The 144,179-nt window shown below is 40.8% G+C and overlaps 4 protein-coding genes and 1 long non-coding RNA gene across 19 annotated transcripts; 3 read left to right on the forward strand and 2 right to left on the reverse strand.

Moving 5' to 3' along the window:
- The first annotated feature begins 12,105 nt into the window (after positions 1–12,105).
- On the forward strand, positions 12,106–67,164 carry LOC118394684 (sickle tail protein-like). 11 transcript variants are annotated; one of them, XM_052463781.1, is made up of 20 exons: positions 12,193–12,706; positions 34,686–34,990; positions 38,232–38,427; positions 38,681–38,879; positions 39,507–39,603; positions 45,290–46,095; positions 46,992–47,119; positions 47,281–47,450; positions 48,254–48,438; positions 51,676–51,812; positions 52,161–52,308; positions 52,400–52,931; positions 53,189–53,480; positions 53,686–53,942; positions 54,209–54,379; positions 58,735–58,854; positions 61,813–61,896; positions 62,488–64,119; positions 64,753–64,890; positions 65,047–67,164. In XM_052463781.1, the coding sequence occupies exons 1-20, from the start codon at positions 12,481–12,483 to the stop codon at positions 65,053–65,055; spliced, it is 5,832 nt and encodes a 1,943-aa protein (XP_052319741.1). In that variant the 5' UTR covers positions 12,193–12,480; the 3' UTR covers positions 65,056–67,164. The 11 variants fall into 11 exon arrangements, with proteins under 11 accessions (XP_052319750.1, XP_052319748.1, XP_052319749.1 ...); XM_052463788.1 differs by having other exon boundaries at positions 12,107–12,706; positions 62,488–62,586; positions 64,753–67,164; XM_052463780.1 differs by having other exon boundaries at positions 12,196–12,706; positions 64,753–67,164.
- Positions 67,165–72,262: 5,098 nt separating this feature from the next.
- On the reverse strand, positions 72,263–82,410 carry LOC118394685 (PAX-interacting protein 1-like). Its single transcript, XM_052463791.1, is given in 21 exon segments — positions 72,263–72,656; positions 73,405–73,466; positions 73,581–73,656; positions 73,766–73,900; positions 74,091–74,191; positions 74,601–74,769; positions 74,955–75,057; positions 76,558–76,663; positions 76,794–76,978; positions 77,181–77,302; positions 77,516–77,595; positions 77,598–77,652; positions 77,962–78,057; positions 78,183–78,277; positions 78,484–79,279; positions 79,440–80,075; positions 80,612–80,722; positions 80,844–80,907; positions 81,024–81,067; positions 81,169–81,303; positions 82,179–82,410. Coding segments are annotated over 21 exon segments (3,267 nt in total). The 5' UTR covers positions 82,260–82,410; the 3' UTR covers positions 72,263–72,641.
- LOC118394686 (homeobox protein engrailed-2b-like) lies at positions 81,331–96,898 on the forward strand. 4 transcript variants are annotated; one of them, XR_004827794.2, is made up of 4 exons: positions 81,331–81,798; positions 84,440–84,486; positions 84,923–85,079; positions 94,519–94,666. XR_004827794.2 is itself a non-coding variant. In XM_035788142.2 (2 exons), exons 1-2 carry the CDS (start codon positions 92,111–92,113, stop codon positions 94,845–94,847), a joined length of 798 nt encoding a protein of 265 aa, XP_035644035.1. In that variant the 5' UTR covers positions 91,019–92,110; the 3' UTR covers positions 94,848–96,898. The 4 variants fall into 4 exon arrangements, 1 of the variants encoding a protein (XP_035644035.1); XR_008065218.1 differs by lacking the exon at positions 81,331–81,798 and adding an exon at positions 82,469–82,579; XR_004827793.2 differs by lacking the exon at positions 81,331–81,798 and having other exon boundaries at positions 84,326–84,486.
- A 5,454-nt stretch (positions 96,899–102,352) lies between these two features.
- Positions 102,353–119,358, reverse strand: LOC118394687 (protein canopy-1-like). 2 transcript variants are annotated; one of them, XM_035788143.2, is made up of 7 exons: positions 119,210–119,358; positions 118,999–119,101; positions 111,792–111,894; positions 108,904–109,019; positions 105,055–105,264; positions 104,041–104,137; positions 102,353–103,151 (listed from the first exon to the last, which is right to left on the reverse strand). In XM_035788143.2, the coding sequence occupies exons 3-7, from the start codon at positions 111,883–111,885 to the stop codon at positions 103,111–103,113; spliced, it is 558 nt and encodes a 185-aa protein (XP_035644036.1). In that variant the 5' UTR covers positions 111,886–111,894; positions 118,999–119,101; positions 119,210–119,358; the 3' UTR covers positions 102,353–103,110. The 2 variants fall into 2 exon arrangements, with proteins under 2 accessions (XP_035644036.1, XP_035644037.1); XM_035788144.2 differs by lacking the exon at positions 119,210–119,358 and having other exon boundaries at positions 118,999–119,203.
- A 5,654-nt stretch (positions 119,359–125,012) lies between these two features.
- On the forward strand, positions 125,013–131,605 carry LOC118395111 (uncharacterized). Its single transcript, XR_004827894.2, has 4 exons — positions 125,013–125,206; positions 126,231–126,391; positions 126,661–127,443; positions 127,731–131,605. It is a non-coding gene; the product is annotated as an uncharacterized LOC118395111 (long non-coding RNA).
- The last annotated feature ends 12,574 nt before the right edge of the window (positions 131,606–144,179 follow it).

A 144,179-nucleotide genomic window follows, 5' to 3' on the forward strand; every position in this document is an offset into this window, starting at 1 on the left:
ACTTTCAACTTTTGAAGGTTGAGTACTCCACAAAGTTTCTAGTGTGCCAATCAATTTGCTTAACTCTGCAGGCAAGGTTAGTCATTGCTGCTCCCTTTCTAACACTCTCGTCCCCACAACAAAGCCTCCATATGCCCTCTCTGCGGGGACTGGGCCAGATATAAGACCCATGCATTTAGGCCTAAAGTTATAGGATTTTTTAACTAATGAGATGAAAGGGGATACTGAGTGAATTTAATCATTGTGCAAATGTAGAGGAATGCACAAGTTTCAGTCAGTCATTTCACATTATTTGGTGCGGGTCTTATTGTAGTGTTTTGTATCTAAGACAAAAAGCACAAGACTAATAATTGGAGTTGTTTGAAAAGAGAAACTTTTAAATTGTATAAATCTATTTTGTAATATAACATGTGAATGTAGCTATTGTATGGAGAAACAAAAAGTTGTTATTTTGCAAGCAATGTACAAAGTAACCTACCTTTATGGAGGGCTCTCGAGTGGCACAGCGGTCTAAGACACTGCATCTCAGTGCAATAGGCGTCACTACAGTCCCTGGTTTGATTCCAGGCTGTATCACATCTGGCTGTGATTGGGAGTTCAATAGGGCAGCGCACAATTGGCCGTCTGGGTTTGGCCGGGGTCGGCTGTCATTGTAAATAAGAATTTGTTCTTTTTAAAAAACATGTTTTAAATTGAACCTTTATTTAACTAGGCAAGTCAGTTAAGAACAAATTCTTATTTACAATGATGGCCTAGGAACAGTGGGTTAACTGCCTTGTTCGGGGGCAGAATGACAGATTTTTACCTTGTCAGCTCAGGAATTTGATCGAGCAACCGTTCGGTTACTGGCCCAACGCTCTATATATATATATTTTTTCATATCAACCAACTGCTCTTAACAGCATGGCATTATAAAAATAGTCATATTTGAAACTGCAACTTTCAGATGATGTGCATATGTATGATGACTGCATTGATTCAGACAGGCTTTACTGTTAGGGATTTGAGCTTGTCATATTGTATTTGGATGATTGAAATCGGGCCAAAATGGGCCAATAACATTGTACACATTTGACATTTAATGGACTTAAGATGAGTGAAAAAGGTTTATCTCAAAAGGGATCGCTTTACATCTGTGTTGTTCTTTGATGCCTCTAACCAATTTGTAAGTCGCTCTGGATAAGAGCGTCTGCTAAATGACTTAAATGTAAATGTAAATGTAATCACAAAGATGATTGTTTTCCCGCAATGTGAAAACTATTAAAATAGTCTGTCTAAATAGCATAATCTCTTAGTCTGATTGAGCAACATAATCCCTAAATCTGAAATGTATTCCCCTGGTAAAGCCCCATCATAGCCAGTCACGGAGGCAGCAGACTCTAGGTATGTCCCCCCCTTTGCACAGCGTTGCTTTCTGTGCTTCTGAGTCTGGCCTGAGGGCCAAGGCAATATGTCACTTTAATTAATTAAAAAAACAGTTTAGTCCAATAAACGGAAGGTGATGTTATTTTTTATTTTTTTCTGTCTTCACTAGTGAATATAATCCTATTTGTATGAGATATTCTGTATGCCGTGCCTCACTCACAGCTGTGTGGTTCCGGAATGGAGACACGCTGAAGATCAATACCACACACATCAATAGGGATCTATCCTAACTGCCGTGGAGATTCAGAGGAGTGTGTATACAGAAATCATCTTGTTCATTCATGGTTGTTTGCGTATTTGGAAGTTGAACTAACTTAAACAGAACTTAAACTATTGTTTTTTCAGACAGTTGGTTTTGAGGGGCAACTTGTCAGAGTCCATTTGTCCTGACCATACTGGGTGAGAACAATAGGACATCTGCAGCCAAGAACAATGTCACATTTTTAAGGAAGAGAAACACAGGGGTCACCGTTCAGTAACACTGGTTAACGACTACGACTGGAAATATGAGAGTCTCATTCTAGCATTTGTCACCATACATTGGAGATTAAAAAAGTAATACTTATTTCAAGCAAGACTTTGTGCTAAAAAAAAATCATTTTGATGAAATTATGAATTTTGGAACACATTTGTCAATGTTTGAAAATAATGGATGTACAAAACGTGATCTAAACCTCACAGGTTAGATAGTGCATGCATCAATATATCTCATTGCTCTATCAAATACATGTTGTACAGCCTTCATCCCATCAGCTCCTTCAGTAATGCTGGCGATTTCTATTGATGAAGGACATAGGTTACCCATAGTGCATTTAGTGGAGAGAGCTGTACCAGTCATTTGATTTGTTGACTGTCACAAATTAGTGCACCAGTGGAACAGGGCTAGAGCTGAAGGGCCCTTGTGGAGTATTTTGGAAGTGTGTTTATTCAATAGAGAAAACGCAAGACATTGTGAACACTTTGTCTCTAATTGATATAATTGTTTCTAATGTCATTCCGAGGCATGTAAGAAAAGCATGTTCACTGCAGTTTAAATTCTTTAATTGCAATTGAACGTTTAAAGACGTAAAGATGTTGTTTGGCCTTTGCATAGGCCCTGTTGCAATGCCATTAATAGACTATGTGTTATAGTCAAGTGTATTCATAGGCCAGAAGTGTCAGCAACTTAACACATTATACACAAAATAAACAACATTGTCAGTCGGCATACATTTCAGTTGTATTGGTTGATTAAGCAGGGGAGAACGATTGTACTGTGGTCTTTCCATTGTGTTGTTGTTTACCTTTCCATTTTCATGGAATTTAAATCGGTTAGGCCTATGTCACGAATGACTGATATTTTGTGAGATTCTCAATTGGAGGTGTCGGTCCTCTCCTCGACTCCTACATCCTCCTCTCCGAGACCCGGAAAAAGCGGAGAAGTTATCACCTAAACCCTCGTGGACAGATTCACTTTTACTTCTGGTTAATCGAGATTAGTTGTCGCCATATGTAGGAGAGTGTCAATTTCAACAGAGGAATTTGCTCCTCTCCCCCGGCAGAGGATGCTCGGGTATATCCTCGCCGCATATCGAAAAAGGTCCAGGGTAATCGGAAGCGAGGGGAGGAGAGGAAACTAATGTGCTTGTATGAAATGAAAGAGGACGAACCTGAGGACGCAAGGAATTGAGGACAATTTCCCACAATGATGTCATGGTGCAGAGTTGTAGGATACACATTGCCCTCTGGTGGTAATAGGATAGTGCCTCTTTGGGGAATTAAGATCATGCAGTGATACACTGCCCATCTATCACATTCATATTTTAGGGAAAGGCCACAAGAGTCAATCTGTTGATACAGGCTAATTGCAGTAATGTTACATTGTGTATCTAATTTTACAACCCTGAGCTGGAGGCCTATGTAACACATTTGTAATGGTAATAACCAGAGGCTATTTTAGTGTGTAAATCTTGGTAGGTTAAATCATACATTTGGGGGGGATGTATGACAGCAAAGCCACCGCACTGCACAACACAACACTAAACAATACATTAATTGCACTATAACGGTGACAAAAGGTGCCCACATACTGTTAATTTTTCTAACCATCATTTAACCAGGTAGGCCAGTTGAGAACAAGTTCTCATTCACAACTGCGACTTGGCCAAGATAAAGTAAAGCAGTTCGACAAAAAAAAACAGAGTTACACATAAACAAACATACAGTCAATAACACAATAGAAAAATCTATGTACAGTGTGTGCAAATGTAGAAGAGTAGGGAGGTAGGCAATAAATAGGTCATGGAGGCAAAATAATTACAATTTAGCATTAAGGGGACGACAAGCGGATAAGAGGCAATCCGTAATTTCAATTAAGACATTAATAGGTGAGCTAGGACAGATGTATTCAATGTACTATTTGTTCAGCACTTTTGAGATGGGCCATTCTTACAGTGTTCTCCCTGTACACCAAGTCAGAACCATAGGATAAATAAAGGGGTCATATAAGCAGACAATGAAAGCTCTTACAATATTCAATGATTACATTTCTCTAAAACAGGATATAGGATACATGTGCACTACCAACTTCAGAAGAGTAGGCTAAATTAAGAGGGGAAAATAGACCAAATGACTAGGGGGAGGCTCATGGGCTACGAACAGCTTACTACACAACATACACTTTGTATTACTTTCTTAGCTACAGTATACATATCTCCCTGGCATATTACATCATTTATGCAGCAGCATACAATACATTTTTTGACACACCTTGTTGTACTGTACTCACTTGAACAGGAAGGTCCTTCGTGGGAAAGAATGTGTCATCAAACTTTTTCATCAAATCTGGCATTCTCTGGATTTATGGTGCAATCAAGACAACTGGGAGCGATAAAAAAAACGAGGTTGAATCATGATGACGTCAGTAATCTTCAGGTCACAGCTCTAGAAAGAGGCCCGTGTTCCCGACTTAAAATTCTGAGTTGGATGACCGTTCAAGACAATTTTTCCCAGTCGGAAATCGTTTCTTCCCAGAGTTCTCAGTTGTCTTGAACTCACTGAAGTCAGATTTCCCAGTTCCGAGTTAACAATTGTTTTGAGAACGGCATACATCTTGCTGGATTGACAGCATGGCCAATGTTGAATGTTAATCATTTTAAGCTTGGAAAAGAGACCATTAAGTCCAGACTTGGGACCACACACCCACTCCACTGAATATCAGGTTAGTGAATGGTTTGCGATGCTTGCAGTTAGCCACTGATTCCTTCCAAACCACTCATTGCTGAATTTGTGATTTACAACTTGTTACGTAATGTTTACGTCCAATGGCCAATGAGCACTGATACATTTTATCAATGATTTATCTCCATTATTTATCTTCATATGACAAGGATTTAAAAGGATTTGCCAGTACATTGTCAACTTCATTCATGATTATGACTGCTAACTAAGATTTTGAAAGTAGGATTTTGAAGATTTTGAAAGTCCAATCAAAGCTACTGCAGATAAAACGTGATTTGACGTAATTTTATCTGTGGCCAATGACCTTGAGCCTTCTTGGATGGGCACTTCTAATGTAACTCTTTGGCAGCAACCAAGGGGCTTGAATTTTCAAGCTCTACCCTTAGATTTGGCGGTGGTGAAGTGTCCCCATGAGTAACAGAACACTGAGCCAATTACAGCACAACTAGAGAACACTACCTAACCCCTACGCTCTGGATTTTCCACTGGCTGCCCCTCTGCCACAGAAAGCACTGAGCTAGGCTGAAACACCTGCCCTGAATGACGGCACTGGTAATAACCACAATAGTTCAAATGGCATTTGTAATGCAGTACCCCAGTAATTAATATTATTAGTACTTTGGGGTAATCAGGTCAGCAAAGCTGTTGTTTTTTAATCACCCAACCAAGGCAGCGTTGGGCACTCAGGCAATTATTCAACAGGCTGTTGCCATAATGTAGACTCCATATAATCTGCAAGCAGCATACACATAGCATGCGTATTGAATTTTGATTCACAAAAAAAGACAAGATTCTAAGAAATGTAAAGTTATATTATAATATTTTTCATTTACTGCTAAAGGATTTAATCAGAATCAAGCGTCATCTTGCTTTCAGCCCACAAAATCTGGAACGTCCAAAATATCACCTCACATTGCTGTAGCTTCTAAAATAGAACAGAGAGTAAAAGTTATAGCTCACGTGGGGGAAGCCAAGGCCTGATGAATTCACTAAATACCCTGGCCACAAAATAGATTAAGCCTGGCAGCACATGACGCAATCATTCAGAGGCAGCCAGAGCCCACAGCAGGCGACTTGTTAAGGGGACAGACAGAGTCAGCAAATTAACCCCATGGGATCACAACATGGTCCACACACAGAGGGAGCCAGATTGGACAGGAAAAAAATCTAAACAAAGCTCTTATAGGCCAACCCACCCAGGACAGCCAACAACAATAACATCACGCAGAGGAAACTTCAATATTTGGAACAAATGGCATCCCGTACTGAAATAATCCGAACTGCGACGCCTACATATGCAAATAAATAAAGAGGTTTAGCAGCATCTGACACTTTGAGGTTTAATCAGACATATGGTTTGTTTGTGGGAGCAGAGAAGTGTTGTAATACAAAAGGTTTTAAACCGATTTTAGGGGCCAGAACACTAATTGTATATTATTCAGACTGCAGATATTTTACTTCCGTAATATTATCATCTGTTCCCACCAACATCATCTCTGATCTCTTATGTGATGACATCACACTCATAGAAATAGCATCTTTAATGGTCACAAGCCTTTTGAGGAGAGGAGCCTCAGCCATATTATATCCCGTCCTAGTCGAGACCATTGCAATGTGCTTCAATAACAGTAAAAACTAGAATGGCTCCTTTATGATTATGACACACAACCACTTTATGCCCAGTCTGTGGAGATAATGACTGTCATATTTCATGCCAACCGTGTGTGAATTGGCAACACTTTTATATCAGGGCCTAATGGAGAGGAAACACTTGAAGGCCTACAAGGATATTTTAGTAATTTTCCTCCATGTTCTCTGTCATTTCTCTGTGATAGTAAACTCTCCATCAGTTTCTGTGGCCAAGAGTGGCAATAAAATCAATAAACCATGAGTCACTTGGCAAACCTTTCTTATTCACCTCTCATTGGATGTTCTATATAAGTTCAGTCACACTGCCAAAGGACACAAGATTGTTCTTTCACGTGCCTCTTCTGCTGCTTTCAGGGAAGCACAACTAAATGAACATGACAAAATCACATTTCCTGATAACTCACTCAGAGAAGCAGGAATAAAGGGCCCTCTCTGAGCCCTGCTGAAATGAGCTGCAAGATTTGTTTAATTCAGAAACATGAAGCAAACATTTCTTGTTTTTTAATGTTGAATGTCATGTGATTTTCTGGTCCTTAAAATGTTATGTTACATTGACTGATGAAGCATAGTATATGACTTACTCTACAGTAAAAAATAATCGTTTAAAGTTTAACGAATCAGTGTCTGAAAATGTTCCCAAATATGATATCCATGTATGGCCACACGAGGGCGTCAGAGAGAGCTCTGAGGAGACACTTGTTCCAAGCATTTAAATAAGTCATCATTCAGTATCAATAACAGCACCAAAGTACAGCTACAATTATCTGGTTATACACAATACATTTGGGATATTAAAGAAGAATACAGTATTGACATTCAATAGATCGAAAAATTCACCCTATAGCCTGTGCTGTGAAAAGCACAGAAAAGCACCTGTCATTGGCTATTAGCTACATAAAGGTGATGTTCAACCCTATCAGTTATGTCTACCTCATCGCTGTACCCCACACATACAGTTATCTGTAAGGTTCCTCAGTCGAAGAGTACATTTCAAACACAGATTCAAACACAAAAACCAGGGAGTTATTCCAATGCCTCGCAAAGAAGGTCACCTATTGGTAGATGGGTAAAAATACAAAAAAGCAGACATTGAATATCCCTTTAAGCATGGTGCAGTTATTAATTACACTTTAGATGGTGTATCAATACACCCAGCCAATGGTGACTTTAAAACAGTTACAGAGTTTAATGACTGTGATAGGAGAAAACTGAGGATGGATCAACAACATTCTAGTTACTCCACAACAATAACCTAAATGACAGAGTGAAAAGAAGGATGCCTGTACAGAATACTAACATTCTAAAACATGCATCCTGTTTGCAATAAAGCACTATAGTAAAACTGCAAAAAAAATTATGAAGAAATGTACTTCCAATCTTGAATAAACATCGTTATGTTTGGTGCAAATCCACATCACAGAGAACCACCCTTCATGTTCCAAGCATTGTGGTGACTATCATTTTATGAGTATGCTTGTCATTGGCAAGGACTAGGGATTGTAAATAAAAATAAATGGAATATAGCTAAGCACAGGCAAAATCCTAGAGGAAAACCTGGTTCAGCCTGCTTTCCAACAGACACGGAGACCAATTCACCTTTCAGTAGGACAATAACCTAAAACACAAGGGCAAATCTACACTGGAGTTGCTTACCAAGACGACATTGGATGTTCCTGAGTGGCCTAGTTACAGTTTTGACTTACATTTTCTTGAAAATCTATGGCAAGACTTGAATGATCTAGCAATGATCAACAATCAACTTGACAGAGCTTGAAGAATTTTTAAAAAGAATAACGTAAAAATATTATACAATCCAGGTGTGCAAAGCTTTTACACCCACCCAGCTGCAAATCTCTGCCAAATGTGATTCTAACATGTATGAACTCTACTTATGTAATCAAGATATATAAGTGTTTTCTTTTTTGGATTTGTTTACAAATGTTAGAATTTTTCTTCCACTTTGACAATACAGAGTATTTTGTGTAAATCGCTGACAAAAAAATGACAATAAATGTTGATCCCACCGTGTAACACGACATAATGTGGAATAAGTCAAGGTGTGTGAATACTTTCTGAGAGCACTGCATATTTCGCAATGTTTGACCATTTTCTTTTCAGGACAACCAGGGATACAAGTAGAACACAAAACAATTTGACATAAACAGTTGCATTCATGAGTTTTATTGACAATCAAAAAAAGAAGGTCCACCAAAGAAAAACCTGATAAAAAATAAATGTATAAGAATGATGTAAGTACAGGAATTGTTTGCTCAATGGGAAATGAATATCCAACTAGTCAGTGACAACTGTGTGGAGTTTGGAGTTTGTCACAGAAACTATGTGAGCTTATTATAGTATTATAGACACGACTGTATGTCCTAGGATTTCCAATAATCTTCTATGTTGAGGAACCCACCCAGGAAAACAATCTTGTAGCTCAAACAATTCGCAATCTACAGACGTTTTTGTAGAAAAGACCCGGCCCCGAACCCCTTTGGGATCCACCCTTGTCTCACAAACACCTCTCTAGCTCAGTCCCCGTTAATCAGTGGTGTATATCTTCAAGCATTTCTTCTAAGTTACTGGTGTTTCTCTGCAAGGCTTTAATCTGGAATTGATCAATTTACCCCACTGTAAAACAGTGCCCTTTCAAGTGCCCACTAAATACTGGTCATACTGCTTGTGCCAGGTCATATTCCCATAACCCTGAAGCATAGCTCGGGACCTCTGTGTGCTTCCTTGCCTGTGTCTGTGTGCTATTTCTCAGGGCTAGGGAAACCCCCTTGGCCAGGCCCTTTCTCAGGACATGAAGGGACAGAGCAGAGCAGAGCTTCTTAAAATAAACCCCTATTAAAGCCATTTTTTTATGCTTCAGAGAATCATGACAGCAGAAACTGTCTCCCCCTGGAACATGTGGTGGGGAGATATTTTTGGACATTAGCCTGCAAATAGACCACACTCCCATATATGATACAGAGAGCCAGGACAGTGATCTTAATCATTATGATGACCAGGGCCGGGTTACCAAATGGCACGCAGGGCATGTGCCCCAGGCCCCCTGGGCCCCCAATGCAAAAAATAATATATACTGTATATTTTGGGAGGGTTGGGGCCCCCAGATATCATATGATAGCACAATGTGAATGATATGAACAAAAACATGAGATGAGCTATAAAACAGAAGAAGAAAATCCCTGCCTCATGGCAAAACGTGTAGAATTCCAGGAAATTAGCTTTGTAACTGCACGTATCTTAGCCATATCTTAGTCTGGAATGCAGTAAGTTAGCTGATTTCCCCACAAATAAAAAAGAAATCCCCCAAAATGGTTGTGGTTCTCCGGCCACGAGGATGATGACAGTTAATGATGCATCTAATCTACACACTCCTATGCCTCTGTATGCATATACTGTCTGTACAGTTAAGAACATAGTGTTTTAGCACGTTGTGGCCTATAATGTCATGTATACCGACGCTTTTTAGCAGACGCTTTTATACAAAGCGACTTACAGTCATGCGGGCATTAATGTTTCATGTATAGGCGGCCATGGGGAATCGAATCTACTAAGTGCCATGCTCTACTGATTGAGCTACATTTAAATTGGTCTCCGGAAATTTGCATGATGGCTCTTTTTGGGGGCATTGATTTGAACAATAAACATGTTCTACATTTGAAATGTTCTGTAAGTAAAATAATATACTTAGCTGTCTTATTAGATTGTGAATGTCCTTTTGTGATTAAACATTTTATTTATTTATTTGGATGTGTTTTAGATGGTTTGGGGGTCTACTCTATTGAAGACAAGAACAGTCTCCAAGGCATTGTTAAGGTAAGAATTTCAGCAAGCCAAAGTTTCACCCTACAGAAATGATTATGACAGGACTTCTTCTCAATGTTTCAGTGCCATAAAAATGTTAAGTCACCAATATTCAGGGACTTCTGTGATCAGTGCAAAAACTCCTCATTAACAAATACCATGGAACCTCTCAGGGCTGTTCTCATGATGATGACGTTTTACCATCCTGTGTCAGTATCATGGTGAGGGAACAGTCCAATGGAAGAGTCTTCATCCTCCATCACTACAGAGAGAATTGGTCCCTTATACTATAGGATTGAACTGGGTCATTTAACTGTGAGGCGGCCAGGACTTAATAGAGGATTGTAATACAGATCATTTAGTTTAACTCCTGGAGGTCTAGTAGGATAGGGAGAGTGGAGATCAGTGGTTTAGTGAGAAGCTGAACCACATTCCATTACCCCACATTTAACTGTTGGAGAACCTGTACTGTGGGTTTCTATGGCTATGAGAATGAGGTTAGTTCCAACCAGCAACACAGACAGATGAATTTCACCACAATACCCAATGTGTACTCTTTTAATAGAAGGGATTATATACAAACTTAATCTATTATTATGTAAAAAACCAACCCCAGCCAGCCTTTAAGGAGAAATCATTACATACGTAAGATTCTAAATGTGCCCACAAAGAAAGGCTTAGGGAAAGGGTGTTTAGTTGACATGATGGCTTTCATTTGTGATTTCCTGGCTCTGTTTATCTGACTGACACATCTCACATCCTAATCCTCTTGAGGCAATGGAGGCTATGAGCGTTGGCGTCTGAGAGCATCGGATACTGGGAGGATCACTGGGTCAGTAATACTTCCTGAATTCTCCCGACTCTTCAAAATGAGGCAGGAGAAAGGAAAGGGAAAGGGGGATACCTAGTCAGTTGTACAACTGAATGCATTCAACTGAAATGCGTCTTCCACATTTAACCCAACCCCTCTGAATCAGGAGAGTGTCTGGCACGTTTCAGTGTCTGGGTAAGTGTGTTCTGCTGGGTGTGACTCTCTGTAGAAGCTTTCATGTCATGTTATTCAGATGGATTTTGACATGCACATGCTAAGCTACAGTATGGTGTTTTATTTTATCCATACCCAGCTATTTTCTTTACCCTGTTTCTGTCATTGTAATATATTATATTTATTTGTATCCACCCATATTTTAGTTGTTACTGCTTTCTGCCATGGCATTTTCTAACACATCCAATCTCTCCTGTCATCTAAACACACATCAACTGTTTGGATTTTGTCCAAAGAATCCATGAATTATCTAGAGATATTCTAACAATGAACCAAATCCCTGTTGCATCTAGGTAGCCTACCATTATCTTGATGTATAACTAGGCTTATCTGTTAGTTTGTCTGTCAGTACACCTGTATATCTGTAATATCTGATGATGTGAACTTGGATGTGTCATAAAGGTTTTGTATCATTTCGGCCAGTCGTTTTGAAAGTAGAGCCCACGAGACAAAACAGCTCCCCAAAAATTGTGCACGTCTCAAAATCCATCTGAATATCATGGAATGAAAGCTTCTATAGAGTCACACTCAGCAGAACAAACATTTTCCACTCAATCTCTTTAATACACCGCTTCACTAATCAGCAGCTGGGGAGGGCATGCAGATTTCCAAGAGGCAGCCTATCAGAGAGCAGAGCTCACTCCTCTACAGAATATATCTGCCTCTCTTTTAGTGAGGCTGTAGCTGCCTGCCTGCGCTGGAATCCATGTCTTCCCAGCAGAAGCATTACAACTGTCAACTGTAATCATCTGTGCTGTTTGCAGCCTTGTGAATTAATATGGTGTAGGCTAAACATTCTGCTCTGAGATTACCTTCATATTGATGATGGGTTTAACTTTTACCCCTGGCAGCCGTCTGACTAGATTAGGGGTCATTTGTCAACAGTGTGGGATCATTTAAGGACCGTTTACTATAAGCATGTGAAGAGATTAACAGAGAGAGAGAGAGAGAGAGAGAGAGAGAGAGAGAGAGAGAGAGAGAGAGAGAGAGAGAGAGAGAGAGAGAGAGAGAGAGAGAGAGAGCTTGTGACTCTCCCAATGCAGACCGTACTGCAAGCCACAGCACAGCGCGGCAGAGTGCACACGTGGAATCGACTCTCAGCTGATGAACTACAGTCTATCTAACTAAGGAGCTGGGCTTTGTCTTAAAATACATTTTTCTTGTAGGCGACAGACAGCTCAGCTTTCGTATCCAGTCAATATTTGACACTCACCCAGAGAGTTTGATTACCAACTGGATTGACTGACTGACAGAAGTGTGTGAGAGAGAGAGGAGCAAGCCGGAGGGATATACAAGACACCCTGGAGTATCTGACCAGTGGAAAGATGACATCCAAGTCATCCAGGCAGGGCAGACCCTCCTCGGCAGGGTCCAAGCAGCCCTCTCAGAGGAAGGAGTGCCCGGCAGGTAATCGCTCCTGTATGCTGCGGGTCGGGGAGAGGCTTATGAGGGCTGGGAGTGAGGGGAACCTACATGCTGTGAGACCCAAACCCGCCCAGCAGACACCACCGGAGGGGGGACACCAAAAGTCTGGCTCCATCACAGCCAAAGGTAGGAAGTCTTAAAGGTCCAATTCAGCTGATTTTATTTCAACAACAAAACATTTTTGGCTAACAATTCAATTCCTTTCTGTGATTATTTTCAATTAAAATTTCAATTAAAACAAAAATATCTTCTTAGTAAAAAGCATTTTCTCAAGCAAGAATTTTGTTCAACTGTCCTGGGAGCGGTCTGTGTGGGGAGGGGAAAACTTATTGCAGAAAAGGTTTGGAACTCTCTTACTTATTGTTCTATTAACTCATTTACCACCTGGTGATGTCACCGTGTAGGTTAAAACTCCATCCCACCAAAAATGGAGAGAAAAAAGTTTTACACATACACTACCGTTCACAAGTGTGGAGTCACTTAGAAATGTCTTTGTTTTTCAAAGAAAAGCAAACATTTTGTCCATTAAAATTACATCAAATGGATCAAAAATACAATGTAGACATTGTTAATGTTGTAAATGACTATTGTAGCTGGAAACGGCTGATTGTTTATGAAATATCTACATAGGCCCATTATCAACAACCATCACTCCTGTGTTCCAATGGCACGTTGTTTTAGCTAATACAAGTTTATAATTTTAAAAGGCTAGTTGATCATTAGAAAACCCTTTTCCAATTATGTTAGCACAGCTGAAAACTGTTGTGTTGATTAAAGAAACAATAAAACTGGCCTTCATTAGACTAGTTGAGGATCTGTAGCATCAGCATTTGTTGGTTTGCAAACTGGCTCTAACCAGAATAGAAGGAGGAGTGGGATGCCCCGGTGCACAACTGAGCAAGAGGACAAATACATTAGTGTCTAGTTTGAGAAATAGACCCCTCACAAGTCCTCAACTGGCAGCTTCATTAAATAGTACCCGCAAAACACCAGTCTCAGCGTCAACAGTGAAGAGATTGCTGGCCTTCAAGGCAGAGTTCCTCTGTCCAGTGTCTGTGTTCTTTTGTCAATCTTAATCTTTTCTTTTTATTGGCCAGTCTGAGATATGGCTTTTTCTTTGCAACTCTGCCTAGAAGGACAGCATCCCGGAGTCGCCTCTTCACTGTTGACGTTGAGACTGGTGTTTTGCGGGTACTATTTAATGAAGTTGAGGACTTGTAAGGCATCTGTTTCTCAATATAGACACTCTAATGTACTTGTCCTCTTGCTCAGTTGTGCACCGGGGCCTCCCACTCGTCTTTCTATTATTGTTAGAGCCAATTTGCGCTGTTCTGTGAAAGGAGTAGTACACAGCATTGTACAAGATCTTCAGTTTCTTGGCAATTTCTCGCATGGAATAGCCTTAATTTCTCAGAACAAGAATAGACAGACGAGTTTCAGAAGAAAATTCTTGTTTCTGGCCATTTTGAGCCTGTAATCAAACCCACAAATGCTGATGCTCCAGATACTAAACTAGTCTAAAGAAGGCCAGTTTTATTGCTGTCACAGTCGTCTGAATAATTATCAGACCAAGCTGCAGCGCGATATGGTTTCCACATATTATTAATTAGAAACGCAGAAAACAACAAAGAAAGAACACAACAAACCATAACAAAGAGGAGTAACATACACTAACTCAAAACAATATCCCATAAAACACAGGTGGAAAAAATGCTGCTTAAATATGATTCCCAATTAGAGACAACGATAGCCAGCTGCCTCTATTTGGGAATTATACCAAACACCAACATAGAAAAACTAAACTAGAACCCCACATAGGAAATAATAACTAGAAAACCCCCCAGTCACACCCTGACCTATTCTACCATAGAAAATAAGGGCTCTCTATGGTCAGGACGTGACAGCTTCTTTAATCAGCTCCAGAGTTTTCAGCTGTGCTAACATAATTGCATAAGGGTTTTCTAGTGATCAGCTAGCCTTTTAAAATTATAAACTTGGATTAGCTAACACAACGCGCCATTGGAATACAGGAGTGATGGTTGCGGATAATGGGCCTCTGTACGCCTATGTAGATATTTCATTAAAGATCTGACGTTTCCAGCTACAATAGTCATTAACAACATTAACAATGTCTACACTGTATTTCTGAACAATTTGATGTTATTTTAATGGACAAAAAATGTGCTTTTCTTTCAAAAACAAATACATTTCTAAGTGACCCCAAACCTTTGAATGATATTGTATATATATATAAAACTGCACTGGTCCTTTAATGTCTATAGACTTAAACTGAGTATACCAAACATATACCGGACAAACACCCCTTTTTGCCCTCAGCCTCAATTCGTCAGGGCAAGGACTCTACATGGTGTCGAAAGCGTTCCACAGGAATGCTGACCCATGTTGACTCCAATACTTCCCACAGTTGTGTCAGGTTGGCTGAATGTCTTTGGGTGGTGGACCATTCTTGATACACACAGGAAACTGTTGAGTATGAAAAACCCAACAGCGTTCTGGTTCTTGACACAAACTAGAGCACCTGGCACCTACTGCCATACTCTGTTCAAAGGCACTTACATGTTTTGTCTTGCCCATTTACCCTCTGAATGGCACACATACACAATCCATGACTCAATTGTCTCAAGGCTTAAAAAACATATTTAACCTGTCTCCTCCCCTTCATCTATGTTGATTGTAGTGGATTTAACAAGTGACGTCAATGAGGGATCATAACTTTCCCTTGGATTCACCTGGTCAGTCCATGTCATGGAAAAAGCAGGTGTTCTTAATGTTTTGTAATACTCAGCATGCAGTCTAAGGCACTCACTGCTGTACTGCAAGCCTTTAGTGGCAATTTACTAACTCTTTGTTTTCTGTTGATGTACTGTATCAATCATAGGATGCTGTATCGGAGTTCTGTAGAACTTTCTCTGCACCACAAATGAATAATAGATCTGATGATGTACAGCCAGTGTTACAGTGCTACGGTAGCCGACAGTACAGTCATGGCCAAAAGTTTTGAGAATGACACAAATATGAATTTTCACAAAGACTGCTGCCTCAGTTTGTATGATGTCAATTTGCATATACTCCAGACTGTTATGAAGAGTGATCAGATGAATTGAAATTAATTACAAAGTCCCTCTTTGCCATGCAAATGAACTGAATCCCCCAAAAACATTTCCACTGCATTTCAGCCCTGTCACAAAAGGACCAGCTGAGATCATGTCAGTGATTCTCTCGTTAATACAGGTGTGAGTGTTGACGAGGACAAGGCTGGAGATCACACTGTCATGCTGATTGAGTTTGAATAACAAACTGGAAGCTTCAAAAGGAGGATGGTGCTTGGAATCATTGTTCTTCCTCTGTCAACGATGGTTGCCTGCAAGGAAACACGTGCCGTCATCATTGCTTTGCACAAAAAGGGCTTCACAGCAAGGATATTGCTGCCAGTAAGATTTCACCAAAATCAACCATTTATCGGATCATCAAGAACTTCAAGGAGAGCGGTTAAATTGTTGTGATGAAGGCTTCAGGTTGCCCAAGAAAGTTCAGCAAGCGCCAGGACTGTCTCCTAAAGTTGATTCAGCTGTGGGATCTGGGTACCACCAGTACAGAGCTTGCTCAGCAATGGCAGCAGGCAGGTGTGAGTGCATCTGCACGCACAATGAGGCAAAGACTTTTGGAGGATGACCTGGTGTCAAGAGGGGCAGAAAAGAAGCCACTTCTCTCCAGCAAAAGCATCAGGGACAGACTGATATTCTGCAACAGGTACAGGGATCGGACTGCTGAGGACTGGGGTAAAGTCATTTTCTCTGATGAATCCCCTTTCCGATTGTTTGGGGCATCCGGAAAAAAGCTTGTCTGGAGAAGACAAGGTGAGCGCTACCATCAGTCATGTGTCATGCCAACAGTAAAGCATTCTGAGAACGTTCATGTGTGGGGTTACTTCTCAGCCATGGGAGTGGGCTCACTCACAATTTTGCCTAAGAACACAGCCATGAATAAAGCATGGTACCAACACATCCTCTGGGAACAACTTCTCCCAACCATCCAGGAACAGTTTGGTGACGAACATGCCTTTTCCAGCATGATGGAGAACCTTGCCATAAGGCAAAAGTGATAACTAAGTGGCTCGGGGAACAAAACATTGATATTTTGGGTCCATGGCCAGGAAACTCCCCAGACCTTAATCCCATTGAGAACTTGTGGTCAATCCTCAAGAAGCGGGTGGACAAACAAAAACCCACATATTCTGACAAACTCCAAGCATTAATTATGCAAGAATGGGCTGCCATCAGTCAGGATGTGGCCCAGAAGTTAATTAACAGCATGCCAGGGTGGATTGCAGAGGTCTTGAAAAGGAAGGGTCAACACTGCAAATATTGACTCTTTAAATCAACTTAATGTAATTGTCAATTAAAGCCTTTGACTCTTATGAAGTTCTTCGTAATTATACTTCTGTATTCCATAGTAACATCTGACAAAAAAATTCTAAAGACACTGAAGCAGTAGACTTTGTGAAAATTAATATTTGTGTCATTCTCAAAACTTTTGGTCACGACTGTACATGACAGTGTGCCGTAGCAGTCATACACCCCCCCTTCACAGTTTCATTCACACACCCACACACAGCCACACACACACACGCAATTACTGTACTTACTGTCATTTTGTATTGTCATGCATTCCTGGTGAAGCACATGAGTCTGACCACATTGTTCTGCCTAGGCCCCCTCAGCGGCCAGTGGATTAAGCCCTCGGGTCAATCCTTGTAGCTCTCATTGTGCTGATTAGTTACATTTGCCCTCTTATCATCACATTCCCTTTCAGTAGAGTTGAGCTAATCTCCTGCCCCTGTTCAAAAGCAACTGCTGCAGCAGACCGTCTGGTTGCAAATTGAATTTGACTTTGCCAACTCTGCAGCTGGAATCAGTCACAAAGATAAAAAAAAAACAATTCTCACACTATCCAGGGTACAAATGAGGGTGTGAGAGAATTCAACTCACAGGTGCATGTGGCCTATTCACACTCATAGAAGTATAAAAGTATAAAAGTATAAAAGTATTTTTGCTTTCCACTTTCATTTTTTATTTTCCTTTTCTTTGCAGCTTTTTATTGGGATATTTTTAGTCAAGTGGGATGTTCCAGAAACATCCTAACAAAGTCATAGGAAAACTCGCTCAATGTCATAATTCAGCATTTAAGGAACTTCCTCTTGGAGTTCTGAAAATATTACTAGACTTCCAAGCCCAGTTCTCAGTGTATTTAATTCTGGCTTCATGCATGCACGGAGAGGCTACTCCCCAGGTTCCATAGGTCGTTTGAGCTGACGAATAATGGCTGCCATACATGTCCTATGACTAACAGATTACATTTGTTGTGGCTGTCTATCTATCGTCAGCTGCTGCCAGTGGCAGACTTAACACCAGCGGCCAATGAATTCGGAGAAAGATCTGAACACTAATCCTCTGTTCTCCTCTCGGGACATGATACAAGACTGTTGCGCTAAACCACCCTTAAACCATTGCTATTCAAACTTTTTCAATGGGGACTCAATTTTTTCTTCCAGAATTTCTGGGGACACCATTTTTCCCCCAATAATTTCACCCCGCTGCAAATCTAATGACACAACCTTAAAATCTGTCATTTTTCATTTTTACATCAATCATTTTTACTCAGTGAAATTGTATCTTTCCAATTATATTTCTCAAAACGTTTGTATATTGACTCATACAATAATCTATATATACTTCTATATTGTATTTTTTAAAAACATTTTGGAAACCCCAATGCAGTTCCACCGCTATGGGTAGAGACCACTGCCTTAAACCATCCTATTTTTGAAATGTCTTCCCTTTCTCCTTACTTTGTGATGAACTATCTTTCTCACACTGAGCCCTCGGCTTAAATATTCTCACACATCTTCTCGCACTTGCTGTAAAATGCAAATGACATACAGTAGAGTTAAAATAGGATACAATAGAATAGTACTGGTCTTCTATTGTGAGTGATAAGGTATTTTGCTATTTTGTTTAGAGTAAATAACCTGTTGCGTTTCTTGTGTGTATGATTAATTGTCACAGATGTTTGATGTTTCACAGTTATTAGAGCATAGAGTGTAATTGTATCTCTAAACGGTGGATTGAGGCTCGTACCTGCCCATTTCTAATTGTTTGTCCGGCCTCAACACTCCCAGTAATCTGTGAATGGTGTATATAATCATAGCTGTCGTTTTCACTTTTAATGTACTTTTTTTTTGCGCCTCACAAAGACTTGCAGTGGACACCGTCTGGTGGAAATCATTCCTGCAGTTCAAGCGTCTGTTTCTGATGTCAGAAAGGGGGGTTTAAGTGAATCTCTAAACCACAAGATCACCCAAAACTGTAGTATTAAAGCAAAAACAGATCTCAAAACTCTTTCACAGGTTTCAGCTTCAAAGTGATGCCTTTTTTTCCCGATAAAGTTGATGTTGTCCTTATCAACACCGTGTTTCCGAAGATAGAGATCTGTTTTTAAGTATTGACGTGTGTTGAAAGTTTATGCTTTTAAACAGCAACATTCAGTAGGCTAGATTAAATTGATGGCCACATCTGATGGTATCACTATCAGATTAATGATCCACATAATGAGCAAATTGTACCCAAATGCTCTCTGTCAATGGAAACATGAAGAATGTTTTTTATGATGTGGGGTAGAAATGGATTCAGGATGTGAATAATATTTTCTGCAAGATATTACATTGTATACCTTATTGCCCTCAATTACTTATCTGTGCCTAATTAGACATAACAGACTTTTTTTCATTTGGACTAAGTCACTTCATTTTCAGTTATGTAACCCTTGTGAGTGTGCTTCCAAAATTGTTTAAAATGTTCATTGCAGGCAGCAGCCTAGCTAGCAGTCCCTGATTTGCTCTGACAGCTGCGTGATTTCAGATCAGACGGAATTCCGCCCCATCCTATCCCGTCAGTCCCAACCCCCACCTCCCACTGCTACAGCCTCTACACTACAGGTCCAATGACATTTGTCTTTTTATATAGTCACAAACTGTGATGCGTGCTTTCGATGAACACAACATAAAATCTGAAACAGCTGCTTAGTCCATTTAGACTTCATGTTGATCCCTTGTTGAGAATGATTTAGGTGATACTGGCATGACATGGCTATTTCTGTGGCTTTGGTGTAGTCTTGGGATGAGATGCATACAGTTAGCATCATGGATGCCAGTGTCCCCGTAAACAATATAAATCATTCCTGCTCTCCCATTTCCTGCTCTCCCACATCCCCATCCTCAATTCTCCAAATGACGCACTTATCACTGGAACTCCTCCTCCTCTCTTCCAAGTTGATGGTTGACTCAGATTGATTTGCAGTAGCTACCCATCTAACCTGCAGATATGTACCTATTTAACTTGAAAATAACCCTTTTGAATGAAAGTTGTCTTTGGCGTTTGTTTATCTTTCCTCTGGTAGATTGACAGGCCAATAGAGGAGCATAGACACAGCCTTTCATTATCTGTAGCTATATGTTATGGCTAATCGTGCCATACAGGCGGAGAAAATACAAAATCCCCCCCCCACCTCTGTGCTTTCATTGTTGTTGTAAAGTTCTGCTGCACGCCACATGCTTGACAGCCCCCACCAAGCCGGTTATTGAAAACACTCCCCCGCACATTAGTACATTAGTACTGAGTACTGATAATATGAGATGTAAATCATGCAACAAGGGTGTCTAATCTAGGGGGAGAAGACGTAAGCGCATTCTGTATGAGCTGATGCTAATAACCCATTAGATTAGTGTACCCTAAAGCCATGTTGGGGCAAGTTCACACAAGGTTACTGAAACTATTGTAATTAACCTAATCCTTCTTGATAGCATGCCAAATGACCTTATATGCAACAAAAGCACAGCAAAAGAAGAGCAGTCATTTGGAAACGGTTGTTGGCAAAGTTAATAAAAGCGGATATTGAGCATAATAGGGCATGTCTTATTATTAAACAGTACATAACCAGTTTAGACTTTCATTCTATTTATAGTACCCTGAACCAAGCAACAGGTTGCTGTCATGTGAGGCAGCTATTATTGTGAAAGTCTGTCTGTGATATTAGGTGTTTTATTGCTACAGGATGCCATCAGTGTTATATATAGGCCTAGTAGGCTATACCAGGCAGCACATTAACACCACCCTCTCAACATCTTTCAAAACTGACTGAAGGGTCAAGTTAATGACTTTGAACACAGGTTTTGATTTCAAGTGGGTGAGGCGTACCTCCCCACATCTTTACATGAGATGGATACAGGGTTTAGGTTTTTTGATTAAGTTGCTGGGCAATCTAGATAATTAAAAGATAAGTGAATTTTCAGTGTCAGCTCTTAACAGACACGCCACCGTCCTTCAGGAGTTTCAAAAGGTGGGGTGGGGGGGGGAGCGACATAACTTCTGTTATTGAGTCAGTGATTAGGAGGGCTGTATTCTTGACAGAGCGAGGTAGTGTCCCAAATGGCACCCTATTCCCTACATAGTGCACTACTTTGACTAGTAAATGAGGAGTCTGAATAGGATGGCATTGTAGCCTTGGGAGCAGATAGAAATGGAGAGTAAAACATTATTACAGTATGGCTTTGCTCTCCCAGGACTCCTTCACAATCGTCTCATACGTTTTTATTTTCTAGCTCATGAGGTCATATGAACCTAGTCACATACCATATCATAGCATACTTCCGACTCCGTGAAGTGCATCATATAAAAAAACATCAACAATATGTGGTCTTCCTCCTCTAGACCGGACACTTTTATCACCACCTCCAACTCTGATTGTCGTTATACCCTCTAATGTTTAGAGTGCTTTTTCATTTTTACCTTGGATTTATTTCGTTTGGAAGTCCACATTTGTGAGTGAAGTGTCCATGTGTTATTGTCTTGGAATATGACATGCTACTCAACACATTGAGAGTTACTTTTACAAAAATCTGTGTACTTCTGGCCCACCAATAGGGGTCTTTTGCCAGAGCAAACCATCTCATATTGTGCAGGGACGGCCACGGGCTCTGGGGGCCCCCACCCAATGGTTTGCCAGTGCTGTGATAAAATATTGCGTTAAAATAATGAATTTGAATAATTTATCTGTACTGTATATTTGTTAGCTAGCTAGCCAGGCAGTTTTAGAGGAAAAATTCCATACCTTTTTCTAATTAACTGCCAATGTGCCAACATTCTATTCAAACAATGCTGTCCATCCACAGTCATACACTGGCTGAAATCAGGACTTAGACAAGTTGTAAAAGCAACTAATACTGATATTGTGTCATATAATAGCATTCTCAGCCTTCCAAGAAAACAAAAATGTTGACATTATGGTCTGTTTGCATATATTTTAGAGGCTATAGAGAAAATGTGTATAAAACCTGCATAAACTGTATTTATGATTATATGACAATATTTTAGGTTACAATAAATGTATTTCATCAGTTCTGATATATCACATGCCTTTGTTGTATTTTCCTGCATAAGTAGAATCGGGGTTATGCCTCTACTGCCATTCATTCCAATTAGACTGATTTGGATTTCTCCCTGACCAATATGGCTCCCATTTTCACCCCATTCTGGAACTTCGAGGCAAAAATCTGAGGGGGCACAAACTACATGAGGATGGTCTGTAGGGGGGCTAGACTTCTAACCCCTGAAACAGCCATTTAAATGCAATATAGAGCCATAATCATTATGTTTAATCAATTATACGTAAAAAAAATGTACAGTATCTTTTTCTGCGTATCTAACCATACATCTTGAGCTGTCTGTATCCTCTTGACTGGTGGTTCTTTTTTGAAAGAAACTAAATATGCTTCTCTGCATCTCTGCTAAAATCTGGGTAAAAGATTGAAAGGACTGTGAGTCTTATTCAGTATATCTAGTTATTGCTTGCTTTTCTATGGTCTATTAACCTTGCCAGCAGGCATGCCAGCTAGCTGCTCTAACTTGATGGATAGCCTGAAATGACTTATTTTATTTATGTGTTACATTTTTTTATTTTACCCTTATTTAACCAGCAAAGTTAACTGGGAAAACATTCTCATTTACAGCAACAACCTGGGGAAGTTACAAGGGGGAGGAGAGATGATAAATGAGCCAATTGGAAACTGAGGATGATTAGGTGGCCATAATGGTATGAGGGCCAGATTGGGAATTTAGCCAGGACAGTGGAGTAAACACCTCTACTTGTACGGTAAGTACCATCTTTAGTGACCACAGAGAGTCAGGACACCCATTTACCATCCCATCCAAAACACATATGGTAGCTTTTTGGTAGCTTGTTATGAAATTCAGAACCTATCTGGGCTAGCTAAAGATAACTTCATAACATTGCTAGGTGGCTAGTAGTATTACAGAGAAACAACAAAAACTGAAATGAAATTAAAACAAATAAAATAAAATAAATAAAAATATTTGTTAAGCATGAACTGCCTCTGTGCCCCCTATGGGCATGACACCTCTGCTTCAAGGGTTTATGACATAGCCCCTCTAGTATGTTCAAGCCTAATAGGGGCCCCACAAAAAAAACTGCAGTACGCCACTGGCATTGAGATGCAAATCTCAGAATGTTGATGGTTGTGCCACACGACCCTAAGAAAAGGATACAAAAACCCATCCAGAAAAAAAACCTCCTTATAACCATAGTGGCATTTTCCAGCATTGTACAAAGCGATATGTAGTTGAAGCTGAAGCATTCGCTTGCTGGCAGTGTAGAGTGTAGTCAGTGAACCAATGCAGCATGGCAGACCAGAGATCCACCTTCGGGGCTGAAGTGAACTAGATCAATCAGCTCAGCTTTGTCAAAAGGAGAGCGAAAGACTAGGCTTCCTCTCTTCTTCGCAGCTCTATCTGCTGCTTCCCTTATCTCTCTCTCTCTCTCTCTCTCTCTCTCTCTCTCTCTCTCTCTCTCTCTCTCTCTCTCTCTCTCTCTCTCTCTCCCTCCCTCCCTCTCTGTCTCTGCCTATCTCCACTTGTGCGGACTGTCACACAGTGGACCTTAAGTGACACATTCACTTGGCAGGCTTTTCATGTTGAATCAATTCAACTGCTGAACAAAATGTGTCAGTTTTTTCTATATATATATATATATATATATATATTTTTTTAGTTACCATATACAGAATGTGTTAGCTGAAATATTAGATGTTCTGCTATAGGATAATTAAATATTATTTATGAACATATAGGCTACATTTCCAATCATCATGATGATGTGATTATAGTCATTTGAGCTTTTTAAATAATCTAATACAGTACACACGTATATAAGCTTGTGCACCATGCAAAAGCATTACTATATGAAATTATAATTTTGTAATGTCAAATTTTGTTCTGTTCTTATGAACAGTCAAATATTAAATGTGACACATCAAATATCATAGCCTGATGCTCAGTCTTGGAAAAAGTACCCAATTGTCACACTTGAGTAAAAGCAAAGACACCTTACTAGAAAATGACTCAAGTAAAAGTGAAAGTCACCCAGTAAAATACTACTTGAGTAAAAGTCGAAAAGTATTTGATTTTAAATATACTTAAGTATCACACGTAAATGTAATTGCTAAAATACAGTGTATTCGGGAAGTATTCAGATCCCTTGACTTTTTACACATTTTGTTACATTACAGCCTTACTGTAAAACATGTTTTTTTTAATGCAAAAATCTACACACAATAACCCATAATGACAAAGCGAAAACAGGGTTTTAGACATTTTTACAAATGTATTAAAATAAAAAACAGAAATAACTTATTTCCATAAGTATTCAGACCCTTTGCTATGTGACACGTAATTGAGCTCAGGTGCATTCTGTTTCCATTGATCATCCTTGAAATGTTTCTACAACTTGATTGGAGTCCACCTGTGGTAAATTCAATTGATTGGACATGATTTGGAAAGGCACACACAGTTGACAGTGCATGTCAGAGCAAAAAGCAAGCCATGAGGTTGAAGGAATTGTACGTAGAGTTCCGAGACAGGATTGTGTCAAGGCAAAGATCTGGGGAAGGGTACCAAAACATTTCTGCAGCATTAAAGGTCCCCAAGAACACAGTGGCCTCCATCATTCTTAAATGGAAGAGGTTTACAACCACCAAGACTCTTCCTAGAGCTGGCCACACAGCCAAACTGAGCAATTGGGGGAGAAGGTCCTTGGTCAGAGAGGTGACCAAGAACCGTATGATCACTCTGACAGAGCTCCAGAATTCATCTGTGGAGATGGAATTACCTTCCAGAAGGACAACCATCACTGCAGCACTCCACCAATCAGGCCTTTATGGTGGCCAGATGGAAGCCACTCCTCAGTAAAGGCACAGTCCGCATGGAGTTAGCTAAAAGGCACCTAAAGGGCTCTTAGACAATGAGAAGAAAGATTCTCTGGTCTGATGAAACCAAGATTGAACTCTTTGGCCTGAATGCCAAGTGTCAATTCTGGAGGAAACCTGGCACCATCCCTACGGTGAAGCATGGTGGTGGCAGCATCATGCTGTGGGGATGTTTTTCAACGGCAGGGACTGTGAGACTAGTTAGGATCGAGGGAAAGATGAGCGGAGCAAAGTACAGAGAGATCCTTGATGAAAACCTGCTCCAGAGCACTCAGACTAGGGCGAAGGTTCACCTTCCAACAGGACAACGACCCTAAGCACACAGACAAGACAATGCAGGAGTGGCTTCGGGACAAGTCTCTGAATGTCCTTGTGTGGCCCATCCAGAGCTCAGACTTGAACCCGATCAAACATCTCTGGAGAGATCTGAAAATAGCTGTGCAGCGGCAGTCCACATCCAACCTGACAGAGCTTGAGAGGATCTGCAGAGAAGAATGGGAGAAACTCCCCAAATACAGGTGTGGCAAGCTTGTAGCGTCATACCCAAGAAGAGTCGAAGCTGTAATCACTGACAAAGGTGCTTCAACAAAGTACTGAGTTAAGTGTCTGAGGACTTGTGTAAATGTGATATTTTATATTTTTTATGTATTAGCGACATTTTCTGATAACCTGTTTTTGCTTTGTCATGAAAAAGTAAAAGTCAAGAGGTCTGAATAATTTCTGAATGCACTGTATACTTAATAATCCAAAGTAAAAGTACAAATAATTTCAAATTCCTTCTATATTAAGCAAATCAGATGGCAAGATATTCTTGTTTTTTGAATTTACGAATAGCCTGGGACAAACTCCAACACTCAGATATAGTTTACAATCAAAGCATTTGTGTTTACTGAGTCCGCCAGATCAGAGGAAGTAAGGATGACTAGGGATGTTCTCTTGATACGTGTGTGAATGAGACCATTTTCTTGTCTTGCTAAGCATTCAAAATGTAACGAATACTTTGGATCTCATGGAAAATGTATGGTGTAAAAAGTTATTATTTATTATTTTCTTTAGGAATGTAGTGAAGTAAAAATAAAGTTGTCAAAAATGTAAATAGTAAAGTCAAGTACAGAACAATTATGTAAAAACATATATACATGACAAAGAGAAATAGACGGTAAATTAATATTATAAGATATATTTGTTAAATCTTTGACCATCTGGAACATGTTATGTTGTAAAGATATGTACAGTTGTAGTTGGAAGTTTACATACACCTTAGCCAAATACATTTAAACTCAGTTTTTCACAATTCCTGACATTTAATCCAAGTAAGAATTCCCTGTCTTAGGTCAGTCAGGATCACCACTTTATTTAAAGAATGTGAAATGTCAGAATAATAGTAGAGAGAATTATTTATTTCAGCTTTTATTTCTTCCATCACATTTCCAGAGGGTTAGGAGTTTATATACACTCAATTAGTATTTGTTAGCATTGCCTCCAAATTGTTTAACTTGGGTCAAACATTTCGGGTAGCTTTCCACAAGCTTCCCACAATAAGTTGGGTGAATTTTGGCCAATTCCTCCTGACAGAGCTGGTGTAACTGAGTCAGGTTTGTAAGGCCTCCTTGCTCGCACATACTTTTTCAGTTCTGCCCACAAATTTTCTATGGGATTGAGGTCAGGGCCTTGTGATGGACACTCCAATACATTGAATTTGTTGTCCTTAAGCCATTTTGCCACAACTTTGGAAGTATGCTTCTGGGGTCATTGTCCATTTGGAAGAGCCATTTGCGACCAAGCTTTAACTTCCTGACTGATGTCTTGAGATGTTGCTTCAATATATCTGCATAATTTTAAATTCCTCATGATGCCATCTGTTTTGTGAAGGGCACCAGTCTCTCCTGCAGCAATGCACCCCCACAACATGATGCTACGACCCCAGTGCTTCACGGTTGGGATGGTGTTCTTCGGCTTGCAAGCCTTGCACTTTTTTCTCCAAACATAACAATGGTCATTATGGCCAAACAATTCTATTTTTGTTTCATCAGACCAGAGGACATTTCTCCAAAAAGTGCGATCTTTGTCCTCATGTACAGATGCAAACCGTAGTCTGGGTTTTTTATGGTGGTTTTGGAGCAGTGGCTTCTTCAATGCTGAGCGACCATTTCGGTTAGGTCGATATAGAACTCGTTTTACTGTGGATATACCTACTTTGTACCTGTTTCCTCCAGCATCTTCACAAGGTCCTTTGCTATTGTTCTGGGATTGATTTGCACTTTTCGCACCAAAGTACATTCATCTCTAGGAGACAGAACACGTCTTCTCCCTGAGCGGTATGACGGCTGCATGGTCCCATGCTGTTTATGCTTGCGTTCTATTGTTTGTACATATGAATGTGGTACCTTCAGGCGTTTGGAAATTGGTCCCAAGGATGAACCAGACTTGTGGAGGTCTACAATGTCTTGGCTTTTGATTTTTCCATGATGTCAAGCAAAGAGGCACTGATTTTGAAGGTAGGCCTTAAAATACATCCACAGGTACACCTCTAATTGACTCAAATTATGTCAATTAGCCTATCAGAAGCTTCTAAAGCCATGACATCATTTTCTGGAAGGCACAGTCAACTTAGTGTATGTACACTTCTGACCCACTGGAATTGTGATACAGTGAATTATAAGTGAAATCTGTCTGTAAACAATTGATGGAAAATTACTTGTGCCAGGCGCAAAGTAGATGTCCTAACTGACTTGCCAAAACTATAGATTGTTAACAAGAAATTTGTGGAGTGGTTGAAAACGAGTTTTAATGACTCCAACCTAAGTGTATGTAAACTTCCGACTTCAACTCTATATTAATTGGTTCAGCCAAGTATTCCCCAACACGCAGACAAGGGCTGGAAAAAAAGGTGTCTGGAAAAAGTGAGGACAGCTTTACAATGGAGCTTCCTCAGGAACACACACAGACACGTTTTAACCATAACTTTCCATGTATGAACTTACACAACAGAAAGACCTGAACACCGTGTGCTCTGTCAATGTAGAGTTCATATTGTTTAAGAGAATAGGGCACAAAGGAATGGAGTATCATGACATCAAACATCACTGGAGAGGGAGAAGAGGTAAGGCCGTAGCGTCATATAATCGTGGTGAAGACTAAATGTTATTTTCATGATTTTACTTTCTCTGCTGATTCGTCTCTTGCTGCGTGTGGTCTGTGCAATATTCTTCTGGTGGATGTGTTTTGATACTGTCACTGTCATGTTAGGGAATAATTATCCAAGGTGTCATTGAGGAATCACCAGTAAACTAAACCTGAACAAAAGCAGCAGCCAGAGGTTGCTATAGTTATAGAGATACTTAATAATATTCCCAGTATTAGCTGACTAACACCCAGTTTTAGCCTAATTAAACACTCTCAAGTGGGGACCGCTAAGCTTAAATATTTGAAACAGGATAAAAGACAAGGGGGAGGACAAGGTTCTCGAGTGGTATTACTATACAAAACGCTATTACATAAGTGGATTACAAACCCATTTCTCGTAAACTCGTCAATTAGTCAGCAGAGAAGATGTCTGAACTCTGAAGTGTTTAAGTCTTACAACAAACACTAAGCATATTTCCTGACAACTATGACTACATCATGATGAACTGTAGGTCTGGGCTATAATCCAGAATTACATACTATACACTATAGTGTCAGATTATATTAGGCTATGTGTGGACTTTCTGTATCGTATTTTGTTTCTTCAAGCAGCTGCACATCGAAGTAATAACATCATGTGAGCAGAGATTTGATACAGCACACACCCCTAGTGAATAACAGGTGAATAACTTGATACCAACTGACCTAGGGTCTATTTTGGGTTTAGGAGCTACTGTGCACTCAAATGATACAGCAGAAAAAAATTATTCCTGCCTATTTAACTGGTTATGATAAATCAACAATGAATAGGTTTCAAATCCAAGATAGAAGCACTTGGGTGAAATTCTCAACAGCTGTGTACATGTGCATCCCTGCCTTCCCCGCCCTCCTCCTGAGGAGGCTTCACAGCACATTGCACATGCCAGAATGGGTTCCCTCTCGCCCTTGGCTCCTCTTACCTAATTCCAGTAAGGTAAATAGTCCAGCTTCACTACAACAGGACTCGTACGTGTACATGGGTCTCTGACATGCCACTGTCTCTGCCTCCTGTCTCATGCTTTCTTCCTTTATAACCTGAGTATAATAGGACGTCTTGCTGATTTAAACTCACACACAGTTGATATCTAACTGGGTTGAAATGAGAAAAGCTGTTGTAGAGAGGACCTGAATTAGCTATATTCTGGTTACAAGCCCAGCTTTCCTCTGGAATCAAAGAAGGACCCTCCATGAACTTAGTCTGTGTCACACCCTTTGTTGATGTATTTTTCCTCCATGCTGGGTAGAGGACATCCTCTGGGCTATGCTGCTTGTATCCCCTTTGTTCAAAATCTGAAAAGGTTAGGGGACCATTTCCGGACTTGCTCCGGACTTGGCTGATTACTGCTTTAGGGCTGCCTGTGTTAGATTGGAAAGATAGCAATCATCTCCCAGCAAACATCACATGCATATGGGAGTCTGTTTTCCAGCAGAGCCTTAACCAACGAGGGATGGCTTTCTCGTTGGATAGGCATTGTTTAGAGCAGGAAGGAAATATATGTTGAACATAACCTATAAGAGTCTTCTCTTGGTGATGCTTTTGTCCCATCATTGAATTCTTTCCTATATAAGATTTGCAATTATACTACAACAGGTATGTTCTTACGACACTGCAGCTTTGTGTAAATCTATGCCACTTGTTTCCTGTGACATCATCTCCCGTACAACCCGCGCACGCACACTCCGCCCTTCTAGCAGAATTCTAAAAGTCATTTCTGCTTAACCAAAATGGCCTTCATCAAAGGCATACCTTTAGGTCCACTTAAAATGTCAACTTCAATGTTTCACAGCATTCTTTGCCTGAAGTTGTGCTAAATACTACACAATAATGTGGACAGGGCATTAGTCATTAGTCAGGATGAAGTAAACACAGCTTTTGCATGTTCTGATTAAAGCATTTAAAGCATTGTAAGTATATTTATCATTTTGTCAAACTGCTCACCTACACAGCCTGCAATAACAGAATGCTATCTACCTTACAACAATCTCTCTAGAGACGTTCCAAAGTCGAATGCCTGATGTAGGGCAAGTGTTCCGTTTTTACTCAAGCATAAGAAGGATATTTGCTATTGATAAGTAAACCTATTGCATTCACATTTTGTCAACTCACAACCAACGAACGTGGCATATTGACCATTGCATATCATAATACTGTGGAGTGCTGTGGAGTGCTGCAGAGATTTTTGTGGAGTGCTGCAGAGATGGTTGTCCTTCTGGAAGGTTCTCCAATATCCACAGAGAAAATCTAGAGCTCTGCCAGAGTGACCATCGGGTTCTTGGTCACCTCCCTGATCAAGGCCCTTCACCCCCGATTGCTCAGTTTGTCAAGGCGGCCAGCTCTAGGATGAGTCTTGGTGGTTCCAAACTTCTTCCATTTAAGAATTATGGAGGCCACTGTGTTCTTGGGGATCTTCAAAGCTGCAGAAATGTTTTGGTACCCTTCCCCAGATCTTTGCCTCAACACAATCCTGTCTCGGAGCTCTACGGACTGAATACTTATGTAAATAAGGTATTTCTGTTTTTTTTCTGTTTTTTTTTCTAAAAATGTGTTTTCACTTTGTCATTATAGAGTATTCTGTGTAGATTGATGAATCCATTTTAGAATAAGCCTGTAATGTAACAAAATGTTGAAAAAGTCAATGGGTCTGAATACTTTCCGAAGGCACTGTAAGCAATATAACAATTGAGATGTACAAACCACGGCATAAGGACGTAATTTAATAAACCGTCATTTAGATTAAAACTTTAATGAGTGAGCGGTCGATATAACTGCTTATTCAGCACTTTTGAAATGTACAGCGACAAAATTGATAACACATGTTATTCTTACTGTATTCTCCCTGTACACCAAGTCAAAACCGTAGGATAAATTCTGAGGGGGAAAGGGACCAAATTCTTAGGTTAAGACACATGGGCTGCTAACAGCTTGCTACACAACATACACTTAGTCTTTCTTTATTAGCTACTGATCACCCTGGCATAATTCATTTAGCAGAATACAACACATATTTTTGGACTCACCGTTGTTGTACTGTGCTCAGTTGAAAGTGGCGCGGCGGTCCTTCTTGTGTGCAAACTTTGTCATCAAAGTCTTAGATTATCTGGTGCTTTCAAGACAACTGGGAACTCGGAAAAAACCAAAGTCGAACCATGTCGTCAGTGATCTTCAGATCGGAGCTCTAGAAAGAGAACAGAGTTCCCGACTTGGAATTCCGAGACGGAATTTTCCCAGTCCAAGTTTTCTTTTTTTTCACAGTTGTCTTGAAAGCACTGAAGTCTAAGATTTCCCAGTTCAGAGTTTCCAGTTGTTTATAATGCTGCGCGTGAATGTTTATCCTTTAAGCTTGGAAAAGCGACCCTTTCAGACACGTTTTAAATCCTTAAACCCAGACTTGGACCACATACCCTCTCCACCAAATAGCAATCAGGGGAAGCAATATAGTGATTGCTTGCAGTTAGCCATTGTTTCCTTCCAAACCCTTCATTGTTGAATTTGCGATTTCCGACTTGTTGTGTAATGTTTATGTCCAATTGACAATAAGCACCGACACATTTTACTCATAACTTCTCTTCATCTGACAAGGATTGAAAATTATTTGCCAGTAGATTGTCAATGTGATTCATGATGATAATTGCTTGTTTAGCTTGCTAGCTAAGATTGTGAAAGTATGATGTTGACATGATCAGTCCAATCAAAGCTATGGTAGATATAATGTGATTTGAGGTAATATTATCTGTGGCCAATGACCTTGAGCCTTCCTGGATGGGCACTTCTAATGTAAATCTATGGCAGCACCCAAGAGTGCTTGAACTGCCTAGCTTGCCCTGTAGTTTCTGCGGTGACGTTTTGTCCCCATGAGTGACAGAACACTGAGCCAATCACGGCGCAACTAAAGAAGATTATCAATGCCTCTGCTATGTATTTTGGCTGGCTGCCCTTTTACCACAAAAAGCACTGAGCTAGGCTAAAACACCTACATTTTGGAGCTACCGTACTCACGAAAGACCACATTTGTATGCGGCTTTATTAACTCAAGTATTTTATTTTTGTTTTACATTGTTTGCAAACTGATATGTGACACAAATGAATGCCTTGCAAAACAGGTGGGGCTCTGCCTACAGACAGTCTGACTCCAGACTAAATCAACACTGAGTGATATAATGAATAAAGTGGATTAGCACTGCTCTCTCATTGGGTCTGCCTGCTTTGAGATTCTAAGCCCTCATATTCAAGATGTTTAGGTGATAACACCTTTCATACAATCAAACTCCATGGTAGCCTTATCATTCTTAAGCCATACATAGTCAAATGTTTTCTTTTTCTATCCACATTTCTGGATTTACAACATACGTAGTAAGGCACATGCCTGAGTTCAGAGTTGTGTGTTGTGCATCTTCAGGCTTCTTGCTGATGGAGTTAATTTAGGTAACATATATACATACCAATGCTGAAGTGGTCTGGACTGCATCTTTGAATACAGGGACAGTTAATGTTGCTTTTGTATTCGTGTGCTCGCTGCATGAATAAACAAATGTGCTGAGTTTTGAACTCATGACCGGAGATGAGTGCAGCTTAGACTGTCACCCATTGAATTGTTCAGGACAAAAACAACTTTCTGAAGGTTCATGGAACAAGACAGCTATGATTACTCATCACGTTAAATACTGTTGTACACATCATGCATGATCATCAAAATCAAATCAAAGTTAATTGGTTGGTTACACAGATTTGCATGTGTTATAGCAAGTGCAATGAAATGCTTACAGTGGGGCAAAAAAGTATTTAGTCAGCCACCAATTGTGCAAGTTCTCCCACTTAAAAAGATGAGAGAGGCCTGTAATTTTCATCATAGGTAAACTTCAACTATGACAGACAGAATGAGAGAGAAAAATCTAGAAAATCACATTGTAGGATTTTTAATGAATTTATTTGCAAATTGTGGTGGAAAATAAGTATTTGGTCACCTACAAACAAGCAAGATTTCTGGCACTCACAGACCTGTAACTTCTTCTTTAAGAAGCTCCTCTGTCCTCCACTCGTTACCTGTATTAATGGCACCTGTTTGAACTTGTTATCAGTATAAAAGACACATGTCCACAACCTCAAACAGTCACACTCCAAACTCCACTATGGCCAAGACCAAAGAGCTGTCAAAGGACACCAGGAACAAAATTGTAGACCTGCACCAGGCTGGGAAGACTGAATCTGCAATAGGTAAGCAGCTTGGTTTGAAGAAATCAACTGTGGGAGCAATTATTAGGAAATGGAAGACATACAAGACCACTGATAATCTCCCTCGATCTGGAGCTCCACGCAAGATCTCACCCCGTGGGGTCAAAATTATCACAAGAACAGTGAGCAAAAATCCCAGAACCACACGGGGGGACCTAGTGAATGACCTGCAGAGAGCTGGGACCAAAGTAACAAAGCCTACCATCAGTAACACACTATGCTGCCAGGGACTCAAATCCTGCAGTGCCAGATGTGTCCCCCTGCTTAAGCAAGTACATGTCCAGGCCCGTCTGAAGTTTGCTAGAGAGCATTTGGATGATCCAGAAGAATATTGGGAGAATGTCATATGGTCAGATGAAACTAAAATATAACTTTTTGGTAAAAACTCAACTCGTCGTGTTTGGAGGATAAAAAATGCTGAGTTGCATACAAAGAACGCCATACCTACTGTGAAGCATGGGGGTGGACACATCATGCTTTGGGGCTGTTTTTCTGCAAAGGGACCAGGACGACTGATCCGTGTAAAGGAAAGAATGAATGGGGCCATGTATCGTGAGATTTTGAGTGATAACCTCCTTCCATCAGCAAGGGCATTGAAGATGAAACGTGACTGGGTCTTTCAGCATGACAATGAAGTGGCTTCGTAAGAAGCATTTCAAGGTCCTGGAGTAGCCTAGCCAGTCTCCAGATCTCAACCCCATAGAAAATCTTTGGAGGGAGTTGAAAGTCCGTGTTGCCCAGCAACAGCCCCAAAACATCACTGCTCTAGAGGAGATCTGCATGGAGGAATGGGCCAAAATACCAGCAACAGTGTGTGAAAACCTTGCGAAGATTTACAGAAAACGTTTGACCTCTGTCATTGCCAACCAAGGGTATATAACAAAGTATTGAGATAAACTTTTGTTATTGACCAAATACTTATTTTCCACCATAATTTGCAAGTAAATTCATTAAAAATCCTACAATGTGATTTTCTGGAGAAAGAACATCTCATTTTGTCTGTCATAGTTGAAGTGTACCTATGATGAAAATTACAGGCCTCTCTCGTCTTTTTAAGTGGGAGAACTTGCACAATTGGTGGCTGACTAAATACTTTTTTTGCCCCACTGTATGCTACTAGCTCCAACAGTAGAATGGCTCACAAATACACAAATAATCAAAAATTGAAACAGGAAATCAAGAAATCACAGAATGAGTCCAATTAACAATCCAGGGGTAGATATATATATATTCGTGAGCATGTGTCAGAATCCATGTAAGAATGGTTGATGTTGTTTTTTTTAACTTCATAACAACATAATGTGTTTGTGTTTGAATCCAGATATCTTCATATTTAATATCTGTTTTACCAATAGAGTCAGGAAACAACAACCCAAGACTGTCATCACCTGAGGATGTAAAGCGCCTCCACAGACATCAGAACCTAGAGAACCAGAACCACCACTCTGAGCCACACTCCCCTAGCACTGTCCCCAGGAGATACACCATCGGAGGGCAAGGGCACCGCAGCACCAAGGATCCCCTGACCATGCAGCACGCTGACATAGAGAGGAAGAAAGAGGTGTTCCTGGAGCACCTGAAGCAGAGGTATCCTCACCATGCTGCTGTCATCATGGGCCATCAGGACCACCTCATGGGCCATCAGGATCGCCTCAGAGATGTAAGTGAATATGTTTTTTTTTAAATGTGTTGGTTCTGATTTCCCTGCATGTAAATTATGTAAATAGACAGGGGAATAAACATTCTCAGTACTGACAGCATAAACAGCATAAAGAATGGACCATAGGATTAGCCTATTGTCCATCCTACCTGAAATAGCAGGCGCTCTGTCTGTATACATAACCGTTGCCGCGTCAGGGGGGAGGTGCCGTGCGCGCGCTTATGCTAGAAGTGTGGACATGCACTCTCCCATGTGGTAAAAATAAACTTAGACTGTTCTGCAAGTTTGACGGGTAAGTCCAGACCCGCATGTGGGCTAGGTGGGGTTTGTTTCCATGGCCACTTCATGGAAGTGCAAGTTCAAGGAGAGCTCATTTTACAAACGAACGCCGTTTTGTTGGAGTCATTGCGAAAGAAGCCTCATATTTTGTTCGGAATTAAGTAGAAGGGCGCATCGCATGTAGCGCGCTCTCACCTTGACGCATTTAAAATCAGAGTCGACATTTTAAAGATGGATGTTAATCGTTTCCGAATGAGGCTTTGATATTTACGTTCAGGTAATTTATCATTGAAAGTACATAAGACTACTTTAACTACTTTACTATTAGTTGTGCAATTATAGTAGGTATAGTGCATATGTTTTTACAGTAGGCTAGTGATAACTTGTTGGTGGTTTGCAGATTAACGTAAAACTTGTTCGATATGAGGATAGCAGATACCCGCAATGGCCTGCCCTACACATTTCCTAGTCAGTGTAGCCTATGCTACCAGTAACGTAGATCTATTCTTTTGTATTTTGCATTTTTCCCCCATTTCAATTTAGTCTCGCGCCTGTATTGTATAACTGCCTTAATTTTGCTGGACCCCAGGAAGAGTAGCAGCAGCTAATGGGGATCCATAATAAATACAAATACACCCCAAGCACATCACTGTATATTTGCATTAATTGTTTCAGCTGCTGATTGGCTGCCCGCCATTGTTTCGTTAAAAGCTGAGGGATGAGGCTGTACAAATGTAACCGCTCTTACATTAATAGACAGAGCTATGGATGCAAGGACTGACCATCCGTGATATACTAATTATAGTTTTAACCATGTTCAGAGTCTCGTTTGTCTATATTTACTTTGTTTACAAACATTGGAGTAAAACAGGTACGACAGTTGAACTAAGCTCATAAGGCATTTATAAATTATGTTCAAGAGTCAATGGGTACATATTATAAAGTCCAAAAATTGAGCAGTGTAACCATAGCCCTCTTCTTATGTGGTAAAGTCAACATTGCTGTGGGACTAAAATGCTCATCCATCCACCTGTTACCCAGTGTGATCATTCTAGTGGTTTGCACTAAAAGGGAGGGGTTGAGGATAAAACATTTTTACAATTGAGTTCAAGGACCTGGCATCTCACCAAAGCAGATGGATCATGGTCTGGTCTCTCAGAAGCCCGTGCTTCTGCCACTGATTAGAGGAGATCAAAGTGGGCCATTTGAGCAAACTAATGCTTGGACCCAGCTTTCTTCCCTTAGTGGGCTCACTGTGCTGCGCTCTCCCCTCACTTCACTATTAGTAACATCTTGAATAGTAACTGAGTGCTACCTTATGGTGGAAAGGTATGCAATTGTAGATGGGGTCCATATGTTTTGGGGGCACACTTGGAAGTGTTTTTGTTCTAATGAACTCTTGACAGGCTGAGTCCATCTTGGTCTGAGAGGCTTGTAGCTGAACAAAGTGGAGCCTTTGTTTTCACCCCTCAGAAATGGCAAGGTCCTTCTAGAGGGGACCTTTTGCAAGCTTTAATAATCAGATTGGTGAGTCCCACTTTAGTGACACTGGCTTTAACATGTACTAGCTACAATGTGCTACATTTACTTTGTTGCATTATTGTACAAGTTGTAAGCACTATCACAATGTGAACCTGTCATTACACTGTAGTTACACTGTACCTGTCTGTAGTTATTATGTGCGGTACATGGTTTTAAATCAAATCAAATCAAATGTATTTATATAGCCCTTTGTACATCAGCTGATATCTCAAAGTGCTGTACAGAAACCCAGCCTAAAACCCCAAACAGCAAGCAATGCAGGTGTAGAAGTGTGTTTTACTCCCACTTTTGTTATTTTTTTATTTAAAAAAATGGAACCTTATTATTTATTTAACTCGGCAAGTCAGTCAAGAACAAATTCTGTAATTCTGTAATGTAATGCTTATTATGCCAGTCAAAGTGAAGTGGACACTCTCATTTTTGATTATTTATCTAGATCCTTTGATAGAGTTCTAGCCCCAGACCCATTGACCGCTCTGTTTGGTACAGTTGATGGGAATAACCACGAAGGGAAAGCTGTCTCTCTGTGTACTGTATTAGCCAAAAGGCTCATATTGCAATTTTGGAAACTGGAGACTGTACCCACCTTTGAAATGTGGTTACGGGATTTAGGGAATGTAATACATATGGAAAAGATTCGATACAATACCTCCAATAGAAGTCCAATGTTTTACAAAATATGGCAGCCGATACTGGATAAATGGTCTAGTCCCGCTTCATAACTGGGTTGACGATCTGCTGCTACTCTGTGCTGTACTCCACTCAATATTTATTTTTGGCTTAACTACACTGCTTGTAATGACTATATGCTGTCTTCATATACATGTACCACCTAATAGGATTTTGTTTTATTTTGTGTATGTGTGAGTTACGTTTTGTTTTGTCCTCTAAATTGGCCATCCCAATCAACAGTACAATGAATGTCATTGTTAGTATTGCTGTCTTTTTTTATTTGATTTTTTATTGTAAAATAATAAACATGTTATAAAAAATAAATTAAAAAGTGAAGTGGACAGGGCGCTCTGATCCATAGAGCTGCCTGAGGTGGTTATTCACCAGTGTGTCACCATAGCCCAGTCAGTGCCAAGCATAAAATGTAAATGCAGTGAGTGACTCAGTGTGTGTGTGTGTGTGTATCAGGTTGCAGATGTCCCCAAAAGTCCCCCTACAGATGCAGGATGCATCAGGGACACATTCACATCACACGTGATTATATCTGGGGGGTTTTTTGTTGCAAGAATTTCAAATTTGTAGTTGACTTAAAGACTTACTGTGTGTGTGTCTGTGCATGTTTCACAGTCATGCAGTGGAAGTAGACATTGCTTAAGGTTGAATACACCACATATTTGACTACAGGATTTTAGTGAGTGTGTGCTGGTGACTGTTCCTCAATTTTTCATTTCTCCTTCTGCCTCTCCAGGTCAGGAGCCCCCCGCATTCTGTCAGCCCCCCGCCCGGTGTTGGGGAGCAACTGGAGCACCTCTCCGTGGTCTCTCTGGAATCTAAGGAGACCATGTCAGAGGGAGATGGTCCTGCTGCCTTCACCCGGGGCTGTCGGGCACGGGCCAGCCTGCCGGTGGTCCACTCTGCCAACCAGACCAGGGACAGATCACTAGGTAGGTACTATGGAGCTGTCAGGACTTGTCTTTCTTGCAAGCTCTGTGTCACACAGGCTCTCAGTGTGTGATGACATGCTTTCTCTATCACTCAATTTCTCACACAATCACTCTCCTTGTGCACTCACATGTTCCCCTCTCTCTCTCTCTCTCTCTCTCTCTCTCTCTCTCTCTCTCTCTCTCTCTCTCTCTCTCTCTCACTCTCACTCTCACTCTCACTCTCACTCTCACTCTCTCACCCTCACCTCTCCAGGTGTGCTGTACCTGCAGTACGCTGAGGAGACCAAGCAGATCCGGATGCCCAATGAAATCACCAGTGGAGACACCGTCAGGGCTCTGTTTGTGAGTGCCTTCCCCCATCAGCTCACCATAAAGATGCTGGAGTCTCCCAGTGTGGCCGTCTACATCAAGGATGACACAAGAAATATATACTACGAGCTAACTGATGTCAGGTGAGTTCATCTAGCTATATTTATGACTTTACTTTTTTTAATGACTTTTCCCCTCCAATAAGCATGTTATGCTAGTCTATAGTGCAACACTGGAAGGATTACAGTACAGGGTACAGTAATATGATACTACCTAATGCTACTATGTTGAGGTTGGGCAAAAAAGGGATTGTCAAGCTTTGTGTACAGCACCATGTATACTACCATATAGTAATAGAGTAAATTATGTCCTATCTATGCTGTTAAAACAATCCATCTTTTAGTATGGATCTTAAATTTACAGGGGAGGCTTGCAATTCATTTTGTCTCTACTTTGGCATTTCAGCGTCCAAAGCGCTGCATGAATAATACTCCACCTCCTGCTCTTTCAGTTTAGGCAGGGAGGCATTAGATGTGGTATTGTTGAGGAAATTAGAGAGGAGGCCAATGTCTGAGCGTGTGCTGCTGATAACAGGGTGTCTGTCTTGACCACACCCTAATCTGCACAGACACTACAGTAGACTGATGAATATAGTACCGGAAGGGTTTCCAGTTATACAGTGGAGTGGAGTTCACTGTTAGGCTGTTAGATGGCGACGACCTGTGTTTACTTCAACCAGTGTAACTTTGACGTGTCTTTCTTCTTTCCAGAAATATCACACCTGGCTGCTGTCTGAAGGTGTACCACAAAGACCCTGCACACGCCTTCAATCGCAGCAACGCAAGGTCCAACAATGCCGACGGCGGGGTTAGTGAAGCCTGACCTTGCACGGCAACACAGCCAAGCGCACAAACTCCCCTAAGTCGCCTAAATCTAGCTGTCTATATATTTGGCACCAAGGAAGCTTCCGCTCCTAAATCCCTAACCAGGGGACAGTGGTGGAAAAAGTACCCAATTGTCATACTTGAGTAAAAGTAAAGATACCTTAATAGAAAATGACTCAAGTAAAAGTGAAAGTCACCCAGTAAAATACTACTTGAGTAAAAGTCTAAATGTATCGGAGGACAAGTACATTAGAGTGCCTAGTTTGAGAAACAGACGCCTCACAAGTTCTCAACTGGCAGCTTCATTAAGTAGTATCCGCAAAACACCAGTCTCAACGTCAACAGTGAAGAGGCGACTCCGGGATGCTGGCTTTCTAGGCAGAGTTGCAAAGAAAAAGCCATATCTCAGACTGGCCAATAAAAATAAAAGATTAAGATGGGCAAAAGAACACAGACACTGGACAGAGGAACACTGCCTAGAAGGCCAGCATCCCGCAGTCGCCTCTTCACTGTTGACATTGAGACTGGTGTTTTGTGGGTACTATTTAAGGAAGCTGCCAGTTGAGGACTTGTGAGGCGTCTGTTTCTCAAACTAGACACTCTAATGTACTTGTCCTCTTGCTCAGTTGTGAACTGGGGCCTCCCACTCGTCTTTCTATTCTGGTTAGAGCCAGTTCGCGCTGTTCTGTGAAGGGAGTAGTACACAGCGTTGTACGAGATCTTCAGTTTCTTGGCAATTTCTCACATGGAATAGCCTTCATTTTTCAGAACAAGAATAGACTGATGAGTTTCAGAAGAAAGGTCTTTGTTTCTGGCCATTTTGAGCCTGTAATCAAACACACAAATTCTGATGCTCCAGATACTCAACTGGTCTAAAGAAGTCCAGTTTTATTGCTTCTTTAATTAGCACAACAGTTTTCAGCTGTTCTAATATAATTGTAAAAGGGTTTTCTAATGATCAGTTAGGCTTTTAAAATGATAAACTTGGATTAGCAACGTGCCATTGGAACACAGGAGTGATGGTTGCTGATAATGGGTCTCTGTACGCCTATGTAGATATTCCATAAAAAATCTGCTGTTTCCAGCTATAATAGTCATTTACAACATTAACAATGTCTATACTGTATTTATGATCAATTTGATGTTATTTTAATGGACAAAAAATGTGTAAGTGACCCCAAACTTTTGAACGGTGGTGTACGTATCAAAAGTAAAAGTCTAAATAATTTCAAATTCCTTATTTTAAGCAAATCAGATGGCACCATTTTATTTTTTATTATGGATAGGCAATGGCACACTCCAACACTCAGACATTATTTACAAACGAAGCGTGTGTTTAAACACATGCAGAGGAAGTAGGGATGACCAGGGATGTTCTCTTAATAAGGGCATTAATTGGAGTATTTTCCTGTCCTTCTAAAGCATTCAAATTATAACAAGTACTTTTGGGTGTCAGGGAAAATGTATGGAGAAAAATGTACATTCATTTATATAGGAATGTATTGAAGTAGAAGTAAAAGTTGTCAGAAATATAACTAGTAAAGTACAGACACCCAATATAACTAGTAAAGTACAGACACCCACAAAGAACTACTTAAGTAGTACTTAAAAGTAATTCTTCTTTGCACCTCTGCAGGGGCCCGTAGCTCATCATGTTGAGACACACAGGGATAAAAGCAGCCTTGTTTATTCTCGACTGTAGCAGAAGCAGGATCAGAAGCAGGGTTTTTCTTCTGTGTTTGGGTATACCCTGATAAGCAGTTATGATGCCCCTCTGCATTGGTTTCCTGCTGATGTTGAGATTCCTAGTCAGAGGAACCAATATCCTGGAGCCTCTAGAATCCACTGGGCAGACGATCTTGATTAAATTTGATCCTTTTTAGGAAATGTCAGTCTTTTTACTATTAGCATTTTTTTCGTTTTTACTCTGAGGTAACACGATCAAGCTTTCTGTTTTCAGGAACTCCTCTCTCACATGACAGGAATCCCCTGTAGTACCAGTCAGTATACCATGATCCTGATAATATGATAAACTCACTCTTCTCGTAACTGTCTTTTATCCAATAATCACATTAGCCATGTTATAGAATCACTACATTGGACTGAATTGAAACCATGCTACATGTACTAATGTAATATCTACTACGTTGATCCTTTCGAGGCAAGCTCCCATTCTGGATTAGAAATGACAAGTATTTACAGTAGAATTGTCTGTACTTCCATTACAGCAACAAAATGTCAACATTAGGATATTATTGACCACCACTGATTTAGTTAATGTCATATAGAAAGAAAGCCAGAGTAAAGTAATACCATAGCCACATAAGATGTGTCTCAACAAACTGTTGAAAGTCATATGATATTGTATCTTGATTCTTTCTCCAGATAGTGGCTGTCTACAATATAGTGACATAGTCCATATGTACATATTACCTCAATTACCTCGACTAACCGGTGCCCCTGCACATTGACTCTGTACCGGTACCCCCTATATATAGCCTCGCTATTGTTACCTTACTGCTGCTCTTTAATTATTTGTTACTTTTATTTAATTGTTTTTTTTAGGTATTTTTCTTAAAACTGCATTGTTGGTTAAGGGCTTGTGAGTAAGCATTCCACTGTAGTATTCGGTGTATGTGACAAATACAATTTGTTTTGATTCGATTTGAAGCTGTGTTTGGATATGTCTGACAAAGAGTACCGTGTGTTATTCATATCCTGCTGCGTTACACAATGGCATATTTGCATCATATTTCTCAGCAGCTGTCAGGGACTGGGCACTGGATGGGGCCGTAGAGGCTTGAGAAGAGTCTTTCTTTTCCAACTATCAGCTATATCACAGAACCAGGGTGCCATGAGGGATTGGGAGGCATGTAATCCTACTGGGAAAGCGCTCAAATTCCTTCGGTGGGTGTTGTTTTCAGCACGTTGTTTTGTGGTCTGAGGAGAAGTAATGCCTAGGGATCCGATGTCCTGTTGCTCTGCTGTTTCCAGAGCGTCCTGTTAGATTGATGGATAGACGTACCGCGTCGAACCTCCACCAGAGGAAGAGCCTGCCTGATCATCCTCAGATTGATCCTCCGATCTACTTGATTTAACTCGCACCTTAAATCAGGCTCACCTCACTGTATGATCAGAGTATTTATGTGAGTTTAGTGGTAGCGCAGATCTTCCTCTCCTATGAGAGATCACCTCAGATATAGATAGACAGAGACCGTTAGGCCCCATGGTGGTACCCACTGGTGGTCAGCCCAGCATGTTGTTCCATAGATGGGGTATGTGTTTTGGGGTATTTCTGAGCAGATAACATTGATAATGCCTTGCTCTAAAAATATTGTTGTTGTTTTATCACAGGACGAGCAAAGGTTAATGGGGGAAACAAGATAGAACATATTTCCATTGTAGCAGGCCTACAGGGTTTTTCAGCTGTCCCCGTAGGAGAACCCTTAGAAGAACCCTTTTTTAGTTCCAGGTAGAACCCTTTCCACAGAGGGTTCTACATGGAACCCAAAACAGTTCTACCTGGAACCAAACAGGGTTCTCCTATGGGGACAACCGCAGAACCCTTTTGGAAACCTTTTTTTATAAGAGTATGTTAATTGTCTATGTATGTGTGCTTTGTTGTGGAAATATTGTGGTATCAATGTTAAGCTCAAAAGGTCATGAAGATAATTCTGCCAGAATTATGCACAAAATACTATAACTATAGCAGACATAGCAGATGGCTTGTTGTGTATGAATGAGCTGCTCTCTTATTTGCATAAAAATACAATCGGTTTAATACTCTATTTCACTTTATTTGAGGTCGTTGTAAATGAGGTCACCTCTTTGACTCTAGGGTTAATACTGGAATATTCAAATTGCAGTTGTATCTGTTATGACACGCCACCTTATGAAGGGGGAATAAACAATCCCTATGAAATAGCAGAGAGTCAAGTTAGCCCACACCTCTCTTGCATCATGCAACCATTGTAATACTCTCTTATCTCTGTTCAAATCTGCTGAACTGCTGAAGGTAAAGCAGAGTGTGAGTCCTATAAGAAGTATATTCTTGAGACTACAGTCAACTATCAGGCTACTGTACTTTTGCTTAGATTTGCTACAGTACATGATCTGAAGTGTATGTACACTCTTTAAAAAAGGTGCTATCTAGAACCTAAAAGGGTTTTTCGGCTGTCCCCATATGAGAATCCTTTGAAGAACCATTTTTGGTTCCAGGTATAACCCTTTTGGTTCCAGGTTTAACCCTTTCCACAGAGGGTTCTATATACATACAACCTAAAAGAGTTCTACCTGGAACCAAAAAGGTATCTACTGAAGAACCCTTTTGAAACCCTTTTTCTAAGAGTGTACAAAAAAAAAAATCCTCAATTATTAGCCTACATTTGCTTAGATTAGCTGCAGTAAGTACTCCCGGGTGGCGCAGTGGTCTTAGGCACTGCATCGCAGTGCTAGCTGTGCCACCAGAGATTCTGGGTTCTAGCCCAGGCTCTGTTGCAGCTGGCCGTGGCTGGGAGGTCCATGGGGTGACGCACAATTGGCCTAGCGTCGTCGTCTGGGTTAGGGAGGGTTTGGCCTGTAGGGATATCCTTGTCTCATTGCGCACTAGTGACTCCTGTGGCGGGCTGGGCACAGTGCACGCTGACCAGGTTGGTGTGACTGGCTTCCGGGTTGGATGTGCGCTGTGTTAAGAAGCAGTGCAGCTTGGTTGGGTTGTGTTTTGGAGGAAGCATGGCTCTCGACCTTCGTCTCTCCTGAGCCCGTACTGGAGTTGTACCGATAAGACAGTAACTACTAACAATTGGATACCATGAAATTGGAGGTAAAAAAATAAAAGATTAGCTGCAGAGGGCTCTACAGTGCAACCATTTTACTCGCATATGTGCCAATTTAAAAATCACCCAGATGATAATTGTTACAAACAGCCGTGAGTGCCATGGAGAATACACTGAGCGCAGATTCATGATTGCCATGCTTGCACCATTACTACAAAGATTACTGTGTGCTCTTACATTTTTCAACTTTGGCACACACTTGCTCCTTGTAAAAAAGGTCATCGTAAAGCAGTGCTGTATGTTTAAACATCAAGATTAATTGACTGTTTCACGGAAAGGAGTCCATTTTATTTGACAGTATGATGATGTAAACAATCTTTTTGGATTGTTGTTGTGAAAAGGTTCGGAAGTGAGTACAGACAAAGAGGCAGATCAGGGAGAATTATATGTCAATGCAATGGTCATGTTAGGAGTTCCTCATACTGCATATTGATCTTGTCCTGCACTCATAGTGAACACAACAAACGCTCTGTGTCTGCTCTGTACATGGCGAGGCATGACGGTGTTGTTTAGCTATGGTACCATTCAACCTTTGTGGATGTGATTTTCCTCTCTGTTTCTCTCACACTCTGTATATGGCCTTTGTCAGAACAGATCCTCGTTCTGTCTGCGATTTGTCATTTTGAAGGTAATATTTTGACATGTATGACAGTCAGGGAGGGACAACAGAAGATGTTTTTTTATAGATTAATTGTTGAGGACACAGACATACCGCTAACCTAATGACTGAGAATCTCTCTGCATAGCTCATCAAGTTTTGTATTAGCAGGCTTTTCTAGTCTCTTTCCATTGACTTTAAGATGATATGTTCTCTGAATTTCCTCCTGTCTACAGATACCAAGAGAGATACTGTATGGAAGTCATAGCCCTGTCCACACTTTACAATCCACCCGCATTCCTGTCCACGCCATTCAGGGGTCCATGTCTCCCCCCATGGCCCGCTCCATGCCCTCCTCCCCCTCCAGGATCCCCTATGGTCGCCAGGCTGGGGGAGGGGTGCCAGGCAGTGTCACCCTCCCCAGGGCCAGCATGTCCAGCGGGCCACCCAGCAGGTCCGTCATCCCCTGCCCCAGCGCCATCCTGGAGAGAAGAGATGTCAAACCTGATGAGGACCAGAGCAGTAAGAGTATGGCGCTGGTGCGTGCCGACGGGTTGTATGTCAACGTCACTGACCCCTACGCTGTCCAGGAGAGCCGGCTGAGTATCGCCTCCTTACAGGGGGGCAGCCACATGGGGGACGTGGTCGACATGGGTGGTGGCCTCCTCCGGGCTTCGGGCAAGTCCACAGCCTCCTATTCAGAGAACCCAGAGCAGCAGCACTCCCTCTACAGGCAGAAGTGCCGGAGATATGGTGAAAACCAGGGACTACCGCCGTTCGGCACCAAAACGCCACCACCTTCCCCTCACAGAGTGAATGAGGTCAGGATGATTGACAACCATGGCCCTGTGGCCCCGGAGAGAGGGTCTCCTATTCGCCGGTCCCTGCGGAGGGAGAGTAATGGTAATACTGTGGAGGTGGTGAACAGGACCAGGGGTGGTGTGTCCTCTGTGTCCTCTCCTGTGTTCCTGGAGTTCCCCCCAGGGCACCATGGCGACAAATTGTTCCAGGGTCCCCTCACCCCCAATGACCCTCAGACCAGGTGAGACAAAAAACAGAGAGAAGGGCTGGGCAGTCTGAGACAAACTACCACTTGAACTTGGGGTTTTATGAACATAGCACATAGCACAGTACTACATAACACAATCTTTTTATACACTAGCACAGTATTATGAACTACATAGCACAGTATTATGAACTACATAGCACAGTATTATGAACTACATAGCACAGTATTATGAACTACATAGCACAGTATTATGAACTACATAGCACAGTATTATGAACTACATAGCACAGTATTGTGAACGACATAGCACAGTATTATGAACTACATAGCGCTGTATTGTGAACTAACTACACAACACAGTATTATGAACTACATAGCACTGTATTGTGAACTACATAGCACAGTATTGTGAACGACATAGCACAGTATTATGAACTACATAGCACTATATTGTGAACTAACTACACAACACAGTATTATGAACTACATAGCACTGTATTGTGAACTAACGACACAACACAGTATTATGAACTACATAGCACTGTATTGTGAAGTAAATAGCGCTGTATTGTTAACAATGTATTGTAGTTAGGCGAGTGGTTGGAGCGTTGGACCAGTAACCGAAAGGTTTAACCGAAAGGTTGCTGGCTCTAATCCCAGAGCTGACATGGTAAAAATCTGTTGTTCTGCCCCTGTCCCTAGGCCATCATTGTAAATACTAATGTGTTCTTAACTGATTTGCCTAGTTAAATAAAAAATAAGAAAATTATAATAATTACATAGCACATTATTGTGAACTACGTAGTTGCCTAGTTGAATAAAGGTTAAATAAATATTTTAAAAATTATAATAATTACATAGCACAGTATTGTGAACTACGTAGGTAGCACCGTATTGTTTTGGGCCAATCATGTATTGTTTTTTGGCAGTGAGCGAATGAAGGCCATGGAACAACAGATCGCCAGTCTTGCTGGCCTTGTTCAGCATGCACTTTTTATTGGGCCAGCTGAGAGAGATGGGAGGACTGCTTCTCCTTTCCATGTAAACAACAGTGCAGGTAACTGTTATTACACAACTATATTAGTGTTACAAAGTCAGTGTTGTATTAGTTTTTTTGTTGTTCCATACATGGTTAATGAAAGTTATTTTGTATCTTCCCTATTTTAATCCCACATTACAGTTACTCATAGAGTTGTGTCTAACTGATCTGATATGTAGGAGTGTCACCAGTTCCTGCAGCCAGAAGCCCTGCCCTCCTGGCAGATGCCGCCAGTGCTCTAGTCTCTCAGGCCCATCCCCCTGACCCCGCCCTGCAGGTCACACTGACCACTGTCAGGAGGAACGTCACTGATCTGCGACAGCAGCTGCACCATCTCAGACAGCTACAGGTATTCAAGCCACCTGCACATTACATTAATCCGTTATCTGCATAGATACAATGTACAGGTAACTCTGCCAAAATAAAGGGAACTCCAAAATAAAGTGCCTTGATGAAGTGACAGAACAACTTCAATGCACCTTAGCATAGATTCTACAAGTATCTGGAACTCTATTGGAGGGATGTGACTCCATTATTCCACCATCATTTGGTGTTTTTTTTATGGTGGTTGAAAACACTGTCTCAGGCGCCAGTCCAGAATCTCCTATAAGAGTTCAATTGGGTTGAGATCTGGTGACTGAGACGGCGATGGCATATGGTTAACATCGTTTTCATGTTCATCAAACCATTCAGTGACCACTCGTGCCCTGTGGATGAAGTCCTTGTCATTGTATAGCCATGGTAGCCAAAATAATGGCCTGCCCAGCATTTTTATACATGACCCTGAGCACGATGGGATATTAATTGCTTAATTAACTCAGGAACCACACCTGTTTGGAAGAACCTGCTTTGTTTACTCAAGTGTTTCCATTATTTTGTCAGTTACCTGGACATGTACACAGCATATTTTTATGAGGTGTATTTTTGTATGTGATCAACAGATTTGGGTACTCAAGCCACACATCACGATCATCCAAATCTGCATATATACAGTACATCTTAATTAGGTTTTTATGTCGTCCTCCAAAAAAAAGTTCAGCCATTACATTCATCACATTCATCCATCAAATAGCTGTATATAAGTCATTAGATATACTGTTTGTAATACCACTGAGAGTCCTGAGACCAGTGGGTGTGATGATCCATCCACAGATGCAGAACCAAGACAGTGTGAGGGTGATGCTGAAGAGAGCGGAGCAGGAGCTGACTGGGGTTATGTCTGAGACCTTACAGAGACAGCAGCATGAGACAGAGCCTGCCCAGAGACAGAGGACCACAGTGGATGAGGAGAGACACAAGTACCTGGCCATGGAGGAGAGAGTACTAGCCCAGCTCAGGTAAGGGTTTGGAAGTATTGTCGAGCCCCACAAACTGATTGACAGGATAGACATTTAATGAGGGCATTGACTTTATTTTGCCTATCTTACTTTTGCATACTCTTTGGTGCTAGTCAAAAAAGAGTAAATAATATGATCTTAGTTTCCAAGTTCGAGTTTCAAGTGTTATTAGTCGTATGAACAGGATACACATGGTATACACCGACCAACCAAATGCCTCCTTGCATACTTAAATATTATGATTTTAAGGCATTGGATTAGAATTCTAATTTGATGTGCTATGGTAGCCTTTCAACATTCACAATTGGAACAATAAACAGTAATCAGACGATAGAAATCCGCTCCAGATGCCATATTTGTTTTTTTATGTGGCAAAACTGCAGCTGCTGAAACTAACATTGTGAACTAACTGCGTTATCTCATGTTGAAATGTGAAGTAATATAATTACGCAATTAGTTTCAGCTAAAGTGGGATTAATAAATAAACTGTGGTTATGCAATCGGTTTCCAGTGATATAACAAATGTTATGCAAAAATGAGTCATCCTCCTATAGCTCCTCCCACCAGCCTCCTCTGACCCGGAATGTGGTACATACAGTATCCCAGCTATGGAATGAGTCATTGGTGTTCTGCCAAAAATGTCTAATAATGTTGCACAATGTTTAAATATGCAAGTGAGGCTGTTTCCCTTGCGATCTGGGGGGACTGTGTTACAGACTGTGATAGGAGAGATAAATAATGGAGTCAATGTCAGCTCATTGGACTAAATTAATCTTGGAGATAGGCTCACTGGGGGCGTTAGAAAAAACCTGTTGAACAACTGTTATCATATACTGTATGTAGCTGTTATGTAATCTTGAGAGCACTTTTGGGATGGGAAAACAGATATTGGGAAACAGCTATTTGTCACACTTTCTCACGCTTACCGTAGTTATTTTGGATAGTGAGTCCCTTTTAGGTCCAGACATGCATGTACTTGCTGTGTGACTTTGGATGAAGCATTGTTGCTTCAGAAGAATCCAACCGCTATGGTCATTTTACATTCGACCATTTCAGCAGGAATTTAATTGACTCAAATAAGTTTACATTAGTCATGGTCATTGTTCTGCATCTGGTTGTTAAACACCTGTTTTGAGTATTTTGATTGCAGCAGCTGACACAGAGACTGCGCTTGTCAGACTGTTGTCAACAAACAGCTTCTGACTGAGCATGTCAAACAGGTTTCTACTCTGTCAGCAACACTGTACAGTGCCTTGCGAAAGTATTCGGCCCCCTTGAACTTTGCGACCTTTTGCCACATTTCAGGCTTCAAACATAAAGATATAAAACTGTATTTTTTTGTGAAGAATCAACAACAAGTGGGACACAATCATGAAGTGGAATGACATTTATTCGATATTTCAAACTTTTTTAACAACACAAAAACTGAAAAATTGGGCGTGCAAAATTATTCAGCCCCTTTACTTTCAGTGCAGCAAACTCTCTCCAGAAGTTCAGTGAGGATCTCTGAATGATCCAATGTTGACCTAAATGACTAATGATGATAAATACAATCCACCTGTGAGTAATCAAGTCTCTGTATAAATGCACCTGCACTGTGATAGTCTCAGAGGTCCGTTAAAAGCGCAGAGAGCATCATGAAGAACAAGGAACACACCAGGCAGGTCCGAGATACTGTTGTGAAGAAGTTTAAAGCCGGATTTGGATACAAAAAGATTTCCCAAGCTTTAAACATCCCAAGGAGCACTGTGCAAGCGATAATATTGAAATGGAAGGAGTATCAGACCACGGCAAATCTACCAAGACCTGGCCGTCCCTCTAAACTTTCAGCTCATACAAGGAGAGGACTGATCAGAGATGCAGCCAAGAGGCCCATGATCACTCTGGATGAACTGCAGAGATCTACAGCTGAGGTGGGAGACTGTCCATAGGACAACAATCAGTCGTATATTGCACAAATCTGGCCTTTATGGAAGAGTGGCAAGAAGAAAGCCATTTCTTAAAAATATCAATAAAAAGTGTTGTTTAAAGTTTGCCACAAGCCACCTGGGAGACACCAAACATGTGGAATAAGGTGCTCTGGTCAGATGAAACCAAAATTGAACATTTTGGCAACAATGCAAAACATTATGTTTGGCGTAAAAGCGACACAGCTCATCACCCTGAACACACCATCCCCACTGTCAAACATGGTGGTGGCAGCATCATGGTTTGGGCCTGCTTTTCTTCAGCAGGGACAGGGAAGATGGTTAAAATTGATGGGAAGATGGATGGAGCCAAATACAGGACCATTCTGGAAGAAAACCTGATGGAGTCTGCAAAAGACCTGAGACTGGGACGGAGATTTGTCTTCCAAAAAGACAATGATCCAAAACATAAAGCAAAATCTACAATGGAATGGTTCAAAAATAAACATATCCAGGTGTTAGAATGGCCAAGTCAAAGTCCAGACCTGAATCCAAAGAACTGAAAACTGCTGTTCACAAATGCTCTCCATCCAACCTCACTGAGCTCGAGCTGTTTTGCAAGGAGGAATGGGAAAAAATGTCAGTCTCTCGATGTGCAAAACTGATAGAGACATACCCCAAGCGACTTACAGCTGTAATCACAGCAAAAAGTGGCGCTACAAAGTATTAACTTAAGGGGGCTGAATAATTTTGCACGCCCAATTTTTCAGTTTTTGAGTTGTTAAAAAAGTTTGAAATATCCAATAAATGTCGTTCCACTTCATGATTGTGTCCCACTTGTTGTTGATTCTTCACAAAAAAATACAGTTTTATATCTTTATGTTTGAAGCCTGAAATATGGCAAAAGGTTGCAAAGTTCAAGGGGGCCGAATACTTTCGCAAGGCACTGTATCTTTATGTTTGAACTTCCCTCCTGGCATAACATCAGGGCTAGCTTAAAACTGTATCGAAGGTTAATGGGAAGCTTAGGTTTTTAAACATGATCTTATCTATAACATACTGCAAAAGTTTGAAATCAATTGCATGTCATGAACTCAATGTTTTCTGCCATCTTGTCTATTGCTGGTTATTACATTAGGAGAAATCACCATGCAAAAACTACGGAGGCTATGAGAAGTGAAAAACTGAACAATTTATTTGTTGCGCGGTGAACACAATCACAACATAGGGCCAGGCCAATCTCCAATGTCTTTCCTTGTCATTCCAAGCATGACAATTGTTTTTACTGTAATGTAATGGCCAGATGTGTAACCTAACCTATGTCTCTCAGGGAGCTGGAGGAGTACGTAGACTGTCTGAGAAGAGACGTGTCCTCTTGCCCAGGTCAGCTGTCAGTCACCCTCAGGGATGTGGAGGAGGGAGCTGTCAACCTCAGGAGGGTGGGAGAGGTCTTGGCCGGGCTTAAAGGTGAGCACTGTCTGGGGCTGCAGCAAGAGGTTAGCACATCACTGACCACAGGTAGAAGATGTTGTGCAAGCAATTCAGAGTTACCAATAGCAGGAGTTATTCCACAGCCACAGTAGCAGCATTAATCAAATCCAATAGTTATTCACAGCCAGTTATGTCATGTTTTAAGGTAAGGGTTAGCTGATGCCTCTTTGAATGTGTGACAACATTTGGATTGATGGCCCAACTTCCTCCCCCTCTCCCTCCCTCCCTCCCTCCCTCCCTCCCTCCCTCCCTCCCTCCCTCCCTCCCTCCCTCCCCTCCCTCCCTCCCTCCCTCCCTCCCTCCCTCCCTCCCTCCCTTCGTCAGGTGAGTTTCCTAGCCTCCAGGGGAAGATGCGGACAATTCTGCGTGGGGAGGTAGAGGCAGTGCACTTTCTGAAGGAGGAGCCTCACAAGATGGACAGCATGCTTAAGAGGGTCAAAGCCTTGACAGAAGCTCTCAGCGGTCTCAGAAGGTACATGCTGCCCCTGTATATCCTCCATAACATGTAAGAGGATGATTGATGATCTGAGTAGTCGAATAAAGTCATGTTGCATTCCCTTCAGATGTGTCACAGAGAATCATCCTCACGATCCCGAGCCTGGAGCAGCCAAAGCATTCATAGAGGGGGCTGTAGAGCCTGCCATTGCCCAGTCCGATCCCCCACTGAGGAATCGCCCCACCGTGGAGTCCCCCAATCCCCAGCCCAGGTCCTCTGTCAGACCGCCCCTACCCCAGCTCCAGGGCCAGAACCCCGCAGTCAGGCCAGACATGGCCCCCACGTCTCCTGTCGTCATCCACCGTGTGAAGAGCTCTCCCGTCGATATGCAACCGTGTCAGCACTCAGTGGCCCTGCCGCACCACCACCACCCCAGCCCCCCACTGACCCCCACCCATGGCCGAGACTCCCCCACCGTGGCCAAGGTCAGTCCCCGCAGTCGGGAGAACAGCCCAGCCCTGCAGAAGAGAATGATCACCTGGTGCGGAGATGGACCGGCCCCCACGGCTAGCAGCACTGAGACCACCACACAACCACCTGGCTCAGCGGAGAACCAAACCAACAGGAGCAGCATCAAAAACAAAGTCATGGACATTGAGGTAGTCATCCGTCTGTTATATATTCTCAGCAATTATCTAATTGACTTCAATGAGACAAGGTGTCTTAGGTTGAACTGGAGAGTGTCTATAAACCACAGTGGTCTGTTACTTACTGTGTAATATAATCATAGAGCATATTATAACTGATTAATCATAGGCTTCTGCCAGTTCTCTCAGAAAGTAATCTCAGCAAAGTGCGTCTAAATTTCAGATTGGTATGAGTTGAGATGTCTGGGCCTCTCTCTCCCACCATATAGGCTGCAGAGAGAGAGGGGGACCTGGATGAGGGGAGGCCACCACAGAGATCAGCCACCTCTGCTGGGAGTCAGTTTGAGCAGATTCTCCAGGAGGCCCAGGCCAGCCTAAAGATGGCCATCCCTGACTTAGAGTTTTCCGAGACGGGGAGGAGTGAGTCTCAGTCTCCCAATCCACACCTAGCTCCAGACCAGCCATCTCTCCCCCAGACCCTCCCAGACCCAAAGATGCCCCTCAACACTCCACTGCTAGACGAGATGGATGTTCCTGAACCTACTGAGGCATCTCTTCCAGGTAAGAAACTTTGGAAGTTAATAGATCCATTAAAATGTTGGAAACTCTGGAAGGACATGTGTTCTGTTTTATTTGGGTTCAGTTTAGGATTAGTATCTTGACTAAATGCGAAGATATATCAATATTATTTTCTGTTTTGTAAAGTACAGTACATTCTATACAGTGTACAGTACATTGTCTGTGTCTGTGTGTCGTTGTCTGACAGAACCCACTCAGCCAGCTAATGTGGCTTCTGAGATGACTGTTCAGGGCAGCCCTGAGCGACCACACAGGCCTATGGTTGAGAAGCCTCGCAGGCCCAGTGTGGAAAGAGAGATGAGGAACAGCCCAGAGAAAGCAGGGAAGTCCCCTCCACCGCCCCCACCACGGAGGTTCTTCACCTCACCATCAAGCCCAGGGCTGACCACAGGGAGGTCTGGAGAAGTCGTCTTTACTACCAGGAACGAAGCTGCCACCACACGGGTGTGTGACTAATTTGTTTGGCAGTTTCCCTAGTCAAGCAGCATTCCAAGACATCTGTCTTCAAAATGATAACCTCAGTGTCTAGAAATAAGCATTCAACATGTGACCCAACATTCATATACATAATATTTGTAACACTGCAAGTCAAATGGAATCTTTAGTAGTGAATGCAGACTATGCACATATGACCTAGTGGGGGATAGAGTGTCAATTTATTCAAGACAGTTTTCAAGTTTCCAAGTCAGTGTTTTTACTATCCCCTTCAGGACGATGAAGAGGAGGTGTTCCTTCAACCCAGTCCCAAACCCACCAGACAGCCCCCAGAGGTCAAGCCCAAGCCCCAAACCACATCTGTTATCACAGCCTCAGCTGAGCCAGAGGAAGAGGAGGAAGAAGAAGAGGATGAGGAGGAGGATACATTCATGAAGGAACTACAGGTAAATAAACACTCTGTCAGATACAGAGTGACATTTCGTGACATTTAATCCTAGTAAAAATTCCCGGTCTTAGATCAGTTAGGATCACCACTTTATTTTACGAATGTGAAATGTCGGAATAATAGTAGAGAGAATTATTTATTTCAGCTTCATCACATTCTCAGTGGGTCAGAAGTTTATATACACTCAATTAGTATTTGTTAGCATTGCCTTCAAATTGTTTAACTTGGACCAAACGTTTCAGGTAGCCTTCCACAAGCTTCCCACAATAAGTTGGGTGAATTTTGGCCCATTCCTCCAGACAGAGCTGATGTAACTGAGTCAGGTTGGCAGGCCTCCTTACTCGCACACGCTTTTTCAGTTCTGCTCACAAATTGTCTATAGGATTGAGGTCAGGGCTTTGTGATGGCCACTCCAATACATTGACTTTGTTGTCCTTAAGCCATTTTGCCACAACTTTGGAAGTATGCTTGGGGTCATTGTCCATTTGAAAGAGCAATTTGCGACCAAGCTTTAACTTCCTGACTGATGTCTTGAGATGTTGCTTCAATACATCCACATAATTCCCCTGCCTCATGATGCCATCTGTTTTGTGAAGTGCACCACTCCCTCCTGCAGCACAACATGATGCTGCCACCCCCGCACCGTGCTTCACGGTTGGGATGGTGTTCTTTGGCTTGCAAGCCTCCCCCTTTTTCATCCAAACATAACGATGGTCATTATGGCCAAACAGTTCTATTTTTGTTTCATCAGACCAGATTATATTTCTCAAAAAAGTACAATCTTTGTCCCCATGTGCAGCTGGAAACGGTAACCTGGCTTTTTTATGGCAGTTTTGGAGCAGTGGCTTCTTCCTCGATGAGCGGCCTTTCAGGTTATGTTGATATAGGACTTCTTTTACTGTGGATATAGATACTTTTGTACCTGTTTCCTCCAGCATCTTCACAAGGTCCTTTGTTGTTGTTTTGGGATTGATTTGCACTTTTCGCACCAAAGTACATTCTTCCTGAGCGGTATGAAGGCTGCATGGTCCAATGTGGTTTATACTTCCGTACTATTGTTTGTACAGATGAACGTGGTACCTTCAGGCATTTGGAAATTGCTCCCAAGGATGAACCAGTCTTGTGGAGGTCTACCATTTTTTTCTGAGGTCTTGGCTGATTTCATTTGATTTTCCCAAGCAAAGAGGCACTGAGTTTGAAGGTAGGCCTTGAAATACATCCACAGGTGACTCAAATTATGTCAATTAGCCTATCAAAAGCTTCTAAAGCCATGACATCATTTTGGGGAATTTTCCAAGCTGTTTAAAGGCACAGTCAACTTAGTTTATTAAACCTCTGACCCACTGGAATTGTGATACAGTGAGTTATAAGTGAAATAATCTGTCTGTAAACAATTTTTGGAAAAATGACTTGTGTCATTCACAAAGTAGATGTCCTAACCGACTTGCCAAATCTATAGTTTGTTAACAAGAAATGTGTGGAGTGTTTGAAAAACTAGTTTTAATGACTCCAACCTAAGTGTATGTCAACTTCCGACTTCAACTGTACATACCACAAATACACTACATGACCAAAAGTATGTGGACACCTGCTCGTCGAATATCTCATTCCAAATTCATGGGAATTAATATGGAGTTTGTCCCTCCTTTGCTGCTATAACAGCCTCTACTCTTCTGGGAAGGCTTTCCAGTAGATGTTGGAACATTGCTGCAGGGACTTGCTTCCATTCGGGGACTTGCTTCCATTTAGCCACAAGAGCATTGGGGAGGTCGGGCACTGATGTTGGGCATTTAGGCCTGGCTCGCAGTCAGCGTTCCAACTCATCCCAAAGGTGTCCGATGGGCTTAAGTTTAGGGCTCTCTGCAAGCTAGTCAAGCTCTTCCACACTGATCTCAACAAAGGGGCATTGTCATGCTGAAACAGGAAAGGGCCTTCCCCAAACTGTTGCCAAAAAGTTGGAATCACAGCATCGTCTAGAATGTTATTTTATGCTGTAGTGTTAAGATTTCCCTTCACTGGAACTAAGGGGCCTAGCCCGAACCATGAAAAATTGCCCCAGACCATTATTCCTCTTCCACCCAACTTTACAGTTGGCACTATGCATTTGGACGGGTAGCGTTCTCCTGGCATCCGCCACACCCAGATTTGTCTGTTGGACTGCCAGATGGTGAAGTGTGATTCATCACTCCAGAGAACGCATTTCCACTGCTCCAGAGTCCAATGGCGGCGAGCTTTACACCACTCCAGCCGACACTTGGTATTGCGCATGGTAATCTTAGGCTGCCCGGCCAAGGAAACCCATTTCATGAACCTCCTGACAAATAGTTATTGTGCTGACGTTGCTTCCAGAGGTAGTTTGGAACGCTGTAGTGAGTGTTGCAACTGAGGACATACAATTTTTATGCACTACATATTTCAGCACGGTCCCATTCTGTGAGCTTGTTTGGCCTACCACTTTTCGGGCTGAACCATTGTTGCTCCTAGATGTTCCCACTTCATAATAACAGCACTTACAGTTGACTGGGGCAACTCTAGCAGGGCACAGATTTAACAAACTGACTTGTTGGAAAGGTGGCATCCTATGACGATTCCATGTTGAAAGTCACTGAGCTCTTCAGTACGGGTCATTCTACTGACAATGTTTGTCTATGGATTTCATACACTTGTCAGATATGGGTGTGGCTGAAATAGCAGACGCTGTCGTACAATCTACTAATTTGAAGTGTTGTCCACATACTTTTGTCTATATAGTGTATGTACAAAGCATTTGTCCATTTTGGACCTTTTTAACATAAACATTAACACTAGTGTACATGCATTACTACACTGAACAAAAATAGAAATGCAACAATTTGCATGTTGCAATCTTTCCTTCTATATTTCTTTATCCTTTATTTAACTAGGCAAGCCAGTCTATAACCAATTCTTATTTACAATGACGGCCTAGGGACAGTGGGTTAACTGCGTTGTTCAGGGGCAGAATGACAGATTTTTCGGTTACTGGCCCAACGTTCTTAACCACTAGGCTACCTGCCGCCCCAGTTACAGTTCATATAAGGTACTGAGTCAATTTAAATAAATTCATTAGGCCCTGACCTATAGATTTCACATGACCGGGAATACAGATCTGTATCTGTTGCTCACAGATACTTCATGCAGAGCGACACATCTCCTTCGCATGAAGTTGATCAGGCTGTTGATTGTGGCCTGTGGAATGTTGTCCCACTGCTCTCCGATCCCTGTGCGTAGTTGCTGGATATTGGTGGGAACTGGAACACGCTGTCGTACATGTCGATCCAGAACATCCCAAACATGCTCAATGGGTGACATGTCTGGTGAGTATTGGGGCCATGGAAGAACTGGGACATTTTCAGCTTCCAGAAATTGTGTACAGATCCTTTCCACATGGGGCCGTGCATTATCATGCTGAATCATGAGATGATAACAGCGGGATGGCATGACAATGGGCCTCAGGATCTCGTCACAGTATCTCTGTGCATTCAATTTGCCATTGATAAAATGCAATTGTGTTCGTGGTCCGTAGCTTATGACTGCCCATACCATAACACCACCATGGGACACTGTTCACAATGTTGATATCAGCAACCCGCTCGCCCACATGACGCCATACGTCTGCCATCTGCCCAGTACAGTTGAAACCGCAATTCATCAATAAAGAGCACACTTCTTCAGCGTGCTAATGGCCATCGAAGGTGAGCATTTTCCCACTGAAGTTGGTTACGACGTCAAACTGCAGTCAGGTCAAAACCCTGGTGAGGATGACGAGCACACAGATGAGCTTCCCTGAGCCGGTTTCTGACCGTTTGTGCAGAAAGTCTTTGGTTCTGCAAACCCACAGTTTCATCAGCTGTCTGGGTTAGCGACAATCCTGCAGGTGTAGAAGCCGGATGTGGAAGTCCTGGGCTGGCGTAGTTACACGTGGTCTGCGGTTGTGAGGCCGGTTGGACGTACAGCCACATTTTCTAAAACGACGTTGGAGGCTGGCTTATAGTAGATAAATTAACACTAAATTCATGTCATGGATGGATTATTTTAGCGAAGGAGAAATGCTCACTAACAAGGATGTAAACAAATTTGAGCACAACATTTGAGGTAAATTAGCTTTTCGTGCATATGAAAAATTCCTGGGATCTTTAATTTCAGCTCATGAAACATGGGACCAACACTTTACATGTATGTCACCTTCTGTTGTTCAATGGAGGAATGTCTGTGTGAACAAGAATAGCCAAATACATCAGATAGCGTGATATTTAACTCAGCATTTGTTGTACAGAGCCCTTGTCATGCAATCTGGAATCTGTGATCTAAATCAGTGCACTTTGACCTCCTCAGGTGTTTCAGAAGTGCACTCTTAGAGATGTAGGCACAAAGTGCGTTGTAGACCTCACAAGCACTGCATCACAAGTCAGACAGATAGAACCAGAGCTCTCCCTTTCACCCAAAGTCCCTAAGGTAACAGATGCCTTATTACTAACCCCTTGTGTGTGGTGTGCCTATGGTCTGACCTGAGGCCTGCACTCATTGCTTATATAGTGCATTCGGAAAGTATTCAGAACTCTTGATTACGCTACAGCCTTATTCTAAAATTGAGTCAATTGTTATTTTTCCTCATCAATCTACACACAATTCCCCATAATCACAAAGCAAAAACATTGTGTTTTTTATTTTAGCAAAACTGAAATATCACATTTACATAAGTATTCAGACCCTTTACTCAGTACTTTGTTGAAGCATCTTTGGCAGTGATTACAACCTCAAGTCTTCTTGGGTACTGAGGAGTGGCTTCCATCTGGCCACTCTACCATAAAGGCCTGATTTGTTGAGTGATATAGAGATGGTTGTCCTTCTGGAAGATTCTCCCATCTCCAAAGAAGAATTCTGGAGCTCTATCAGAGTGACCATCGGGTTTTTGGTCACCACCCTGACCAAAATCAAATGTATTTATATAGCCCTTCGTACATCAGCTGATATCTCAAAGAGCTGTGAGAAACCCAGCCTAAAACCCCAAACAGCAAGCAATGCCGATGTAGAAGCACGGTGGCTAGGAAAAACTCCCAAGAAAGGCCAAAACCTAGGAAGAAACCTAGAGAGGAACCAGGCTATGAGGGTTGGCCAGTCCTCTTCTGGCTGTGCCGGGTGGAGATTATAACAGAACATGGCCAAGATGTTCAAATGTTCATAAATGACCAGCAAATAATAATAATCACAGGCAGAACAGTTTAAACTGGAGCAGGAGCACGGCCAGGTGGACTGAGGACAGCAAGGAGTCATCATGCCAGGTAGTCCTGAGGCATGGTCCTAGGGCTCAGGTCCTCCGAGAGAAAGAAAGAAAGAAAGAAAGAAAGAAAGAAAGAAAGAAAGAAAGAGAGAGAGAGAGAAAGATAGAATACTTAGAGAGCATACTTATATTCACACAGGACACCTGATAAGACAGGACAAGTACTCCAGATATAACAAACTGACCCTAGCCCCCCGACACATAAACTACTGCAGCATAAATACTGGAGGCTGAGACAGGAGGGGTCAGGAGACACTGTGGCCCCATCCGATGATACCCCTGGACAGGGCCAAACAGGAAGGATATAAGCCCACCCACTTTGCCAAAGCACAGCCCCAACACCACTAGAGGGATATCTTCAACCACCAACTTACCATCCTGGGACAAGGCCGAGTATAGCCCACAAAGATCTCCGCCACGGCACAACCCAAGGGGGGGGCGCCAACCCAGACAGGAAGATCACATCAGTGACTCAACCCACTCAAGTGACGCACCCCTCCTAGGGACGGCATGAAAGAGCACCAATAAGCCAGTGACTCAGCCCCTGTAATAGGGTTAGAGGCAGAGAATCCCAGTGGAAAGAGGGGAACCGGCCAGGCAGAGATAGCAAGGGCTCCAGGGCCTTTCCGTTCACCTTCACACTCCTGGGCCAGACTACACTCAATCATATGACCCACTGAAGAGATGAGTCTTCAGTAAAGACTTAAAGGTTGAGACCGAGTCTGCGTCTCTCACATGGGTAGGCAGACCATTCCATAAAAATGGAGCTCTATAGGAGAAAGCCCTGCCTCCAGCTGCTTGCTTAGAAATTCTAGGGACAATTGGGGACAATTAGGAGGCCTGCGTCTTGTGACCGTAGCGTACATGTAGGTATGTACGGCAGGACCGAATCAGATAGATAGGTAGGAGCAAGCCCATGTAATGCTTTGTAGGTTAGCAGTAAAACCTTGAAATCAGCCCTTGCCTTAACAGGAAGCCAGTGTAGGGAGGCTAGCACTGGAGTAATATGATACAAAACATTGGTTCTATTCAGGATTCTAGCAGCCGTATTTAGCACTAACTGAAGTTTATTTAGTGCTTTATCCGGGTAGCCGGAAAGTAGAGCATTGCAGTAGTCTAACCTAGACCAAGGCTCTTCTCTCCCGATTGCTCAGTTTGGCCAGGCGGACAGCTCTAGGAAGAGTCTTGGTGGTTCCGAACTTCTTCCATTTAAGAATGATGGAGGCCCCTGGGTTATTGGGGACTTTCAATGCTGCAGAAATGTTCTGGTACCCTTCCCCAGATTTGTGCCTCGACACAACCCTGTCTCAGAGCTCTACGGACAATTCCTTCGACCTCATGGCTTGGTTTTTGCTCTGACATGCACTGTCAACTGTAGACAGGTGTGTGCCTTTCCAAATATTGTCCAATCAATTGAATGTGCCACAGGTGGACTCCAATGAAGTTGTAGAAACATCTCAAGGATGTTGAATTGAAACGGGATGCACCTGAGCTCAATTTCGATTGTCATAGAAAAAGGTCTGAATACTTATGTAAATAAGGTTGGATTTTTAATTCAATGCTTATCTAGGCCTCTAACACTAATTTGATCTGGGGCCTGACTGTTTGTGCTTTCAGCTTCATCAGCCTCTGAATCTGGTCTAAGCTTGGATCTAGAGCTTGCTTGTGATTGAATGTGCTTCTGAATACTGGTCTGACTGCCACTCAGTGCTGTGTTTTGCTATTGCTTCTGGAATGGCCTGGGGGGCGGAGGTTTGGTGTTTCTCATGTTTTCTTCTCATGAAAATGTTATCTCTGCTTTTCAAAGAATTGACTGATGTCTCATATAAAAGATGTATGGTGTCTCTTGGTGTTGGAAAATATTTGCTCTTGATTTCCAGTTCCCTTCCACTTTGAGATTACGGACTAATCATTCACACTGTGCAGTGTTCTTGCCTGGCTTTGTGAATGAATCTGCATCTGATATTTTGTTCCCTTATCACATTCGTATCACATTGTGCTTGACTCTATTTCCCTTAGTGTTCTACGCATGCTCTCTTGGCTGCCATGGCTGGTCTCGTCACTGTAAATGAAAGTGTAAACTGAATTCAAAGAGCTGTTGTGCAATGATGTTATCCCCTAAACTGTCCTAGGAGAGTCAGGAGAACCAGGGTAAAGACAAATGTGTGCTCAACACCGATGAAAACAGATTTGACACTGTACCAAAGAGTCCCAGGGTAAGTCTTTCATCCCCATATTACCCATGTTCCTCAGTCTGAATATAGTATATACAGGTAACTGCCAAAATAAAGGAACCAACATCAAGTGTCTTAATAGGGCATGGGACCACAAGTGGCCAGAACAGCTTCAATGTGCCTTGGCATAGTTTATACAAGTGTCTGGAACTATATTGGAGGGATGCGACACCATTCTTCCATGAGAAATTCCATCATTTGATGTTTTGTTTATAGTGGTTGTGGAAAACATTGCCGCAGGAACCGCTCCATCTCCCATAAATGTTGAATTTGGTTGAGATTTGGTGACTGAGACACACAAAATGTCTTTAAACCCTCTATGCTCCTTTGAGACCCCTCTTTTAAAGTCACTGAGATCTCTTCTTCTAGCCATGGTAGCCAAAATAATGGTCAACTGACCCTAAGCATGATGGGATGTTTTATTTCTTTAATTAACTCAGGAACCACACCTATGTGGAAGCACCTGCTTTCAATATACGTTGTATTCCTAAATTACTCAGTGTTTCCTTTATTTTGGCAGTTACCTGTATATATTTTTTAATGTTAATAGATATTTCCCTCCTTTTTTCCCAGGTCATGTATTATGTTATGGGACAGATATCCAATGAAAAGCTTCCATCGGGAAGAACAGACCAATCGGAAGGGAGAGAGGGAACAGTGTCCCCCTCACAGGTGGCAAACACAAATATGCTTGACTCCCAGCAGCTAGAGTTACTAACAGCAGATGAGTCACCTCTAGTGGTGGAGTGCGAAGATTGTCCTCCTGAAACACAAAAGATAGCAGTTGGAGAAGATAGTGAGAAGGCGAGCCTCGTAGATGAGAATGACCTGAAGGATCCTGTTGAGAGTCAGAAAGAGGAGGTGGCTGAACCTGTGTGTTCTACAATACCTGCAGAGAAGAAGGACTTACCTGCACCTACCGAATTCAGCACTCATCCTGCTAACAGTATACCATCATCTCCACCAGTACCAGTAAATCAGTCTATGACTATTATAGCTCAGGAGGGTTCAGGTAGTCCAGTGTCTCCTCCACCAGTAGAGAGTGTGAACCTGGATGACAGCCAGAGCCAGCAGGTAGTATTTAGGTCATCCAGAGGCAGAGCACCACGGTATGTAGAGGAGAGCAGCAGCCTGAGCCCTGACCTCCCCGACGAGGAGGGCTCTCCTCCCCCTGAGAACATCTCCTTCATGATGATTACCAGCAACAGAGTGCAGGCTCTGTCCACCAGGCAGTACCAGGAGATAGTAAGTAGGACCAACGGGTCCGAGGTTCAGACCGTCAAGGTGGGGAACGACACCACTACCAGCGTCAGCCAGGAGGAGCACTGTGGCTTCGATAGGAAGCCTGTGATCATCATATTCGACGAGCCCATGGACATCCGGTCGGCCTACAAGCGTATGTCCACCATCTTTGAGTGTGAGGAGGAGCTGGATGTGATGCTGCACCAGAAGAGCATCGAAGAGGAGAACGAGGAAGCAGAGAAGAATGTACCTCATGTAAAGCCTAACACTGATCTTCAACAGGCAAACAAGACAGCAGTGACAGAAAACACTGCAAACGGTCACAGTAATACTCCTGCTGTGGTTGCGCAACAGACAAGTACATCAGAGTGCTCATCGCCAGAACAGTCTAAAACAGAGTCCTCAAATGACAGCAAACCAGAGTCCAAAAATAAGTTCAAATTCAAGTTCCCAACAAAAAAGCTGGCGGCCATCAGCCAAGCGATTCGCACTGGGACCAAAACAGGCAAGAAGACGCTCCAGGTGGTGGTCTATGAGGACGGGGAGGACGGACACATGAAGGAGACCAAGAGGTTTGAGATCAACAGCAGCAAACCCCAAACTGACTCCAGTCACCTCACCACTGTGAATAACGTAATGTCATCAAGCACTCTCACCTGGTCAAACTCTAAACACAGAACAGAGGCGATCTGTAAGAACACCTACGAGTCCAGAAACAGTTTAGATGAGACCATTAAAAAGCGGGAGATCATCGTGGATAATATAAGCCCCTCTGCACTTAAGATAGACTCCTGTGAAGAGTCTCCATCCACTATGAAACTCAAACAAGAGAGGGAGGGCAGTCCCTCCAAGAGGTCTGCCACTCCTCAGGTCTCTAATTCCCTTAATCCTCAGAGTAAGAAGTCCAAACCACAACTTCCACAGCTTCCCAGACCGTCCATCACGAGCAGCTCCAAGAAACAGGTCTCTCTTAAAGTTGCTTCCCTCTAACTGCACTGGTGGCTGGGTCCCTGGTAGATTTCCAACCTCTAACCAATAAAGATTAACATGTTTTTCAGGTGTTGCTGGGGATACAACTGGGATCTACCTCTGCTTATAAGCTGTCTTTGTGGTGTCAGCTGACATGATTGTTGTCCCTTGGGATCTGGATTGCTATGATGTGTTTTTGTGAACTTTGAACAGTTAACTTTGTCTGGGTCAAAGTGACAGGCTTTAAAATGACTGGCTTTATACTGTACTTGTGGTTCTGTTGCGCATGCTCTGCTCTCAGAGTTGGTGCAGGTTGGTCAGTGGTTCCCAAACTTGGAAAAAAGTTGTGTACTCATAAATTGACCCACCAGCTCCCTACATATACAAAATAAAATACAGGTGAACACAAAATCCACCATTACAGATAATGTCTCAGGCTATGCCCTAGAGCTACCCCTGCTTGTACCCCAGTTTGGGAAACACAAACCTACTGTAAGCATGCTGGAATCTTATTTCTGGATACAGGTTTTTCTTTGTTGTTGCTTCGGCTCTTAGGTGTTTTCACAATCCGTCCCTAAAATACAGTATCATTTTTGTGTTTCTTTTTGTCTGTTTGAATATTTACAGAATACCAGTGGCTCTCCTTCTTCAAGTCAGATGTCACGTTCTGCATCTGCAAAGTCCTGGCAGCAACCAGCCGGGTCAGCTGACAAACCAGGAGGAAAAGCTCAGAAGCTCCAGGGCAATCAGAAGCAGTTTCGACAGGTAGTTTTACTATAAGATGGCCTGTGTCAGGAAGTATTGGAGCAACCACTTTCATGATGTAGAGAAGTGCGTTCATGTAAAGCATTGGAAACTGTACAATTATGAGATGTTTGTTGAATCCATGCGTTCTCTGTCTTGTTCTCCTATGTCTTCAAGACCTTTTGACTTACCATATGTACCCTCTTCACCTCTATATGCTCCATGAGCATGCTCAGCATGTAACTTTCAGTCCCTTGGAGATGGAGACAAGGATAGAAGATTGCCAAGGATATATTTACTTCACTTTTTGAAGATCTCCTTGAATTAAGCATTTTCATTTTTTGCAAACAAATGCGATTCTCTAAACTTAAACTAAAGCAACTCAAATGATCCATGTAAATTCACCCTCTGTCAGCTATCCAAGTATTCTTTAACCCTCTTCATCTCACCCTGAGTAGCATGATATTTATGTCATAAACATTGCGTGTGCTTGATGAGTAAGTGCATTTAATTGGTTAATTAGTGGGCATCATTAACCCTTCAGATCATTTCCTGACTTCATCTGTTTTACTGTGGTTGTTTATATTTTAAATTAATCATCTATTTTTTGGTGTATTTTAGTGCCATCTCTTTGCTTTGTAACATTGTTTATTTATCTTTGTATAATAACACTTCTTTTGCCTTTCTTGACATTCCATGTCTCCTGCCATCTTTGTTTCGCAGGCCATCAGAAGTACTAAGAAAGCAGGTGGGGATAGTAACCATTCTTTCCTTGCTTTACCTGCTTCTAAGATCCCAGCCTTTTGTCATAGCTCTGGAAAAAACACGTCATCCCCAGATCCTAACTCAGTGCCTAACCCTATTAAATCACCTTCATCCTTCCCATCCTCCTCACACAAGTCTTTCATCCCGTCTCTTAATCTGAGTCGTCTCGTCCCTCCTAGCCTGTCTCTCAATGACAGACGTCAAAATCTTTCCCTCTCGTCTCAAACCCAAAATGGCCGACCCAGCCATTTCTCTTACTGCTCATCTTCCTCTTCCTCCTCCAACTCCCCCTCTTCCAACTCATCCTCTTTGTCCCCCACATCCACGTCCTCCACCTCATCCTCCCCTCCCTCCTCTCCCCGACTGCCATGAGTCAAGGTGCAAGGAGTATCCACCGCATTGCACATATACCCAGCTTCACCGGTCACAAGATGCAATGTGGACACAGCGGCAAAACCACACAAACACCAGCAGCTTCTTTATCCAAGGACACCTCATGTTCTTTTTATATCTATAAATTACAGTGGAGGGAAATGCTGTTTTCATGGCAACATAATACAATTGCAGGGCAGTCTTGTTTCTCTCTATCCCTTCCATACGTTTTTGATAATGAACATTTTGAAAAAGAAAATACATTGACCTGGTTTTCATTCAACACTCACTTTGAGCAAGAGGACCTTTTTATTTCTGCCTCGGCTTTTGTATGATGATAACCATATTAACAAGATAACTACTTTGCATTACAAATGATCAACACAAAAAGGTGCAAACATTCTAGAATTAATGCTAATGCAGTTTAGTGGTGCTGGAAATCTGGATTTTTTTTTTTATTGATGTGAGAAATCTTTGGTTTAATTGATGGTGTTGAATATAATGTATATTTTATAAGAATTTGAGTGACATAATATGCAGATTTGATCTAAAATAGCCATTTATTATATAAGGAAATCAAATGATTTTGGGGATAGATATAGTATATTGCATCTAGCATCTGTCATTCACTTGTCATCTGTCAGAGAATCTCTTCTATGCAATGATCTTAGATGTGTAGAGTGTGAGTGGAACTTGGTGATTTCTTAAGCTTCCTATGCACTGCCAAATTGTTTGAGCTAACAAGATAGCTACTGTACAATCAAAGTGATGTTTAGAGGACTTTTATGGCAGTAGATGTGGTAAATGCCAAAGTATTTGGTTTTACAGACCATGTATCTAAGACATGCACTGTGTGGATGTTGTAATGTTTTCCTTTGGGATGGCACCTACTTATTTTAACCAAATAGCTTACTGTGATACTCTTATATTCATATCAGTAACTGGTGTTTACATTCATACTTAGTGACAGAAGTTTACATACAAGTACATTATAGAGATTTGACATATTTATCTGTAATATTAGAGAACTATTGTGTTTGCACAACTCCTATTTAGTGTTCTCTGATTTTGTAAAGCTGTAAACCATGTTGTAAAAATGTATTGTGGAATGAAATACTTGTGAGGTTGAAAAACTAATAAAGGGCTTTCTGTTAGTGATTTGCTGTAAGGCTTCTATTTGTTCATGTTATATTCATTTGTATAATTGTATGAGAATATGTTTACTGGCGTAGGTATTGATGAAAAATAAGTTTGCACTTCCTATTATTGCCCAACAGAGGGCAATGTACACATGCAATTTTACACAGGAAAGAGGGCAGCCAGACAGCTTTTGCGTAGCAGTATTTTTCAAATGTTCAGAATAATTTACATAAAATAACTATACGTAAATGTAATACAGATTTCAAACAGATTTTGAAGCAATTATTTGCTTCAAGTCCAAAATAAATGTGTGAAATTCTAAAAGAGCTGAAACAATAGATCTTAAATATGGTCTCTGATTACGTCATGGATATTGCTCTGACAAAGAAAGAAACATTACATAAAAACACATTTAGACTTGACAAATATCTGAGAGAATGTCATTAACACATTTATCACAGAGGGAAAGAAACATAATGAGATAAGTCATCCTTTTAATTAGTAAATTATTAGTAATTAGTTTCATTAAATGATAATTAGCTCATATGTAAATTCCAGACATAATGAATCCCAATGCCCATCTACTGTAATTAGCATATCATCATTCTGCATCATATTTAACACAGGAAAGTTGAAGAGAGTCCAGATTGTGAGATGCAACTCAGAGGGAGGGATGGCTGGTAATTAAAAATAACTCATTTTAGCATCATAGGGTTAATTATTATATCTCCCAATACATTATTATTGAGCTACATCAACAGCACAAGTCTAGGAGGACATCCACAAACCAACAAGGAACTTTCTGTCAGTTAATCAAAGATGTGGCTCCCTAATTTGCATTTCTAATTGGAATTACTGTAATGAGGATGTGAATTAGTATGCTTGCCAAATTAGCCAAGTAGTTTTCTGTAAGTAAAGTGGCTTGTAATACTAGAATTGTGAATTGGTTTGCCATGTTGTTAGATCTTCAGCAATGGTAGAAGGCATGATAGAGGAGAAGTCAAGCTGTTAACCCAGTAAGAATCTGTATTTACAAATACCAACATATCCAGTACTGCCAAGAATGACAATTAGCCTATTAAATCACACCATAGAGCAGTGGACACCAACCCTGGTCCTGGCGTGTACAAGCTTTAATTCCAATCATCAAGGGCTTGATCATTAGTGGAATGAAGGAAAATGTTAAAGTATTGCTCTTTGGCACGAACAGAAGTCTACATATGACCCTGTAGCTCCCCAGGACAAGTGTTGGTGACCAGTGTTGTGTAAAGAAATGTTTCCTATGGTCGGGCACAGTCAATGGCCACCATCTATTATTGTGGCTAAACATAGATTAGGGTAGAATATGTTAAAATCTATTGTCTTCAGTTTTAACACTGTTGCCCTACATCAATAGAAGTGCATCACGTGTGTGGTGGACTTTTTGGGTATAAATCCATATCGCGGAAGTTCAGCATTAGAGCGTGATTGAAATTTAAAGGCAATATTCCCGCGTTATCAGAGACTGAATTCCCGGTAAACGGTGCATATCTTGGCTCAATCGGAAATGACATATACATTTCTATAGCACAATCTGAAAGGTTTAAGCGATGCAGATTAAATAGAGCCTTTAGATGGGTCATCATAGCAAAGTTTAGTAGCTAAAGGGCGTATTCATTATGCAGATACTTTTGCAAGACGTTTCTTAAAAAGGAAGCAAATGTGACAAATATTTCCAATATAAACTCTCGTTTTAGTTGCAAAACACAACTGTTTGGACTAATGATTACACACCAGTACTGCAGAGAGCAAACAAATAATCATTTGGGGGTGACAGTAATTGACACTAAGTTGTAGTGGGACATTTAAGTAGATGAAGTGGGGCACTATTTTCTCGTTAGAAATACATTAGTGTCCCACTTCACCTGGCACATTAGAGTATCAATGAGATTTTGTAGAGGTTTATAGATAACACAGTGTTTTTACAATTTTGGGGACATTCCAAGCTCCTGATGAAAATAACTAAAGGAGTCTGCACAGCTTTTACTTGATCCTAAAACACCTCTATTATTCCCTAAATGCTGTCCCCTTTCACAAATTGAGCATATTTTCTATCCTAAGTTTCTTACATTCAGTGTCCTTTCTTTCCTACCCTTGTTATTTCCTTCCACTGTCATCCTATACGGTTTATGTGTTATTTAGACTCAATTTTGAAATGTTATGAACAACATAATTCAATGTACAGTACTTTAGAATTACATTTAAATTGATTAAAGGTTTATTTTGTGAATTTTTATAGCTTGAAAGGTCCCTGTCCCACTACTGTAACACCATTCAGGGGAAGAGAGACAGTACTATCAATCTAAATGTCATAAAATATAAAAGCTGTTTACATGAATGGTTATCATATTTTAAAACAGTCTACTATTCATTCTAGTACCAAAAGCTAGATTGTTAAATTATAATTGACAGAATGACAGCCTTAACATTCTAGTGCAAGGTTTCATAGTATGTCGGTTTTTCATGATTTACAACAGGTCACCCCATCTAAGAAACCTGTACACACACACATACACTACAGTAAGGTCATACTAACCAAACCAATTTTTTTCATTCCAGAACACATGCAGCAACAACCCAATAACATTTGTTGTGGTTAGTTATCAAAATGACCATAGTACAGTACCCTCATACACAGATGTGCCACAACACCTGATGACTTAAATCAATAATGAAAGTGTGTGCAATATACTTTAAGTCCAGAGGCTTTATGCAATTAATTTCAGGAGGGCACTGATGGTAAGCTCTGGCTTATAGAGACATGTATTTTAGTTCAATAATAGCTACTAACTATTCATCAAACTGTAGATACCCTCCTCTGTCTTTGTTCTTTTTTTAATTCAATGGACTTTCCTCTTGTAGCCTAATTCCGTTATTACTGATTTGGTACATCCTTTGTTCGATTAGAGCTAGGTTTATTTTTAGATTACTATGAATCCCTGTACAGTGGAAGATTTCTTCAAACCCAAGGGTCTCAAGAAAGAGGGTCTCCTGTCCATAGTTGCACAGGGGTCCAGACAACAGGCACATCAAGGTTATTATTATACAAGTATGAACAAATGAAGGTTATTCAAAAGAAAACAATATAGTCAGTAGAAGATAATACCATTGTGTACAGTACAGGATATCTAATATGACACAAACCATATTTATAAACCAAAAACTAAAATCAACAATGCACCAACAATTACTTGGTTCCAGATTCCCAAACTTCAACTTCTTTAGAAAAAAATGTACTATACATGCTCAGCTCCCCAAAAGCGTTTCTGGCACACGACCTTGGCTGAGGCATTAATTCAATTGAGTGTTTTTGAGGGCATCACCTCAGGCTATTCACTCACCAGAGGGGCCAAGAGATAACTCCAGGCACTTGTCTGACAGCAAGCAATTTTTATCACCATTAACTACTTTAATACTTCATTAACAATTAATTAAATCAAGTCTTTGTGGAATTATGTCTTAAAAGTAAGATCAAGAATAAAGACCATGTTCATTTTCAGAATTACCTGTATTCACCAAGTACTGTACATTTACGCATACCCAGAATTTGTTTCATTGTGAAGGTGCTGCCAGCAATAGACAATATACAAACAAAATAGCCACAAGTCCACATAAACATCATACAGCATACACAGTATCGGTACAGTAAACATAACACTGGAGTTTAGGCTGATCGCAGTGGGAATATATATCTATATAAACAGAGGGATTTTGCACAGTGCATATACAGAGTTGTGAGGAAGACCAGAGGTGTACATAATGAAAATGAAGTATAGTGCAGATTGGTATTTGAGGTCATTGATGACAAGGTGCAGTAATCGTCCCAATGCAGTCACTTAATCCCCATGAGCCTGGTTGATGAGGGCCACAGCAGGGAAGAAACTGTTCAGGTGGAGGGCGGTATTGGTCATGATTGGCCTAACCTGTCTGCCAGAGTGGAGTCTTTGAAAGATGGGGGGTCTGGAATGGGCAGGGTAGGAAATGATCGTACCTGCATGCTTCCTAGTCCTGTAGCTCTGCAGGTCCTTGATGATGGGCAGGTGACAGCCTACGAACTTCTCCGCAGACCGAACAATGCGCTGCAGTTTGCACTTGCAGCAGGCAGACCCAAACCAGATGGTGATAGAAGAGATGAGGATTGACAATGATGGACGTATAGATTCGAACCAGAATTGTCCAAGAGTTTGAGTTTCCTCAGCTGTCGCAGACAGTACATCCTCGGTCGAGCTTTCTTGGTCACAACTGTGATGTTGTCCTCCCAGTTGAGGCTGAGAGATGATGGTCCCCAGGAATTTAAATATGACTTGGCTGTGCTGACAGCTGAGCAATCAATCTCGAAAGGGGAGATGGTGGGGGGGGGGCATTTCCCGAAGTGTACCACCATCTCCACGGTTTTGACTATGTCGAGTTCTAGGTCGTTGCGACTGCACCAGGCCACCAACCTTTCTACGTGGATGACGTCATCAGCAAACTTGAGTGTTTTGACAGATGGGTCGTTGGAGGTGCAGTCATTGGAGTAGAGGGTGGAGAGCATGCAACCCTGTGCTGATATGGATTCTGAAATGTGTTGTCCCATCTTAACGTGCGGTGTCCTGTTGGTCAGGAAGTCAGTGATCCACGAGCAATTGGGAGTCCGATACGTTCAGCTGGGGGAGTTTGTGCTGTAGCAAGTCCAGAATGACTGTGTTGAAGGCTGAGCTAAAGTCCACAAACAATATCCTCTTGCATGTCCTTGGGACAGCGTCGTCTACACAGATCTATTGGCTCTGTAGACGAAGGAGGGTGTCGATGGTGGTTTTGAGATGGGACAGGAAGAGATGCTCAAAGGTTTTCATGATGACCGAGGTGAGCGATGCAGCACTGTAGTCATTCAGGCTGACTGAATATGTCAGTGAAAACAGGTAAAGCTGGTCAGTGCAGTGGTTTTGGTAGTCAGTGCTGTTTGGTTCAATACATGAAACGAACAAACTCCGCTTCTAGTTTTGCGATTGTAAATTTGCCACTGACATAAGAGTTTCAGCACTGTGCCATGAATATCTAAAGAGGTATATTTGTGAGAAAGCAAAGAAATCTAAGATTCATTTTGACAACAAACTTCTGATTTTATTCCAAAAGTGTTGAATAATTGCTAGATACCTTAATACAATTTTAAAAAATTAAAACCAATCCATAATTTAAACATTCAGTACACAAAAATAACATCAATTTATGTATGCATTATTAGTGATTGTTATAAAAACCTACAAAACAACGATTATCTATTCACAGGGTACAAAATCTTGCAAAATATCAAGAGCAGTGTGACTGTACAGCAGTGTGACTGTACATTGCAACTTGTTTCAGTCGTCTTCATTGTTTCCTCCAGTACAGGACCTCAGTCAATGGAAAAATGCACTTCACTAAAACCCTCATCTTCACCGGACTTGTTCTAGTCTTCTCCTCCTTGGTCTTTGCCATCATGTGAATTTATTTGTGAGATTGTTAAGGAAAGTGGTGAGCAGGGCTTTAAATCCTTAATGGCTACATGCATTTTTTGACTTGTAAATTAAAGATATATATCGATTGATTCTTGAAGAATAGAACTTAGAAATGCCTCATGAGGTTAGTTCAACTGTCGTACCTCATCAGAAAGCAAAATATACACTTGTTTTACTCCAATGGTAAATAAAATACTAAAATCACAAGGAATTCAGTAAAACATTTGTTAAATTTAAGAAATCCGTTCCCAAGTATTCCCACACACAAAAAAAGGCGTATGTGATCATGCCAATATAATCAAAGTATGACATTATCGTATTTGAAAAAAAAACACTCTTTTTGGGATTAGTTGGTGTCAATTTGCAGTCTACAAATTATAATTGTTTTCTGTCCCCCCAGACAAAAATCGTCCCGCAGCTGAATCTAGTGGCCTACCCCTGCCGTATAGCCTCAAAACATGGTTAAAATTATCATTTTGACCTCATGGAGGGTCAGTCCTGAAATTGAAGGTGGTAACATTTTACCAGGCCCATCACTCAGCAGAGGTGGGGTGGCCACTTTGTTATGGTTTCAATTAATCACAATAAGAATCATTACAATCAATTGACACTCTTGTTTTTGGCTGTGCTTGGTGGAATCCGAAAGGCAATCCCCTGTAAAGCATGAAAAACACAGAATCTCACTGCTGATAGGTACTTATCACAGTGGGAGACCGTTCCTTCTCTTGCATTTAAAAGGATATGATTCATAATCCAAGTTCTGTGTCAATACTCCAGTCAATATAAACTCAGCATTGTGAACGTCTGTAAGGAAGAAACAGGGGAGACAAGAGGCAGGTTTAGCCTCGAGTCAAAACAGGATGCCATAACAATCAGCCATATTCATAGCACATGTCCACATTGACAGGTTCCTCTTACCAATGTTCTTCAAGAAGTACTCTCTACATAGATGAAGATCATTCTCACAGGATATCAGAATGATCTCAGGAAGGTTCTGAAAATAACAGAAAACATTCCATGAGTTCAGTAATAGAAGATCACCTCCGTCATTCTTCGAGTACACAGTTATAACAGTTCTGTGACTACATGGAGATGACCAGTACCTTATTCTGCTTGTGCTCCATTATTTTGCGGAAGGAGGGCTGCTTGGGAAGCACCTTGCCTCCTGCGCTCTCTATGATGGCTTTCATAGTGGTAAGGCTGGGACAGATCCCAGGGGTAATATAGAAATACTTGCCCTAGGGAGGGAGAAGAAAACAGAAGACATGTTTAATTGGGAATCTAATGCATCCAATCAGACAAATGGACTCTTATCACAATCTGACTCAACAGAACAATTAAATATTTCCAAATATCCACACATGGGTGTCCACTAACCAGGCAGATGGATATTGGGGATAGATTCCACAAGTGTATGGGATCACTAACCTTGAAGAGTGGTGCAGCGTGGGCCCTCTTCAGTGACTCTTCCAGACTGAAGCCGAACAGCACCTCTGCTTCTGCATCTTTTAGCATGTAGTTCTGCTCATCTGAATGAACAAACACACACATACTCTAAGAACATACACACAAAAAGGATGACCTCACAACAGTATCCTGCAACATGGAACTCCCTCCCACAGATCCCTTATTTAATAACTGAATGCCAACTTACAGCAAGAATCCTTAGTTGCTACATACATTTTTGGACTTTATGATATGTACCCATTGATTCTTGAACAACATAACTTATAAATGCCTTATGCGCTTAGGTCAATTATCATATAGCCTTAAAACATGGTTAAAACTATATTATTTGTCCTTGCATCAATAGCTCAGTCTGCAAATTTGAGAGTGGTTACATTTCTTCAGGCATATCCCTCAGCTTTTTTTTACTAAAGCAGAGGCGGGGTGACCACTTTGTCATTGTTTCGATTAAGGATTCTCGCTTTAAAGTACCAACAAACTTCTGGCTCTTCCAGCTCTCTTCTAACCACTCAGGGGTGACGATGTGCTCGACAATGGACATCGCCGTGAGGAACTTCACAGTCCTCGTCACCTTGTTGGCCACCAGATGGGTGCATTTTTGAGCACTCTTTGCGATCTCCCCCCCAAGGTTGTGCAGCCTCTGAACAGACAGAAAGGGACATCGGATGCATTGTTGGAGGCAGAGTGATGCGAATCGGATGTGAGCCTGTAAAAACTTTTACCTAAATATCGGTGATTGATATTCTTGCCAACAGTAATTCACAACAAAGGCTGTTTCCTGCAGACTCTTGCTCAGCTGTGCACAAAAATAGAAATAACAATTACCTTCATGAATTGTTGGACCTGTGTTGGCTCAAAGCCAGTGAAGAAAATGTACGGTGTGGATTCTGGTGGAAGCTTCTTGGTTGGGGCTTCGATCTCCTCAAGTCTACAATTGAGAGAATATTTGGGTCATTGGGAGATAAACTTTGAGTTGTATCTGTCATGACTGTCCTGTGAGGATCCGAATGGGTCAGATCAGCTTGGCAATGGCTGACAGTAACCAGACCTTCTCCCACCCACAGAGGGGGGAGGAGGGAGCTGCCGCCGGGTTGACGGCTCACACCCTGTCTTAAATTAAAGGAGAGGAGATCTAGAGTCTCCCTCGCCAGTATTGACCAAAGGATTGTCTTTGTTAACAGACTTTCCCCGACGAAACTAACACGTTCAAAAAGTGAATAGTGGAAAAATATTTGTAACATAAGAATGTGGGGAATGGTCAGTGGTGATCTATAGAAAACTAATGTCATATGGGTTGATATTTTGTGATGGCATTAGCATGTTATAAAGGAAATAACAGTACATGTACGAAGTCTCCATCCTCTACGTTGTATATGAAATAAGACCCGAATGCAATTTTAGGAGTCATGAGATCATTTTTCTCCTATAAAATTTTGCACAGCCACGCCCCGAGTGAGGTCAGAAAGCGTCAGCCTGACAGAACCGTCCCCTTCGACTAGAGTACATAAAAGGATTGGTAAGGAAATTAACATTTAGGCAAGAGAGGCGTGTAGCTGCAGCACACGTCCAAAGTGGTCGAACTCTGAATATCAACACGATTTGGAGAAGAAAACTCCCCTCTCAGACAATTACTGGTACAGCTAATTAGCTGTCGTAAGAAAGGTATCTAGAAAAGCGAATTTAAGTGGGACCACTCTACTACTCTTCTCAAATCACTGTAGTACACTACTCTCATCACCCAATGGGAACCCGTCGACACGGCTGGCTAGCCTACCTTCCAAGGGGCATCTTCCAGAGTGAACAACAGTAGGAGGAGGAGACCCCTTTTGGACAATCAGAGCCTTACAAGCGTGCCGCTGAAAGGCCCATCACCCTTCCTAGGGAGGGCTGGTTCCGACAGAGATCCACAGCGAACGAAGGCATTCACACGTAAATACATTCATGATTTCTTACTCCAAACGGACAGCAGTTTGTGTACAAAGTATATGATTACTGTGAGAAAAGTTTCTCAAATGTATCAACGGTAAGAGTTCATTTTTTCTCTCTCGCTCTCCATGTCGTTGTGTAACAAGCCGTCATATGTTGTGTCAGTCCGCTAGGGACATTTTCCTAATGTATTAAGTGTGTAAGTTATTCAGTGTAATCATTTAGTTAATTTGGGAGATGGTGACCCTTTAAACAACGACTCTCGTGGTGCCCCAAATTCCTAATGAGTTAATTGTTACATGATTAATTTAAATCGGATAACAATTAAAACAGTTAGTTGATTAAATAGATAACAGTCATAAGATCAATGAAAGTCACATATCCCTATATACAAAGATGTATTTTAAGAAACAAATATTATTACAAACAAATTCTGCAGATTGTCTAACTCATCTTTATACCATGCTACACACCACTGAAAACTAGGGTGATGGAGTCTCACCGTGGTTTCTTATTTGGATGCTGGGAGTTCAACGGTTTCTGCTTTTGTTGCAACTGCAATGCCGCCAACGCGTCAGGCGAAACCTTCACAGGAGCCCGCCAAGCACCTAAAATTAAGTCCAAAAGGAGAAAAAGTAATTATATTCACACCTATGTGTAACAGATGGCTGTCCAGCTTAACAAGAACTTCCATTTCAAGTCCCCTTGCCCCCACTGTAAGACTTCTGAATCCTGTACCCAGTAGGTTCTGAACCAGATGCTGGTTGGGGATGAGTGGTTCCTGCAGGTTGAAGTTGGAGTATCTGCTGTGCTGGACCTGCCGGAGGACTTCAAAGTTCCCCAGGAGAATGTCACAGAGCCACTGGGCGTTGACGCAGGGGATCCTCCACTCCTTGGCCTTCTCATACTTCAGACCACTGGGCCTAATGAGACAGGGAGGGAGAAAGGGTTAATAGATGGGTTTAATACAGTAGAGTAAAACGGACATGATACAAGCATTAACACACACATGAATTAAACCTGACACCCATCCACACAAACATGAATACGTCAATGAATTGATTGTGCCAACAACATTTACATGCCATTCATAATAGGTGAGAACATATCAAGGTCATCTCTTACTCTTTACAGATGAGCACAGTGTTACTACGACAGAGGTAGCCTGTGTATCTGGCTCCTGCCAGGTAGGCCATCAGCTTCAGGTCGTCGCGTTCTGAGTCCACAAAGCCAGTTACGGAGATGATCTGAGGAGAGAATGATAGCAATGTCAATGACTTAGTATAGAAGCTAAGCTTATAAGCGCCATTTATGAGTCATAGGCTTGCAAGTCTAGTCATTACCTCATGATACACCAAAGCATAATGTATCCATGTACCATTGTTTCAAATTAAAAACATACGACCGCAACCCATGTTAGATGTTTTTAATGGGTGCGATAAAAAGGAAGTGATGCATACGTGTTGTGAGCAGGGCTTGGCTCCTGGTGGGAAGGCGAAGGGGAGGTGTAGGGTTCTGTGAGGAGGAACCATCTTCTTTTCTTCAGGATGGTGTTCAGCCAGTGGGCAGTGACACAGCGCCTCCCCTCTCGTAGGGCCTGAGGTACAGCAACAAGAGAGATTACATTTAAAACCATATCTAACTGACATACACACAAACAGATTTTGGCCTTCAAGCAGGCCTTTAAATTTTTTATTTAACTAGGCAAGTCAGTTAAGAACAAATTCTTATTTACAATGACGGCCTACCCCGGACGACGCTGGGCCAATTGTTTGCCGCGCTATGGGACTCCCTATCACGGCCGGATGTGATAGTGACGCCTCTTGCACTGAGATGCAATGCCTTAGACCGCTGCGCCACTCGGGAGCCCTTTACCTGAGATGAAAAACGATTTAGTGATGCTTACCTGGACATACATGCTGCTGACTTGAGTTTCACAGAGCAGGTGAGTGCAGCGGTTACTGAGAGAGGAGTCCACAATTCCACCATAGGCCTGGATAATCTGTGATTGACAAAATACAACTCAGCAATGCAAGGGGGAAAATAGTAGTTGAACAAATGCAGTTATAATGCTGTTTGCTCAGATACAAGATAAGGCCGTGAAAAGACTGAAAGTCTCTCTCTTACTCTCTTCCACGTGGCTAGGAGCTGCTTGTCTGCCATCTGCTCTGGGTAGTCAGCGATAGCAAACACACAGCCCACCAAGAAGCCATCTTCTGGAACTACAGCAGCAAATAGAAAGATGATTGGTTAGTCAAAAAAATCAAAATCACAACCATGAAAAACATAATGATGATCATTGGCTGTATTTCATCCGATCACAATTGTTTCATGTATTTTTATGTATTTTTCTAAAAGATTTTTTTTGTAATGAACTGAAACAGAAGGTGAAACTGACTGATATCTATGTCAGTAAGAGTGAACTTACTCTCTTGGCCTGGCTCGTGGCCAAACAACTGGTGCACTTGAGGAAGCTGAGGCTGTAGTGACCCTTGCTGCTGCTGGCTCGGATGCTGCTGCAGCGATTGCTGCTGGCTCTGGAGATGCTGCTGCTGTTGTTGAAGCTGCTGCATGTGCTGCTGCTGCATCTGTTGCTGCAGGAAATGCTGCTGCTGTTGGAGGTGTTGTTGATGGAGTTGCTGCTGCTGGTTCTGCTGCTGTTGGAGCTGTAACTGGAGCCTGTGCTGCTGGAACTGCTGTAACTGCTGTTGTAAAGCATGCTGCTGCTGCTGTTGTTGTTGGAGCTGCTGCTGCTGTATGGGCGGCCGGGGGAGCTGCTGTGGTCGCAGTTGTTGCTGCGAGAATGCACGTGGCGGTTGCTGTTGTTGTTGTTGCTGGGGGAAGATCTGTTGTTGGTGGATCTGCTGTTGGTGCGGCTGCTTCTGCTGGATGAACTGATGGGCCGGTTGTTGTGATAACTGAGGAGGGAAACCTTGCTGAGGAACCTGCGGTTGCTGTTGGTGGTGCAACTGCATGAGTTGCTGTGGTGGAATATGCTGCAGCATGGGGTGCTGTTGCTGTGGCAGCTGCTGAGGTGGGTGTTGTTGTGGCTGTTGGGGGACCTGGTGGGGCTGCTGCTGCAGTAACTGCTGCTGTGCTTCGACTGTGAGCTGCTGCTGACCTTGGGGCTTCACTTGGTTGAACAGGAGCGGGTTGGGTTGGGTGTTGGGCTGGCCCTGGTTCGTTTGCTGCTGCTCCAATGTCTTTGTTGAGGCAGAGAGACTCTGTAGGATCCATGGTAAGAAACCAAACAATTTACATTTTAGCACTGCTTTTAGAAATGGACTAGGAAATATTGACATCCAAGTATTTTATATCACTAAAGCAAAAAGAAACCAAGCAAGAAATAAAGCTTTTGAGCACATTAAAGGACAGTATTCTTACATGTGCAACGTTGGAGGGTCTGGTGGACTGCTGGATGTCAGAGTTGTTGGTAATGTTCCGTAGCGTCCTGGCCGCTGGGCTCCAGCCTGCCATGCCCTCTGGCCTCTCTGCCCCCGGCTGGGCACCACTGGGTCCCAGGGCAGCCCGCGTGTCTGGTGGCCCTGCACTGCCCGGCACAGGGGGCACGCTGGCACAGAGGTTGATCAGGCCAGAGTCCTTCCCTGGCTGCAGTCTGCGTTTGGGACCCGGGGGTGGCCCGGTAATCTCTACTGGGGTCCAGTTCAGGTTCCGTTCCTCCTTCTCTGTGGAAGAGTCATCCGAGTCATCGAACATGAGCTCGTCTCTTCGCTCAGCTTTGGGCGAGGTCCCTCCTCGGCCACTAGCAGGGGAGTCGTCTCTTGAGGAGGAGCTAGATCTCCGGGACCTGGGGCCTGGGCGCCTGCGGCCTGGAGGGCTGTAGCTGCCCTCTGAGAGCGACTCATACTCACTCTCCTCATCCTCTTCCACCTCCTGGTAGGTCAACCGGGGGTGGTACAGAGCCTCGTCCTTCCGGCTCTTGTCCAACGCCGAGTGTGTGATCCACTCCGGCGTGACGATTTTGATGCTGCTGTGCTTCAGGGCAACCTCATACTTTTCCTGGAACACACAATTTACACCATGGATCTACAGACATACACTTCCGGTGTACAATATTTTACTGTGTAACTTACTGCAAAATTGGTGTTGTGGTGTCATCTGACCAACACAGTATTGCTATCAATATTGCAGATGTCAAGATGAATCGTTTTATTAGAATACAACCTGAAGTAATAAAGATGTGGTGTCCAGTGGTTAAGCAAGGACTAGACAACCCACAGACAAGCTCTACCTCCTGGTGCCTGAGCACAAAGACAGCAGTAAAACAAGCCAAAGCAAGGCTAATAAAATATCCAACACAAGGAAGGCTTCAGCAGGTGCCTCAAAATATCCTAAAAATAGCAACATGCAGACATTCTTTCTCAAAAGACTGTTCAATTCACCAATTTGTCCATGTGCTCCATGTTTTCACCCCTATATTTGCCTTTGAGTCAGGGGAGCATTGGAATTATTTTACATGAAAAAAAAACACATTCCATAACACAAGAATGACAAAGCAACTTTTTATGGCTCTTATATAATTGAAATATAATTACCCCTTTTGGCTCTGGAACAATCAAATGAGTGCATTTCTTGTTTAGGTTGAGTTGACAGTCACCGCCATAAAAAGTGATCAAGGCCCAAAGAGTGTTGAGATCTTCTCGTAGCTAAACAAAGAAATGCATGAGAAAGATGTTAACATTCTATAAAATACTCATCCTATAAATCCATAAACCATTTCATAGATATGTGCACAATAGTTAAAAGGTAATATGTAAAGGCACATACCTTTGGCAGACATGCCGTGACACCGAAGAATATTTGTCCCGACTCTGGGGAGAATCCTGTAACTCTATTATCTTTTGTCAAGGAAGTCATTCAACTCAAGTGTTAGGCTATTCGTTCAGTTTAAGTGTCAGAATATCAAATCAGAAACACAAATCAATTGCTCGTAAAAAGAAAGGTTACGGTAGCAGGTCTCCACATCTTACGGACAAAGTCACCCAAGACGGCTGAAAAACAAAGAAAACAGAGTTTAATGGTTGAACTGTTCCTCTTCCCTTCGCACCAGTGAATTGACTATATAAAAGGGATCTACAATTCACACCCATACCTTGACAACTGGAAGGTCAAAGACTTCTCGTGACTCCCCAACCTCTGGGTTATCCCCATCCTCTGCTATGATGTGTGTAGCCAAGGCATTGTATGAGACCTCTTTTCCTTTCCCCGCTTTTAGGAGCTGGACAACCTATAGTGCACATGAAATCACACCAATGAAACAAAACAGAACACCTGGGGTCGATTGCACCAGTTATAGGCACATCATATGTCCATGTGTAAAATCCTGTCTCAAACCAAAGTGTGATAATGTAAGCCAGTAGGTTTCCAAGATGTTATTCATAAATCATGGGGTGGCCTGAAATGGACATTATCAATAGAAGATACTGTTGATTGCAGCTGTATTAGTAAATGACAAAAAAAAACAATTGCAAACAAAAGCGCAATCGATAAACAATTACATTTTTCAAGACGTAATTGATTTTTAATATACCCTATGTACACGATTGATCAAATTACAGGAGTTACTAGAGAGTAAATTTAAGCCATTATTTGGCAGGAATTTAGAACTTGTAGCTCTACAATGGCGGGCATGTCCTCGCACATGCGCAATGTCAGGCGCACAATTCAGCAAGCGGACGATGGGCTCTCACCTCAATATATTGTCAATCCATCTCGTTCTATGGTAACCATACACATACAATTCAAACATTAGGACATTTCTGTGTTTTTGTCTTGTTAGCTAGCTTCATTGAATTGGATAACAAAGTCCCTAGAATGCCAGGGTAATGGTTAGCAAGCTAGGTAGCTATCAAAACTAGCTCGCTAGCATCCAGCTGCCTATGGTATTTCGTTAACCTCATCTGGATCAATGACAACTACATATCTATTTGTAAATCGCAATAAATGCATTAATTCAAACGGCACATCCGCAAACTATTCGGGTTACAAATGATCAATTTGAGGTGAAATTGGAACAGTAGGTCGTTAGCTTTTCGTTAAGCTAAACGGCTATCGGTAAACATTGGTTGGCTAACGTTAACTAGCTAACGTTGAGCTCTTCACCTTTTGGTCAATGTCCCCGACCACGTAGAATTTAACATCTTTGAAGAGCTCTTCTGGGACCTTCGGTTCTTCGCCCGACATTACTATCCATAAAATGCTAATCAGTATATGTAAAACAAGATAACTAGCAAGTTAAAGGACATGAAAAAGTTATTCCACTGCAAATGTTCATCTCAAGGCAACACTAGCGCCAAATCTCACTGTGCGCGCGCCATGGACCGGAGGATGTGACGATGAGGGGAGTGGGACAGAATAACATTCTTGATTCAAAAGGGGCGCACAGGGACAACAATTGAGTTACTTTAAAACAGTTACAGAGTTGAATGGCTGTGATCGGAGAAAACTGAGGATGGATCAACAACGTTGTACGTACTCCACAATAATTGACAGAGTGAAAACAAGTAAGCTTCTGCAGAATACAAAAATTCCAAAACATGTAATAAGGCACTAAAGTAAAACAGCGAAACAAATTGGCAAAAAATAACCTTTATGTCCTGAATACAAAGCATGTATGGGGCCAATCCAACACATCACTGAGTACCACACTTCACATTTTCAAGCATGGGGGTGACTGCATGATGTTATGGGTATGCTTGTCACCGGCATGGACTAAGGGGTGTTTTATGATTTAAAAAAATAAACGAAAGAGAGCTCAGCACATGCAACATCCTAGAGGAAAACATGCTTCAGTCTGGTTTCCAACAGATACTGGGAGACAAATTCACCTTTCAGCAGGACAATAACCCAAAGCACAAGGCAACACTGGAGTTGTTTACCAAGATGACATTGAATCGCTTGAAAATCGATGGCAAATATTAGAAGCTTACCCAGAAAGTCACATAGCTGTCATCGCTGCCAAAGGTGATTATAACATGTATTGACTCAGGGGGTTAAACACTTATCTGATGAAGTGTTTTATTTCTATTTTTATTTTTTTACAAAAATCGTTGACACAAAACAACAATTAAATCCATTTTAATCTCACTTTGTAACACAACAAAATGTGGAAAAAGAAAAAGGCAGGCAGCTCCTAGACAGCGCTTGATGCAGATGTAGTGACGATGGCCTTTTAATTAGCCTAGCTGTGGCAGAGCAGGAAAAAAGCCATATTATCAGACTGTAGCAGTCACAATTTATGATATAATGAGGCAAGTCATGCAAACAAAGACAGATCATAAGTGTGGACATGCAGAATGTTTTAAAGGCCTTCCCCCCGTGAATAAAATGTATATAAACCTACTATATTCATCTTTAAGGGTAATAATGTGTATGTTAGATTGTGACTGAGATCAGGTGGTCCTTCTGTAGCTCAGTTGGTAGAGCATGGCGCTTGTAACGCCAGGGTAGTGGGTTCGATCCCCAGGACCACCCATACGTAGAATGTATGCACACATGACTGTAAGTCGCTTTGGATAAAAGCGTCTGCTAAATGGCATATATTTATATATATATATATCTACTATAGGCAATGATGTAGTGCAAAACAATAGGTGGGTAAACTGTGTTTACTTGCATTTACCCTGCACTACACCACTGACTGTAGAACTGATAAAGACAGTTCTTTTCTATAAAAAAGGTGAGTAAACTGTGTTTACTTGCATTTACCCTCCACTACACCACTGACTGTAGGACTGATAAAAACAGTTATTTTCTATAAAAAAGGTGAGTAAACTATGTTTACTTGCGTTTACTCTCCACTACACCATTGACTGTAGGACTGATAAAGACAGTTATTTTCTATAAAAAAGGTGAGTAAACTGTGTTTACTTGCATTTACCCTCCACTACACCACTGACTGTAGGACTGATAAAGACGATTATTTTCTATATTCTTGAGACCGTAACATGGTTTCCCTATATTTCAAACACGTGTAATTCACAATTTCAGAGATGTCTTTTACTCTGGAAATAATTCCTCCACACAGTTCTTAGCTAATTGGCCTAATTACTTCATTAATTAGAAGGTGTCAAATTGAAGTCCTGTCAAACTGGCCACAGCGGGTGTGTATGAAATAGCCTATAGTTAAATAGCCATAGTGAATTATGGACATCTGTGTGAAAAGACCTTGACAAACTCTGAAATGCATCCAATTAAATCTGTAATGGGATCACTTAATTGACAGCTACATTACATATGAAAATGTGACCTTGTGACCTCAGAGTTAGAATTTGACGTCCTTTATCTGAAGTGTTTGACAAGGTGAAGCAGTTTGATTAAAGTAAATTTTACCCATGCGAGCATATTGTCTTTCTCCTTTACAGGTATAGCATGCTCAAGAGGATTATATTAATCAAGCATGACTATTGAGGTAAGTACCTGTTCAATTGCAAGCACATCATGTCAGTTCATAAATGAAGTGTAGTGAGCATTATGGCTCTATGATTTCATGACAGGGAGTCCATCTTGAAGCAACAGCTAACATGCTGTTCCGAGGTCCTTGGAAACATTTTGGACAGTGAAAATGTTTCATATATTTTCGACATCAGAAACATCTGATCATTCATAGAGCACATAAACAAACCCAATTGTTGGGCCACTGATTCTCTGGTTCCATAGATTACTTTCTATGAGGGAAATTTGGGTGAACTATCCATTTAAATAATCCGTCTTCTTTGTATTCACTGAATGTTTTTCCCAGGACTACAACAAGCTGCCACTAAGCATCACAAGTAGACCTTGTAGCCTATATTTTATTTGAGTTTTTAATTTTAATTACACTGATACGTCTATTTTCTCACTAACAGGTCTGCCACCAGGCTCACCAGCAGCAACCATCCAGTATCAGTCCCTTCCCTTCTGAGGCAGCTTCTTATACAGTCCTGGTGGGGTACTGACAGTCAGCCTTCCGCCCAGAAATTTCTGGGAGCAGGGCCAACATTTCCTCTCTGGATCAACTCCATGGTAACGGTTCTGTTTCTTATACGAGCTGTGCCTCGGGTCATGAAGATACGTGTGTATTCCATCCATGAATCATGGATCACATGTGGCCTATGTTGATCATTTTGTAATGACAATTATTCATTTTATGGACCTATTTACATAACAGATTGTCTGGACAATTACCATAAACCAGGTTTTTAGTTTAGCATGTTAACATGGTAAAAAAAAAAGTATCTGATATGCCAAAATGTTCTTAGATTACAGTTGGAAAATCAACTGAAAGAAATGTTATAAAATCCCATGTGTACCCCAAATATCTTAACCCAAATGCACTACTAGATGGCACTGTTTACGCTTTCTGTTTATATGCCGGCTGGTTATCAGAATAACTCTGGATAATGGAAAGCAGAGACCCCTGGTGGAAAGAGATATTATTACTTATTTTGCCCGTGAAAAGAAATTCAATAACTACTTTCTTTTTGAAATCACAGAATCACTCACACAAACGCATGTGCATTGTGCACACACTTCAAGGCACTTTCAAACATTTTCTAGGGCCAATAGGTCAAACCATCAACTTTTATGGTACAGCATAGGCTACCTATTGTTCATTTCAATATGGGGGTAACATAAATTTAAATTATGGAAATATTCTCTAAAGAAAAAGTGAAATATTATCAGGACTATTACATTTTGATAACATTCTGTTAATTGAAATCCTGAAAATGACCTGCTGGAGCAAAACGGAAAGAGCCAACATGTCCAATAAAATATCCCTGGGGTCCATATACACTAGTACTTACATAGGGATTCAATCAGTGGTATCAGATTAATAAAAGGGAGCAACACATTTTTTAATTGGGGCATTGTTCCCTGATAATCTATCAGAACAATACTATTTGGTCGATGAAATAACACATCACTAAGGTACTGTCAAGGAGATAGCTTCTAAATGTTATTCTACATTAGGTCAAGGTCTTAAGTTATCAATGCATATTATGAGAAGTAATTGAAAACAAACATATGTTATTTCATGGTCAATTATAATGCTGGATATTCAAGCCAGTTTACACCAAGCACAACACAGTGGTCTCATTCTTTCAAAAGTTCAATATTTCTAAGTCAATGCATTTCGTGACTTGCGTATTTGAACGGAGTACAGTATAGGCTATTGTTGACCTCCATGCTGACAAATGATTAGTACTCAGGACATAGACTATTTGTTAAATAATATTTAACATCAAGCAAATGCATTTACTGCACTTCGAATGAACCAATTTTGGCACCAAGGTTCAAACATTTCTGCTTTCCACCCTTTTTCATATTTCCTTGTCTCTAGCTCTGAGAGAGTGTGAAGCTCTTCATGAAGTATTCTTGACAAAATGCATTATAATGGGAGGCCAGGTATTTTATCAAATCAAATGTCTCATATGAGCCATAAAAAGATGTCACATAACAGTTGTGTGTATTGTAAATTCACTATTGAATGTACGTGCGTATTTCTACAGGGCTAAATTAGTGTCAAATGTGAGTTTACGGATTAAATCATCTTAGAATATTAGAATGTATTATTGTTTAACTTTCAATTATGATCAATGACTCAAACTTAATATACTGTATCATAGACTACTGAAGACAAGTAAAAGTACACTAAATTCGTATTATGCACATGAGAACACAATCCTCGTCTGTAAATGGATCAATACACTTTTGCTTAGCATTATCAAGTGGTCCTAAATTGCACGGCTGGTGTCAGTTAAATTCCTTTAAATTAAAGATCCAAATCATTATATAGGCCTATAAGAATTGATCAAGTACTCTATTTCACTGAATTACGCCATAATGTCTTTACTGAACTGACCGAAATTAAAATGCAATGGACCAAAACCCTCTTTTGTCGCTGTAGCCTGGTAGTTGCTGCAACCACGGTACCCCAAAAAGCAGAGGAAAAGACTGGAGTGGAATTGACTGGAGAAACCCAGACTGGCTCAGTTTCAAACGCCTATTCAGATGGGATTTGTCCACGCCAGGGCGATGAGGGTGATGAACCAATAACCAGTAATTAAACCCCAAAAGCAATCGTCCCCTTGGCCCTTTCAACGTCTCGTCACTGGTCAAGGAGACTTGGCCACTTTAAAGGAAAGTGCGGACAGTGGGACAGATCAGTAATCTAGGCCCCTCAAACTCAACTCCGGACCTCGAAACCAGCTCCATTGCATTTTTTCATTGTTCCCCTTTAATCAAGGATTTGTTTAGACCTGGGACACCAGATGTGTGCAATTAATTATCAAAACAGAAAACCAGCAAGCTCCGGATCTCTTAGGGTAAGAGTTGAGTACCTCTGATCTAGGCTATAAGTAGATAACCAGCATGTCCTAAACTAGTTTCACTCTATTTCTCCAATAAGTTACATGTTTATGGACAAATACATGTGTAAATAACACGTAGCCTATACCTATATTAAAATGACATCCTTGACAACAAGCAATTGAGTTTTGTAACGGATTTATTTTACCGTTATTCACGATTAATTTCCCTGGGATATGACATTATGTGATGTAACATCGTTGTACATTAATGGGTTATATAAGGGATAATCAACGAGGGGCTATGCGTTCTATGGAAAATAATATGTTCCACGACGCGCACCCCCACCCCACACCGGGTGAACGTTTTGTTTTTTTCCTTAGCACTACGCAGCTGATTCAAATAATCAAAGCTTGATGATGAGTTGGCTATTTGATTCAGCTGTGTAGTGCTAGGGCAAAAAAAAAACGTGCACGGGAGGGGCCTAGGACCGACTTTGGGAAACCTTGGTCAACTGATCAAATGTGTCGGGAATATTTAGTTATTAGGCCTATACAGTATGTTAAACAGATCTACATAATCTAACCTAAAGGAAAACACTATGAACGTTGGATATGTCCTGGCCAGAAAAACCTTATCAGAGTTGAGACCAGTGTGCCGCACAATTTTCACCAACAGCTTTCCAGACTAAATAGGAAGTGGTCAGTAGCCTAACCTTTATCCGCATCCTCGGGGACCCCCTTAGTGTTTTCTCCCTCCGTTTGTTTTTCAAAGGCCAACAGGAAGCAGCAGTATCCCACATGACCCCTGCATTGTTACAGAGCAGATATCACAGCCATTCAATAGAGCACATCTGTGTGCTGCTGATCTGAGACTATGATCTGTGAGCTGCAGCCAACGCTTTAGCGTTCATTCACAAATCCCTCTGACCCTCTAGCGTATAACCCTTTCTGAAGGGGAAGATAAACCAAATAGAAAGATACATTTACCCGAATAGAATGTTTTGGCTGGGCTAGGAGAGCTAGGATGGAAGTAACGAAAATGGGCACCAGGTAGGCCTAATAAATATGGCTGGAGATTATTCCGTTCAAATAGGCTAGACTAGAATTATTAGACTCATAAGGCAATATTTTCCCAACTGTTTAGGCTAAGTCATGATGCAGATTTTTTATTTATTGAGTTGAATAATCATAACATATACAGAAAAGTGTTTAAGGAAAAGGTGCATAGAGGTTGGTTGAACTGCGATGTTTTAAATATGAGCAGTTAATTATCATTTTGAAAGAAATATGAGTTGGCCTAAGACCAACTCTGTAAAGGGACGGATTGCACATTTGCAATCAATAGCCTACGCCTAATTGTATTTCTGTTTTACAGACAGATTTGCAGATTGTGAGAGTTGAGGATGTCACCATGAAGCACAGAAATGTCCATGAAATCTATTTCAATGGCTAATATTCACATCTCTGCACATTGGTTCATCTTTGCACTTCAATTGCAATATTAGGTTATATAAGATAAGGTTTTGGTCAATTACAAGGCATAGTCACCATTTCAGTAGGCTATCGAATCTGCATGAGCTTAATATAAAATAAACATTACACCCTTGTTGGGGTTTATTAATTAGCTAAAGTTACTGCTCAAAAGTGAAGTAAGTATTTGGACTTTTGACTGTAAATCCTCGGGAAAGCGTTTAATAAAAGGTAATTGAAGGGAGGATCTACTTTCTATCACCTGCCCTGATTTAAATGACGGAAAAGTAGGCTAGGCCTATAGAATGTCCTTCTAGGATCCTTGTTTTGCCTGAGAAGTTCAAAGCAGGTTAAACGACATTTCGAATAATGGAGTAGCCATAATACAGGTTCAACAAAACCCATCAGACATCTGCTTGGACCTCTGACAACTTCAAGCTGTCTTTTCGATTACAGGCTCCGACTTCACCAATGAGTTCTGGTAAATGTGCAAATAAGCATTGTAGAACAGCGTAAATCATTTCAAATAACGTCAACACGTCTGCGGCACATCAGTTTCAATTGGAACACGAATGCAGTATTCCCCAAAAAGTTTTTCAGCCAATTGGAATTTCCGTGTTTGCTTCGTCACATGTAGCCTATACCTCACCGTCCATGATAAAAGTGAGCGTTTCAAAAGCTGTTCATAAGCAAAGCACGTTGTCCTTTTAAGTGCTATTAAATGTTGCATTTAATGTTTGGTGCAGGTGTACTTTTGTTTTAATACCTTAATCAATATGGCATCAATATGATATGCAAACAGTCATAATAGCCTGTATCACGACAGAAATACCCTAAACAAAACTAATCAAACATATGAGACACTAGACTAGGTCTACAAAAAAATAGGCCAATATTTTGCTGAATTACATTTTTTTATTATGGGGGGGGTAGAAATGATTCAAAACCTTTTATGATTTAATACAGCCATATAACGCCAAGATTTGACACAATTTCGTGAACACATTTTTTTCCACCTGTTTTTGATAGACCTACATGCAAAGTTATTCTATTCGTGATGTATAAACCCGTAACCTCTACTTCCATCTATTAAGACAATGAAAAGGGGAAAATAGATCAGCTCAATCCAACTCAATATTCTCAAACAGCAGCCAGTTTTGGACATTTCATATTTTAAAAGTAGCAGTCGAAAACATATATTTTCGTATTAGTTGGACTTACAAGCACTCCCATCAAAACGCGACAGCCTTAGGTCATCATTATCAATAGGCTATTCTCGTGCATTATTTTTGTACAGTAATCTTTTGCGGATCTTTGATAACATTTGGAGTAACTTCTGTCTTCTACATCCCCCAACTATAGGCCAACAAACACAAAATATGGATTCAGGTATATGCACTCTTCCAACAATAGGCTACATCGAGTTTTTTGGTGATGCTATAGGCAATAGTTATCAAAAATAGAAAATAACGATGTGCTCAATACGGCTCTATTAGTACAACCTACTGCACACCTATAGTGCACCAATTTTGAAGCGCAAGATGCGCTCTTGTTAACAGGAGTTAATTTCACTCGGCATATGTCGAAATGACCCACTTCGATTGTAGGCATATATGACAGTTAGACAGTATATAGACCGGTATATAGATATAGACAGTATATATATATATATATATATATAGATAGATATATACAGTTAAAAATGCCATGTGGGACTTTTGCAAATAATCATAAGATATAGTTATTTGGCCATAAAGGATTTAGGTTTGTCTTTAAAAAATGATAACAGACACTGCTGAAACAAATTTGCATCCCACTTAAGAGAGAACGAGTTGGCCTATGTGGGCTAGCCTAGGCTATGTTGCTCTGCAAAATACCTCACCACAAACCTTGATTGAGCATTCATGATTATTCAATAGCCTATAGGCTATCCTGTTTGGGCTAATGGCTGCATTTTACCTAAAGACTGGACCTGAGGACATCACCCATGGCTTAGGCCACTGAGAGAAGACTGGGCTTCAATTCTTAACCGCAACATGTGAAATCACAGCATTGTGTTGCATCGCCAATATTTAAAGCGCGACGGTCCTTTTTAAGCGCAACCCAATTTTGGTTCATGAATGGACTTAAAGACCAAACAGATAGTCAGCGTCCACTCGGGCAACATTCTTTATGTAGAATTGTAGCCAATCAGTTAATTAGATAACCAGACACCAACGACGGATGACTATTATGCACCATCTTTGATTAGGCTACTTTGACACCATAGGCGAATATGAAATTCCCCATATAATTTGAAATATAGGACTACTTCAAGTGCAATAGCCGAAAAAACGAGTAGCCTCGCAAGTGAACCACCCATCATGTGCACCTAGTCGGGAAACAACGCTGGGAATTTATTCGGTAATGTTGGGGACTGCTAAAGCGTTTAGGGAGTGCTAGCTCATCCCTATATGTTTGGTAATCGTCTCCATCAATATGATGCAACTATTTTCAATTCGAAAAACATAGGCCTATTTGAGGTTTTCACACCCCACCCCCATTCGGGGATACCCCTTTTCATGAGCATGCCTAGTGCTCTTTGAACCGAGAAACCAACGAAATGATTTCTCTATAGCCTTACAAAAAACTCTGCAGAAAATACTTTGGTTTTGATTATAAAAAATGACCTGGGATGGCTTACTGAATCGGAAATAGTGTCCTACTTGTTTATGTTTTTTTAATACTAGAGTTTGGGGAATTGGAGTATGGGTGCTGTCAAGTGTAGAGTCATCGGTCATGTGGTAACATTTCAGGAACTCTATTGGTCCAAGGCACGTGTCTTGGATACCGGACGGGAACGTCACTGGGGGGACTCGTAGCCTATTAAAAATAAGAACCAAAATCCATAGTGGAAGTATTTCAGGAGCAGTTAGCACCTCTATCTACTCGTGGTTTAGAAGTTGAAGCATTAATGTTGGATTTGTCCTAAAAGGGAACCACTACAACTCAGCATTTTATATGGTAGGCTACTACAAATATCAACCATAGCCAGGCGGAGAAATACATTTTAAAGTATGTTTTTTCTTTGTGAAAAAGGCAAGAGGCGGATTTTCAGTAGGCCTACTACCACAACTAGATACTGAAACAAACTGAACTAGTTTTTATTTCCTATTCCGTTTTATTGAAAAACGCATTGGACGAGGAATAAACTAGAAACCTCATAAATTCATATTCATACTTTTGTGTGGGAGAGCGAGAAAAGTGCCACAATTGGACATTGAGTATTTCACTATGGAAGAAAATTCTAATGGCAATAGAGAGCATCAAGATTCGGGCGAAGAGTCCAACAGAGCTATTCTTCCTCTTCTCCAAGCACCTGGGAACCAGCAACCGCACCGGATCACCAACTTTTATATTGATAATATTTTACGACCAGACTTTGGACGGAGGAAAGATGGGACTTTTAATTATGATGAGAATCACCTCAATGGACGAGAGAATAGTCCTGGCCTTCCCCCAAAATCTGGGCAGTTCGGTGGGACGGTGTCAGGGGAAGGAACATCGAATTCTCGTTCAGTCAGTGAGCCAAAAAAAGCAGATATTGTTGCAGATACGCTTCTCAAGCCCGGAGAAGAAATTGGAGATCAGTGCCTGAGCTCCGACTCGGAAAGTTCTCATGCCAATTCTGCACCTTCGTCGAAACCTATGCTCTGGCCAGCCTGGGTGTATTGTACAAGATATTCGGACCGACCATCATCAGGTAACGTCTAGTATTCTTATTGCCTTATTATTTAGTCCGAATATGAATACCACGAGCCATTGGATCGCTTGAGTGCAATATAAACTGACTTGGTGAACTAAATATGTCGAAAAATAAACCTGAAACCACATCCTGCAGCCACATAATACAAGATTTAAAGTATCCCTTTGTGTAACATATTTTCAAGGCTTTGTCCTGAACTTTTAGGAAATTAATAAAATCATATTCTACATCTTTTTTTTTACCTGCCAATTAATGAAAAATATTCCGAATTTATCCATAACTACAGAATACCTCGATTATCCTAGGAATTCTGATTGGATAATATTGGCGGTTACAAACTATATATCAGGCTATACTACAAGTACATTTTATTTTTACTGTTAGCCTATTATAAGTCTATTGTCACCATACAAATATTTGGCTAGTCATGCAATTATTATCAAGCTGACAATTCCAGTTGAGTTATAAAGAGAGAAAAAAAGAAAACGAAGAAGAAAAAATAGAAGTAAATCATTTTTGGAGAAAAAAGGTTTGAATCTATCGAAATATTAAAAATATCGAAGTAGTAAACTTTCAAAGTAACTTTTAAAGCAGTAGTGAAACGTTTACACCATTGTTCCTCAGTAGTCTTTAGAAAAAAATATAATTTGAATTTTGTTTACAATGGAGCGAGGCAAAAAGTGTATTCCGTCCACATGCAATATAATATGAGTGCAATCAGACAATTAGAGTGCAACGTTTGGAGAAAAGAACTGGGGAAAATATTAGGAATAAAAGTTTAGCTACTTTTACTTCTCTCCTCTGATATATTTAGCCTGTAGTTGTCATAATATTCTCAAACTATTCTCATATTAGGTCTAGGCCTAGCTGCTGGTTGTGATTATTAATGTCAATCTTCCATTATGGCCTATAGCCGAATGTTTATTTTATTTATTTTTTCTTCAATTTCAGAAGTGTATCAGAGCAACTATTATAGTTGGCCATTTTCATGTAATTTCTAGTTACTAGTTAACATCGTTTATTCAACTTAGGAATTGTCATATTGCACTATTAATTTAGCTTTAGAAGCACTAACAAAGTTAATATTGTTAATATCCCATTGTCGTATAACATGTTGCCTATAGTCCCTATATTATGCATAATGGAATGAATACATTAACTTCTCCGAACAATTCAAAAATAATAGGCAAACAAAATAACGTTTCATTATGCTACTAAACAAAAAACGTTCCCACTGTTTAAACTTAAGTCTTAAATAGCATAGGCGTGCATTTCACGAAATAAACGGAATAAAAACCATTCCAGAAAACGGAGGGTATTTTGCAGTACGAAAAAAATATGCTTCAATGGAAGATGGGCCAATTGAGCATAATAATATTCAAATGCTATATTGTGAAGCCAATAAACGTGTAGCTGCGAATCGATCTCTTATTTGGTGTAGAACTAGCCTACTCCAAACAGCAGAGTTTCAATAAATGTTTACAATATTCATTACACATTTATGAAAATGCAAGCTTATAAATGTAGTTCCTATGGTAACAGTGAGGAAGAGGCGCCTATACCGCCTCCCTCTAACCCCACCCCAATCAACACCATCATCGTCTACTATGCACACAAAACCCCGCACCCTTTTAGAATAGGCTACACTAAATTATAATGACATTTAGTCCTATAGTTTATTGTGCCTATATTGGAAATGTGGCTCATATTAATACCAACACAATACTTATTCTACTAGCCTGCTACTAAAGGCCCATATGGCTTACCAGGCCTCCTTGGCTACTAGGCCTACAACTAGGCCTATTCTTGCATGTTACTAGGTTCTGATGATCATCATATTAATTAGTCTGACATTAGTGATCGTGTTATTGAGGACGATGAAGGTATACTTTTTTTCGTTTCAAAGTTTGGTCATTGAATGTATTCTAATCTACAGGGCCAAGATCTCGAAAACCAAAGAAGTCGACCACGACAACGACACCAAGCAAGGATGACAAGCGTCCAAGAACGGCCTTCACAGCAGAACAGCTCCAGAGACTAAAAACGGAGTTTCAGACTAATCGGTACCTGACCGAACAGAGAAGACAAAGTCTGGCACAAGAACTCGGCCTCAACGAATCTCAAATTAAAATCTGGTTTCAAAACAAGAGGGCCAAAATAAAGAAGGCTACTGGAAATAAAAACTCTTTAGCCTTGCACCTGATGGCACAAGGACTATACAATCATGCCACATCATCTAAGGATGAAAAATCAGACAGTGATTGAAGAAAAATAAACAATGCAATAAATAACTTTAAAGGGCCAGTGTACATAATACCAGCAGATATTTAAACATGAATGAGACAGGATTTTGCAATTTTCTGTAGCCTATATACAGTATATAGGGACTAAACCATTTTGTGTCGTAACACTTGCCATGCACTCCCTGAAACTTTAGAATGCTTCATCATCATTAAAGTTTGTTGGGTTTTTAGCAAGTTTTTTTTGTGTTTTTTTGGTAGGCGTACTTGACTTTGTGGACACGTTTAACGAAATAATGAAAACAGGCTGAAGTCCAAAGATTTTTTTCTGATGCATTTTGCAAACTGTGAATTTAAATAGCCTAAATTGTGTTTATCTATGATTTTAATTTTTATCACACTGTTTCGTTGTATTTTGATGTTTATGTTGAAAATACATTTGAGGTTCCTTTGTTTTGTGTAAAAAATACAGCCTTTCTGAGTTGATATGGAGGGACCATACGCATTGAATTATGCGTATTATCTGAGTAATGTCTTTTTATATTCGAATTCTGCATTAGCTCGGCTATAGTTCTCGTGAGCATTACATTTGAATTATTTCAGCAAAATAATTCCGCTTTGGGTAGGCCTAGACTACTTATAGGCTATTGATATGAGACAGATTTGATAAAAATAAATATATTCAACAGGCCTATACGTTACTTTAAACTTGACCCAAACTATAAAAATGAGTTGAGGCTTAAAAGGAATGTAACCTAACTTAACTTTCACTAAAGGACCTCTGAAATAGCATATTGTAAGAAAAACAAAACAGTATTATATAAACCGAAATATGTGTCTGGTATGCAAGTGCATAACACCAACTTCCATTGGTTAACAATGCTACGATGCAACCAAAAGTTTAAGTCATGCGCGCTTAGCTCATATCCAATGGGTTTTAAATAGGGAGGAGTGGTGGATGGCAACAACTGGAATTGAACAGATATCCATTTTGAAATTATCATGGAAATGTAATCGTTTTGGGTCAGTTCCACTACCAACAAAATACATTTTTATCCCGGCTCAAATCAGGATTTCAGTGCCAAGTGAAGCCTATACGGACTGTATGTCTTCATTTCAATCATTATAGTTTTATTAACAACTTCAGGGATGAAGTAACGTCAACGGGAGTCATATATAGGTTTACTGTACAAATAATGTAGGCAATAGATACGGTAAAGAGGTCAATCGAACTCGACCAAATCACTGGAATTGCCATGGAAACGATTAGGGGAAAGGGCCATGGGGTCAAGATCCCGAGTCTCATTGTCCCCCAGCAAAAGTAGCCTACATTTAGGCTATTGTTTATATGTGTATTTCACACTATGTTGAGGTAAAACTCGGAGTATAATGCGTGTATGGATGTCAACCACAAACACATGTTCATGTAATCGTTACCAATCAACTGCATTACAGTTAAACGAATTTGACTACCACCACCGATTTCTGAACGCTAGCTATGCTAACCAGTTTATACGAGCAGGAGTTAGCATTTAGCAGTCACTTCTTCTAAACCTGAAAAGGGACAACTTCTACATGTTATGCAGCGAAAACAGCCAAATATATCCAAAATCGGACTTAAGTAACCACATTGTGGGCCTGTTACAATATATGACGGATTTAAATAAAATTCACTTTGTTAGAGCAGATCTGTTGAATGTGCGCCAATCTGGTCTGCGTTCCATTGAATCCTTTACCGCACCTATCTATATCAAATAGTCCATGCGTTCTATAGTATGAAATCCATATTATTTGCAAATAACATAACATTCATATTTATGAACAATACTCAGTCTACGTGGTCATGTTTCTCGAAAAGAGACTTCTGGAATGTTTACATAACTTATTTATCTTGCAATACCTTGTTTTTGTGAATGAAACGTTTAGAGGCCTTTGCATGAAAGCTGCAATCTGTCACCTGTATATCATGTGAGACAAACGTTACTGTATCCATACCAAATTGTGGTCTTATGATGTGAATTTCTTTCATTGTCAATATTAAAGTGTGTGTAAATTAAAATCCAAACTTAAAACACACTTTGCCTTAAAAGTTCCGTAAATGAACTTTTCTTATGAGTACTGTGCTTCAAAGAACTAACACATTACATGTTTCTATCAGGAATGGGCTATTACCATTAGAGATGGTATACAACGTGAATTTACAACATCATTTTGAAACCTGTATAAAGAAGGACAAAGTTTTGGTTGTGTTCCCCCCCCAGTATTCTTTGATATCAGACAAATGTAAATAATTTGTATCATAACTGTGTATTTAACTGTAAGTAAATAAACCACAAGAATACTAACACAATTTTAAATCCTTTATTTTCTTTTGTGCTTATAAACAATAAACAACATAATCAGTACTCTAAAAATACAGGCTGACTAATAGCCTACTGTTAATTCAGAAACATCCACTCTGGGAATAATTTCTGAGGCATAAATGTGATATGGCCAAGTCACATGTGTTTTGAAACAACGTACTATCAATTAGCATAACAATTACTGGCCTGTCTTGAAGGTTAATGAGACAGCAAGGGAAATTTCATTCTGCTAAACAGTACAGAACAAAATGTAGGGCAACTTCAAAATATTTTCCTCGAATAAGCAGTTGGTAAGTTTTTGGAATATACTATGATGCGAGTTCACTGTTGGGCTAGTTGGATGGGCTAGCTCTCAATAGACATATGTGGACTTGTTTTCTCATAAAGAGTAAACAGCATTGTGTAATTGGCTATTTGCAGGTGGTCCTCAGCTAAATAAACCTTGAAAGAATACATGATTTCATGCATCAAACTTATGGTTATACTTTATTTCACAGTCTGCAATTAAAGTGGTGTTTACATAGACATTAAATGCTAGTAATGGCCTACTGTAATAGGGCTACTTGCAGAGTTCAAGTTCCTTAAAAAAAAGTTTAATTGTTCAAAATGAACAGAATTCAAACATGGTATATAGAGAAAGTATCTTGTCCCCAATGACAATGGAAAATATGACTGTTAGTTTCACCAGGCAAAGAGTCTAAAATGTATTTACTAAATGAAAACTACTACCGAAATGTTGACCACAAAAAAAGTTACACATGAACTTGCACCAAGGCGCACCATGCTGTTATAGACAGCCTAAGTGATATGCAGCATAGTATACCTAATTTTAGTTGGGTGACCACCCCACAAGTCATAGCGAAGTCAAAATACAGATTTCCATTTCTCAAGTCAAAGGTGCACTATGCTGAATGCAAGCCACCTATACTTAGTAGTCATGAATAGAGCTTAGGAGCCTAACATGAAGACCCAGCATCTCAACAGCAAAATGTAGTACAGTTGTACACATTATTTCTGTATCCCAGAAATTGCTTAAAAATGATCTCAAATGATCTCAAATGATCTCTTAAGGATCTCAAAGTGTTGTAGGAATCCCATGACAGCATCTTCACTCAGTTGCTACAAATAACATTTACGTTGAAATAATTAGCTCTGTCAGACATGTCCACAGCAGATAACAAAGTGGGAATTAAAAGCTTATGGAAACATTCAAACTAGTAGGTTCAATAGGATACATATCCTCATTAAATGAATATTGAGACTTTTCTGTGTTGTTTGGAAACAGAGAAGTTAATAACCCAGAATGTTGAGAGCTATCCCATGCCCAGTTTCTGCCTGTGACGGAGTCTCTTATCAACAAGATCAATTTCCCCTAACATACATCAACCAAGTAAGGTTGGTCAAATCCAGATCACAATGACACCTTTTCAATATGATCATAATACACTATACTCATGTTGATTTCAAAACTGCCATACATAACCAAGCAATTCAAACGCAATCAAATATGACTGAACTTCAGTCACCAATACAGGTTACAACACTCTGCGGTCTCAGTATTACCTGATGCTTAAAAAAAAAAAAAAAGAATAGAAAAGGATCCAAACACAAAAGGGAGAATTATCTGTGCTGACTATTCGCAGTATTGACCTGCTCCTCAATGCCCCAGAACCTCATCTGCATTTCTATTCTTTCCCAGCTTGTATGTGGAAGTAACACCCAACGGTCACTGACTTGATGAGCTCTCTGGGTTGAGAAAAGCTGGTGCCTCTCAGACGCTGAGCTGAGCAACTTAGTTGGTTCCTCAATGGAGTCTGTGGCCGGGAGCCCGATGAAGGTCAAAGCCTTCGGTCACAGCTGCAGGAGGCTCATTTCCTTTAACCCATCACTTCTTCTACACATCAGAATTCAAAATGTCCCTAAAAGGAGTCTCATAAAATTATGTAAATATCAAAATGTTCTAAAAAAATCCATCCTCAATAAGCTTGTACCTCAACTCTCGATAACAGTGATGAATGATGTCTATTGAGCACCTCAAAAATATGATGGGGAACAAATTACGCTAGCCCCTCCCCACCCCAGTCCAAAATTTGAGAATTTAGCAGTACATTTTTTTACTGAAATCTAGAGCCATAATCATTATGCTTAAGTCTACAGATGTAGATGTTTGATGACTATTTTGATGCTGAGAATTTTCTTGTACATCAGTAAATGCAAATTTGTAGTGTATCCAAAGGCTTCTAAAGTGTGTAATTTCCACTTTAAAAGTGTCAGAATTGATTTGCCCTAACAAAAAAATACATAAACCCTTACAAAAAAATCTCCATTAATTTTCATCCACATTTCCTGTCGCTGCAGGATTATTTTGTTGTTGTAGCAAACTGGCTAAAATTAAGATCTGTCAAAAAAGGTGTATTTTTCTGCATATTTTTCTGTATCCTCCTGACTTGTAGTTACATTTTTTGGAGAATTAAATATGCTTCTCTGCACTAATGTGGGTAAAATATTGAAAGGAATGGGAGTCATGCCAGCTAAGATAGTTCCTTTGCAGTATGCTGGGGCACGTACCACGAAACAAGTTAGCTAATCTAACAGCATTGATAGCCTGAAATGGCTTCTTGGTAGCTAGTCATGAGTTTGGGAACCTAGATGTCTTAGGTAAAGCCAACTTCATAAAACGGCTAGGTGGCTAGTAGTATTACAACAGGACCGATCTGAGGGAGCACGTGCCCCCGATGGGCATGACACCTCTGCATCTGAGCATCAACAACATAACTGAGCATCAACAACACACAAGTGGTCAAATCATTTCTGAATTAGATAGTCTTCCTGGACCATTGAAATTACATTTGAGAAATAGTTTATCATAGTCCTTATAACCTGTGTGAGGGTTGCATTTCCTCTGAGAAACCCCCTCCAGGAGTCCACTCAGCATACTGCAAAGGAACTAACATGCATAGGAAATTAGCATTTAGTGGTCCAGTTTGTCCAGCCATTTTGAGCCCCTTGCCAACAGCACCGTGGTAACCCTTGATCTGTCATGAAGTTAAGCTCAAGCCCTAGACACCCAGAGACAGCTATACACATAAAGCTGACACTTTCTTAAACCAGAATAAACTCCCAAAACACAATTTCTAGGAAATTGCAACAAGTTGAAGACTTCTGTTTAGGGAGATTGGGAACCTATATGTGCTAGCTAAAGCCAACTTCATAAAATTGCTAGGTGGTTAGTAGTATTAGAGAAATATATATTTTTTCTTCAACAGGACAAATCTGTGCATCAAGTACACAACAAGTCCATGGAGAACTCTTCATGTTGATGAAAGTTAAAGTTTGGATAGTAAGTTCTAACACATTTTCATTGCCTGCCTCGACCTGAAAATTATTTGACCACTCCAGCCACCACTAGTCACAAGACCTAAAAAAAGGTCCACATTCAAATGCCCAAAGGCAACTAAATAAATAGCTTGCCCTACGTGTTAGTTATCATAAGTTCACATATCCTGTGTCATAAAATGTAACCTCTTCCAATTGGCAGAGGCAAAGGGCAGTCTGATTAAAAAAGAACATACATATCAGAAAAGTATTGGATGCCTCGTGTGTCTCTCAAACAAAAGACCCATCCTGTCCCTTCCCCCCACTGAGTTATTCATCCATAGTTTTTAAACGCTTCCAAGTCAAACTTGAATATGGAATGAAGAGCTAGGGCTTTGTGGCGGAAATATAATTAAGCTGGTGAAAGATGTATATGGTGAAGAATAGGGATGACATCAGGCCAATTTCACACTTGGCACTCGGATGGCCGGGCCCAAGCTAGGCTCTTGCCACGCAACACAGATCAAAGCACACTGACACTACCAAAAAGGCAAAAGAGGACTTAAGTATGCTAATCTCCAGGACAAATATATTTTAATCTTGTTAGCATACAAGTTAATGCCGCAGCTCAGTGACTGAACTTTATAGAGACAAAAGGGAAAGATTCACTTTCACAACATTTCTGAATGAGATGGTCTTCCTGGACCATTGAAATTACATTTGAGAAATTGTACAAATAGTTTATCATATAGTTCCCATTACCTGTGTGAGGGTTGCATTTCATCTGAGAAACCCCCTCCAACAGTCCACTCAGCATACTGCAAAGGAACTAACATGCATAAAAAATGAGCATTTAGTGGTCCAGTTTGTCCTGCCTCTTTGAGCCCCCTGCCCCTTAAGCTCAAGCCCTAGACACCCAGAGACGCTATACACACAAAGAAAAGCTTACACTTTCTTAAACCAGGACAAACTCCCAACACACAATTTAAAGGAAAATGCAACAAGTTGAAGACTTTTGTTTTGAAAGAACTGGAAGTGCAGTATGGGGAAAATGCTGTAATTCCTGATGGTAATGAAAATTATATATTGTATCTTGTTTGTATTCACCTAGTCTGGTTCATAGGGTTTCATTTGTCACATGTAGCCAGTGAAAGCTTGACCCATGCATTTGTTCTTTGGCCAAAGGTCTGACATGTTTTTCAAAAACTGACCCAAATATTTCCACAAAGAAGTATAGATACATTTTGTGTAAAACTGTACCAAAATGATAAATGATTTCCCTTGAAATTAAAATATTTAGATCATAAACCCCCCCAAATTGTCATTATATGATGAAGCTGTGAGGGTCATTATATGAAAATTGAACATTGTCCATGAAGTTGAGCTTTTTCCTGGCATATATAGCACAAAGAAATCTCCTCTGGAGGAAGTGTTCAATCTGTAGGTGAATTTACAACCGGTGTGCTCTGAGATATGAGTGTTATCACAATTGGGACGATAATTTACTTGATTTAGGCACTTAGACTAATTTGTGTTATAGGGAGGTGGTTATATCAGGCCAATGTATAACTATTAAGGCTCTCATGAAGGTTTTTCCCCCCACTGCAAACATTTGGTAACATTGCAAATTCACTGATAGAGGGAGATCCTGTTGGATTCATTTTTCACATGTTCTGATCTAAAGCTGGGCAATATGGACAAAAATTCATATTGTGATAAATTGCCCAAATTGAGGTGATAACAATAAATAGAACATCCCAGGTCTATTCTGATCTATATCCTTTAAAAAAAATGGGTCATAACATCAAACGTAAAGTTCAAATAACAAAATACAAAACAATACATCTAAAAATAAGATCAAGCAAAACAGGTGTATTTTTTGCGGGAGGATACATTTTTTAGGATAAATTGTTATAACATTTGACATACTCGCACAGATTTTAAAGCTCACAAAGGTTTAAAATGATACCACAACGAATTCAATTGTTGCAGATGAAAGTGAAGTGACTGCCCATTTCAAAATCAAGAATCAACTCCCTCCTTCATCTAAGAATTCCTCGTGCAAATCAAATGCAATCTGCCATGCAGAAATCCACCATCTCCAACGGTTGACTTCTGGACCAAGAACAGGTCTGGATAATCAAGACAGTCGGAATTCTATAACATTACAAACAATTCTAGAACTGTTTAGCTAAATAGACAAAAATTGCTGATCCAGCTCACTTTGACATTGTCTGTAGGTTGCCACGCCATCTTTTTTTGACATGGCGGCCTCCTCAGTCTCTAACAGCTGAGTACAGCACATTCAAACTTAGCTTTTTCATTTTTTACACTATTTACACCCATGTTATTATTTTGAGTGCCACTTCTTCCTGCATTTTTAAGAAATTAGGCCTACTAGGATTACCTAAAGAAACAAACCTGACTTTCTATCTCATGATACAATTCTGTGTATCTGACAACATTATACGAGCATCCCCATTTAAAATAGAAAACTTTATTTAAAAGAATGCAACTTGATTGATACAATATCCTTGAAGCATTATTTCTTCATTTGAAATATATATATCTAAACTGGTCCAATCACCCGCAGCAGAGACGCATGTAAAACTATAGTTCGTCACTCTGGAATTTTGTGCCTTTACAGTGATCTGAAAATGAAATATTGACAAATATTAGACCGCCATCTTGTCAGTTGGCCTGCTGAAAATAACTATCAATATTTGCAGACATCCAGTATGTGACACACCATTTACTGCAATGACACTCACAGAAAAACAAACTACATCATATTGACAAACATACGAGGTGGTTTCTATTCGGATGATAAATTCCAAATAACTCATACTTCACGTAGCACATTCAAACTATCGGCCTACAACCGCAATCTTGTTAAACAAAAACGTCTATTTTGCTCATCTAATAGAGTATCAGTGTCATATAAATTCACAACATCATCCTCCGCGACTCTATACCGATTCAAAAACAAACTGCTAAAAATGTTACGCTGCTCTGTTTCAGAACCGTCAGTTAACAGGGTTGAAACAAAATGGCGGATCAAAGACGATAGTTACGTAAGGGGGAAATCATGACACTACAAATAGAGCTGTTTTAAATGGTAATTGTCTGTATGTATCCATTTTCATATTCTATTTTAGGATGCATAATAAACAAGTGGTCATGTTTGTATTCCCTGGTAGGCACACACGGTACTCATCTAAACATGTTATGGGTAGCGCCATGAAAAATTGCGATATGAAAATGTTACGATATCCAAATTGAGAATTCTCAGGGCATCTGTACTCTATTCTTTACAAATCAAAGCTCTCCAAAGCCCAAACACCCAGATACTATTTTCTATGAACAAATAATCATTGTAAGTCATTTAAATAAATTCATATAAAAAAGCTAATCAAAACCCAATGGTGTTATACATTTGGGTAATAATGTGAGTAATAACAGTTCTAGTTAGTATCTATGCAGAAAGGGGCAAACAGGAGGCCTGGTGAGTGAGAAACCACAACATGTCTGAAACCGTACCTGATACTTCATTGCATAACTTGTCGACCACATGGTCTGTCTCTTTGGCAAAAAGAGAGATGATATCATCTTCAAATTCCTCCACAATGCTTTCACACTGTAACAGAAGAGAGGGGATAGGTTACCACACAACAGACAGCACACCAGGTCCTTTGCACATGAGAGGTTCACAAGCATGTAGTTTCACACAATAGTGGGCACAGCAGTGAGTGAGACTGCCATTTTTCCTCTCGCCATGCTGTTCAGCCATCTTGGATGACTCATGTAACATAGATAGATAGGCAACACGATTCCAAGTTAGCGATTCCACACACACATCTTTGCGCATCATAAGATTACTTGCTTGTGGTGCCTAACTTGATCTTAAATATGTGCAATTTACATGCAAGAGCTCAAGATAATTGTAAAGGAACAAAGGAAAATACGTTATCGTCTGCATTTTGGGTTAACCCCTGGCACGTCTCCCGAATGAAAAACTTCAACACTGAATGTTACTGTAATAACTGTAAAACAAATTATAATCATAATAATGACCATTTAAAATGCAAGCTTTAATACACATATTTCCAGATATTTATTGTCTTTCTATATTATAGACTACGGTGCATGCAATATACCTTAACTAAAGTAAAGTGGAAAAACAACATCAACGTACAGTTTAAAAAGTTACGGGCCCAATTATTAAGAACGGAACTGGATTTTCAGATAAAATGAAACTGTGATATCAACGACCAAGGCATAACATTGACTTCTGTGCTTTCAAAATTAAAATTGAAGTTTACCTCAGTTAACCAAACATAACATAACATACCCACCGCTACCAATATTTCAATAGACTTTTGAAAGACTAATACTTGAAAAAGTATGTGGACATGCAGAACATAGGAAATAATTTAGCTACATCACATACTAATCTGAATGTTATATGAAACCATCCATGTATGAAAGCATGACTGAAAATAAAAATAAATACATTAATATGTGAGTAAATTAATAAATTATTGCCAAACTAACCGCAAATTGTAGGGCATTGGATCCCTCTGGGCCATCAAACTTGAAATTGTTAAAATCAGGAAAATCCCCGGCATCAGAACTTCTTGGAGCAAATCTTTTGTATTGCTTTTTCTTGGTGTCTGGGTCCACATGAAGAGCATAGTCACTCATGCTACCACAAACTCCATCCAGAAGCTCACTCAAGTTGGTCTCAGATCTAGCAAGAGGGACCTGGTGGATAAAAAGACACAAAAGTATATATATATATATATATATATATATATAAAAAAATGTATCAGGTTTAATCTAAATTTAACTTAATTGAGTCCAGTTCTATGACGTTGCTTAGGATCCGTCTGGGTCATGTTGGTGACCCCTAACTACTATTCCCATCACACAAACAACCCCTACTTCCCCTATGCTGGAACTATGACATTTAACCTGTAGAAGTATACCCCTTCCCCTTAGAAACAGAACAAAACATGCAGTAGTGTCTAGACAGGTCAAGGTGCACTATGCTCCCGCCCCCGTGGCCTCCCCAGAAGGAGAGAGGGGAAAGGGTGACTGGGTGCAGTGAAAGTGCCGGGGAGGGGGGCTGAGTTAAGGAGCAGGGGGAGGCCAAAACAGCAGCCAAGTGCAGGGTAAACAGTTCAGTCTCATCCTTTGGTCTCTTTTGGTGGTTCATCTCCTCCACCCTCGAATGATCAAAGCAGGAAGTTTTCCTTGTCAATCCCGGTCAAAAGATGCTGGGTGAGGGGAAGGGGGAGGCATATTGCAGATGAACTGGATTTTGTGCAATGTAGATATATCCCTGACCCTATTGTCCCCTTTCATCCTCAGTATGGACCCTTCCGGACCCACTGATTACATTACAGAAGCATTTCCCCCTCCTCCTTTTTTATATCTGACTCTTAGTGACACAAAGGGGCTTCCATGGCTCACTGCCATCTGCTCACAAATAAGATAAAAAGGTTTCAGGGAACTGCCTGAGCCCTGCCACACATCTCTCCTTTTTCAATGTAAAGGACCGGAAGCTAGTTGAATGTAGAGATAAATAGTTAATATTGAGGATGGTCTATCAAAGAAAACAAAGGCTTGACGACTTCAACATGAATGCTGAACTGTTAACTAATAGGTTATTGCAAAACGAAAACCAAACAAAGTGGAATTTCAAGTGTGCACTGCATTCAACCATAACAGCAATTATTGGGCAAAAGATGCTAACATGCAATTTTGATATTCTTAGTTTCTATATTTGTATTTTACACCATTAGTGAATTTTATGAAAATGTATGATGAGATTGTGACTTAGTTGTTAAAGAATGTTAAAGAAACATCTACCTTAAATGTAAAAAATATATATAAATAAAAATAAAAACATCCAGTATTAAAAAATCCAACCTAAAGCAGAACCTTATCAAGCAATCCTGAAAATGTTGTGGAATTAAATTCCTTCCTTACCAGTATGAGGGATTTGAAAGGGACCAGTCAATCACACATTTCCTAAAGAATGAGGAGGGGACTAGGCAGGCCTGGAAGAGAAAAGGCTTCTCATGGATGCTATCTTCCATTGAATTCCCATTTGAAAACCAGCCATTATTGTAACACTGAGGAAAGGGGCTTTCAATTTCTTGTGAGAATAATATGGACCAATGAAAAACACAAATTCATAAAAACTAGAATCTATTAATGCCACCATTTACAACAATGTGTAATGTTGTTATAGTCTTCAGAAATTGATTGCCACAGTATGTACCTTTATCATTACAATCCAGAAATGGAATTTAATGAAGAGTGACAACAATTTCTCTCTATGGTCCAACCAGAATAATTAAAAGCCATTAATTGAGAATGAATAAATGAATGAAGAAAACAAATAAATAAATAAATAAATGAATAAATAAATAAATGTGTGTGTGTGTACAGAAAAAGGTAAGACAAAGGTAAGACATTAACAACTTCCATCAACTTATTCAATTAAGTTCAATGTCTTTGGCTTAATGATTCATTGTTGTAGGTTTAACATTGTGGTGTGAACCTTGCCTTCAGGGAGCCCCACTGGTTGCTGGAGAGCAACGGAGACTTAAGACCAGCTAATCTCGTATGATGGAATCTAAGCTTGGACACCCCTCCCTCCTTGATTCAGACAGGGTCAAAAGCCAGTGGGGTGGGGGAGGGTTTCTTTGATTTATGCTCAGAAGTCAAAACAAGCCATTGATTAGCGCAACAGGTAGGCCTACACTTCAATAGGGCTGTTAGTACAGAAGTTGATCAGCCATCACTGTCTGTTGGCCGTTTCACTTAAAGGGCTAATCATCAGTTGAAACAATAACAAAGCGTTTCCCCACCACTGATTAAGTAAAAAACTAAGAGATGGGGCTGGAGAAATGTAATCACTCAAATTCATATAACAGAGCTATGGATGCAAGGTCTGACCATCCATGATATCAAAATTATAGTTTTAACCATGTTGAGGATAAACAGTGTTTGCTTATATTTACTTGGTTTCTAAACATTGGAGAAAGAAATGCTTTTATTTGGGGTTCTGATGAGTTACGACAGTTCAACTAAGCTCATGAGACATTTTTATGTTATATTTTTCAAGAATCAAATGGGTACATATCATTAATTTATAAATCCAAACGTGGACATAGCAACTGCTGATTGCCCCTTTAAAAGTCAGTGTGCTTACTGTTCAGAGCACTGTAATATCAAACTACTTAAGTCATTACTTAACTCTTCTCTTACGGACATTCATTTGCACTATATCATTGCATTCATACTCTCTCTCTACTAACAACAAGAGGGGTAATGCAGAGGCACACCCCCACAGCTTGAGGGCAAACAAAATGGAATATGAACAAGACTCACATGGGTATACAAACTGTAATTAGCATTTTTCAAATGAACCCTCTTTTAGAAAACACTTAATGAGAGTCTGTGAATATGACATACACAGTTGATCCATAGATTGAGCATAATGAACAGGAAGGAACGAGACAACTTGATGGCAAGAGAAGACCAAGACAACTCAAATGTTTATAATAGTATGTTTGATTACATTCAAACCAATATGAATGAGAGAACTGGAGTTGTCATATTAGGAAATATGTCATAATCCCTTTTACTTGAAAGTTAACTTAAGGGGAAGAGGAAAACATGAAGCAGCCCGAGGTAAATAAACAGCATGTTATTAGCTATCAATTACCATCAAAAGGGGATTAACCCCTGAGATCAATAGGTGAGCTGACCAGCTAATGACAGTCCCTGGACACTAGGGATATGACACTGGAACACCACCAGGCATGACCTCTTCACACTACAACAATGCTTGGTTAGGAGAAGAGGAGAAGACCGTGGTTTTGAATTTCCAGAGGGTTAACCAATAAGCAAAGCTTCTGATTTCGGAAATGTAGGTGAAACACGGTGATAAAGCATTTACCAATGCTTACAATGACACAAACTGACATGAAGTTACATACTGATGTTACTTTTCTTATTTTCTTCTGCCGGGATATTTCACAACACACTAAATTCCATTTCTCAAGGTACGAGATTCAGGAAATCGAGCCACGTACCTACCAGACAATTACCGCTGTGCAGCGAACATTCATGTGAGCTCACGAGATCAGGTGGCTTGCGAGGCTACAGGAAACCAGGAACTACTATAAAACCACTAGGCCTAGCCTAAGTTTTGTCAAGTATTTTAGGTATAAATTTGCATTCTATATGAATGATGCAACTACGCAATCTCTAAATTCATAAAATATTTTATTTCCAGGAAGTTCAATCAATAGCCGTGTGTGTACTATGAGATGTTTGGCTTCAGCGGAGTGCACTTTGGCAACAAGCTTTTACTTAGGTAGCTACCTTTTTATCAGTCAGGCTCCCATCAGGCTTGAGTCTGAAGGCTCCCACATTGATGGTCTTCTTCGGATCAATCTGACTGATTGAATAATTGAGCTCATCAACAATAGCCCTGCATGCTAAAGAAAACAGATATAGGTTAGTACAATATAGGTTAGGGATATATACAGTTGAAGTCAGAAGTTTACATACACTTAGGTTGGAGTCATTAAAACTCCTTTTTCAATCCACAAATTTCCTGTTAACAAACGATGGTTTTGGCAAGTCGGTTAGGACATCTACTTTGTGCATGACACAAGTAATTTTACAAATAAATTGTTTACAGACAGATTATTTCACTTATAACTCACTGTATGACAATTCCAGTGTGTCAGAAGTTTACGTACACTAAGTTGACTGTGCCTTCAGTAAATGATGTCAAGGCCTTAGAAGCTTCTGATAGGCTAATTGACATAATTTGAGTCAATTGGAGGTGTACCTGTGGATGTATTTCAAAGCCTATCTATATCCACAGTAAAACCAGTCCTATATCGACATAACCTGAAAGGCCGCTCAGCAAGGAAGAAGCCACTGCTCCAAAACCGCCATAAAAAAAAGCCAGACTACAGTTTGCAACTGCACATGGGGACAAAGATCGTACTTCTTGAAGAAATGTCCTCTGATCTGATGAAACAAAAATAGAACTGTTTGGCCAAAATGACCATCATTATGTTTGGATGAAAAAGGAGGAGGCTTGCAGGCCAAAGAACACCAACCCAACCGTGGAGCACGGAGGTGGCAGCATCATTTTGTGGGGGTGCTTTGCTGCAGGAGGGAGTGGTGCACTTCACAAAATAGGTGAGATCACGAGGAAGGAAAACTATGTGGATATATTGAAGCAACATCTCAAGACATCAGTCAGGAAGTTAAAGCTTGGTCGCAAATGAGTCTTCCAAATGGACAGTGACCCCAAGTATACTTCCAAAGTTCTGGCAAAATGGCTAAGGACAACAAAGTCAAGGTATTGGAGTGGCCATCACAAAGCCCTGACCTCAACACTATAGAAAATATGTGGATGGAACTGAAAAAGCGTGTGTGAGCAAGGAGGCCTACAAAACCTGACTCAGTTACACCAGCTCTGTCAGGAGGAATGGGCCAAAATTCACCCAACTTATTGTGGGAAGCTTGTGGAAGGCTACCCGAAACATTTGACTCAAGTTAAACAATTTAAAGGCAATGCTACCAAATACTAATTGAGTGTATGTAAACTTCTGACCCACTGGGAATGTGATGAAAGAAATGAAATAAATAAACAATAAATCAATCACTCTCTACTATTATTCTGACATTTCAAATTCTGTAAATAAAGTGGTGATTCTAACAGGGAATTTTTACTAGGATTAGATGTCAGGAATTGTGAAAAACTGAGTTTAAATGTATTTGGCTAAGGTGTATGTAAACTTCCTACTTCAACTGTAGATCCATAGTATGCCCACAGGTAAAGAAAAGTAAAACTGTTCAAATGAAATAAGCTTGACAGATGGATGATTAACAGAATGACAGCAACATTGAGATACTACTAGAAACACAAGTAAATAAGCAATTATATTTATAGAACTGTTGATAAGAAAACATACAGTATATAGCTCAAAATATGATAACAGTTTAATAAAATGTTACTAAAATGCTACTTGTGTTACTTTTTCATTTAACAAAAGTCTTAATACTCACAAAAGCATCAAAGGAAATGCAAAAACATGACTAGAGCCATGCAATACTATTTTGTATACTGATATCTCCTTATGTGTCCACATTCCACACTCTCTATTCAGCTATCCATTAAAAAATGTTCAAGACCATTTCAATGATTAAGTGTTTACGATCAAGCAAAGCTCAATTCAATGAGTATGTATTTTACTGCTGTAAAAAGTGTTAAAGCCTCATCCTTTGACGAGGTCCAAATAAAATGTATATAAATTATATCAACACCAAAGTACATTAACCTTTTAAGCCTGAGAATGGTAAGTTAGATAGCATCCAGTCACTCTTTAATTAAAAACCGAGGCTTTGGTCGTTGTGGTTTAAAAAAAAAAAAAAAAATCTGATCTACAATTGGGGGTAATGCTTCACTAAGAATTGTACAGGATTTTCATGCCAGATGTCAGACTGTATGACTGGAGGGCTTCTAACAGTTCTTAAAATGTCATCGATACTATGACGCACAGTAGGATACACTAATGGCGTACCGTGCTGAGACTTTGTATTGGTAGCTTGACAAGTGTTACATAGTCATGCAAGGATGACTCCAAGGTTTGGTAAGACTGTAGTGTTGGTGTCGCTGTAGTGTTCAAAGAAAGAAAATGGCCATGTGATGAGCTGCCTTTCACCAAGTTCAATTTGGCTTTGTAAAATAAAATTACTAAAACTATGTATTAACTGAAAAAGTTGAATTATGATTAAATGTTTCCATAGTGATCCTCTTTTATTTTTAGATAAAGATCATTGTAACTTGTCTCTGTCATTCGTACACTTTTGAAATTCAACAGAAATAATTACAAACTGCACCAAAAAAAACACTTCCAAATATTTTGACAAATAAAATGATTGTCCAGAATTGTACGTGTAAATTGTATTTAGCAAAAACGAAACGGTTGATAATCAAGAAAACTATCAAATCTAGAATAGGAAACTGCTGCCCTGGCAGGTCAAATGACATGAAACGAGCTTACAAGACTTTAGTTTGCGTGACTCAACTTTCACAAAAGTTTATATTTTATGACAATACTTGTTCACTATGCAAATCTATAGTCTGCATTTACTATCAATAACTATTGCATTACATGTACATCCTGAAAACCCCATATCTAATAGGTAAAAAAGGACCAACTGGACGAATAAACATCACAATTTACCTGAACAATACAGCACCTTGTCTTTTTTCCCTTCTGTAGTTTTGATTAAGATACTCATTGCCATCAAGGCAATTTGTATAATCCATGATGCCATATTTGTTGCCTGAGGGAAAGAGATATGTATAAAGCAAGCAAGAAAAGCCAATTCATTATACGAATACAAAAAAGGTATTTGCCATTCAGCCTCCCACAGTCTATATAGCAAGTCATATTCTGAAATCAGGTTGGGAGGCAAATAACTGTAAAAGTTGCCTTTCTTAAAACTTGTTAGGGATTTGGTTCCGCTGTTGGGATCAAATCAGCGGAAATTTCAAGAGTGCCACCTATAGTTTTTGATAAAACTCAAACTTTCATTAAAACACACATGCAAGGTACTGAATTAAAGCTACACTCGTTGTGAATCTAGCCACCAAGTCAGATTTGTAAAATGCTTTTCGGCGAAAGCATGAGAAGCTATTATCTGATAGCATGCACCCCCCTAAATACCGCAACGTCACCTAAACAACAGATTTTGCGGTAGCCGGCGCTACCCAAAACGCAGAAATAAAATATAAAACATTCATTACCTTTGACTAGCTTCTTTGTTGGCACTCCTATATGTCCCATAAACATCACAATTGGGTCTTTTTCCCGATTAAATCCGTCATTGTATAGCCAAAATGTAATTTGCTGGAAGCCGGTCTGATCCAGGAAAATGCCCTTTTCCAAGACGCAACTTCACTTTTTAAAATTACAAAAGTTTCCTATAAACTTACATATCACTTCAAACAACTTTTCTAAACCAACTTTAGGTATTAATAAACGTTAATAATCTATACAATTGATCACGGGGCGATCTGTATTCGATAGCAGCAAGTCTTGAAATCACCGTCCATGTTTTCCATTTTCACAACATCCTGTGGAGAGACTAAAACAGGAAAGGCCAAAACGTCATAGAACCAAGGATAAAGCAAACTTTTAATGCCAGGACTGGCGACATCGTGTGGAAGCTGTAGGCGTTTACAAGGGATCTTCGCCTTAGACAATACATTGAATGGCGGATGAATATTCTTTTGGTGTTTTTGGTGATCAGTTTTACCAGGGATTTTTACTCCTAAACACGTTATGTAATAGCCACAGACACGATTTAACCAGTTTTAGAGACTTCAGAGTGTTTTCTATACACACATACTTATCATATGCATATACTATATTCCTGGCATGAGTAGCAGGACTTTGAAATGTTGCGCGATTTTTAACAAAAAGCTGCGCAAATTAGCATCATCCTTAACAGGTTTTAAGAAAGAAAATGTTTTTTAAAAAAGAAAGAAAAGATTTTCACAAACTGTCTAGACATAAAAAAAAGAATGTGTAACGCTTCAATGTGTTACTCCATCTGTGAAGGGGTATAATTGTACAGAGGCCGAGTATAAGTAGGTTTAACGTGGCCACAAAACTGACTGCCTCTCCACAAGTGTGTCAGAGGTTGGCCACAACTTGGCCAAGTTGTGTCATCTTTAGACAAAAATATTCAAACAGAACTTAGTCTACAACTTCAAGCTGGTAATGAAAAGCCGGCTATTGAAAAATAGCGGCACCGGAATAGAGTGGCCATGGATGTAAACAAATACTGAATACCAAATAAAATAAAATGGTTATTTGTCACATGCACCGAATACAACAGGTGTAGGTAGACCTTACTGTGAAATGCTTACTTACAATCCCTTAACCAACAATCCAGTTAAGAAAATAGACTTAAGAAAATATTTTTTTAAATAAACTAAAGTAAAACATTTGTTTTTATAAATAATAAAAAGTAACACAATAAAATAACAAAAACGAGGCTATATACAGGGGGTACCGGTACAGAGTCAAATAAAATAAAATCGGTCACATATACGTGTTTTTCAGGCTCTATCACATCTGGCCGTGATTGGGTGTCCCATAGTGCGGCGCACAATTGGCCCAGCGTCATCCGGGTTTGGCCGCGGTAGGCCGTCATTGTAAAGAAGAATTTGTTCTTAACTGACTTGCCTAGTTAAATAAAGGTTACACACATTGCGGGTGTAGCGAAATGGTGGTGCTTCTAGTTCTGACAGTGCAGCAATATCTAACAAAATCCAACAATTCGAAAACATATACCCAATACACACAAATCTAAGTAAGGAATGGAATTAAGAATATATAAATACAGTGCCTTGCGAAAGTATTCGGCCCCCTTGAACTTTGCGACCTTTTGCCACATTTCAGGCTTCAAACATAAAGATATAAAACGGTATTTTTTTGTGAAGAATCAACAACAAGTGGGACACAATCATGAAGTGGAACGACATTTATTGGATATTTCAAACTTTTTTAACAAATCAAAAACTGAAAAATTGGGCGTGCAAAATTATTCAGCCCCTTTACTTTCAGTGCAGCAAACTCTCTCCAGAAGTTCAGTGAGGATCTCTGAATGATCCGATGTTGACCTAAATGACTAATGATGATAAATACAATCCACCTGTGTGTAATCAAGTCTCCGTATAAATGCACCTGCACTGTGATAGTCTCAGAGGTCCGTTAAAAGCGCAGAGAGCATCATGAAGAACAAGGAACACACCAGGCAGGTCCGAGATACTGTTGTGAAGAAGTTTAAAGCCGGATTTGGATACAAAAAGATTTCCCAAGCTTTAAACATCCCAAGGAGCACTGTGCAAGCGATAATATTGAAATGGAAGGAGTATCAGACCACTGCAAATCTACCAAGACCTGGCCGTCCCTCTAAACTTTCAGCTCATACAAGGAGAAGACTGATCAGAGATGCAGCCAAGAGGCCCATGATCACTCTGGATGAACTGCAGAGATCTACAGCTGAGGTGGGAGACTCTGTCCATAGGACAACAATCAGTCGTATATTGCACAAATCTGGCCTTTATGGAAGAGTGGCAAGAAGAAAGCCATTTCTTAAAGATATCCATAAAAAGTGTTGTTTAAAGTTTGCCACAAGCCACCTGGGAGACACCAAACATGTGGAATAAGGTGCTCTGGTCAGATGAAACCAAAATTGAACTTTTTGGCAACAATGCAAAACATTATGTTTGGTGTAAAAGCAACACAGCTCATCACCCTGAACACACCATCCCCACTGTCAAACATGGTGGTGGCAGCATCATGGTTTGGGCCTGTTTTTCTTCAGCAGGGACAGGGAAGATGGTTACAATTGATGGGAAGATGGATGGAGCCAAATACAGGACCATTCTGGAAGAAAACCTGATGGAGTCTGCAAAAGACCTGAGACTGGGACGGAGATTTGTCTTCCAACAAGACAATGATCCAAAACATAAAGCAAAATCTACAATGGAATGGTTCAAAAATAAACATATCCAGGTGTTAGAATGGCCAAGTCAAAGTCCAGACCTGAATCCAATCGAGAATCTGTGGAAAGAACTGAAAACTGCTGTTCACAAATGCTCTCCATCCAACCTCACTGAGCTCGAGCTGTTTTGCAAGGAGGAATGGGAAAAAATGTCAGTCTCTCGATGTGCAAAACTGATAGACATACCCCAAGCGACTTACAGCTGTAATTGCAGCAAAGGCTGAATAATTTTGCACGCCCAATTTTTCAGTTTTTGATTTGTTAAAAAAAGTTTGAAATATCCAATAAATGTCGTTCCACTTCATGATTGTGTCCCACTTGTTGTTGATTCTTCAACAAGCCTGAAAAGCCTGAAATGTGGCAAAAGGTCGCAAAATTCAAGGGAGCTGAATACTTTCGCAAGGCACTGTATATGGATGAGAAATGTCAGAGCGGCATAGACGAAGATACAGTAGAATAGTATAGAATACAGTATATACATATGAGATGAGTAATGCAAGATATGCAAACATCATTGTAACATTATAAAAGTGACTTGTGTTCCATTTATTAAAGTGGCCAATCATTTAAAATCTGTATATGCAGGCAGCAGCCTCTCTGTGCTAGTGATGGCTATTTAACAGTCTGATGGCCTTGAGATAATCAGCTTCTTTCAGTCTCTCGGTCCCAGCTTTGATGCACCTGTACTGACCTCGCCTTCGGAATGATGGTGGACAGGCAGTGGCTCGGATGGTTGTCGTCCTTGATGATCTTTTTGGCCTTCCTGTGACATCGGGTGCTGTAGGTGTCCTGGAGGGCAGGTAGTTGGCCCCCAGTGATGCGTTGCGCAGACCGCACCACCCTCTGGAGAGCCCTGTGGTTGTGGGCGGTGCAGTTGCTGTACCAGGCGGTGATACAGCCTGACAAGATGCTCTCAATTGTGCATCTGTAAAAGTTTGTGAGGGTTTTAAGTGACAAGACAAATGTATTCAGCCTCCCGGGGTTGAAGAGGTGCCGTTGTGCCTTCTTCACCACATTGTCTGTGTGGGTGGACCATTTCAGTTTGTCAGTGATGTGTACACCGAGCAACTTAAAACTTCCCACCTACTCCACTGCTGTCCTGTTGATGTGAATGGATGGATGCTCCCTCTGCTGTTTGCTTTAGTCCACGATCATCTCCTTTGTTTTGTTGACGTTGAGTGATAAGTTATTTTCCTCGCACCACACTCCCAGGGCCTCGTTGTTGTTGTTGGTAATCAAGCTTACTACTCTTGTGACGTCTGCAAACTTGTTGATTGCGTTGGAGGCGTGCTTGGCCACACAGGCATGGGTGAACAGGAAGTACAGGAGTGGGCGGAGTACGCACCCTTGTGGGGCTCCAGGTTTGAGGATCAACATGCAGGGATACAGGGTAGTTGAGGTAATTTGTACATGTAGGTAGGGGTAAAGTGACTATGCATAGATAATAAACAGCGAGTACCAACAGCGTAAAAAAAAGGAAAGGCAAATAGTCCAGGTGGCCATTTGATTAATTGTAGAAGCTGTTTTGGACCTTTTGGACCTAGACTTGGTGCTCCGGTACCGCTTGCTGTGTGGTAGCAGAAAGAACAGTCTATAACTTGTGTGACTGGAGTCTTTGGCAATTCTTAGGGCCTTCCTCTGACACCGCCTAGTATATAGGTCCTGGATGGCAGGAAGCTTGGCCCCAGTGATGTACTGGGCTGTACGCACTACCCTCTGTAACGCCTTACAGTCGGATGCCGAGCAGTTGCCATACCAGGCAGTGATGCAACCGGTCAGGATGCTCTCGATGGTGCAGCTGTAGAAATTTGAGGATCTCGGGACACATGCCAAATAATTTCAGTCTCCTGAATGGGAAAATGCGTTGTCGTGCTCTCCACAAATTTCTTGGTGTGTTTGGACTAGAGGTCGACCGATTAATCGGAATGGCCGATTAATTAGGGCCGATTTCAAGTTTTCATAACAATCGGAAATTGGTATTTTTGGGTGCTGATTTGCCGATAAAAAAAAAAAGTTTAATACCTTTATTTAACTAGGCAAGTTAGTTAAGAACACAGTCTTATTTTCAATGACGGCCTAGGAACGGTGGGTTAACTGCCTCGTTCAGGGGCAGAACAACATATTTTAACCTTTTCAGCTCGGGGGATCCAATCTTGCAACCATACAGTTAATTAATCCAACGCAATAATGACCTGCCTCTCTCTCGTTGCACTCCACAAGGAGACTGCCTGTTACGCGAATGCAGTAAGCCAAGGTAAGTTGCTAGCCAGCCTTAAACTTATCTTATAAAAAACAATCAATCATAATCACTAGTTAACTACACATGGTTGATGATATTACTAGATATTATCTAGCGTGTCCTGTGTTGCATATAATCTGACTGAGCATACAAGCTTACAAGTATCTAAGTATCTGACTGAGCGGTGGTAGGCAGAAGTAGGCGCGTAAACATTCATTCAAACAGCACTTTCGTGCGTTTTGCCAGCCGCTCTTCGTTGTGCATCAAGCATTGCGCTGTTTATGACTTCAAGCCTATCAACTCCCGAGCTGAGGCTGGTGTAACCGAGGTGAAATGTCTCGCTAGTTAGCGTGCGCTAATAGCGTTTCAAACATCACTCGCTCTGAGCCTTCTAGTTATTGTTCCCCTTGCTCTGCATGGGTAACGCTGCTTCGATGATGGCTGTTGTCGTTGTGTTGCTGGTTCGAGCCCAGGGAGGAGCGAGGAGAGGGACGGAAACTACACTGTTACACTGGCAATACTAAAGTGCCTATAAGGACATCTAATAGTCAAAGGTTAATGAAATACAAATGGTATAGAGGGTAATAGTCCTATAATAACTACAATCTAAAACTTCTTACCTGGGAATATTGAAGACTCATGTTAAAAGGAACCACCAGCTTTCATATGTTCTCATGTTCTGAGCAAGGAACTGAAATGTTAGCTTTCTTACATGGCACATATTGCACTTTTACTCTCTTCTCCAACACTTTGTTTTTGCATTATTTAAACCAAATTGAACATGTTTCATTATTTACTTTAGGCTAAATTGATTTTATTGATGTATTATATTAAGTTAAAATAAGTATTCATTCAGTATTGTTGTAATTGTCATTATTACAAATAAAAAAATAAGAATTGGCCGATTAATCAGTATCGGCTTTTTAGGTCCTCCAATAAATCGCTAACGGTATCGGCGTTAAAAAAAAATCACAATCGGCCGATTATTTATTATTTTATTTATTTATTTGTAATAATGACAACGTTTGAATGAATGTTTACGTGCCTGCTTCTGCCTACCACCGCTCAGTCAGATACTTAGATGCTTGTATGCTCAGTCAGATGATATGCAACGCAGGACACGCTAGATAATATTTTGTAATATCATCAACCATGTGTCGTTGTGACCTGTCCCCAAATTAATATAGTTGGTTCAGAGTTAGTTTTGATATTTCAACCTGCGTGTCCTGATCGCGTCTGGTGTTGGTCAAAATAAACATGCGCGCGATGGCGGACGCACGCCCGCGAGCGGTCACGCAGACGCGCGCGAGCATTGTAGGTGCAATGATTAAATAACATTAATGTGTAATGTTTATTTTGCGACGCAAGCGGTGTGGTCCATACATACTGATCAACATGTCACTGGCGTCCAGTCGGCGTTTTGAAAGCGTCAAAATACGTTGACTGCGTTGAATGCAGCATAGAGAAACAAAATAAAGTTGTCGGGCAGCCTTTTTTCATGTAGCCTACGTAGGGTAAAAACATTATGAAGACAGACCAAATGCTATCCTGACATGAACTAACAATTCCATCAGTCAGAAGCATAATAGGCGACTAGCTTGCAATAGACCCTTGGCTAGACGTGAACTTACCTGTTTCAACGGTCAGGTGAGTGAGAATGGGGAACAACTTTTCAGCACGGTGGGCTATATCGGTGAATTCGGACTTCAGACCCCTGAGACAACGTTGTGGATTCTGATTGAACATAAAACAAACGGCTAAAGTGAAGTTATTTTTTTGCTCTTCATCTGTTTTGAATGAAACATGATCGTCTACCTTAGTCTGCTGACAGTGCATACTTACATGCTTGTTCCAGGAGTTGCCACGTTCAGCTAGGAAACAACAATGACATCTGAGTGAGCCAATAGTATTGTGTAAACTCAGCATATTATAGCCAATGACTGAACGCTGCCTCTTGAATTAACATGCTGAGAACATCGGCGTCTAGTTGCTCTGAGGTGTGTTCCAGATCGACCAAACAATCGCATGCTTTTGAGATAACTTTAAATTGATGCTTGTGAGTGAGTCATTCGCCAGTGATGCGCGGGTTGACTCATAACCCGCAGTCTTTGCGGTTATAACTGACCGGGCAGAAAAAGTCGATGTGAATCCAAGGAGGCAAAAAGGACAGTCTCTGAATTTAATTCAATAAGAGAACATCTGCGAAAGGAAATTTGAAAATAAAGAGAAGGTTGGGCCAGAAAAGTAATGTTAAGGAACGACTTGGTGAAGTGGTAAACAATGTTGACAGTCATACGATGTTGACTTCAAATAGGCCTATGGCATGTCAATTGAACTGTAGCCTACTGTCCAGATGGGTTAAATGGAAACTGAAATCTGGACACTGACTGTTAGGTCTAACACCTCTCACATAGCCTCAAATAACCCCTGCAGAATTAAAAATGTCTTCCAGTAAAATGATACAGAAAATGTAGACACAATTCGGACTTGGGAACAGGAGTGGAGAAATATTATTTATTTATTTCAGCATCTTGAGAGAATGGGAATGCACAGTTAGATATTATCTGTAGAGGTGCTATCTTAATCAGCATCATAAAAGCTGATAGTATTTCAACCACATAAAATATGCATCCAAGCTGAACTGAAATCTTATCAGAAACATGTTGGGTCATTTTCCACAGCATTCTATTTTCTTACAATTGGATGTCATTTTGAAATTTTGCAAAGAAAATCTTTCCAGTTTATTTGTTGTTGAGTTTTTGCATTTTCTCCCCTAAACGTCTTTGCTTCACGAAAGATGACGGAGAACTTTACCTATGTCAACTAGATTGAAGCATTCATTCTATCAATTTATGACATTCTGGTGAGCAAGGGTTTATTTAGTCTTCTAGGGAAACATATAATGACATGAGAAGCTGCATGTAGGCCTATATATTTCTTGACAAGCTGACTTACAAATAGCCTACCAAAATGTTGGAAAATATAAGCAGAAACATATTTAAATCAGGCAACAACAAAAAATCCTACACCCCTTGTCAAAGATTTGACTGTAGCCTATAGTGCATTATCTTTATTTGTGGGTTAGGCTCGGGTGCAGGCCTCAGATTTTCACTTCATCACATAGCCTGTTAGGGCGGTTGCAGATGGGTTATTAACAATTGCGGGCAGGTGCAGGTAAACAAACCTAACTTGTAGCAGTGTCATGGGTGACCTGCCTGACAATTTTTTTTGGGGGGGGGACAGCTAACTTCCTACAATTCTACACATTTTGCCATGGGGCAAATCGAAAAATGTACAATTATATATCTAATCTCATGCTATTCTACACATTTTGCAATAAGGCTGAGAGAATTTAGCATTTTTAAAGATAATTTCCTGCAATTCTACAGATTGCCATGGTGCAGAGAGAAAAATGTGCAAAATTCTGTAATTCTCAATATTGTTGTCATGCTTATTACCTGTTCATATGCTATCTGGGGAGGGGGGGGATCTCCAGAGAGCCCATGCCCCCCCCACCTTGTGGGGGCTACGGGGGTGTGTTGTATATCAGTGAGTAGCTCCTCAGTCAATAACAATAACACAATTTCAACAATGTGCTATAATAGTTTGTTTACATCTTATAAATGAATAATTAACCATTTATAAACTTTTTATTAACCCTTTATCATTCATCTTACGGGTAGTGGCCAATATCGTAACCCTCATTTATTGTATAATAACCATGGGTGTGCTGGTATCATTCTTCCTTGCAGGCTTTTAGGATAACCCTTTCACCCTAGTCCATTCTATTAGAAATGAACAATTAGTTATGTTAGCTTAGCTTAATTCTGGGCCCGTGATAAAGGAGATTTTCATTGCTTGTGTTGATTTAGACATCATTGTTTTGCATTCATGGACAAAGTGATGATATCATGGTTCTATACATAAAAATGTTTTTTTGTCTCTTAATTTTGGTGGTTAGTAATTCAAAGTAGTCAAGCACTATCAGCAAACTAGAGGTGTGCTAGAATGACTGTTGGTTTCACATTGTGCCTCCAGCTAGTGACAGGTGGTCCCTTCACAGGGGAATTCAACCTGGTTTTCTGACCAGTAACAGCATATTATCCACAAATCCCCTTCTCTTATGAATGGGGAGTATGTGTACATTGAGAAGTCTCAATAGAAATTAAACATTGTGATAGATATGATAGAGTTGGTTCTTTATTCTGAAAGAGAATAGTATTATTACTCAACTATTAGTTGAAATAGACACTTTTGATATATTTCTATCCATCAATGTGAAGCTTTCTACAGAGCCCCCATAGAATGGATCTTGAATTGCATTTCAGCATGTACTGTATATAGTGTGTAAAAATGCTGATAGTGATACAATTCTGATGGTAAATTATTATCTACCTGGTCTTCAGTAAGGACTGATAGTGATATACTGATAGTAGGTCTTGCTCCCCAGAACTGTGCTGGTATGTCATATGAAGAGCTGAATGATGACCTTTAGCACAATGGGCAGGATGCCCAAACTAAGAGGTTGGATGAACTTTTCCCCCATCTGCAGCCGTCAGTGGTAAAGGTAAGCATTTAGTTGAAAGGTTGCTTTTTGATGTCCCAGAGAGCTTCTGGATGAGAACAAGGTCAGAGTAAACATACAATACGATGTGTTATCTACTCCTGACAAATCAGCAAACAGGGATTACGTGACTGCGTTGACCAACAGCCATTGGGAAAACTTGCAACCAGCTTGGCACCGCAGGAGCATGCCAGTGCTCAGTTTTCACATGGATTGATAGTATTTTGGGGGGAAGTTAGTGTACGTCACTGGAGTTGAATTTAAGCATAATGAACAGGTAGGTGTCAGTGATGTCCCCCCTCTTCTAGCCATGGCCTAACAGTAGGCCTATAGCCCACCTTTGGTCTTCGTAGGACCCGAATAGGCACCTTTGGGGTACACATATTACTAGATGTCTATGTGAACTGGGGACTAACGATGGGAATATTCTGGAAAATACTGAATATTGAGATGTGAGGACGATGAGGCAGAGGGGGGTGGAGACCAAACTACTCACACTGAAGGACAAAATGTCCAGGCCAGGGTGAAACCCATCATATATGTATTAACCCTAGATGACTGATAAGGTGTGCTGTTTTGAAGCCACCGCACATTTTTTTTGTATTGGCTATAACAAAAAATGCAATTCTGAACACATTTCCATTTGTTGGCCATCTCAATTGGTGTACTTTTTTTTTCAACTAAATTTGTTTTATCTTAGTGTGACCTGGAGTCTGCCAATCATATTCATCAAAACAGGATGTAAACAAGCTCAGCGAAGAAGGAATGAAGTACTTTCAGGTAAGGCGTTTTAGGATCAGTTGCAAACTGTAGACTGGCTTTTTTTATGGCGGTTTTGGAGTAGTGGCTTCTTCCTTGCTGAGTGGCCTTTCAGGTTATGTTGATATAGGACTCGTTTTACTGTGGATATAGATACTTTGTACGTGTTTCCTCCAGTATCTTCACAAGGTCTCTTGCTGTTATTCTGGGATTGATTTGCACTTTTCGCATGAAAGTACGTTCATCTCTAGCAGACAGAACGCGTCTACTTCCTGAGCGGTATGACGGCTGCGTGGTCCCATGGTGTTTATACTTGCGTACTATTATTTGTACAGATGAACGTGGTACTTTCAGGCTTGAAATACATCCACAGGTACACCTCCAATTGACTCAAATGATGACAATTAGATTATCAGAAGCTTCTAAAGCCATAACATCATTTTCTGAAAATTTCCAAGCTGTTTAAAGGCACAGTCAATTTATTGAATGTAAACTTCTGACCTACTGGAATTGTGATACAGTGAATGAGAAGTGAAATAATCTGCCAGTAAACAATTGTTGGAAAAATTACTTGTGTCATGCAAAAAGTACTTGTCCTAACCGACTTGCCAAAACTATAGTTTGTTAACAAGACATTTGTGGAGTGGTTGAAAAATTAGTTTTAATGACTCCAACTCCAAGTGTACACTACCGTTCAAAAGTTTGGTGTCATTAAGAAATGTCCTTGTTTTTGAATGAAAAACACATTTTTTGTCAATTAAAATAACATCAAATTGATCAGAAATACAGTGTAGACATTGTGAATGTTGTAAATGACTATTGTAGCTGGAAACGGCAGATTTTGTATGGAATATCTACATAGGTGTACAGCGGCCCATTATCAGCAACCATCACTCCTGTGTTCAAATGGCATGTTGTGTTAGCTAATCCAAGTTTATACTTTTAAAAGGCAAATTGATCATTAGAAAACCCTTTTGCAATTATGTTAGCACAGCTGAAAACTGTTGTCTGATTTAAAAGAAGCAATACAACTGGCCTTTTTTGACTACTTGAGTATCTGGAGTATCAGCATTTGTGGGTTCAAGTACAGGCTCAAAAATGGCCAAAAACAAAGAACTTTCTTCTGAAACTCGTCAACTCTTTAGAAACTCGCCAGTCTATTCTTGTTCTGAGAAATTAAGGCTATTCCATGCGAGAAATTGCCAAGGAACTGTACCGTGAAGACTCCCTTCACGGAACAGCGCAAACTGGCTCTAACCAGAATAGAAAGAGGAGTGGGAGGCCCAGTGCACAACTGAGCAAGAGGACAAGTACATTCGAGTGTCTAGTTTGAGAAACAGATGCCTCACAAGTCCTCAACTGGCAGCTTCATTAAATTGTACCTGCAAAACACCAGTCTCAACATCAACAGTTTATTTTTTTTATTTCACCTTTATTTAACCAGGTAGGCTAGTTGAGAACAAGTTCTCATTTGCAACTGCGACCTGGCCAAGATAAAGCATAGCAATTCAACACATACAATAACACAAAGTTACACATGGAATAAACAAAACATAGTCAATAATACAGTATAACAAAAGAAAACAAAAAGTCTATATGCAGTGAGTGCAAATGAGGTGAGGTAAGATAAGCAATAAATAGGCCATGGCGACGAGGTAATTACAATATAGCAATCAAACACTGGAATGGTAGATGTGCAGAAGATGAATGTGCAAGTAGAGATACTGGGGTGCAAAGGAGCAAGATAAATAAATAAATACAGTATGGGGAGGAGGTAGGTAGCTAGATGGGCTGTTTACAGATGGGCTATGTACAGGTGCAGTGATCTGTGAGCTGCTCTGACAGCTGTTGCTTAAAGCTTGTGAGGGAGATATGAGTCTCCAGATTTCGAGATGTTTGCAGTTCGTTCCAGTCATTGGCAGCAGCGAACTGGAAGGATAGACAACCAAAGGAGGAATTGGCTTTGGGGGTGACCAGTGAGATGTACCTGCTGGAGCGCTTGCTACGAGTGGGTGCTGCTATGGTGACCAGTGAGCTGAGATAAGGCGGGGCTTTACCTAGCAGAGACTTTTAGATAACCTGTAGTCAGTGGGTTTGGCGACGAGTATGAAGCGAGGGCCAACCAATAAGAGCATTCAGGGCGCAATGGTGGTGTCACCTTCTGACCTTAGTTCCTTTTTTATGTCTTTGTGTTAAGTTGGTCAGGGCGTGAGTTGGGGTGGGTAGTTTTTCTATGTAGTTATATTTCTATGTGTTTGGCCTAGTAAGGTTCTCAATCAGAGGCAGGTGTCATTCGTTGTCTCTGATTGAGAATCATACTTAGGTAGCCTGTTTTCCCCATATTTTTGGATGTGGGTGTTTAATTTCTGTTTAGTGTCTGTTCACCTGGCAGAACTGTTTCGTTTTCGCGTCATTGTTATTTTGTGTAGTGTTCAGTTCTTCAATTAAAATATGACGAACACTAACCATGCTGCATTTTGGTCCTAATCTCCTTCCACCAATGAGAATCATTACAGGTGGGTAGTGTATGGGGCTTTGGTGACAAAACGGATGGCACTGTGATAGACTGCATCCAGTTTGTTGAGTAGAGTGTTGGAGGCTATTTTACAGATGACATCACCGATGTGGAGGATCGGTAGGATGGTCAGTTTTACGAGGTTATGTTTGGCAGCATGAGTGAAGGATGCTTTGTTGCGATATAGGAAGCCAATTCTAGATTTAATTTTGGATTGGAGATGCTTAATGTGAGTCTGGAAGGAGATTTTACAGTCTAACCAGACACCTAGGTATTTGTAGTTGTCCACGTATTCTAAGTCCGAGCCGTCCAGAGTAGTGATGCTGGACGGGCGAGCACGTGCGGTCAGTGATTGGTTGAATTAGCATGCATTTAGTTTTACTTGCGTTGAAGAGCAGTTGGAGGCCACGGAAGGAGAGTTGTATGGCATTGAAGCTCGTCTGGAGGTTAGTTAACAGTGTCCAAAGAGGGGCCAGAAGTATACAGAATGGTGTCGGCTACGTAGAGGTGTATCAGAGAATCACCAGCAGCAAGAACAACATCATTGATGTATACAGAGAAGATAGTCAACCCAAGGATTGAACCCTGTGGCACCCCATAGAGACTGCCAGAGGTCCGGACAACAGGTCCTCCGATTCTGAGACACTAAACAGTGAAGGGGCGACTCCGGGATGCTGGCCTTCTAGGCAGAGTTCTTCTGTCCTGTGTCTGTGTTCTTTTGCCCATCTTAATCTTTTCTTTTTATTGGCCAGTCTGAGATATGGATTTTTCTGTGCAACTCTGCCTAGAAGGCCAGCGTCCCGGAGTCGCCTCTTCACTATTGAAGTTTAGACTGGTGTTTTGCGGGTACTATTTAATGAAGCTGCCAGTTGAGGACTTGTGAGGTGTCTGTTTCCAGCTACTACAGTCATTTACAACATTAACAAGGTCTATGCTGTATTTCTGATCAATTTGATGATATTTTAATGGACTTTAAAAAATATATATCTATATATTTTTTTTATATATATTTTTTCAAAAACAAGGAGATTTCATGACCCCAAACTTCTGAAGGGTGGTGTCTGTGTGTGGATATTCCTGGAAGGTACGGCTTGTTTCAAGTGCAGACCTGTAAGGGCCCAGTTCCATGTGAAGGCTGGGGCTTTGGAGAACATGATCAGATAGAAGAGACATCATCCACAATTTTGTAAGTAGTGTAAAATGTATAATTCTTCACTTGCCTTACCTATGGTTGACCAGACATAAATTATAGTGGGAAAACTAACATATAATTGAACAAATGTTTGTCAACATAATTTTCCTATTCAAGAGCAGATCAACTTTGTCACTGTCATGTGATAAAGGCTACACTTAGATGTGCAGTTTGCACAGTTCACACAAAGACACAGATCTGTACGTGGAAGCTTGTTCGATTTGCAGGTCCATCTCCCTTTTACACATTGAGTTTTCTTGCAGGAGCAGTGCACAAGCTCCAAGATGCTAACTGGGGCTGGAGGGAGTGTTATCCAGTTGACCACAAAGAAGTCTCCCTCAATCTTCCAGCCATGGCCCATTGGTGAAGATGTCTGGCTGGCTTTGCAGGCTTCTACTGTAGGCTTCTCCTGCTTGCTAGTTTGTCCATTGGATGTGTTTATGCGAGGAGTCTTTGTTTGGTTGTAGTCTTCTGTCTGAGCATAAGGAAGTGGATGGCTGCAAACTTTCTACTTTTAAACTCGGACAAAACAGAGATTCTTGTTCTAGGTCCCAAGAAACAAAGAGATCTTCTGTTGAATCTGACAATTAATTTTAATGGTTGTACAGTCATCTCAAATAAAACTGTGAAGGACCTCTGCGTTACTCTGGACCCTGATCTCTCTTTTGACAAACATATCAAGACTGTTTCAAGGACAGCTTTTTTCCATCTACGTAACATTGCAAAAATCAGAAACTTTCTGTCCAAAAATGATGCAGAAAAATTAATCCATGCTTTTGTTACTTCTAGGTTAAACTACTGCAATGCTCTACTTTCCGGCTACATGGATAAAGCACTAAATAAACTTCAGTTAGTGCTAAATACGGCTGCTAGAATCCTGACTAGAACTGGCTTACTGGTGCTCTTTCATGCCGTCCCTAGGAGGGGTGCGTCACTTGAGTGGGTTGAGTCACTGATGTGATCTTCCTGTCTGGGTTGGAGCCCCCCCCTTGGGTTGTGCCGTGGCGGAGATCTTTGTGGGCTATACTCGGCCTTGTCTCAGGATGGTAAGTTGGTGGTTGAAGATATCCCTCTAGTGGTGTGGGGTTGTGCTTTGGCAAAGTGGGTGGGGTTATATTCTTCCTGTTTGTCCCTGTCCGGGGGTATCATTGGATGGGGCCACAGTGTCTCCTGACCCCTCCTGTGTCAGCCTCCATAATTTATGCTGCAGTAGTTTGTGTCGGGGGGGCTAGGGTCAGTTTGTTATATCTGGAGTACTTCCCCTGTCCTATCCGGTGTTCTGTGTGAATTTAAGTATGCTCTCTCTCTCTAATTCTCTCTTTCTCTCTTGGAGGACCTGACCCCTAGGACCATGCCTCAGGACTACCTGGCATGATGACTCCTTGCTGTCCCCAGTCCCACCTGGCTGTGCTGCTGCTCCAGTTTCAACTGTTCTGCCTGTGATTATTATTATTTGACCATGCTGGTCATTTTTGAACATCTTGGCCATGTTCTGTTATAATCTCCACCCAGTACAGCTAGAAGAGGACTGGCCACCCCACATAGCCTGGTTCCTCTAGGTTTTTTCCTAGGTTTTGGCCTTTCTAGGGAGTTTTTACTAGCCACCGTGCTTCTACATCTGCATTGCTTGCTGTTTGGGGTTTTCGGCTGGGTTTCTGTACAGCACTTTGAGATATCAGGGCTATATTAATAGATTTGATTTGATTTGAGCGCTTTCTGTTCCTGAACATCTGAACAACTTTCTTGAACACGTGAAAGCTTCTATGGATTATAGGTCTGGTGGCTGTTGGAAAGCTGTTCCCAACTGTATGAAGGTAGAGCAATGTTCATGGCCAGAGTTGTGTATTTGCTGCCTTCACTTTGCCAATGCCCTGCAGAGTGCTAGAGCGCTCACTGTGTCACAGCCGGAGAAGCAGTGGAGATCGATCAGAGCATTATAGACTTCTTCTTCCAGGTGGTCGTTTGTCCTTTGGACATGTATAGTGCGTGTGTTATCCCCTTTCCCTGTGTGAAGTACAGGTTTTCTCCAACCTTGCAAACATTGACTGCCAGTACAAACACATCAGTGTCAGGACTCTTGATCACTACATGTGTGCTGTACTGTGATGCATGCTCACAATCCAGTAATAGCCAAGTGACGGCCTCCTGTTGTATTGTGAACAGTGCTGGCAGTGGTAAAACCACAAGATCTGTGCCGCTGCTGTTCATTCTGAGCGCATGGCACTCAGATCCATGTCCATCTATTAGGGTAATGTCCTCAATCAGATCTTTCCTGGTCTTGGATCATGTCACAAAGACAAACTGTTGCAGACATTCTTTGTTATCGCAACACAACAAGAATTTGGACCATTGTTTGGGGGTTTTCTGGTCTTCCAAATATATTTTAGTCACCTGACACCCTTTTGTTGCTCAACGACTTCCTTCAGCGTTCCTGATGCCCATTGTTTTGTATGTGTCTGGGACAAAATGCACCACTTTAGATCAGCTGGCTTTGTCTGTAGTTATCAGGAACTTTAGTGCCCTGTTGGCAAACATCCCAAATGTATCTTGCTGTTTCATAATTTGAACAAGTGTAGTTGCATCCCACACCCAGGTTGAGCCATCAGGGATGCTTTCAACTGTGGCTGGTGGGTTTACTGATCCCTTTAGAAAGTACATGAACTTTGCTTTATCGGTTTTCACGAGGGAGCCATGCATGTTGATAATTGCTGCAGGCAAGGGCCCCAGACTATTAGATGAGCATTTCACTGTTGATCTTTCTCACTGTGCCTACCACAATGAGCCTTGCAAAAAGATATTGAGGAACAGTGCCCGGGAAGAACAGTGCCTGAGACCATTCAATAAACCGATCAGCTAAGCTGATCCTGTCATGTGTCGAACAGCCATGGCTAATGAGGAATGCTTGGGCATGAGCCATCTCCCTTTCATTGTGCGGTTCATAAAATCCTGGCAAGTTGTATACAATCTTCTGACTCTCCTCCTCTAACATTCACACGTGCATTGTCAGTAGAGGGGTCTATTTTCATGCCTGTTGTCCAGGAAATGAAATTGAAAAGCTCATTTGGGACCAGATTTGAGGCAGAGAGAGAGAGAGATGAGGACTGTCAGTTCTTGTAGTAATGCTGCCACAGATGTATAATGCTAATTTAGTCATTGAGCGCTTAGTCGGCAATGTTTTTTTTAACTTAGAAACTAGTCAAAGTAAGGAATATAATAGCTATTGAATATCTTCATTCGTTCTTTGTTCATAATAAAATAAGATGAGCAATTTACACTGCAGGATGAAGACATTACCGAACATATTTTTTATAAAGTGCAACTGTAAAAAAAGGAATCTGCCTCTTGTACAATACAACAGTAACACATGCAAATGTTTAAAAAAATATTGCTTTCTTTTTCCATGATGTAGTGAACTAGAGTTCTGATTGGATCATCGAATAGTGGTGGCATTTAGCAGTACCGGGATTTTGCCTGACCAGACAGGTAAGATATGTTTTTAGATAAATGTGCACAAACTAGAGGTGCCGACATATTTTACAAGTCTTGTAGAAATTATTTAATGTCATATACAAAAAATCAGATGATTGTGAGATGATTGTGGACTTCAGGAAACAGCAGAGGGAACACCCCCCTATCCACATCGATGGAACAGTAGTGGAGAGGGTAGCAAGTTTTAAGTTCCTCGGCATACACATCACAGACAAACTGAATTGGTCCACTCACACTGACAGCGTCGTGAAGAAGGCGCAGCAGCGCCTCTTCAACCTCAGGAGGCTGAAGAAATTTGGCTTGTCACCAAAAGCACTCAAACTTCTACAGATGCACAATCGAGAGCATCCTGGCGGGCTGTATCACCGCCTGGTACGGCAACTGCTCCGCCCTCAACCGTAAGGCTATCCAGAGGGTAGTGAGGTCTGCACAACGCATCACCGGGGGCAAACTACCTGCCCTCCAGGACACCTACACCACCCGATGTTACAGGAAGGCCATAAAGATCATCAAGGACATCAACGACCCGAACCACTGCCTGTTCACCCCGCTATCATCCAGAAGGCGAGGTCAGTACAGGTGCATCAAAGCTGGGACCGAGAGACTGAAAAACAGCTTCTATCTCAAGGCCATCGGACTGTTAAACAGCCACCACTAACATTGAGTGGCTGCTGCCAACACACTGTCATTGACACTGACCCAACTCCAGCCACTTTAATAATGGGAATGGATGGGAAATGATATAAATATAACACTAGCCACTTTAAACAATGCTACCTTATATAATGTTACTTACCCTACATTATTAATCTCATATGCATACGTATATACTGTACTCTACATCATCGACTGCATCCTTATGTAATACATGTATCACTAGCCACTTTAACTATGCCACTTTGTTTACTTTGTCTACATACTCATCTCATATGTATATACTGTACTCGATACCATCTACTGTATGCTGCTCTGTACCATCACTCATTCATATATCCTTATGTACATATTCTTTATCCCCTTACACTGTGTATAAGACAGTAGTTTTGGAATTGTTAGTTAGATTACTTGTTGGTTATCACTGCATTGTCGGAACTAGAAGCACAAGCATTTCGCTACACTCGCATTAACATCTGCTAACCATGTGTATGTGACAAATAAAATGTGATTTTTTTATTTATTTTGAGATCCTCTCTCCACAGATCGATCGACTTCACTTATTTTGGCCTCGACCCACCACTGAACTCCTCCATTGTGAAAAAATATATTTTGGAAGCTATAGAAGATATTTATTAATGTCTACATTCGTTTTTGACAGGTCTATTTTATTTCAGACACCTAACTACATGATTTTACATTATGTTAAGTGAACTGAACATAAAAAAACATATACAAAAATATTCCTTAAAGTTTTTTTTAAGTCTACAAGAAATAAATACTTAAATACATTTTGCTGAACTACTGTAGAATTCCATTCATTCCTATGGAGGATTGCTCTTTCTGTGGAGTACAAATATGGCCTCCAGTGGCTTCAAAGCCTCGCATTGGCCAGTACATAGCATCAGCAATCCAGGGTTTATACACATCGTTGGGTGAAATCCACATAGATGACATCAAAATCAATGACTCAAGGTAATGAATTTCAAGTAAGTATTCTTTTCTTTTGTATCACGAAAGATAACATTGCATTGGATTTTTAAAGAAGGTAAGATTTCAGATCTATTCTAGTCCCAGGGGAGGGAGGGATGGCGGAAGGATGGGCTGGGTTTGGGGAGGGGGACGATCACATCTATTATTACTATCTAGCAGTTTATTTGTCTCTGTGCCCTGACTGACAAAGTTTGTCCTGACAGCTTGTTTGGCAGGAGCTGACGTTCCTCTGTCGTCCTTCTTGCTGCTTTCTGCACTGACCTTGGGAGCTGTGGCCCTTTGGAGAGAGATTCATTGTGCTGCAGAGATTCACTGCCAATTACAAGTGACAGGTAATACAATGGCCTCTGTCTACACTAAGACTAGATCTGATAAAGATCTTCACTGGATAAAAGAGTATCGACCTCTTTAGATGGATGTAATGAGGATAATTGTTGCTCCTCTGACTTTGTTTTTACATTCTCATGAGACCCTAGATTACCCCGCTGGTGTTGGAGTGATACCTCTGCACCGTGGTCGATGTTCTGTTACTCTCATACGATGTGGTGCAAGGACACTGTGCAAAACCCTCTCTCTTTATCTACACCATGGATAAAGATGTGTTGCTTCCTATAACACCAAGATAAGATGTCAATTTTTAATTCACAGGATATTGCTGCAAATGTTGTAATGCTTTTTGAATCCTTGCATGCAACCAGATAATAAGGTATGACTTATATTATCACTTTATATTTAACTGTCCTGACCATAGACTGTATCTTGACATTCTGTAGAATTGAATTATACACAGTGTCTATGATGTTACCCCTAGTTTGAGTGATTTGTTTTTTTTGAATGAAACTGACAACTCGTGGTCACCAGTCAATCTTTAAAAATATTTTGTTACTCAAAGATGGACCTCTTTTAGTGACAGACTCTAGAGTCCTGATAGACATGTACAGATCGCTTCTGCAGTGAGTATGGTCATGCAGCAGGCTCTATGCTAAGCTAGGTTGCCATCATTTGTAGCAGGGAGCCACGTTGTTTGTGTCTGGAGTGGGGAACAAAAGGGCAGGGAGAGGGGTATTTTGGGGTGGGTGAGAGGGGTTGGTGGCTTATCGAGGGAGGGGGTAGTAGGGAGATTGGTCGCTTTACAAATGTGACAGGCACACTGCTGTAGTTGATGCACTCTGTCATCTTCACTTTTAGGAATGCCATTCATTTTTACACTTCTGTTAATAAGTATTTCAAACAAGTGGGCTGACTGTTTTTATCATTCACATATCTTTTTAAATGAAACCCAGATGTGCCATTTTTGTCTGAAAAACAGGGGCACCTCTCTGGATGTAGACAGCAGAGATATAGTGTTGACTCATGATACAACCCATTTTAAGAGGAGCCAAATTTACTTTGTGACAGTTTTTTTTATTTTCGGTTAGAAGCATTTCAAGCATACTGATTTGAAATTCTTATTACGTAGGGTGGTGTAATTAATCTTGACATTTAGTATCAGAGAAATACTTGTTGATTCGCAGCATTAAAGGAGATTGCCTGTCAGTTGAAATAATATGGTATGTTTTTGCTATGTATTCAAGCTTCCATCTACGATTCTGGACCTATTCCCATTTGAGCCAGGTTATTTTCATAAATTGTGTTATTGATTTGAACTGTATTACCAGTACTTCTAGGGAATATTTTCTCCTCAGATGCTGATTTCTGAAATGTTGTAAGCACTTCTCTTTTTCCATGTTTTTCTTACAGTATTTTAAGAATGACTACTGGTGTGTGAAGCTGCAGGAATCCATATGGCAGGGTTCCCCAGTAGGCTGCCCCCCCCCCCCCAAAAAAATTGTTTTACTTTTTCATCTTGTTTTCGATGTTGGACATAAGACTGTAAAATCACTAGGAAATCATCCTAAAGGTCTTTTAAATGAGGAAATCTGTTTTCAAGTATTCCCACACATAAATAGAGGGGGCATAGTATGTGATTATGCCATGTTATGTGATTGTATCCCAATATAATCAAGGTTTGAAATTACTCTGTTTTTGTCAAATACTTTCTCAGTTTGGGCTTCTTGTGATCATTTTGCAGTGTACAAATTATTTACACCTATGTTCTAGCCTCCGACCATCCGCTCAGCCTGCGGATGAATGTAATTGCCCTATGGGATGCCCTTCAATTTTTATTTCAACCATGTTTATATAGTGGCAATGTTTGCCATCCTCTCAGATGTCTTTTTTTTTCCAGGTAGCTTCTACCCTTCTATTGACATGTCCTTGTGGGTGTAGTATGAGTTTGCTTTAGAAAAAGACAATCAAACCAAGTAATTTCCTTCTCTTATCCATGTTGATACATGGATTATATTAGATGACTTGGCAATCGTCCATTGTGTGAGCGCATGACATGAAAGGAAATGCGTGCTTTGCCTGTGATTTACCATATTGTTCCTTGTTTTTAGGTTTTTAATTAAATATCTGTTAGAGCTAGCAATATGCCCGTTTGAAAACTTTCATGGGGTTGAATTAAAACCGTTGTCTACCATAACCGGCTTCAACATGTATACGATTATGATACATTTAATTCCCATTCCATAGTCCCTTTAGTCATACTCTGAGTTTTCAGGTGGTGTGTAAAAGAGGTAGTCTTGCAAAAGCAGAGTCAAGTGGAGGAGGAGCAGCATGGATGAACAGTCAACATCTTTATTCACTGCTGAGTAATACTGTACACTCATTTACTGTGGCATTTCTCAGAGTCTGACGGCTACTTGTATGTGAAGTATTCAGGTACATGTACAATATATGGAGCATGTCAGGGTTGTTGGCTTTCTTCAGTGCTCCAGGTGATGTTCACTAAAGGGATGTTATAGGATGTTCAACTGTAGGCCTGCAGTCATTGATCTTTACACCACTGCTGTACAAGGTATAGCTTCCACAGACAGTGACATGTTCATTATAATGTTGTCCAAAAACAAATAAAATACAGCATACAGTTTCACAAAGAATGAATATGCTGCTCCATTCCAAAATGAAGCTTTGCAATGTATTTCACTAGTTGCCCATTCTAAACAGCTGTGTTATGTGTAATATCTGTCCCTCCCTCTACAGTTTGTCGACACTGATGGTCCACTGATGAGTCCTTATGATCAGTATTGTCCTGCTCCTGGGTTCAGTTCAGGGCTAATATCCAATCACAGCTTTAATATATACACACACAGCCGAGGGACTCGTCAGACCAAAATATACCCCCACTCCTTCACCCTTCGACTGGCTAGATTTAAGCATGGGGCTGTGTTCTCCTCCTATCTGCCCTGTTTTTTTTTTACATATCTGATGTCCTATGTGTTCCTCGATTTAATGTGTATGATCTGAGTGTGATCGTAACGACGAGGAATATAACACTTGTGCTGTTATTTCACCAGCCAACACAGGCACAGCACACAGGCACAGCACACAGGCACAGCACACAGGCATCAACTATTTATGTGAAATGCGTTTTGGGAAGAGGTTGTGTGGGATAGGGTTTAAAAGTGAACAAAGAATATGAAACGGCTAAAAATGAACGCAAAGGGACAATATTGAAAAGATATGGGATTGTAATGTTGAGATATTTAATAAATATAATTAAGTGCTTTCTCCCCAACACCTAGTTGGCACAGCTCTGTTACGAAACAGTGTTACATTTACAAACCTATAATGTATAAAGACCATTTATACAATCACCATTTTCATCACATGTTACAGTACCCTCTGCCTCAGAGGACTGCACGTCCTTGGCTTACCTCTACCTCTCAGGGGAAATGGAAGATGTGTATCTAGGCCTATAGGTACTACAGCCCATATACTTTCCAGAGAGAGAGAGTGTTCTGTTCATTGTATCTGTAAAGATCTCCTTCCTCTCATTGCTGTGCCCTTGATGTGCTCACAAAGCAAACCCAGGCCTGCTGTGGGTCCCCAGAGACACCCAGAGAGTAGCAGCTGCTCACTCTTTCTCTAAACCAACATGGGCAGCACACACATGGGGTGACGGATGAGGGGGTACTATTTAACGCTCTGCCATGGCTAGGCTAAACACGGTTGGAGAATCGGTAAACATTGATAAGCATCCTTGCACAACTGGAAATGTTGGATATGAGCATCAGGCATTTAATGATTTATTTCATTTAGAGGGCAAGGGGCGGGGCTTAGTTTTGCTGTGAAGGATGAAGGATGCACAGTCATGGGTCTAGCATATCAAGGCGTACCCCAATGACGGAAACTAAAAAGAGGTTCTAAAAAAGTAGTTGTTTTGTATCACTCTCTTTTGGTTCCCTGCCTATAAGCTTTTCCATGTATGTACAAAAAGTGGTGCAATCAAAGTCGGACAAAAATAAAAAATAAAATATATTTTTGAGCATTCACTGGTTCAGTAAATTAATTACAACCGTATAAAGAGTCTAAATGGGCTGTGGGGATCTAATGTCTAGCCCCCTCCAGCGTGCAGTAGGCTAGGCTGCATTTCCCTGGTATCAGGTGGCTTTGATTGACACATTGTGGGGCAAGCTTATTAATGCCAAAGGGGATGGAGAAAATTTGATTCCAGCCTGTGTCACAGCCAGGCTATGTATGCCAAGTCCAGGCACGTATATTTACACATATCAGGGAAAAGGGGATGCTTCCTCATTTTGAGCGTTTTATTCCCCCCATGAATGTGAGGTAAGCTGGTAATACATAGACTGTATGTTGATTCCACAGTAGTGAAAGGAAGGCAAGGCAGGCATTTGTTGCTGTCTAATCAGATTGTGAAATTAATCATGCAGACAGTATCAAGGTCAATTGCAGTTCATTTCTCTCCAATTAATTGTAATGCAAGCCAATTTCAAGATGTGAAAGATTTGAGAGCACTAACAGAAACTGTCATCTCCATACAAATTGCTTGTGTTTCCACTCTGCCCATCCCACACCTCATCCCAAAGAGTCCCATTGAACAGTTTTTATATTTTTGTAAATGGGGGGGGATTAGCCATCAGGAGAACATGCTTGGTTATCACATTTTCACAATGCTATCGCATTGTTGTGGTTCTTTTAATTTAAATCCTACTGTGGGTTTGGAGCTGACTTTTATCGAGGGGATAATTAAAACCATAATTGCGAGGTGCTCCTCCTGTCTGTCTGCATAGATATATGATTAACTGAGTCTCTGTTAATGGGGACAAGTCTGGACACTGAAGGCTAGATTTGTTCAGTCAGTGGAGTTGTATTATTCAATCACCATCTCAGATCACCTCCCTCACCTGTCTGCTGGAAGGACATTAAGATGAATAAGGGCCGTTCGTTCCGTTTGGTATTTTTTAGCATGTCAGATGATCTGCTTTGCCTTTGCTGTCGTTGACCCAAACTGGTGGTCAATCAGAAATGATATTTTTTATCAGTCACTTAACGCTCCTTTCTGATAAACAAACACTTCAGTGATGAATCTGTGTGAGCATTTGAGGGCATCACTGTATTATAGTGTTGTCTCCCTTTGTGGAGACATACTTACAATGATCTCCTGCTGAGTGTTGTCCTGCACCTAAGGTGCAACAAAAGTAGAGATGTCACATCAGATCAGCGGAAGTGTTGCAATACAGCGCCTCATGTTCACTTCCCCTCTTTTTATCTTGTCTGGCATTGAGTGCCAAGGTTCCCAGGACAGCATATGTTTGATCAGCAGATCCCAGCTCCACTCATGAATAGTAATGTCCCCCTCCCTGGCCAGGGTCCCATAGATTTTAGCCAGCCTGGGACTGGAGTTTTACGGGGGGGTCCGTCATTGCCAAGCCCGCTGTCTGATGCATGGAGTCCCAGTCTGGGTGGGACTGGGTTGGCCAACCCCAGGCATTGTCTCCCCCCTAGACACAGTAGGATGACCCCCAGCCAGGCCTTGTTTAATGTCCCACAGCACAGGGTCATGTAAGAGGTAGTGAATGACCAATAACTGTGTTATCTCCTGTACTTAATGTTGTCAATAGTTTGTTGCTTACGTATTGAGGTAGTAGTCATTGACACATCGAAATGACACCACTGTGACAGTTATGTAGGGATTAGGGATCACCATTTTGAGGTTCTCAACTGAGGTTCAAACTATTTTAAATCGTTACCTTCTAGATATTGTGCGTTAAGATGCATTCTTCCGTCTTTACACTTGTTTTCGGTTTAATTCTCTGTTCAGATAAACCATTATTTAATCAAATGTAACAAGTCTTTAAAATGTCATGGTGTCTTTGTATCACAGCTATAATAAATGCTTCATAGCTGGGTAAGAGCTATACTGCCCTCTAGTGCTGCCTTGAAACAAATGTATTGTCTATGCTATTTTACTGAGAGAAAGGTACTACAGTAGTAACTTTTAAAAGATCTGTAGATAAAGTACAGCTTTTCATCTTGCCCACCCCCGAAAGTTTAGCTATCTCCTTTTCTAAATCTTGCTATCTTTGAATAAATGTTAGTATTGTACCCTGAAGGGTTGAGCTCACCACAACAACAGCTGCAGCATTTGTTTGCCTTGGCTCTGGCGAAGGTGAGAGACAGTTATGCTTATAATCCACCATGCAGACTCCCTCCTGCCTGAAAGGCTAGGCCTGTTGCCAGGCCAGACCACGGTCCTTGCCAGGGGAATGCCCATTACTGGAGAGCAGCCCTCCACCCACACCATAGCCCTCTGCCAAGGCGCTAGCTGTCAGTACCCAAAGTGCCAGAGTGGAATTGGGTTCAAAAAGTCAAGGAGGAGGAGTGCCTTTCCGCTTACCAACCTCAAGCAAGACTACCCATCTGTGCCAACCTCTGTGTCCTGTGAGAATAGCATCTTTATATTTGTTTCTGTTCAGTGTGAAACTATGAATTGTAATGCAGTGATAGGTCAATCCTAATAACCTTTATTTTTCATTATCTTACCAAAGAACTGGATAAAGTTACAGATATTTAGGTCATAAGAAAACACATTTGTTTTTATCAAAATACCTTTGTCAGCTAATAGCAAGGTAGACTCTGTACCTCTCATTCGAAGATGTGAAGAAGAGGGCTTCTTCCTACAACGTAAACCATTGAGAGATGCATGTATTCTCAGCACATAGATCCTACAGCTCAAGGTCAAAAGGATTCAATGAGGGCTTATCATTAGAGCCAATTATTAGGTCTGACAATGCGTTTCAAACAAATCAATAGCCCTGGTCAGAGCTCTTTCAGAGGGCTTGTCTTCCAATCAATCTCACCCAGTGCCAGACACATCTTTTCTCCCATGTTGATGATGGATATTGATGCAACCCTTCTAACCCATAGTAATCTGTATATATACATGTATGTTTTCATTCTGTGAAGGAAATGCATCCAGCAATATAACAGAATTGTTACCATTTTATCTGGCATACTAGACTGTTTTTAAGGAGAAGGTTTTAGAAGAAGAGTTATTGCAGAGTATCTCCTACATCAGCGTCCAAGCCAGCACCACAGAGGGTGGAGGAGTGGGTACCTGAGAAGGGCTCTGGCACGGTAGTATGTCCCAGGCCAGCTTTGCAGTGCCCTCTGGCATCATCATGGATATTGTACAGGGCTCAACCCAACCCTGAGGCTGGCTGAGGGAGCACCTTGATTAATGCATTTCTAATGGTCCAAACTAGATTAGATTAAATGAGGTAAAGATGACTCTACGGTAGTGTATCAGAGTGGGAGAAAGAGGAAAGGGATGGGCATTGCATTTAATGCACACATGTTAGGTATGTAATATGGGAATTTGCTCTTCCCAATCCTAACATTTAGAACAATTATCTCTTATAGGTGGGAGATTTTCTAGGTGGGAGATATGCATGTTGAATTCATTCTTCGGTTTAATGCAATCATTCTCAAATTAGCCGCCACTCTTGTCATATAGCCTGGAGAATAAAGGCTACGTGCATTTTACTGGCAATGAAGATAACACAGTGCCAGTCTTCAGATTGGTAGAGGTGGATGTCTGTAGACAGCCAAATCAATGGGGTTTCCTTTGACAAGAAGGTGTAGGCTTGCTGAAAGGCAGATTTGTGAGATGCTGCTACCTTGGGACATTGTTCTCCTGTCAGTCTTGGCAGCATAACAATGTAATCTCTCTCTTCTCTGCTCTCTTCTTCTCCTCTCTCCTGAGGAGCAAATATCCTTCAGGTAAACAGCAATACATGTCACCCCCTGAAGATGCACAATTAATATTTTGTGTGTGCCATTGTGGAGGCTTTGGATTGAGAGGCTTAGCTGCAGATAAAGGAAATACATTTTTCATCAGGAATAATATGACGCTTAAAGAAAGCACAAGGAGTAGGTGAAGAGGACAGGGAATTTGTCACATGTTGTCACTTCAGGATAATACTGCTTAGCGTTTGATCGGAGTAATCAGGGGGTGTGATGTCTAAGGACGGGGGACTAAACCAGTATTCACTGGGCTGATGGAAGCCGGTTGAATGCTGCCGTTTCACTGGGCTCAATGGAATTCGCAGGAGTTTTGATCAGTCTGATTTGAGTAATGTCTCTGGGTCTGTTGGAGTGTTTCCAACAGCTGTAATTGTCAGTATCTTGAAGGTGTGGACTGCAATGTTGAACACAAGACATGAATCTAATCCTTTTTCATTGTATGATTCAAGATGATAACCTGTAAAAAGGGTGTCCTCTGGGATAGTCTACTATGAAAGGAAATTATCAATCTATTCCAATGACTTTCTAGTCCTGCTTTTTTGTTAAGATGCCGGTTGCTATAGTTTGCTGTAAGCCTACTGCCCCTGCAGTGCCAACGACGAGTCTCACCTTTGCTCTTTCTCAATTTCATTATCTTAATATCTCCCTTGATGTTTTCAAATGGAGTCACTAACTTGTTGTGTGGGTTCAGTGGTACAGTGTGACACGGTGTGGTGTGGTGTGGTGGGTGGATGCTTACATGGAGTCCTCTCTAATTTGATTCTGCTCCAAGGGTTCTCATTAAGGATATGTGGTGGGAGGGCTCACAGTGAGAGGAGGAGAGGCCATGCAGCTTGGGAAGGTCACAAAGACAACCGTATGTTGGGATTACTGGTTGTATGTGTGCGTCCCAAATGGCACCCCATTCCCTATTTACTGTAGCCCACTACTTTTAACCAGAGCCCCTCTAGACCCTGGTTAGAAGTAGTGCACTATAAATTGACAAAGCTAATGATGATTAAAAATGTAACGTTGTCCTATTATGTGCCTGTTTTGAGTCTCTGTGCTTTCTGTACCTGCCTACTGTGACCACCTGATGGCAGAAAACACCACAACCACAGGAGCTGTTAATGCCACACACTGAGAACCACAGAGGGCCCTCTCCATGAGGTGAGGTGATAGTGGCTTTTTCACTGGTGTGAAAACATGGGATATGAAATTAATGTCCAGGGGATTTTGTACTAGCCTACTATAGCCTATCAAAACTTAAAGGAGCAAGTGTAATTTGAATTGTTCATCTCACCTCTCTCAATCAGTGTCTCAACAAGTAATTAAGAAATGACCTACAAGAATGTGGATATTTTTTGGCCCTTCTCTTATCTCCCATGTATTGAAACATCACGAGACAACAGAAGGGCAAACTAAATTGGTTGGCTCAGTACACTCCTGGCTCTCGTGGCAGGTCGTTGTTCATGGGCGCGACAGTGCCGGAGCGAGCCAGATGGGCTGCGGCTGCCCGGTGCCAAACAAACAGATGAGAGTGAGGGAGGGAGGGAGCAAAGTAGTGATGAGCATTCCGAGTCTTTTCGGTGAGCCTGCTCATTTGACTCCAAAATGATTTTTCATTCAAAATGCTTACGTTTTTTTCCAGAACCATGAAATATTGCAAAGCTCAAAGGGTAAGCTACCATTATGCCAGATAGTGAAATGCAGCTTTAACTAAATTTTTACCTGGCCAAATTATTAGATGTCTTGCAAAAAAATATAAAATGCACTGAAAAAAATATGCGTTGACCAGATTGACGCGCTCTCCACAATATTTATTGTTTCTTGTTTCTTCACACTCTTTAGATAATTTTGTAAATTATCTGCAGAAAAACTTTGGTTTGAGCAGTGTAGCAATATGCAAATCAGGGAGCCAAATGAACGGCTCTTTCACAGATGTGATTCGGTTTCCGACGTTCACAAAAAATATCCGTTCAAAAAGAGCCATCACTTGAGCAAAGGGACGGAGCAGCGGACATTCGCTCGTCCGCCATGTCAATTGAAGGTTTTCTTTTGTCAGCTGCTGATGTCCAACTGAAAAATCTGCTGATGTCAGTTGGACCCATTGAGGTAGGTCAAACCTGCTCTGCGTATCATACTGTGAGCCTGTCTTTTCAATCGAGAAGGTTGATACGATCAGTGCAATTTACTGTGAAACAGGTTAACACCTCTAATGAAGGATCTCTTTTTTGGGGAATAGATTCATTCCCCTTACACCTTAGACTGTGTTTATCTACAGACTCCATGACAGGTGTGTGGATGGTGGGTGGTTTTACGATCCTTGTCCCCACAAGGAAAAATGCTATTATAGGTTGAATGGTTATGTTTGGAAAATATAATTTTGAATGGGAATCAATTGTTTGGTCCCCACAAGGATAGTAAAACAAACGTGTGTGTGTGTAGGAGGAATTTTGGCCTTATGTGCTCATGTAATGTGTTGTGTATATGTTATCTGTCTAGGGATGTTTTAACTTGTTTTGTACACTAGGGGCACTCTCGCATGGGGTTATAGGTCACTGGTCACATGTGTATATATACAGTGGGGCAAAAAAGTATTTAGTCAGACACCGTCATAGGTACACTTCAACTATGACAGACAAAATGAAGAAAAAAAAACCCAAGAAACTCACATTGTAGGATTTTTTTTTAAATGAATTCGCAAATTAAAGTTGAAAATAAGTATTTGGTCAAAAACAAAAGTTTATCTCAATACTTTGTTATATACCCTTTGTTGGCGATGACCGAGGTCAAGCGTTTTCTGTAGGTCTTCACAAGGTTTTCCCACACTGTTGCTGGTATTTTGGCCCATTCCTCCATGCAGATCTCCTCTAGAGCAGTGATGTTTTGGGCCTATTAATGGGCAGCACGGACTTTCAACTCCCTCCAAAGATTTTCTATGGGATTGAGATCTGGAGACTGGCGAGGCCACTCCAGGACCTTGAAATGCTTCTAACGAAGCCACTCCTTCGTTGGCCGGGCGGTGTGTTTGGGATCATTGTCATGCTGAAAGACCCAGCCACATTTCATCTGCAATGCCCTTGCTGATGGAAGGAGGTTTTCACTCAAAATCTCACGATACATGGCCCCATTCATTCTTTCCTTTACACGGATCAGTCGTCCTGGTTCCTTTGCAGAAAAACAGCCCCAAAGCATGATGTTTCCACCCCATGCTTCACAGTAGGTATGGTGTTTGGATGCAACTCAGCATTCTTTGTCCTCCAAACATGCTGAGTTGAGTTTTTACCAAAAAGTTATATTTTGGTTTCATCTGACCATATGACATTCTCCCAATCTTCTTCTGGATCATCCAAATGCTCTCTTGCAAACTTCAGACGGGCCTGGACATGTACTGGCTTAAGCAGGGGGAAACGTCTGGCACTGCAGGATTTGAGTCCCTGGCGGCGTAGTGTGTTACTGATGGTAGGCTTTGTTACTTTGGTCCCAGCTCTCTGCAGGTCATTCACTAGGTCCCCCTGTGTGGTTCTGGGATTTTTGCTCACCGTTCTTGTGATCATTTTGACCCCTCGGGGTGAGATCTTGCATGGAGCCCCAGATCGAGGGAGATTATCAGTGGTCTTGTATGTTTTCCATTTCCTAATAATTGCTCCCACAGTTGATTTCTTCAAACCAAGCTGCTTACCTATTGCAGATTCAGTCTTCCCAGCCTGGTGCAGGTCTACAATTTTGTTTCTGGTGTCCTTTGACAGCTCTTTGGTCTTGGCCATAGTGAAGTTTGGAGTGTGACTGTTTGAGGTTGTGGACAGGTGTCTTTTATACTGATAACAAGTTCAAACAGGTGCCATTAATACAGGTAACGAGTGGAGGACAGAGGAGCCTCTTAAAGAAGAAGTTACAGGTCTGTGAGAGCCAGAAATCTTGCTTGTTTGTAGGTGACCAAATACTTATTTTCCACCATAATTTGCAAATAAATTCATTTAAAAAAACTACAATTTTCTGGATTTGTTTTCCTAATTTTGTCTGTCATAGTTGAGGTGTACCTATGATGAAAATTACAGGCCTCTCATCTTTTTAAGTGGGAGAACTTGCACAATTGGTGGCTGACTAAATACTTTTTTGCCCCACTGTAGGTACACAGCCCACTCTGCACACCACAGTCATTTCAATGTGGACAATTGGGTCATATTTGGTTGAGATGTTGATCAATGAGATTACAGCCTATATTCACACACTCAAAAAGACAGCCAAAAGTTTGTTGAATTCCCGATGTGCTATCACTATGCTTTAAACCATATGAAAGCATAACCAAATTCCAATGGAAAACAATGTTTGGTTTTTGGTTTAGTTTTCACCTAAATGTTATCACTGCACTTTCAATCATTTAAAAGCACGTCAAAGTTCAAATCTGAATACAATGTCAACCTAATGTGTTGTCACTGTGCTTCATCTAATAGCAGAACCAAATGACCTGGATTGCAGTTGAGATTATATTAAAAGTACATGGTGCAAGTGA

This window comes from Oncorhynchus keta, chromosome 15 (assembly GCF_023373465.1).
Source record: "Oncorhynchus keta strain PuntledgeMale-10-30-2019 chromosome 15, Oket_V2, whole genome shotgun sequence".
Classification (NCBI taxonomy): domain Eukaryota; kingdom Metazoa; phylum Chordata; class Actinopteri; order Salmoniformes; family Salmonidae; genus Oncorhynchus; species Oncorhynchus keta.

What these genes read in the sequence shown, in the direction of transcription:
- LOC118394684 (XM_052463780.1), top strand. Translation starts at nt 12,481, where the DNA reads ATGACATCCAAGTCATCCAGGCAGGGCAGACCCTCCTCGGCAGGGTCC. An exon ending in GGTCTTGGCCGGGCTTAAAG is followed by an intron (nt 51,813 to 52,160) that starts GTGAGCACTGTC and finishes TCCCTTCGTCAG; the next exon opens with GTGAGTTTCCTAGCCTCCAG. An exon ending in GCTCTCAGCGGTCTCAGAAG is followed by an intron (nt 52,309 to 52,399) that starts GTACATGCTGCC and finishes CATTCCCTTCAG; the next exon opens with ATGTGTCACAGAGAATCATC.
- LOC118394686 (XM_035788142.2), top strand. Translation starts at nt 92,111, where the DNA reads ATGGAAGAAAATTCTAATGGCAATAGAGAGCATCAAGATTCGGGCGAA. An exon ending in TTCGGACCGACCATCATCAG is followed by an intron (nt 92,580 to 94,518) that starts GTAACGTCTAGT and finishes TCTAATCTACAG; the next exon opens with GGCCAAGATCTCGAAAACCA.
- LOC118394687 (XM_035788143.2), bottom strand. Translation starts at nt 111,885, where the DNA reads ATGGCATCATGGATTATACAAATTGCCTTGATGGCAATGAGTATCTTA. An exon ending in CAAGGTGCTGTATTGTTCAG is followed by an intron (nt 109,020 to 111,791) that starts GTAAATTGTGAT and finishes TGTTTTCTTTAG; the next exon opens with CATGCAGGGCTATTGTTGAT. An exon ending in CCAATGCCCTACAATTTGCG is followed by an intron (nt 104,138 to 105,054) that starts GTTAGTTTGGCA and finishes CTTCTGTTACAG; the next exon opens with TGTGAAAGCATTGTGGAGGA.